The sequence below is a fragment of the Aulonocara stuartgranti genome, assembly GCF_965226115.1.
Source record: "Aulonocara stuartgranti genome assembly, chromosome: 8".
Lineage (NCBI taxonomy): Eukaryota > Metazoa > Chordata > Actinopteri > Cichliformes > Cichlidae > Aulonocara > Aulonocara stuartgranti.
In genome coordinates, this window is record NC_138959.1 from 5,634,856 (window position 1) to 5,779,034 (window position 144,179).

At 40.1% G+C, this 144,179-nt stretch overlaps 2 protein-coding genes and 1 long non-coding RNA gene across 7 annotated transcripts in view; 2 read left to right on the forward strand and 1 right to left on the reverse strand.

The window, feature by feature from the left end:
* The first annotated feature begins 8,117 nt into the window (after window positions 1-8,117).
* Window positions 8,118-78,500, forward strand: ormdl3 (ORMDL sphingolipid biosynthesis regulator 3). Of its 3 annotated transcripts, none has more exons than XM_082544970.1 (5): window positions 8,118-8,480; window positions 9,034-9,238; window positions 9,846-9,997; window positions 60,888-60,974; window positions 77,447-78,500. In XM_082544970.1, the coding sequence occupies exons 2-5, from the start codon at window positions 9,065-9,067 to the stop codon at window positions 77,556-77,558; spliced, it is 525 nt and encodes a 174-aa protein (XP_082401096.1). In that variant the 5' UTR covers window positions 8,118-8,480; window positions 9,034-9,064; the 3' UTR covers window positions 77,559-78,500. The 3 variants fall into 3 exon arrangements, with proteins under 3 accessions (XP_082401096.1, XP_082401097.1, XP_082401098.1); XM_082544971.1 differs by lacking the exon at window positions 77,447-78,500 and adding an exon at window positions 72,477-76,253 and having other exon boundaries at window positions 8,119-8,480; XM_082544972.1 differs by lacking the exons at window positions 60,888-60,974; window positions 77,447-78,500 and adding an exon at window positions 12,144-15,204 and having other exon boundaries at window positions 8,122-8,480.
* LOC309713382 lies at window positions 41,477-53,090 on the reverse strand. The gene is made up of 3 exons (XR_014278578.1): window positions 52,106-53,090; window positions 49,071-49,164; window positions 41,477-45,068 (listed from the first exon to the last, which is right to left on the reverse strand). It is a non-coding gene; the product is annotated as an uncharacterized lncRNA (long non-coding RNA).
* Window positions 78,501-92,805: 14,305 nt separating the features above from the next.
* Window positions 92,806-144,179, forward strand: part of thrab (thyroid hormone receptor alpha b) — a 154,496-nt gene continuing 103,122 nt past the window's right edge. For 2 of the 3 annotated variants that reach the window (XM_082543110.1, XM_082543111.1), the window contains exons 1-2: window positions 92,806-93,399; window positions 116,947-117,029. The gene's annotated coding sequence lies outside the window, so the exon portion shown is untranslated. The remainder of the gene's footprint in view (window positions 93,400-116,946; window positions 117,030-144,179) is intronic. The other variant, XM_082543112.1, reaches the window with a different exon arrangement.

Sequence of the window (144,179 nt, forward strand, 5' to 3'; positions counted from 1 at the left end):
AGGGAGATAGGGAGTGAAGGAGGAGGGTGGGATGCTTGTGATGGACTTAGCCTGAAGTAACCACGCATTTGATTCACATACAAGGAAACTGATCAGCACCAATGCAAACAAGATAACCCAGCAGAGATCAAACAAACCCAGTTGTAGTGATGATAATCTAGTTAAAAGTTTCGTCTGAAGGCATTGTCAGGTGGCTATCACGGGAGGAATTACCATCAAAGATGCGAGCACTTCAGAAGCGACTTATCCCTGTAAATATCTTACTTAACATCATGTTTTTTTTAAGAATCCCTTTTTCTTTAAAATCAGGATTATTTTACTTCTAACTAAAGTGCAGGAAACATTTTTTTTACATTCTTGCCATGTGAATATTCAAACAGACAATTTCAGACCCGAGGAATTCTTGAATCAACACAATAGGAATGTGAGTGAACACTTATTAAAAATTAATATACAAGCCTGGATAGATAACCTGATGGATTTCACAACAGATTGAGAATGCGGCGCCATATGGAAGCCAGCATTTCCTGGAAATCCTGTTTTCAAGTCAGAAAGCTCATCAACTTTCAGAATGACCTGTTTTATTGAGAATTTTGAGAATTCCTGATATTAATTACACAACTATGCACTGCGTTAATGCTTCTAATTATACCATAATCATGTACAGTAGACTTGTAGTTCATACTAGCTGTTACACAGTGCTCATGATGTACCTATCAGCATAAATACTATTACATTTAAATAAATGCAATGTGTATATGTAGCAGTATTTGCACCGCACTTCTATATGTCTCGGATGGCTGTGGCTTGGGGGTGATGGTGCCTTTCCTGGAGACCTCTAGGGCATGAGTGGGGTGGTGAGGTTGCTCAGCAGGGGCTGGGAGCGTGCACTCTGCATCGAGAAGGCTCAGTGCCCGCCGCATGAAGAGAGAGCCCGGTGACCAAAGTCTGGAGGTCAGCGGTGGAGTGCCCCCTTCACCCGCCCCTTCTGTGTTTTAGTCTTCCTTAACAATGAAGATGGGGAAACAACAGTGACTGAGCAGCACTCAACCTACCGCCCTGTTTGAGAGGGGCGTCGGGGTTCTGTGGGGGGTAAATATGACAATAACTGATAGATTGCCTGGTGAAAGTTGTATGAGGCCTGCTCTCCAGTTGGTTGTGGTGGGGAGTCTTCTATGCTTTACCAATAAAGATGACTTTTCAATGCCTCAAGTCAAGATGCGGTATGTCATAGCGGTGCTGACATTGAGGCAGGTCTGTTTTCGATTATGAACAATGTCATGTGTTACGGCATCGTCAGAAATGTGCCGAGCTCAGCGCTGGGATTTGGATGACAGTTGCTGTGCCGGAGCGATAGACGGTGTGCAGGGCCAGGGATGGATTATGGGAATGTGACAGCGGTCTAATTTATGAGTGCAGGCAAAGGAATCAGTCTGCGGTTTGCATCTGAACAACATTGAAACCACGTTTCCCAGGTTGAGGCCACAAGTGCAGCGCAAACTGCCCAGAAAGGCAACGCGATTACAGGCAAAAACATTGGAGACTCAACAACAATTGCGGGGCATTTTGAGTGGTGGTGTTGTGGAAAAATTTCTGCAGAGGAAGACCTCGGTGTGCCTGTCCACATCAGGAGGGGGGAGACACACAGAGGTCCCCTACCGGGCTGGTTTCTACGGTGACCTGAGAAAGGCCGTAACCAGGTCCGGCTCTTTCTCAGGCCTAATCAGCGTATTACCACAAAGAAGGACATGTGTTCAGCCCCTCCACCCCCACTTCTTTGGCCTCCCTACTCAATCCGACCGGCATGGCTGGACACAGGCAGCCAATAAAACTAGGATTAGGAGGGTAACTACACACACTGGGCTGTAGCGAAAAAGTTTCTGAACACGCCCAATCCCGCCCTGCTCCCTTCACAAATTTCTTTTCTTCTCTGCATCTCATTGCTTCCATCTTTCACTTTATTTTACTTGCTGCCATGTTTGTATCCTTCCTTTCAGAGCCCTCACCCTGTAAGCTCTTCACACAATGGGGTGTCCAGAAATTACTCATTTTGTTGGAGTAGTTCAGCAAATTCCCAATGCCTCTTGCCCACCTCCCTCTTTGCACTCTGGATCCCGTGCTTTATGCTGTTATGATAATGAAATAAGCTCCATCACAATGACAAAGCTGCACATGTGTTTGGCTGTGTACGTGGAAGAGAGAATTTATGTGAATTAGCGCTCCTTTGCATAATTTCGCGTGGGTTCACACTGACCTATAATGCGTGCGAGATTGAAACCTTCCACTTTAATTTAGTGTCCAGGAAACAGATTCTCGTTGGCCTCCATCTGTGAAGTAAGGGCCCGATTAATTAATACCTCATGATGATAACCTCAATAAGAGCTCAATGTGCAGTATGTTCTGTCTGTACAGGAAGTAAACTGTGTGTACTGTCTTGATGTGTCTGTCTTTTGGCAGCTTTGTGCCACTCGGTGGTGGAGCGATTGCCTCGTCTAACAGACCTTGCTAATGCTTCCTGGAAATGGAACAGTGTTAAAGATAATATCAGGGCCATTGTGAGGACTTTTTAAGTCGGGGGCAATGAGAACCATACTCTTAAATAAATCTTTTTCATTAGAGCAGCAAACACTTATCCCTTGGCTGTGTGAAGGGCACTATTGGTGTGTTTGAGCTGCTCAGCAAGGTCCCACAGGGAAGAGCCTAAACCCTCAGCGGTCTTCAGCCGGACACTGAGGCGGCCTAATTAAAGGGCACTTAAGCCCCACAATGTGTGGCGGTGCAGGTTGGAGTTGGTGGGGGTCCCCGGCGAGAGGGACAGAATTCATGGCACTCGTAGACAAGGGTGTCCAGGACAGAGGGACAGAAGAGGGCTATGTGCCAGAGACTTTGTTCACACAAGATGAAGAGTCAACAGCCTCCCCATCCCTCACCCCTCTTTAGCCATCCCCCCTAATAACCACCTTCTTCAGAGAAGCTGCAAACACAATGCTGTCCCACTCCCCTCCTCTTGCTCTCAATCACTGCTGGGACAATGAGGGGAACTCCCCCCCCAGCACCCTACCACCTTCACCATCCTTCTGCCTCTCCCCGACCCCCAAACAGACACTTCTTTTATTGAAATTCTTTGGTGTTCTAATCCTCCGCTTCCTCCAGGGGCAATAATGGACTCCCTGCGTCAGCCTTTTCCAGCGAGGCTATCATCCAAGCCTGCCTGGGTCACAAGTCCACCCCTCCTACTGGAGAAAATTACCCCGGCAGTGTCATTCCTGTCACAAGCAGCCCATCCGCAGGCCATAAACCCCCAACGCCACTGACCTTAAGAACATATCCGTGTTTGTGGGTAGATATTTCTGTATTTTCAGGTAACGTCTCTAAAGCATTGCTCCGATGCGTTAATTAAAGGTGCGACACTGATTTGCCCAAATCCTTTCTCTGCAGCACTTCCAGATTTTTATACTTCTTTTATTTTATTTTTCTCTTTTCACAGTCTCTATCAGCTTTTTAAAATTTGAACAATTTCCTTGTGGCTGCAATTCATTGAGATTCTGAACTCATGAGTTAGTAGATGTCTAGAAAGTGCTGGAAATACAAGATACTGGATGAACTAAAATGTAAACCCACAAATTTTCTCGAAGAAGTGATGAGTACAGATTATACTTTATATGTTGTGTAAAGCTCATACTTGCATTGCCTAGCCTTATAGTCTTGTTAACTTAATTTACTAAAGTGGAAACTTGGTCCTATGACATGAGTGCATTTAGACAGGCACTGAGTTCATTATATATAACAACTTCATTTTAAACACCTAAGAAGAGGCTCATTACCTCCTAAGTTTCTTTGCTGCTTAGAATGACAGAAAAAAGCGGGACTTAATTATGATAATTAATAATTATACCTCATATTATATCACTGTGCCTCCACAGTTGTGTCTTTAAGAGTAGAAGCACTCACAGTCCAGACTCCAGGATGGCAGCAACCAGTTCAAAGTGTGTTGATGGTGACATCTGCTGGTCTTCTACAATCAGACGCTGCTGTTTATCTGCATATTGCAGTCTGATGAGTGAAATATACAGGTGCAAAATACTCGCTAATATTTATGGTATCAGTAGCAAGAGATGTACAAAAAACTGACTTTTTCAAACCTTGTAGAAGCAGAATTCAAACTGTGAAAGTTAAACTTGGGAGTCTTTTTTTAAACGGACCAAACTGACTGTGTATTCTTTGACTCATTTAGCTAAAACTGTGATATTATAACATTATCTGGTGCAATATACTAAAGAATGCTTTGAGTTAGATTTTTTTTGCCACATCACAGAATATATAACTGCTTACAAATTTCATTCCTGATTTTATGACTAATGGAAGCTACACTAGTTTAATTTTGAAAAGGCTTTGATTTTTTTCAAATTACACAGCAATATTTGGACTTGAAACAATGTAGGAAAAACAAAGAAGCATTCAACTAATTGTTTAAACAGCACTATAACACATGATTTACATTTTTTGTAACAGCAACAAATTTATATGGTGAAGTTCCTGGGTACAGATTTTTTTTCCCTGTCCCATTTTTTGTTAAAATGTTCCCAGAATACACGCATGGAGCTACAGTAAGTCTGTAAACCTATGGATGATAATTGGATACAGATTTATGCCTCGAAAAAAATATTCCTGGCTAAAACCATGCAAAGAATTTACACTTGACCCGCATCTTAAGGGAGACATGGAAATATGAAATGCATCTCATCATTAAAAGCTCTTGTTACTGGCATGCATCCTATTAATGGAATCGCATTACATCTGAAAGACTTAGCTAAATGAGCCGTAGGCAAAACCCTAAGAGTAGAGAAGTGGAGTTTACAGAGGAATGTGTCTAAACATCTGTTAGATTTATAGCTGTGGAGAAATGAATGCAACCGCACGACACCGAAGCTTTGATCTATCATCATCAGTGGTAACCAAAGTTGTAAGACAACTATTAAATGGTGCTCTGGACTAAACCAAAAGCTAATGATTTAAAATGGCATTTTAACATATAACAAAACCCATTTTTCTTAATTACATTTTGTTATTAAGGTTTACCCACACCATCATTTGCACACTCAATACTTGAAATGTGCAATTCACTTGTATTTTTATTTTTATTCCTATTTATTCTATTTATCCCCTTCGTATATTTTATTTATATTGTCTCTGTATTTATATATATGTGTGTGTGTATAACTCTGTAACTTCTGTCGGTGCTGTGCTTTTTTGGAAATCGAATTTCCCAGAGGAACCCACCCGAGGGATTAATAAAGTTCTATCTTATCTTATCTTACACTCGTGGTGAAATCACTGAAATACTCATCTCTTGGTGTCATACGTGCCCACATGAGTACTTTCATTATCTCCCTCCTCCTTATATGTATTTTATCAGTGTCATGTACTTGGTCATTGTTCCATTGCCAGAGATGATCTCACAGCACTGACATCCATAGTTCTCATTTGAGCAGAGCTCTAGGTTTACATATCTGACACAACTATAACTCCCAAGGCTATGAGCACACGAGACAGTCCACTGTCAGATGGCTAAACCCGTTTGATGCCACTCATCACAGGGGTACCCTTAGATACAGTAGGTGTCACATAACATTTCATACAAGCAGAGGACTGATGACCCCCTTTGCTTCAGGCTACTGTGGGCCAAAGTTAGTATATGGGTTTATCTTGGGATCTAGAATATGACACTGTTGATCTTTTGATTTTGAAACCACAGTATGATCCACGTTAGACATTTACTGTTGCCTCTAGCAAGGTCTCCTCTCATCTTGGCTACATGAAGAATCGAAAGCTTTCTTTTATGTGTGTGTATAAAGATTTTGATGCCCACAATTTTGGAATTTATACCAGCTGTGAGAGCGTGGCTGAGACTGTTTTTGACTCTTTGTGTGTTACTGTGGCAAAATGCTAGCCTGTTGAAACCTAATGTAGTGTCTGTGGAGACTCACTGTCATTGGGATTTTATCAGAATATTCACTTTAATTCAGTTTTATTTATCTAGCACCAAATCATACCAACATTTATCTCGAGATTCTTTATATTGTAAGGTAAAGACCCTACAATAATACAGAAAAATCAGCGAAAACCCCAATATTAAGATGACCTGCTTTGGGGAAATGCTTTGGCGACAGGGGAAAGGAAAAACTCCCTTTTAACAGGAAGAAAACTCCAGCAGAACCAGGCTTAGGGAGGAGCAGCCATCTGTTGTGACCAGCTGGGAGTGAGGGGAGGAAGACAGGACAAAGAAACGCTGTGGAAGAGAGCCAGAGATGAAATGTAACTAATAAGCAGCAGAGGATGAATGTATGGATTCATTGGTAACTTGTGATGTACAAATATATTTCAAGAATTGTCTAAAGACCAATTTCTGTAGCAGCTGGAGTCCATTGCAGGATGATCTCTAAATAATTTTGTGTTTTAATCTCTCTGTTCCATCATATATTTATAAAATGTTTGTTTTTCTAAAAAAAACCAAAAAAAAACCCAGAATCAGAATCAGAATACTTTATTGATCCCTGGGGGAAATTATTTTTTTGTTACAGTGCTCCATTATAAACCACCATAAACTAACATTAACAAGACAGACAATACGCTAACTAAGAATAGTGAAAATACAAGTCAGAAAAAAAAAGAATACGTAAGAAAAAAGAGCTAAACTAAGAGAAAAAGCAGGAGCGACTGTAACAGGCTGCACGCTGGTTGGCGCATGCACACTATAAAAAAACAGCCCTTCAGCAGCTTCTCCAACTTAGGGCTGTGGGCGGCTAGAGCCTGCTGACATCAGAATCAGAATACTTTATTAATCCCGAGGGGGAAAGTATGGTGACCAGGTCCCTGCAATATTTTTTGTCCTTTGTCACGACATCCTGTAACTGTGACAGTGTGTAACATTTTGATTTAGTCTAGTTTTCAAAGGCACTGCTATCCAGTGGTTATGAACAAAGACCATCATCATGAATCATGTGCATGTTATCGTCACACTCTCTTGCTGCCTTGGCTACAGTATGCCAAACAGGGGAAAACAAACAGGGGAAGTCACCAAGTCTAAAGCATTGCAGATTTCAGTGGAATATGATGGAAAATACCTTAAAGACAAGCAAATGCAGCAACAATAAAGACTATGAAGCTACTTCTAACAGGATGACACTGGTGGAATTTTTTGCCTTTGTTATTGTAATTTTGATATTTCACATGGTGGTGAATAGCGACATGAAGTGAAACAGTGCATGTCAGTCTCACAAAGCTCCTGGGGCTAAAAACAAGAAGTGAAATGCAAATCTCAAAGCTAGCTGGCTCCTTTTAGCTTATTCACAAGGGGATGCCACTGCACGACACATCAAATATGGTGCCAGATTGACAGATTTTTACTGCAGATGACCTTCCCCCCTCAACCCCTAGGGGATTTTTATCTTGTCACTGGCTCAAACTAGGCATACTACCTTGTTAGGGGAATGTGGAAACAACTAAATTATGGAGCCAATGGCCAATCTAAGGTTGTGTTGCAACTGAAAGCCAATGATTATTACCAGACAGAACATTAACTTAACTTTTTACATTTATTGATAGAAGGTGTGTTAGAAGATGATGAAACAAATATTTTATGTTTATTGAATTTGCCTAAATTTACTCAGGGAACTGGGAAAATAGCATTTGACTAAAATGCCATATTATTTGTCCCTAATGTGCTAAATTCCAGGTCAATTCAGCACGAACGTAAAGGTGCTGCTATAAATGGATTTAGTATCATATACTTAACTGTAAGGCAATTATTTTATTAATAATACAATAATAAAATTATTTTACATATATTTTTTAGTTTTTTGTGATCAGAACCACAACGTTTTTATTTATTTATTTATTTAGATAGTTATTTTTGTTTGTTTAAAAATAAAAATATAAGCAATTTAATTGCATAAACCATATCTCCTCGTTTTAAAAATCAGGACTCCTGTTATTAAACGTAGCTTATAAGTGTCAATCACTTTTCCCTGAGCTCCTCCTCTGCCCTGACGTCAGGGAGACGTAGCTACGTATTTTCAGCGCACTCCGCTGTGATTGGCCAGATCAGCTCACGTGACTCGAACATGACTTATCACAGAAAATTGCGAGGAGCAAAAAAACTCCGCCGAAACGTGTGCCGAGAGAGAGCGACGATGACGTAACACCGTGGACCGTGCTGTGTTGTCACCAGCTGTTGGCTAAAAGAAGACGAAAGAAAAGTGGACGCGTCTCGATGGATTGCGTGTTCACGAGTGGACCGTAGGGCTTAGAGACACGTTCGGAACTGAAGGAGGGGAACCGGGCGACTAATGGAAGCCCCGCAGACTCATCAGCCGCACAGGGATAGTATTAGTTACATAACTGAAGCCATCGATAACGGAAAAACTGTGATAACGGAGTAGTGCCCGTAAAGGTCGGAGTTGAAGCCATTTTTCTCTGCAGTAAGCACAATGATTTCATTAATTAACCCAACGCATTTGAACTTTTCTTGTTTTTTGCTGTTTTTGCTTCCATGCTTCACTTCAAGATCTTTTTAAGGATCAATTGTCTCCAGTGATGTTTCCAGACAACTTGCAAAAGAGCATGCTGGAATGATCAGCGCTTGCGACATTGTTTACTCTAGTCAATCAGTTGCTACTGAACCAGTAGACACCAGCTTTATTCACGCACAAGGCTACTTCTTAAAATGTGTAAATCTCATTTGATCATATTTTAATGTTTTCTTTATTTATACCACGGCAAAGGCATCTGATTGGCTTGCAGATGTCAGGTTAAAGCCATCATATAACCTACTGTTGCTTTATTGCAATACATAGTAATACATAGAAGTAATTCTTTTCCTTTATGCAGTTTCATTTAAGGGCAACCAAGCTACATGATTCATTTTCTTTTAGTTGAGTTCACTACAGGTGTCTGTATAACCCTTTAAATATGACTGCTTACCATTAGAGGTTGTAGATGGTCAGAAGGTAACATCTTTGGTTTTTGTTTCAGGAGACAGTTACACAGTCTTACCGCCGCCATCATGAACGTGGGAACAGCACACAGTGAGGTTAACCCCAACACCCGAGTGATGAACAGCCGGGGTATGTGGCTGTCTTACATCCTGGGCATCGGCCTCCTTCATATCATCCTGCTGAGCATCCCCTTTGCCAGTGTGCCCGTGGTCTGGACCCTCACCAACCTCATCCATAATCTGGTTAGTGGTGTAGTGGTGTCCCTCAAAGGACCAGCACTGCCACAGTTTGCCTTAACCTTTATTGACTAGGTCAAGTCAGGTCAAATCAAGTCGAGGGCACGTGCAGCACAGTAAAGAGGTTTAGGATGTGGTGAATGGGAGTAAGTTGAGAGCTGAGTCAGAGACACAACTGCTTGCTGCTTCACTGCTCTTAGACATGCCTTTGGTTAATGAGGTGATTCTTTAACAAGCTTCTTGTTTTTTGTTGTTGTTTTTTCATAGTTCCTTTTTTTTTTCTTTCCAACTTGGACAGGCCCACATTTCTTGAGAAGAGCGCAACCACACCGTGATCCTGTTACACAAGTGAATTTGCTAGTTGAGGCATGGGCTGTTTCATCATGCAGCTTAAAAGTGTTCCTACTATTGAGAACACATCTGACTTTTACTTATGAGCTTTACAGTAGATTTAGATTTATTTTAAAAGAAGAAGAAGAGGAAGACCTTAGTAAGTTAACTTCCTGGAAGATTTTGTACTTAACGAAGTTTATTCTTGTATTCACATATCAATAATCCACTAGTGTGGCAATCATGTGTGGCAACAGTGTTCTGTTTTTCCCCTTCTCTGTAGTGCATGTACCTGCTTCTTCATACAGTCAAAGGGACACCTTTCGAGACCCCTGATCAAGGCAAAGCTCGCCTCCTTACACACTGGGAGCAGATGGACTACGGTGTGCAGTTTACGGCTTCACGGAAGTTCCTCACCATCACACCTATTGTCCTGTAAGTTGCATTCCTCTGCTTTTCTGTTTAATGCGGCTTTTTGAGGACCGCAGAAAACCATAGAGGACAATATAATGGGACAATACCTTAAGCAAGTATGTTAGGTCTAAGGAGAGTGTAGACAGGAAATGACAACCAGAGTAGGTCATCAGTTCTCTGACAAGGACACGTCTCACTACCGTGTCATCCATCAGCACTTTTGTGTGTGACAGGCCTAAAGCAAAAGCAGCTCTCTTTGAATGAACCTGTGTGTTTGTGGCTTAATCATAATGCCAGTACCTTTTATTCAGAGTGAACTTGCACACACTTATACCTCAGTGGAAAAATATATGCTGCATTATAAAATTCAGCGCTTATTTTCCTTTGGTGTGAGTGTGGATTGATTAGCATACACGCTGCTCCCTTATTAGCCAAGCCTGCAAATTGAGAAGGGGCACAGTGGTTGCAGAAGTGCCGCTTGCTGCTTTCTTGGCCTTTTTCTGTCCTTATTAACCACCACAGTTCAGTTTACAGGAAGCACTCTGCTTCCCCAGGGTTTATTTGCCAGCTCAGCACGAACATTGTAGCGATAGCGCTTTTGCAGGTGTGGACTTTGTTTTTGCACTTATTTAAAGGGGCTCTTTGTCATTTTGTTTTGCAACCACTGCCAGCAGGAAGAAGTGAGCGGTCAGTCTTTAGACTCCAGATGTAATGGCTACACATCTGCTGAAATCTTCTGGGAGTGTTTTTGTACATGTCCTTACCTGTTCCGCTGAGAGCAGGAAATGCAATTCATCATTCTCACTTAACAAAAATCCCTTACTGCCACACCTAAAAGTGCGACTCATATTAAATCAACATAGTTTTATTTATTCCACCATCTCACCAGGATTAACACAACTCTGCAAACATACAGCCAGCACACAAGCCGAGTTTATATACATGGATGTGGTATGTATGTGGTTCTTTTGTTTTTTTCAGGGGGCCATAATAAAAATGATAAATAATCAATAAAACAAGTGTAGGACCACATGATGAAGAACTGTGAAATCAGATGCACACATTGCTGAATTCTGGTAAACTCTATAAGCCGCCGTTTGTTTTTACTTCTCATATTTTACTTTGGTTTCCTCTGAGGTTACAATAAAAAACTAGCTTACATCTTCCTCATATGCCCCACTACTTTTACTTTTTATGATGTCGCAGGCTGGGTTGAATTGTGGCCGAAGGTTCAATTCTACAAATAATTTTTCAGATTGTTGTAAGTTGAAAAATTTCTGTGATAAACGGAAGCTTTATAGATATGTTGATTAGGTGTCATCACTGAATGTAGAAATATTGAATAGGTAATAGAATATTTACTATTTATGAACAAATATATTGTGTTATACATGAAATCTAGCCTTAGATCTTTAGACCATTCTAACCACCCCAAATGCAAATGAAAAAACCGTTTATTGATAACGAGACAGAGCTTGACCAGAGACTGCAGTGTGTGGAAGGCCTCTTGAGGCCTCTTGAGGATGGGCAGTGGCTCCTGAGCCAGTTAAGTCCCCTGAAACCTCTGAGAGAGGATGACAGACAGAGGAAGAGGGGAGGGAGAGCAAGGAGAACAACTGCTGTGTGGGACAAGTGGGCATCTGTAGATAAGACTCAAAAGGGAATGTTTATGTGGTCCTGCTCGCGAACTTCAGATAAATCATCTCATATTCATAAACCACTTTAAGTGTTTTATCTGCTTCTCATCCTCGTCAAAATTGGAATCATCAGTTAGCCTAACATGCATGCTGGGATTAAATTAGATGGACTTTTTAGCTTGTTGGTGCTTGGAAGCCTAATGTAGATTTAGGCTTACAGATTCTCATATCAACTCATTTGCTCATTACCAGTGTTGTAATTCTGTTGTTTGGCACATTAAAATGGTCTCACAGGACAACTGCTGGCACAGCTTTTGGGAGTTAGGAAACATCTGGGTGTGATTGGCAGAATAAAACTAAGTGAAAGGTTTTTTTATACATAGAGTGACATTTTATAAAGACATTGTGGTTTTCTTCAGGCTTTTAACAGACTGCCTTGCTTTCACACCAGCAGAGAGAAATCTAGACATAAGCTTTATGTCCTTTGCTCATTGTAATCTTCTCCTTTTTTGTGCCTATTCTTGATTCAGGTATATATTAACCAGCTTCTACACCAAATACGATCGGGCCCATTTTGTTGTCAACACTGTCTCCTTGCTCACGGTACTCATTCCCAAGCTGCCCCAGCTGCACGGTGTGAGGATCTTTGGGATTAATAAGTACTGACACAGCAGAAGAGGACTCCTCCTTCCTGTGTCCCTGTGGACTGCTGAGAGCACACAGAGTATCAAGCTTCTGATTTGGCTGCAGAAACATTGGGATCTGTGGTCGTTTGGCGCCTCACTCTGCAGAGCAGCACTCTAAATAAAGCCTATTGAGCATACTGCCATGGTACCAAACCCCAGGACGGAGACACAAAACACTAGAGAGCACAAAGGGAAAGTGTTCAGTTGTGATTATTTGTGGAAAATCTTCTTTGAGCCTCGTGATTTTTCCAGAGACATTTTAAAAGGATTTCTCAAAGTATTGTGTACATTTCTGTAGACGTTCTCAAATGTGACAAGTGCCGGGGGAACAGGACAATGTAGTTGTACAAATGTGGTGTGCCATTTTACACTACTGGCACACTGAGGCAGTAATCAAAGTTATTTTGTATGTAATGATACGCTGCTGTATTTATTCAGCTTCACTCTCGCGTGTAGCTTCGTCTTCCTTGAGGTTTCTGAGCTTAGAGGAGAGCAACAATAGTTTAATGAAATGGTAGGGGACCTGTGAAGTGCAGCGGAAGCGAGACACAAGAAACCATGAGATTTTATATTTAGCCCTCGCTGTTCTGCTCAGGGCCAAGATTGGAAAGTTAAGCAGCCTTTATTTTTATCTGACCATTTCCTTATTTGGACACCTCTTGTCCTGGTTTGTGCGCTGCAAACCTCCAGTCTGTGTGCAAAAGCACTCGACTGATCTGACTTATCCAAAGGTCCTGCAGTCTGGCTCTGGAGATGGGCAAAATATGTTCACACATGTTTGTTCCTGCTCTGTAAAAGTACTCAGGATCTGGTATGTTGAGCATGAGTCAGCTGTGTCTGCAGCTCAGACCAGTCAGCAGATTGCATACTGAGTTCTATGTTTATTAGGTACGCTTTGTGCAGTCTGATGCACTGTAGCACGGATGCTTTCATTTACCTAAGAATTAAAAATCCTCCAGAATGATGAAAACAATGCAACAATAAAGCACTCAGGACAAAGATAGAAAAATAAACCCTTGCAAAGCGGGATTAATCACTTTGTCTGCCAGCTGTAGCTGCCATTTTTCTTTAATGCTTTCTTCATAAAGCATCCTGATCTGGATCTAGGCCAGATATTTGGTACAAAAAGGACTTTTCAAAGGTTTGAAAAATGAATTTAGGATGTGGTGTGCTTCATTTCTCTTGCATTACATTGGGTGGAGTTGCAGGTGAGGATTGTTAGCAGGTTCCATAACATAAATTTTACTGACTTTTTTATGGCTGTGCTTTATTCTCCAGTGTAAGATTTTGATTAGGTAGAAGTAAACTTGTTAATATGGGATAGAAATGTCCAAATCACCCTCTGGAATGTATTTCAAAATTCTCCTCAGAGAGCTGGTATTCGTTTACGTTAAGCCTAGTTTTGATCCTGAATTCGGGGAAAAAATAGCCAAGCAGTAGTCAAACAGTGGCCTAGGGCTTACATTCAATATCACCTTAGGTAGTTTTTAATGGAGGATGCTTCTGGCTACTTGAAGTCGAGTTTTCACTCTTGATTTTTCTTTGTGTTGCTCTTCTGTAACTACCTGTCTCATGAACTGCTTTAGATTACACTTTTTTTATCATGTTTTTAGCTTACTCCGTCTCCCGTTTGATTGTTTTCTGAAATTAGCTGGTGCTGGAAACGAGGCTAATGAGAACAGTTTGTGGACTGAAAGAAAAAGGATAGAAAAAGGAGACACTAAAGAAAATAGCTGCATAAGATTTTTAAAGTAGGTACGATCCAGATCTTTTAAGAATATCAAGTACTTCCTCGTCATCTGATTGAAATCTCCACTTCTACTAGTCCTATGTGCTAAAAGAGGTCATTGCATTACAGTAAAAACACTGGTTGCAATTTTCGGAGAAATACAGTGAAAGTGCATCTTTTCAAATCCGCCATGTTTCTTCGTTTTCATTTCGTTTGTCAGTGAAAGGCCAAAGCAGGCCTCATCGTAAGCATTCAGGGTCTTTGAGTTACTGTGGGCTGTGTATCACGTGCACAACAGTGCTTTGATTCAGTTACACAAACAGTTGTCTTGACCTGATTTGTCTTTAAGAAGACACAATTCATATATGTTTGTCAAAACTATTGCCAGGTTTAATTTTTCCTGGAGCAAAAACCGCAGATGGCCAGAGCTGGAAAATGAATACAGACTATGGTTTGAAGAAGCATCATTTCATATTTGACCTCTGAAATTGATAAATGGTACTGATTAGTTGGGGACAGGCAGAGAGGGAATGAAACATGAGCTCAAACATGGATTTCGTTTAAAGGTGACTAAACTGTATAATAGTTCATCTTAATTCTCATTCGAGGTAAAATTATGTTTTACATTTCTTCTTTTGAACTCAATTTTACGATACCAGATGTTCAATCAGAGGGGAACGTCTATTCTGTGCTGGGATACGAGGATCCATTCAAATCTGTTATGAATTGAAAAAATAAAAATGTATAGATTAATAGTTAAACCACTATTGTGCCCTTTAGCAGTAGTAGAAGCAAGAGCAAGTATAGATCTAATATTTAAAATGACTTAGAGTGGCAGCGGTAGTAAATGTAGCAGAATCATATTTTCCTTAGATTTGTGGTTCACGCTGTCACTGCAAAACATGAAAACATTCATTTTATTAAGTGTGTTAAATTGGAAAAAAGTAATAAATGAATCAAACATGGATCATAGAACCAAAGAGTTCACGTATGTGTACATAATAGTTGATCTGCCCGAGCCTTCATCATGTTTTCAGATGTATTCTTACTCTAAAGGGCTTCATTGTAAGACTTGCTACAGCACAAGATGACAATGCATTTACTTTTTTTTTATCAGACTGTTTGAGAACATCGGATAAACTGAATGTTGATTAAATGTGAAAAGTTGCGCTTGTAGCTCCTGGTTTGATTTTCTTTTTTAAAAAAGTGTACTTGCTTTGTTTTTGAAGGACATTGCAAAGCCATTTTCTGTAAGAGCGCTTGACTCTAAATACAATGTTTTTCAAGCATCATCTCAAAATCCTTCATTGTTGTACTGCGTATTTGTGCCGCCGTGTCCTCGTTTTCTGGCGTTTAATTAAAATGCAGAAAATGTGTTGGATCTGTAAAGGAATTGGTAAGACGAAGCATTGTGCTCATCATTTTTTGTGTGCTTTTCAGTATGTACAACAGGCACAACATGGTGTGAGACAGCCTCTCCTGTCTTGTTGTGGCTGTGCTTAACTTTTGTTTGCACATCCAGGGCTCTCAAGAAGGTTGAGTGTTGACTCTAAACACAGATGTAAGCATCAGATGGATTACTGCTCATCAAAAAGAGAAAGGCTGTATTTAGGACACCTTTTTCAGTGACTACAATGTACTGACATGCCTCCTCCATGACGTGTTTGCAGGAGTTTAGTTCAGACTTTTAGGTTGCTTAACATCATGACTAGTTAGTCCTTACAGTACAATAGAGTTTGCACAAAAGGAAAAATGAAAATTGTACTTTTTTTTTTTTTTTTTTTTTTTTTGAAAATTGTACTTAATAAAAGCAGGAAACACTTTCAGAATTGTGCATAGATGTGATATTTTGTGCTATATTCTGTACTTTGTCTTTGCAGGTACAAGGGTTTGTAGAAAATGCCTGAGAGTAGTAACTCTTGCAATGCACCTCCTGAAAGCTGTGCAGTGCATCAGGTTATTCAATCTGAATGATTGTCCTAAACTCTGCAGCTTGAAACAGTACTTCTTTGTACTTTCTGTCAACTCTACCTGATAGTAAACCTATGCATCAAATCAAAAATTAAATCTATGGTCTTCATTTCCCCCATTGCAAGCTGATACTGACGCTGTACAGTGCTCACCCTGTTAAACAACACCGGGGGCTGTTTAAACATTCAGTAAGTGAAAGTAACAGTGAGGTATTACGAGGCAGTAAATTAGCAGGGTGTCACACATTATATGAAAGCAATCAAATGATTTAAGTCATAACAATATAAATCCTCATTTTAGGGGCAAAATAAGCTTTTTATTTGGTGTTAAGCAGATATGCAATGGCATCCCACCCATTTATGTTGAATAGATTTAAAGTCTTCTTTAAACATGAGTTGAAATCATGATTAAAGTTATACCTGGGAGGTAAATGTTTCGTCCAAACATTGTATTTTTTTGATAGAAATAGTTGAACGACTTGTTCTTTGTTGCTCATATCCTAGTACTACATCAGTAAAATCCAGTATGTTGATCACGTGCTTCTTTTTAATGATGACTACTACCCGATGTTCATGCAGACGTGCCCCCCCCAGTCGTGACATTTATCACAATTACCTGTATGTGTTTTAGCATAAATTTGCATAAAGGCCTTCTGTGTTGTTATGCTACAAAAAATAAGAGGAACTTAAGATGAACAAAACTATATGAAAATTAGCATTATTTTAAAAGGTCAGTTACCTTAAAGCAAAAACAAAGCCGTATTGGGACTAACTCGTTTAAGATGACAGACGCAGTAAATGGCTTTTTAATTATTGTAAGGAGGACAAATGTCAGGCAACAGGCAGAGGTTTAGGAAAATCAGTGCAAGTGTTACAATAAAAACAGTGCTTTCTTTTTTAAAAAGTATTTTTATAAGCCTAAAACTACAGTGAGGGTAATTCCTCTACATTTTTTATTGCAGTTAGTTTTCTAGTTTCTAGGTCTAGTTTTTCTTTTAGTTAACTAAAATCTTTTTTGACCTATTTTTAGTGTTTAGTTTTAGTTTTAGTTAACTATAATAACTTTTCCTGAAGTCTGAAAAACTTTCCACTTATCCAGTTCTGTATTGCAGGGAGCCTGTCCCAGCTGTCATAGGGAATGGGACAGCACACCACCATGCTTCCCAGTCTGAAAGCTGTGGCTCTCAAGTATTGCTTTACTTTTAAGGGCTTGATGATAATAATGAATCTATTCTAAAATGTTTGTCTCAGGATGCTTTGGCTCATCTTGCTATTTTCATATTCTTTTTACACTCCATTTGAGGCCAAAGAGACCAGTGCATAGGGCAAATGTGAATGTGTGACCCAGAGTTTATGCAAAAAAAAAAATGTTATTATGTTCTGGGCTATGCAGTTAAAATCTGGGCCATATATTATGTGCACAGTGTACCAAATAACAAAATACGTATAAAGAATTCTGCAGTTAAAAAACACAAAGCAAAAACAAATATGCTACAGTAAGTACACCTGAAAAAAGCCAGTCTGTATTTCTACAGTAGAGGGCAGCAAATAGCTGCCATTGACCTTAATATGAAGAGACGTTCTGCCTCTATAAATAGAAAAACCTCAAGGCGGAGATTATTGGTCTTTCTCTCTTTTTGTCAAGAGGTTTTCTCTTCTCTGTTCATTCCCTTATTTACGCTGATTTACAGTGTCATAGAAATGTAGCGACTTCTTTCTTCTCATCGCTCTCCTTGAAAAGGTGTTAAATTTGTCTGACAGTTAACACTTAATCCAAGCTAACATTTGTCACTTTGTATGGACGCGTGAACGCAAATTATAAAAAATATTTGTTAGCAGAGGAAGTAAAGGATGTAGATATCTGCCATGTTAAACATACGCAGTGTGAAGTAAAAATATCGGAGCTGTTTATTTATAGTGTCAACATTTATTTGATCCTTTTGTTTCATGTTGGGAATTCAATACCTTGTAGTTCCAGTCAATGAATATCAGGGTTTGTCTTATTTTGGGATTTACTACACTGTACTGCACTGTATATGCTCATAAAGTCAGAGGAGTCATGTCTCACAGGGTGAAAGTTATCATACTGAATCACTGATTAAATCTGATAAAGATATATTCTTACAGTTTGAACCTTTATTGTTCAACCAAGTCATAAAATTACTATATTGATATTAGTTACTTGTCCAAGTTAGTTTGTTATAGTTATTTAACCACTCTAACCCTTTTAAGATTGTTTAATTGAATTAAAAACAATCATTTAACTTTGCAATATTTTTATTTGTAATATTTATTTACATAAATTCCATTTCTTCCCCTACCATCTCAAAACTGGCCACTGAGATTTACCGAGGGCAGTAAATTAAAACTACTTCCGCCTCAACCAACTACAACAGAAAAGTGCTGCTCACATGTAAATGTAACAATTTAGAATAACACTCATTTGAAGCTTATTTAGTTAATGAATGTTGTTACCTTTAATGTATGTTTTTTTTTGATGACAGAAACCACATTTCTGCAGAATGAGAAATCTTACTTTTAACATATTTTATTGTTATTTTGAACATTTTATTTGTTTTTATTATTTTAGAAGTACCGCTAATTAACGTGAATTAAGATTTTTAATAACTGAATATATTTAGAGGATGCAAGACTCAAAGATATAATGTTAAGATTTGATGTAAAGTAAAAAAAAGTATTTTCAGTTGTGAAAAATGTGTAGAAAAACACATCTCTTATGAAAGTGCACTCATCCTCCTTAGCACCTCTGACTCCTAGAACCAACAGATTTGAAATTTTCTGTAATATATTCTGAAATATTTTGTGTTTTTACAGCCTTTTATACACAGAATGAAACACACACAAAACAGCTTTTATGTCTCGTTGCATAAGACACGAGCTAATATTTGTGTTACCTGGTGGGAACATTATGTGTCTATTTAACATTTTCACAACCTCAAAACAATTCGTATCAATTTTGTATCAAAACTAAACTTAAATATGTTTGTTTAATTTTTAAACAGTAGCTAGGTCTGATCTAGACGTATGATAAAGTTTTCCTTTTGAAATTTACTGTAACCTGATTTTAGATTTGACAGTATTTACTATTTAGAGATCTTTTAAACCTGCTATCATCAGAAAATTAAACATTCACTTTTCAAGCAGGTTGAAGGAGACATATTTTTAAAAATCGTGATTGGCTGACCAGATTTAACCGAGAAAATGTGATCTGTGGATGTCAGGTGGTGGGCAGTGATTACCTTATGATTACTTATGTGTCTCATGCCTGTTTTCTCGCACTGCTGCAGAAATGTAAATGAATATGTCTGAAACATCTATGAAACCCAATGACCCTCTGATCTTGTATGCATGTTTAATTTCCCCTATTTTATGTTAACTCACAACTTCAAAAATAAGTTTTTGCTCATCCCAAAGAGGCAGCATGTCTGCCTTTTTCTTTGGAGGAAAACAAAGTCACATGACTGCCAAACAACCAACAACCTCATTAAGTATGGATGACTTCCCGACCAGAAATGCAGTGCGCCCATCAAGCCCTCTGCAACCGAGGGGGCACGTGTCTCCTCAAATTGAACATTTTGAAATATGCATGCTCCATGTTGTGAGGCTCCCACTGCATACGCTTGGTTTTCCTGTGGATGTGACAGTGCTGGGTCTCATAAAACACAATGCACTCGAGATTCATTTCTCAGCTGCCCTGCTGTGACCTTGACAAGCTTCCACCAGATAATAATGCGTTGATCAAGGGTGTTGAGAGTTTCATGTCATAGGGAAGAAGGATGTCTTGATGTGTGGAAGTGGTTAACTATAAATAGAATCAAACAAGAACTGGATCAATTAATTATGAGCTCTGGATTCCCCGCAGGGTCTTTGAGAAAGCCAAGGACGGGACGGACAACAGGAGATGACGTCCCTGTAAACACTGCCCTCCTGCCATTGAAATGCACCGTGGGGTTTAAAGAGTTTGCCCCTAGACTTTCTTAAGCTCTCTCTACAGTCTCTCTGACTGCTCTGTCAAACTCTATAAAACGTCACATTCATAGTGAACAAAAACTATTTATGTTTATTTTCTCATACCTGAAAAAAGCGATTTGAATATGAAGTCCAGAAATGAGCTGGTGGGGTTAGTCGCCATTGTATCATATGACAAAAACAGGAGTTTGGACGTTCTTCCTGCACCTCTGTGGGTTTTCTGCAGGTACTCCAGCTTGTTCACTCAGTCCAAAGAAATGCATGGTAGGTTAATTATAACCTGTGTTAACCTATGTTAGTACTAGGATGGACTGGCAGTCCATGGTGTACCACACCACTCTGCCTGTGTCAGCTGGAATAAGCTCCATGGGAACCTAGTATGATAGACACTTGAGCAAAAATGGATGGATGATATAATTAACACATTCTGCTTTCCAAAGTTGTTAACAATATTTAGAGAGACCCCATCCTTCTTAAAATATCTATGCATGCATCCATCTTCTGGTGCTTATCTAGGTTCAGATTGTGGGTACAGCAGTTTAAGTAGTGACCCAGACTCTTTCAGGTCATTTTCCCAGCTCTTCAGGGGGGGATCTGAAGGTGTTCACAATCCAGTCTTTCCAGTTTACCAACAGAAAAAAAATTCTCAACCTATTGCTATGGGAGAGGCCCGCCACCCTTCAGTGGAAGCTCAGTTTCACCACCTGTATCTCATTCTTTCACGCAAGAGGATAAAAAACTGCAACTTCAGCAGTGGAGGCATTCCAGCATGAGTCAGAGTCTAGTCATGATGTGGCTGTGGGCTGTCAGGAGACATTCTACATCTCTACACTAAAAGTGGGATTGTTGTGACATTTGATTTTGCTGCAGGAAGCTTTGTTGTTCGAGTTTCAGCACCATCCAGTTTTGAAGCGAGTTGTTACTGGAAGCCTCTGTAGCATTAAAGCTGCTCGACACTTATTTGGATACGAGTACATGAAAGTTAAATAAAAAGTCAATGAATGATGTATTAATTTGTCAATTATTACTTTTCTGATTGAATAACCAGGTGGTTCTTACTCCTATAATCCCATATTGTTAAAGCTGCTGGTATGTCAAGACGTCCTTCTGCTTTCACTCCCAAGTCATCGATCTTTAAGATGACCAATCACCTTTGGGTAACTAAATGTATCCAACAATTAAAAGCAAAACCCCCCAAAAAATCACTGGGAAAAAAGTGAAACTGAGTGCTATTGTCCCCTGGCTGATAATTATTTCTTGTGCGTGAAGGCAATGATGCAATGTCCATAATAGTGAGATGCATCTGAAAACACAGCATTATGTGAAGCCCCCAAAAAGAATATGCTGGAAAAGCACAAATCTGTGTATAACTATGATATAAATGTCAATAAACAACTAAGATGTCCAACTATTTATTTTTTATGTAACTAGATCATCATTTTTAAAGTACAATAATTAAAAAAAAACCCAAACAACTATTGCATATTTTAACAAAAAGCCCTTAAAAAGTCTTAAATGTAATTAGGTGCAGGAACACTGGGGGATATGCTTAATCAGATGAGCCTGGATGAGCCCCATAAACAGGATATTTCTATCCACGTTAACACACTCACTGATCTAAATCTGACTCTTGGCTGGTTATAAATTCCTCTTGTCTGTCTTCCCGCTCATAACAAAAAAATGAAAATGAATAAACTTGTAATAAAGAACCTCGAAACAAAAGTGTTTAACTAAAGTCTGAAACCCACTTTTGTGCCTTTATAGACGAGGACGTCCGCAGTGACGCCTTCAGATGACGAATAGTTTTTGAGCATGAGCTGTCTGGCTTATGTGGCAACTCATAAAGCCTTACCCAGATCTATCACATGTACTATGAATATTCATAAACTGTTCTTGTTTTACATTATTAACATACTCATTCCACCCAATAATAAGATTTATGATGGCTTTGTGACACTCAGAGTTTAAAACCAGCAGTGGAAAATTTGCTGGTCACCATGGTAATGCCACATAAATTAAGAAAATGCTCCAGAAATGCTGCAATAAATAAAACACATCACGGCTTAAGAGACTGCTCTAATTAGATTTAACTTCACTGCAATTTAGCACTGCACTGCTGGGTATTAAGCCATGACTAAATCTGAACACCCCTAATTAATTACCTAGGGCTTACTGAGCATCTTGTGCTTGCTTTGTATTTTTGTTTTGTTTCGTTTTATTTTGCCTTTTCAAGGACGGTCAGCTGTATTGTTCTCCCTCAGTCTTTGTCTGCAGCTGTGTTCGCTTCTGTCGTGTTGTTATTCTCACATTTTGTGGAGTAAAGAGAAAACATGGAAGGGTGAGCTAACAGAGGAGGAGACAGGAGGGGAACAGTGTTTGTGGGTCACTCAAAACCACGTGACTGAAGGCATTTTCAGGTCTGAGCAGAATTCATTAAGACCAACAAAAATAGAAAAAGCAACAAAACAGTCTTTTTTTAATAGTGGACATAAAGAACATAACTCTATAAAATAAAAATACAGATTGCAGGAATCCCTCCTCAGCTGTGTTATTGTGGATAACTGCTACACAAACACATAAGCCCGGTTGAGCAATTTAAGTTAATACAACCAAGCTGTGAAAGCTACAATAAGGTTGATGTCTGCACCGGCAGATTACCAGCTACCGTGTTAACATAATGAGAAAACTAGATGCATTTGCGGTATTGTTTAATAGAAAAAATGTCCTTACACTTGCACTGTATGGTGTTTTTAGGAGGCACCAAACCTTACTCTGCCTGTAGTAAAATAAACTACAGATTCCTGTTAGCAGCATGTAGAATAAATAACAATAAAAAGCAAAGAAATAGCAAACAATACAACCAAATCGAAAAATACACTATTCAAATGTACATGTTTTATACAGAAGTGCTCTCTTTGAAGACTACCACAGTGCTATTGTCCAAATACTTGTAAAATCTAACCATATCCAAGCCTGATTATTGCATCTCCAACTAAATATCTTCAAACATCTTTTCAGACAAATTTAGATTAAAGTAGCAGCAGGACTATAGAAATTCTCCCCCTAGAATTTCATTTCATTTCATTTCTGACTCAAGGACTACAAACTGGAACGTGTGTCATAAAAGCACTTGAGCCCACACCCTGCGCTCTCATCACGAGTACCTTCTGAAGGATAATTTCATCTGCTATACCACAATTGCATTACTGAGCATGCAAAAAGCTGAAAGCTGCCTCTGAAGGCCTATGTTCAGGCTGAAAGCATTTCGAATGTATTAGTAAGACAAATCACACTTAGTTCGAACGTACTGTCTCTTTCAGGGACCTGTTTCCACTTGTCTATAGATTCTTTTTAATCTTCCTAAGTGGTCCAGGTTGTGTCCCTGTAGGATCAGAACAAGAGAAAGAGAAAACTTGTTGTGCAGCTTTCGGATTACTCCGCTGCCCCTCTGCATGTACACATATTATTATAGAACTGTAGTCTTATTTATCGTCAGGTTGTTGCTGTATTTTCAGATCAGATCACAAAGCTGTTCCCCAGCTAATGGCATTCAGCCATGTCAACATGCACCTGCCTAAATATGAATGTATGTGTAGTTCAAAGGGGAATGCAAAGATAAAAGCAGCATCTTGAACTCGGCCCACTTTGACGGTTCGCATTAATGAACGACTAGCATTTTTATTATATAGAATCGTGTTGCCTGCCTTTGATCACCACTCTGCACTGGATGATTTATACTTGAAAGGTTTTTACTGCAGCTATCCCCTCACAGCTTTATCATATCTTATCCCTGCACTGAATTTCAGTGCATAATCAGATGGGTGGAATTAATGTTTTTGAAGACTAGACAAGACATGACTGTAAGTCACTTAACTTAAATCGTTGTTGATAATTTGCTATTAATCCGAGCAGTCATTTGGTGTGGAAGCATCATCTCTCTTTTGCTTTTAGTGATGACAAAAGTTTAAAGCTTCACCCTCTTCATTTAAGGGTTATGCTGAATATTAATAATTTAATCTGTGCTGAGCCACACGAGCTTTCTGTCCATTCCTCGAATAAATGGATCCGGACAAATCAGCAGCTTTATCTATAGAGTACGTTTTGTGCATCATTATCAAGTCCCTGTCAGGGTCCTGGGACTGGGCGACCCAGGATCCCTGAGCAGTCATGTATTATATTATTATTATTATTATTATTATTATTGTGTATTTTGGTATTGCTGCTGCTCTCCTCCATGATTGTAGATGTGAGTGTGTGTGTTTATGTCTGCGGGGATGCTTGGAGGATGGAGCTCAGCCACCTGCAGGCCTGAGGGGTGTGGCCCTGCGGAAGGACTGGCCACACCCGAAGCCACACACCTGCCGCTGATCAGGGCTCGTCGGGGGAGCTACTTAGGAGAGTCTTGGAGCTCCCACCGACGCGGGATCATTCCTTGAGACTCCACGTTAGTCGTCCCATTGAATTGAGGTAATGTGTGTAAGTGTATGCCCGCGGTTATTTGTGTCCTGACGGCTGCGTCTATTGTTTCCCGCAGGAGGAGCGTGGAAGGCACGAAGAGCAGCGAGCACCGGGGGGTGCTGACACGGGAGCGGAGAGCACAGAGACACGAACTATTCACGCAGAGACACGACACGGGAGTCTGGGAGAACACGGGGATTTATTGTTGTTTTTGTTCCACTCTGTAAATAAACACACTGTTTATACATTGAGCACCGCGCCTGAGTCCTCCTTTCCCCACTCCTTCCACGGTGTGCCAAGCCAGACCGTGACAGTCCCATTGTTAGCTGCTGCCAGAGGGCATTAGATGGGATGGTTCTGTATGAACTTTGGATAGTTGGCTTTCCTAAAAATACACATTTTAAAATGTTACCGAAATTTGAAATGCATATTATTTTGTAAAATATGTTTTGCTATATCAGGGATATTCAATTAAAATTTAAGGACATCCAGTTATAGAACATTTCCTCCATCAAAGGTCCAGAATACATTATAATTCAATGCAATCTATTTTGAAGTGTCATCCTTCACTGCATGAACCTCTTCTAAGGTCTTTCTTTTTTCCTCCTGCCTTCATTTTTTTCTCTTTTGAGTGTGGCAGCTTCATCTACAACATCCTTTGTCCAGTATATCTACTATTCCTCCTCTGCACATGTACAAATCATCTCTAAAGCACTCAGCCTGTGCTGTTCCTCTGATATACTTCTAATCTAGTCCATCCTGATGACTCCCAACCCAAATCTTAGCATCTTTAGCTACGCCACCTCCTGTCTTTTTGTCAGGGCCACAATTTCCAAACCATACATCATAGCAGGTCTCACAATCGTCTTGCAAACCTTTCCTTTGACTTTTACTGCTATCCTGTTGTAAATCACTCAGGACACTCGTCTGCACCAGCTCCACTCTGCCTGTACTCTCTCCTCCACCTCTCTTGTTGATTGTCTGCTGCTTTACGAGGTTGACCTCAGGTATTTAAACTCATATACCTTCACTTCCAGTCTTTGTATGTTCACCTTTTCTCTTGTCTCCTTCTCATTTCCATACGTATTCTTTTCCTTATACTGACTTTCATTCCTCTTCTTTCCAGCACATACCTGTGCCTGTCCAGACTCTCTTCCACCTGCATCCTGCTCTCACTATAGATGACAGTATCATCTGCAAACATCATAGAGACTCATGTGTCAGCCTGTCCATCCCCATCACAAGCAAGAAAGTGCCCAGAGCCTGTGCCTGAGGTAATCAAACCCCCACCTTGAATCCAGTGTCACCCCTACCACACAGCTCACCACTGTCTCACTGTCTTCATGCACCGACCTCCCATACTTCTCTGCCACTGCTGACTTTCTCATGAAGTTCTGCAGTTCCTCTCTCTCCCCATCATATGCTTTTCTTGATCAACAAAGACACAGAGCAACTCCTTCTGGCCTTCTCCAAGCTTCTCCATCAAACTCTCAAAGCAAACATCACATCCGTAGTACTCTTTCTCAGCATGGATTCCCGCTGCTGCTCCCTGGCTCTCTACTCTCTTTAGCTTCAACAACATGAGGGATAAATCATGTTGAGCGCAGGTGTAGTTACTGAAAGATGGGGTCTTCTGAAAAGAATAAACTTTCACTTTACACGTGTGCATTTTTATTTATAGAGCAGCCACAGTAAGAAGACTTGTGTCAAGAGGGAAACTGGAAGATGCAGAGAACGCATTAGATCTGTGACCATAATATTAAAATGAATAAAATGAGCTTAGAATTACTCCCTTTACTCTGCCAAACCATCATGCTTTATAACACACTTTTATGTTTTACACCTGGATATAATTTACAATAAGGAGCTACAGTATAATCATACATTAAAGTGTACAGTCTATAAGCTATTACTGCCAACGCTTGAAGCTCTAAAATGCCTCAGGGACCACAAGTGTGTGTGCAGCCCAAAAACTCCAGTATAAAAGATTCTTTCATCACATATATGTGGGGTATGAAACTGTTACCATTTCTGGATGCCCCCCTAGGTTTAGGTAGATGTTATGATTATATGTCACATGAATGATGAACTGCTGTGGTTTAGTAATGTGGTTCACAGATTCAGTCTGTTGCTTATGTGGGTTCTTTAAATTAATGTATTTTCTGTGGCAGATTTGTAGAAACAACGTGAGTTTTATGTGACGCTGTGACTGTTTATTTGTTTTTATTTGGAATGACGAGATTTGGAATATGAGTGAATATTTTCCATTATGAAAAGATCCAGGTATGCAGTGCAAGATACAGACATTTCATCTGCTATACCACAGATGGTATAGCATGGGTTAATCTTCATTGTTCAACCTAAACCAACAAGATGATTGCTGCAGATATTCAGCACCAGAGAAGCCAAAAGTTGCTTCCAGATTAGATACATTTAGCACTTTAGGTGTTTTAAGTTCTCTTCCTTATGCTGGATATATAGCGCTCCAGTGTGAGAAGGACTTTGGGAATTCAATCAGCACATAGTTTTTGCAGATGGGCTTCAGTCTATAACAAGTGTGTTGCTTGTGCATGATATGCTATGCAGAGATTTAATGCTGTTTTGCTGTAAAGCTTGTTTGAGCAGAAAAGAGAACAGCTACAGCTCAGCTGCAGCAGACAGCTACAGCGTGTAGACGTGCCTCTGCAGAGCTCTGTATGGCATGAATACTGGACCATGTTTGAGCCATTTTCAGTGTGACACTTGATTGACACATGATTTTGGTTCAGCTACCTTTCATGTCTGATGTGTAGTGGCTCAGTCACACTAGAGTAAATATGGGATTGAAACTTCCTTGCGACTAGGAAGGTTGTTAAGCGGTGATTGCACTGAATTTTTCCACACTGGGTGGCTGATTGCAAGTTCTTGAAGGATGACGGTTTTGCAGACTCAACCATTAAGCAAGGTTGGGCATTTTTTGTTGGAAGGCATTTGCATAAGTCGCCTGGCGGGAGACTGCAATTGCTCTCAGACAGATTGGGAAAAGTTTGCCAGTAACTTCCGTCTAATTTATAAACACAGATTGTCACAATCAATCTGAGTGAGTCAGTGAAACTAACTCATCTGCAATGTGTCACTTTGCAATAAGGGACTTGACTCAACTGGATGCCAGCTCGTTGTATTCTGGTCATATTCTGACAATGTCATTGTGCAGTTAAATTGCCATCTTGCAGCAACTATGTCACTTTAGGGGAATTTCCTTTGCAGTTATATGAATTTCTGGTTAAACTGAATGTAAGTAATTTAAGTTCATCTGGCCACAGATTTGCAGTTTTCTCTGATTTGTCACAGTCATTATCACAAACACATGTATTTGACAACTTGAGCCTGTTTAATCGCAGGGTGATAGCAGACTGACTTCATCTTGCCATTTTATTGTCATTTTGAAGCCAGCAACTCACTGCCAAGCATCCACTTCAAAGTTCATTGCACACGGTCGCATACATTTTGGTCCTGCCATGGTCTCCAGCTGGTCACTAGTGTAACATCAACTTTATTAATGTCAGTGCATTACTCAAGACGTCTCTCTGCTCTTGTCTTTACACTGTAAATTGCTGTTATTCTGAATCTAGTTTAGCCATAGCTGCTTGTGACCAACCTCTTAGTCATTGTTTCCCCTTAGGGAGCCCACCCCATGCTTTATGGATCATCAAACTCACAACTCATTATTTAAATAATTCAGTAGTGATAGCATGTAAATGATGAGCTATGTAAGTCACCCTGGATGAATCTAGCTTTCCCATGAATAATGCAGACTGCAGCAGGATCCCAGGACTCTGGACACAGCACTGCCTCCATATCACCCCACCCCTTTATCATGCATGGCCCTTCTTTCATTCATCCCTCCTTTTTACTACAGTTTTATGTATTATTACATTACTCTTTGATTATCCCCTCTCTTTGTCTCGCTGCCATCCAGTAAACCTTCTATGTTTTTTCTATGCTTCACATCGTCAAGCTTTTTTTTTGTCTGCCTGACCAGTTTCCTCTGTGAAAGCATTACGAAATTATTCACAGTGATTATTTCCCTCTGCCTGGGCTTACATTGGGTTCTTGGCTGATACATGAGGAGCACCAAGGTCAGCCAAGCTGCTGCTGCTGTAACTCCCATATACATCAGTGAATAGAAATATCCTGCTGCTTTGCCTGGAGAAAGCAAAAGTGTTACACATGAATCAGACTTCGAAGCCTCTACTAGTTAGTAACTTTAGTCCTCACTCCTCTGTGAAAATATTATGGGATAATTAGATAAAGCAATGTCAAAGCAAAACAAAATGTGTTTTAATTTTCTTTAAAATATAATTAAATCTTTTTAAAATTCTAACCCTAACTCCTAACATTACCACATTCCAGTATAGACTCCTAAAATTTTAATACAATGTTTGAGAAGATATTTGCAGGCTGGAGAGGTGCTCAGAATTTTTAATGAAAGAAAAGTCCAAACAATTACTGGAATAATCATTAAAGTTAACAATAAACCACAAAACTAAAGTTCAGGACCACTATAATCAAAGAACTTTCTTTTTCTTTGTACAATTATTTATGTTCAAAAATGGGGAAGTGGGTTGCAAAGCAGCTTGCAGTAGCACATGTAGGCAAGGTGAAGTAATTTAAAAACTGTGTACAGAGTATATGAGAATTTCCACATGGAATCTTGGAAAAGTATCAGCTGAGCCGTAAATTAAAGTGTGCTGGTACATCCAGGTTGGAGACAGGAGGTGGAGCTGGAGGTGGCAGGGTTGAAGATGCTACGATTTAAATTGGAAGTGACCGGGATGGACAGGAGTGGAAAAAAAATATACCAGAGACACAGAGACAAAGTTAGAGAGGCAAGGCTGAAATGGTTTGGACATGTCCAGAGGAGGGACAGTAATGATAATAATAATAATGGATTGGATTTATATAGCGCTTTTCAAGGCACCCAAAGCGCTTTACAATACCACTATTCATTCACTCTCACATTCACACACTGGTGGAGAGGGACAGAGGAGGGACAGTGGATATATTGGACAAAGATTATTAAAGATAGAGCTTCTAGACAGGAGTAAAAGATGAAGGTGACAGAGAAGGATGGGTGAAATGAAGGCGGATATACAGACGGTTGGTGTAACACAGGAGGATGCAGATGATTTAAAACAATGAAAGGGATCCAGCAACAAAAGGGGGGCACAGCATAAAAATTAAAGGGTTGGTGCTTCACAGTAAATGACTCCTCTGGTTTCAGGCCTCAGATAATCACTGACTGAAACGGGTTTGCATCCAAGTATTAAAAATAATCCCTGTTGTAACTGTAATAATCAATTTACAGTACTTTCGTGAAAATGGGGGTTCTTGCTAAATGGTTGATGTAATATTTTTGTTAAACCCTTTGAATTATAGTGGAAAGTCTTCACTTCCATCAGTGTTTTTTATTGCTTAATCTCAAATCCCTTTTGATGCTGCACTGAAAAACTGACTGTAAATTGTGATCTACAAGGGAAATAAATTTGAGCTGCTTAATGGTAATTTTTTTCAGTTAGTTAAATCCCATTTTATTACATTCATTTGATTTAATAAAGTTTAAGACATTAATATAGTTTCCCTGATTTGCTCCCTAGATGAACCAATATTGCATTTGTATACTGTAAAAAAATATTACCTGCCAAAATGATTGATTGGGCTGATCCTATCACTTACCTTTTCAATATTGCTAAAAGATATCATCATTAGACTGATGGACTGGAACTTTTCTCTGTGATTACTTTTCATGTTTTACTTTAACAGAGTCGAATATTGCTTTGACTATTAAAGTCAGTAAATTTCAAAAGCCTGCCCAAATGCAGATGATCTATAGTTGTAGGAAGTGGGCTTGAATATAAATGGTGGAGCCTGAGACCAAAAAGCCTGCTGCCTTACAAGAGGGACATAAGTGTGATTAAAAATGTACGTGCATCACCATAACTGCAACACTTAACCCTAACCACAGCTCTCGCCTCTTCCCCTGTGGGAGTTTAGATTGAGGGGGACAGAGTAGAGAGGGGTGAGGAGGAATTATATGTGTATATGTCTAAGAGTGATGGGTGATGGTTAGGAGAGCAGAAGACACCGTCTGCCGACTATTAGCCCTGACTTAGAAACAAGGCATGGCAGGCAGCCGATTAGCTGACAATGAGAAGATGAGTGGCCTGTCCATCCACCTGGCATGTATCATGCAGACAGGCCATGGTCAAGCTGCTCCTATTTGCACTCCCATTAGGGAATCAGCTCTCAGTCATATTTCTTAGATCCTGGTGGAGCAGATCAATAAAACGAGATGGACTTGTTGCCAGCAGGCCCCTTGTGTCTGAGTGGGAACATCTCTCCTTATCGGATCTGGAGCAGACATGGGGAGAGCCTTGCCTCAGCACTTTGCCAGAAGGATGAGGCGGGTGAATGCGCTGGTGATGAGTCACTTCCATATGTTGTTTATTGATCCGCCGTGGGATATTATACCTCAGTGCTTCTTAAGTGTGCTGTCTGGTCGTCCACTTTTCTTATTTGCATGGAAATGATGATCTCTGAGAGTGATGGAGTATTCCTGCTCTACAATCAGTTACTGCCGTGTCAAAATGAAAGAAATGAAGCAGATAACAAGGGATCAGAGGTTTTAGTGTCTGGCAATTGGGCAGGTGCATCGTTTATTCTCTACCAAATTGGTTTTGGTTTGCAGGAGATAACATTTTTTCCCTCTGGCTGATGTGGGAAAGTGAATTCATTGCAGGCAGAGCGCAGAGAGTTTTTGGGCTGCCTATTAAAATTCCACATGAACGGTCACACACTGCACCATAATCACAGTCCGCTCAATTGTACTTTGTGACATTTACACACTTCCTTTGTGATTTAGCCATTTGTTTTAAAAAAGCTAATTTTTAAAGGAGAGTTTGCAAAGTCATAGAAAATTGAAAGGCTATCTTTGCAAACCAAATAACACCAAAGGAATGAAGAATGGCTAACTTCATTCTGACTAGTCTTTAGCTCTCCTGTGCTTTAATTCATCCATCCCTCTGTCTGATTCATATCCCTTTTCACTTGCTTATCCAGATTCAGGGGCAGCAGTCTAACCAGAGCTGCCAAGACTTCCCTCTCCCCAGGCAGGGCTTTTTCTCTGAAGCCAGTTGGCACCCAGGCATCTATAACAAAGTGGACCCCTAGAGCACCTTCTGCAGGTGGTGGGATCCCAAAGAGGATGGATCCATTTGGCTCCTTTCCTCTGAGCTGCCTCAGTCCGGCAGGTAAAGGAACAGTCACCACGCACTCGCTGACAAGCCCATCCCCAAGACATGAGTCAGTGCCTTCCATCTATATCACTGAAATTTGTAGTCTTCAGTCATCGGCATCGGGGTGGAACATCTCAACACATGACCTCATTTCAGTGCTTCGGTTCCTGCTGATCTTTGCCTTCAGTCACTTCTGTAGACTTTGCTTAATGTGAGTTTTCCCAGAGGAACATGTACAACGTGCCGAGCTATCCAATGTGACTGAGGTGACTGTGGCTTGACAGTGAATGTGTCCTGCAGCCTAATGACACTGGGATCCCTACTGGCATAATGCAGACATAAGTCACATGACATAAGAGTCATGTTTTCCTACATGAATACAGCAAAGGCTGTTGTAGCTCACATTGTCCAGAAGTGACATGAATATTAAAATGTAAATAGAAAGCTGTCTACCTGCAGTGTGCTGTAAAAGTCTATACTTCAACTTAAACACTCTTTTAGTTGAATTCAGAACCATTTTTATTGTCATTTATTGGCATCCGAGGAGAAATCGAGTGACAAGAATAGAATCGGTTGATGTATTACAGTATAGGCGGCCAAAACATTTCTGCTTTGCCAAGTGTTATTATCTTTACCACAGTATTAAATGTTTTATTGGCCATATAGTGTTGGTGGGAACATAGTATTTCTAGGAAGGAATGAAAGCTTAGAAATATAGTGTTATGTTTTCTAGCTGAGGCTGATACATACACATAATGCACTCATGCTGATTAGCAGAGTAATTACTCGAATTGCTTTCTGTGATTCATTTTAGTGTAATGCACCATAAGGGCCATAAAGCTTACATCATACACACTATAAAGTTCCAGCCAGATGAAATCAGTTTTAACACCAAAAGGCAGCAGGTAAAAGAAATAAGGCCAAAAGAGGGACAAAAATTTTATCTGCTGATTAAGACCTCAGGCACACATGTCTACAGACTGATTCCTTCGTAATCTCCAGTTGCTAGGCGGAGCTAAGGGAGGATCAACCCTGCTGCTTTTTTAAGACCTTTTTATTCAGGTAAGACGTCGACTTGTCTGCAACAATAAAAAAATGGTAAAATGTTAAATGGTCTATATTTGTATAGCGCTTTACTTGGTCCTAAGGACCCCAAAGCGCTTTACACTATACACAATCATCCACCCATTCACACACTGGTGATGGCAGCTACATTGTAGCCACAGCCACCCTGGGGCGCACTGACAGAGGCGAGGCTGCCGGGCACTGGCGCCACCGGGCCGTCTGACCACCACCAGTAGGCAACGGGTGAAGTGTCTTGCCCAAGGACACAACATCCGAGACTGTCCAAGCCGGGGCTCGAACCGGCAACCTTGTGATCACAAGACGAACGCGCAACTCTTGAGCCACGATCGCCCCATAAACTACAAACAAACAGAGAACATTTAACTTTAAAGTAAAAGTTTTGTGAACTTCTAAGTTTCTGGTTTGCATCTCACTTTTCTGTTTCACTACTACTTAGGGAAGGGTTGTCCAACTCCAGGCCTCAAGGCCCAGTGTCCCCAGGTTTTAGCTCTCACCCTGGGTCAACACACCTGAATCAAATGATTCAGGTGATCATTACCAAGACAGTTGATGAGGTAATTTAGCCATTTAAATCAGCTGTGTTGGATCAAGGACACATCTAGAAACCGAATGCAAAAAAGTTATTAATGTTATGAGGTGTGTAGCTGGGAGGGGTTGGGGAGCGAGCTCTTCTGCTTTGAAAAGTCTTTACCAGGCATTAATTAGATCGGTCTTCGATTATGGGTGTGTGGCATATGGTTCAGCAGCTCCTTCTGTGCTGAGACGTTTGGATGTTCTGCAATCGGAAGCCCTTGGAGTGTGCTGTGGAGCTTTTAAAACGTCTCCCTACAAGTGGAGATGGGAGAAATGCCCCTAGATCTTAGGAGGAAGCAAATATCGGTGAATTACTGGGTTCATCTTGGTGGTCATGGTGACACACATCCCACAAAGGAGGTACTTTTGGAATGCTGGGAGTATGGAAGAAGTCAGAAGGATCATTTTGGAAAGGTGGGGAATCAGTGGGCTAAGGAGTGTCAAGTGTATGAACTTAAAATATGTCCTGCAGTAGTGTTCCCTGTGGTTCCTCCATGGTTATTGGAGACCCCTCCTGTGGACTGGTACTTGCTGGATCTGAAGAGAAAATTGAAAGGAGTCGTCGATCTTGTTTCAGCATTTCATTTTCACAGCTTGAATGAATACTCTGAGTGTATTCATGTGTTCACGGATGGTGCTAAAAGTCCAGATACTGGAAGTACAGGGTTTTGGAATAGCAATTCCATCAAAAAAATATTGAAATAAAGAGACGCACTTCGGATGGACTGGCAGTGTACACGGTTGAAATGGTAGCAATTTTGGTAGCATTGAAATGGGTAGAGTGTTCAAAAATCAGGCAGGTGGTAGTGTGTTCTGACTCTGCAGCTGTTCTTCCAAGTCTAGTCATTTTGTTCGAAGACAAGGCAGGGCATGCTGTATAGTATGCTGTAGACTATAAGCAGAATAAGGTGTTGTGGTGGCAATATTCACTTTCTTTGGGTGCCAGCTCATGTAGGAATCAGTGGAAATGAAAAGGTGGCTAGGTTGGCAAAAGGAGCGTTGACTAAAAATAGGACTGAGATGGAAATTAAAAGCAGCGAATCTGAAGCAAAAGGTATTGTTTGGAGGCAGGTTGTTCAGGAGTGGCAGACGCGGTGGGATTCAGGGAGTAAGTGCAGGCAATTGTATCATCTTAAGAAGGGGGTGGCAGGGTGTAGGTTGTATAGGGGTAATAGGAGAGAAGAGGTGGTCATTACCAGGCTTAGACTGGGACATTGTGCATTAAATAAAATACTATAGATGATAGGAGAACATGAGACAGGGCTTTGTGGAGTGTGCCAGGAGGAGGTGGAGACAGTAGAGCATGTAATACTGCGGTGCAAGGGTTATGATGTGGAAAGGAAAGTTCTGCAGAATAGATTGAAGGAGCAGAGAATTGGGGAATTTAATCTGAAGAGTGTGTTGGAGGGTAGTACGGTACAGGTGAGGGAACTGGTGGGGTTTCTGAAGGATATAGGTGTTTATGAAAGAGTGTAGGGTCTTTTTTTTCGGTTTTGTATTGTTTTTTGGATACAGACTGTAAGCTCACTGTCTGACCCATACTCCGGAACAGTAGGAGGCGGTAATGCTCCTTTACGTTGGTTGCCAACCGCCGTTAAACACAAAGAAGAACAAGAAGGACGCATCTAGAACCTGCAGGATGCTGGGCCCTTGAGGCCTAGATTTGGACGCCCCTGACTTAGGGAGTAGTTGGTAAGTGTTTGCACAAAAATCAGTGTCTTTTTTACACACTACAGGTGACCACAGCGATTTATTAATGGCCAGTGCAATTGCAAGGTTTTCAGAGCAGCACTGCATACTTTAACCAATTCAAACTGAGACACAGTGAGAATGTCTACAGCTATGCTAGAAGCTTTGAAAAGTTGTAATTGGTTATGAAAGGGCTCTCAGAGAAATCTGAATGTCAGGTTTATTACAGTAATAGTTTAAAGCTAAGAAACTAGAATCTTAAGCTAGCTTCACAAATAGTTTTAGCAAGTGAAATTAAAAACTAAACCCTGGTTCCTTTGGTTTCCTGGGGAAAATGTGTATTCCTTGGCCAGTTGGTGGTTGGTTAAAGACACAATATATTTAGCTTCTTTGAAAATCAGTTGCACCAGCCTTGCTGGGTTTGATAATAGTCTGAAAAAAATGATTGTACTTCTGAAACTTTTAATACAGTTGTAAGCAACAACACTGCCAAAACACTGAAGACTAAATATAATGGTCTTCTCTACTACCCTACAGAGAAGTACAACCTGGCTTTGCCCAAAACGGAAAACTCTGGTGTGTGATTAGGCAAGAAGGGAGCACATCAGCCAGCTTAATTAACAGATAACTGCAGAAGATCAGTCTCGGCATCAGCAGAGCAACTCTTGAATGCAAGCCTGCGAGGCAGAGTTTCAAAGAAAAGGTCTTTAAGAGACTGGCAAATAAGAAGGAAAATATTAAGTTGAGCAAAAGAATAAATAATAGATGACCCGTGGAGATGTTCCATTAAAAATCATAAATGATAGCTGATTCTATTCAATCTGATGCAATATTTGGCTGATTTCTTTCAAGAAAAACCACATTTCCAACATTAGTTCATAAGAGACTAAGAAGTGTGCATGAGTGAGGGAGAAAGAGGGAAAAGAAATACTGATTGCGTGTCACGTATGTGAGTTGCAGACAAAGTCAGCAGTGGTACATGATGTGTGACAGTGTCAGCAACGGGTCCAAACACTGGTGACCCTCTTGTCTCTTTTTGAAATGGCTGGCAAGATTATTGTAACCCTGAAGTGATTTGTCAATTCTTTGGAGTCCTTTATCGAGGTAAAATAGTAACGATTTGCTGCTTCTACTGTGTAGCTTTTTTCTTCTATTTGAAACAGCTGCTCAAACCAAACCAGCAATTTGAAAATGTGACCCAAAGAAAATGCAACATTTTCACCTAACTATAAATGTCCAGAAATTGTAGTTTAGCTGCCAGTAAGGCTGCCACGGAGTGTGTAATGTTCAGTCGTGTGCTCTTTTTAATGCTCCACTTCCTCTGGACCTTTGCCTTCAGTATGTTCTGTACACATTGCTTAATGTGCAGTTTCCCCGAGGAACATATACAACATGTTGAGCAATGTAATCTGACTGAGGTGACGGTGACTGTGGTTGTACGGCAAATACATCCTGCAGCTTAATGGTACCGAGATGTCTGTTGGCAGAATTCAGTCATATAACCCAAACGACATGCATTAAGTGTACTGTAGTCAGTTATTTAATTGACAGCTCCACATGCAATAGTTTACTTTTCATAGAGGATTCTAAAAGACACAGAGACAATTTTGTGAATACCCTGTGCTGCTTTGAAGAAGCTGTGACAACCTGAAACAATGGGTGTAATTAGCATTACAGGCTTTATGGGAAGTTCTGCGCAAAACTTGCAAGACACTAAAGTCAGGAAATGTGAGCTTTTGCCCCTTTTTTCATTTGTCTTGTGATAGTCCCAAAACATAATGGAAGTGCAGGACTTAATTGCTGGAATATCCTTTAAATCAAATGGTAATCACCAGGATATTAAATGTTAATGAAACTAATCATTAGTTGCAATTTTCTCTTTACGTCCCATTCCCCTTGTGCTCTGTGCAGCACCTTTTATCTATTTCGGTCGTTCTCCATACAGTTCTTTTTCTGTCATCCTGCTATTTTACTCCTGTGCTGTTATTTTTTTTTTTTTTATGTGCCACTGTATTTTTCATTGTTCATATTAAAAGCTTTTAACCTAAAGCACCCAGACTAACAGATATAGACTCTGGCAGCTTAGTGGAGCCAAGCTGACACGCCTTAAGCTGCGCGTGTGTGTTCCAAATGGTTGACCATGTGTTAAGGAAACTATGCTTTTGTACAAATATCTGAAAGTCTGCATGGGTGTGCTTTTATGTCAGGCAGGCAGCGTGTCTGGATGGGGTAAATGTGTGCTACATTGGAAAACCTACACTATGACATAACCTGTGTACACAGAAAACATCAAACGACATAAGTCATGCTCGTGTTCAAAAGCATGACATTGTTCTTTAAAACGTGTCCGTGAGCATAGCCTTCAGCATGCACCAATACATCTGAAATGTTTATAAGTGTGGAGTTGTAACTGCGCCACCCATGGGCATCATCTGCAACTTTGAATCCAAATGCTAATTCTTGGATTCCTTCACTTTTTTTTTTAGCTTAATCTTTGTGCTTAGATTGCCAGCATGTTGGGTTTATTTGAGCCAGAAGTGACATTTCCATTAGAAGAGACTGCTTAGTTGGGCTTCAGTCATATGGCCTGGAAAGCCATCTGCAATCAAAAGGGAGAAAAGAGTATTCCCCAACTGGTTGTAAATGGTTGCTTGAGGTTGCTGGGAGTCACAAGCATGGTGCTACACCAAAAATCCGCCCCGCAGCAGCTTTGCGTTTTAAAATCTCAGATCTGGTGTGAAACTGTAAAAATCAAAAAACATTTTACCTTTGCAAAAGTTGCATGTTTTGAAACATGTTGGCTGCAGTGGCAACCTTTTATTTTGAAGGCAAATTTCCTGATTAGCATCACATTTTTTCAGGATTCACTATAATTCAGAGGTGTTAACAATCAAGTTAGCATATTAGAGGGTCAAATCAGCCAAGCCTTCTGCTGGATCATCTCAGAGCATAAAAATATGGTGGAAAATTTGATTATTATTATTATTATTTATTACTGTCAAATTGTAGCTTTATATATCAAATACTTTTCAGGCTGGGGGTTTTCTTTTTCAAATTTTTTTTTTTTTTTTTTTTTTTTTGAATGAGCCCATGCAAACTTCGAGCGGCCCTGGTAATCTGCTAGCAACCAAAGCAATGACAAGTAGGTTTTTCAGTGTATCACCATTTTGTGATACACTGATATCACCTGGCAATGGCCAGCAACCTCTAAGGTGCACTTGCCAACCAGTCTGGGCATACGGTTTTCCCTGGTGACTGGTGGTGGCCAGATTGTTGCTGACAGGCCTGTAGACCTACATGACTGAGACCTTATGTTTAACCAGCAAACCCGGTTAGCAAGATGCATCCACAAACCATATGGGTGTAATGCACACAGACAGATGTCTTTTCATTGGAAGCAGAGTAATATGGATGTTGGATGTTGGCTGTACCAACAGCAGGCCATAATATTTTTGAGACAAAGCCATCCAGAACTACAGACACATTAAAGAAGCTTAGTGATCCAAATAAGCAGAAATGACCTCTACCTAGTAAAGCTTTGTGTCAGCACACCTGTGAATTAAACCAGTCATACCCCTGTTGTAAGCTTTGCCAAATCCTACGTGGTGAGTTATGAAATATAGGGAAATTATCTCTGTTTGTGCTGGGATGTCATAATGTTATTTTAATGGGTATTTTAAGACTGGGAAGGTTCAAACTAAAGATGTCTTTAAGCTGTATTTGCAGCCTGCAACATTGCCGTAAACATTAGCTAAGTGTTTCTCCCTTCGCCAGCATCCTCCTTTCTGCCTAGTCTACAGTACCTGTGGTGATTTCTCTCTAATTCAGTATATTTTAACTGCCTGCTTTGTTCTGCTCCCTGCTGAATTTTCACTCTACTTCACATGCAGCTCACAGCACCATAGATTTAGTGGCACCTGTGCCACTAAATTTAACTGTAACAGTTTGGATAATAATGGCACTGGCTTCACAGTGAGTATTTCTGACTGAAGTTAGATGTAAGGTTATTTTAGACCACCTGCCAAGCAGTCCATTACCTTGGTTTCATCACAACTCATGGCTACTTTTTTTTTTCCTCCCCCAAAACGGTGCTTTTGTAAATCCCCATTTTGATACTTTCCATTTGTGTTTCCTCTCCAGCAGTTTCCTGTTTCATTGTGTCTGACCTTTTCACCTGTTCATGGCTTTTTTTCTCTCATCTGTTCCTTATTTTATTGGGCCAGTTCTTACCTGTGCTTTAGATTTTTTTTTGATGTTTTTGGACCTTGCCTCTTTGACAAAGAGCTGCATCCATATAGAATTGTGCAAAAGTCTTGAACACCTCATTTCTTTCAATTATTCGTCCAAGGACTTGTCCTATTAAACGATAACAGACTGCTCTGATTATGATTATTGCTGTGGCTGTAACCTTGGCTGTGCTTTGGTTGTGATGATTATGGCTGTGACACATTTCAATCGATCTGGTGCTATTGCAGCCATTGTATGTGCACAGTGATTTGACATGATTGTGCTGGCAGTGCTTTGATGACTACAGTGTTTAAAGCACAGCTGCTGTAAACGTATCATAGCTTCAACCACAGATGTAGATGCACTGTTTTAACCCCCTGGGTGGCTGTATACTGCTGCAGCTTGGCTCTTTGAAAGGTGTAATAAGCAATAAAATTTGCAAGGGAACATAAAACCTTGTCCAAGGTAACATAAAACTACAAAAGTAGTACTTACAAAGAAACCTCTTGAAACCTGGCACTGTTGTCCTAAACCTTGACAGAATTGTGCAAATAGACAGTTCTGGCTTTTAGAAGTTGAAATTTGTATGCAGCCATCCAGCCTTTCTTTCCCAAGTGGACTTTTACAGATGTTTGGCCGAATACTGGAAGTACAGTGAATTCAATATCATGCTGTGTGCTCTTCTTTGACGTAATATTAATTGGTTCCTGGAAGAGGAAACTGTATTTGCGTAAAGTATAAGTGGTCACCCAAACTGATTTACTTTGTGGCTTTTTGTTTTGATTGCTGTCCACCATTTTCTCTTTTATGTTGTATTTCTTGAATCTGGTCCATCTTTTGGTCCAAGTTTTAGTTGTGCCAGTTTTTTCCTGCCTGTGTTCTGGACTACCTCTTCCTGATCAGGTAATCCTCAGGTGCCATATTTTTTGATTTTCCTTGTAGTCAAGCTATCCAGCCATTTCTTATTTAGCTTTTTATAATGTATGACCTCTTAAAAGAGGTGAGATTGGACCTCTTGGACGTAACGTTTTCAGTGGGAGAAACGTTCTGTCACTTGTCCAAGTGACATCTTCAGTCTCAGCTGACTGCAGGTTTCCCCAACCTTATAAACAATACATTTGCACATTAACTGAACCCAGCTGACTGAATGAGCAATGGGCTGTGAGGTCAGTTCAATTAATACAATGAATGAGAGCCACAGACCTTTGCATGTGAGTTTCTTGTTTTTGTTTTTTTTCCTCTTTTTTTCCTGTGGTTTATGTTTGTCAGTGAATTGACAGTGGCTGTGCTGGTTTTGGACCTTGCACTGATTTTGTCTTGTCTGATATTTGTCTGCCTGTTTTATTTGCCCCGCTGACTGCGTTCATGTGTATCAATGTAAGCTGGTAGTTTAGAATTCACTTATAATTTTAACTTGTCTCCTGTATTATTGAGTCATTTTGCTGTCTGACATTATGTAGCTTATCTACATTCCAGTAATTGTCAAATATCCAATTATTATCTTTTCATATATTTGTCTATTATCTTTCAGTAATAAAGAAGATTAAAAATAAATAAATAAATAAATAATAATGACTTTTTTTACTATAAGGCTCCAGTTTTGTGTTGTGTGTAAATCAATAAACCTTGAAAGGGAACCCGTGGAAAGATCGTTAATTTTTACCTGGAATTGCTGAGGTTTTTTTTTTTTTTTTACTCTGTAACACTTGGTCTGCTTTCAGAAATACGTGACCATGAAATGTTAGTTTGTTGGCCTAGGCTGTCTCCATGGCGACTTTGCAAGTCTCCCAGGGTGGACAAGTCCCCTGCTGTCTGGACCTTTTTGTTAGCTCTCTTCTCCATCACCAGTGATTCGAAAGACAAGGTTTATGGTCAAAAACACTGGCTAGATGTAACCTGATGGCCAAGGGGATGGGGCTGTAATAAATGTTTTAATAGTTCAGGTTTTTGGGGTTTTTTTTTAAGTTTATAAATAATTGTGTAAGAAAAAAAAATCAACTCTGTATCCCAGATCTGTTTGTTGACTGAGTGGCACAACAAGCCAAAGCAGTGCATGTGAACTGAGAGCTGCAACACAAAAAATAAAATTAAAAAATATTAAAGTTACATAAATGCCATTTTAGTTGATTTACATAATTGTTTGTCACTTTTAACTGAAAATAGGATTATTACTTCTAATAATATTGCACCCTCAGAAAGACATGACTCCATTCTCCTTGTGGCAACTTTATTCTCCTCAGTTCAGGTTCGGAGTTTACAGGCAGCATATCATCAGCAAATAATGTTCTCACGTCTCACACACTGTTTTTCTTTTTTCTGCGCTTACTGATGACATCACACGTCTGTACTCTGACCTCCTGGAACTAATGAACTACAAAAATTAACTGAAACTACAATAATCAACTGGAAATAAGTCCAAAAATAAAACGCCATTAAGTATAATCTTTAGAGAGTTTGCCAACGATTCAGAAAATGTAAGTTTTATAACTACTTTTGGTCACAACAATAACAATGCCCAGGCTGCAGTACTTGTGGTCAATGTTAAATGTGCTCAGATATGGTTAGAAATGTATTAAGAGTGGTATATGGCTTGCAGTCACCCTGCTGTATACATTAACGAACTAATTAATTATAATAGCTGACACATGCATTCAGAATTTAAATAACTGCTGCCCTAATGAGAATTTATGAAGCTCATTTGAATGTCAAATTTCAGCACAAACACTTTGTTACTGTTCCATTTGTTCTAATTGAAGCAGCTCCAGAGAACACACTTCTGTGTTTTCCAAATCGTTTATGATGGGACGAACTGTTTGTGCTCGCAGATTACTTTCAGACATGGTAATAACAGTCCTTACTAGACTACAGTACATTGCAAAAGACTTTAGCCACCACTCATTTCTTGGATTGAAACAGGGAAGCAAAAACATAGTTTGTATAATTCTAGTGAGCTTGAAAATCTGCATTTAGCATGACGTCCTTTATACTGAACTTTCTTCTCCAAGCTTTAATGTAAATTTATTTATTTATTTTTAAGTGGTCTTCAGGAACAGTCCTCCAGGCTCCTTGAAGGACATTCAAAGCTCTTCTTTGGATGTTGGCTGCCTTTTGTTTTTAACCTTTCTAAATTTTCCCTTTATCATTAACTTATTTGTCTAATGATTCAGTGACTTAATGATCTTCAAATTTAAAGAAACAGGTTTACATTTTTGGATATTGGTAGAAACAATAAAAACCAGAAAAAAAAGCTTAAAGGACGCCTCATTGTTGTTAATAAACATTTTAAGTGTGTGTGTGTGTGTGTGTGTGTGTGTGTAACCAATGTCCTGCTGGAAAAATGGTGCTTTTTGAAAAGGTGGTGCATAGTGGATTAAAATCTGTGTTCATAATTCCATCAATTTTCAAATCACAATTTATTTCTATAGCACATAATACAACAAAGTTGACCAACGTGCTTCACAGTTGGTCAGAGCAATAGCACAAGACAGTTAGAATAAAACAGTTAAAAGGAGGGCAATGAACAATATGGGTAAACAGCATAACTAGCCACGAAGTTATCAACTAGTTTGATTCAAAAGCCGGTCAAGAGCCGGATCACCTCTGGACTTCAGACGTGATCAGGAGCATCTGATTGGAAGATCTTAGTGCTCTATTAGGATTATACAAATAGAGGAGTTCAGATAGATAGCTGGGAGCCAAATTGTTTCGAATTTTAAAGGTAAGGAAGAGAATTTTGAAATTGATAACGATATTCGACAGGGAGCCAATGTAGGTTGGTTAAAACTGGTGTGATGTGATCATAATTTCTAGTACCAGTTAAGAGACACACAGCTGCGTTCTGAACTAACCCGAGCTGGTGAAGAGAAGAATATGGGAGGCCCAAGTCAACAGTTAGGGTTTTTAATAATCTTCTAAGTAATGCTGTGATGCATTCAGTAAAAGTTGGATACAGGGACCAATAGTGGGCAAAGCTTCCTTAAGAAGAAGAGAGGGAAGGGAATTTTGACAAGATCTCGAACAACGCTGGCTGAAATACAGCCTTAAACCATAATAGAGCCTCTACTGCGTTTTCGATTGCTGTAGAAACTCACTGAGCCACACATTTCACATTTGGGTCATCCACTGATTTTCAGTTCATTTCATGTACACTTTGGCAAACCTCAGCCTTTTCTCCCCATTTCCCATCCACGAGAATGGCTTCTTAACAGCCACCTTTCCACTGAGATCATTTCTAATGAGGCTTCAGTGAACAGTAGATGGATCAGCTGAAGGGTGAGACACATCTCTCAGGTCCTGTGTCGGGTTTTGGCTGTCTTGAGCCGCCCTTTGCTGGATTTTTTTTCCTATTTCTTAAACGCATTACTTTCAGATGCTATTCATCTGCTGCTACTAACAAAGCACCTAAAGAAACACTGGTCTGTTGCTAAGTTGTCTTTTATGGCTCATCTGGCTCATCTCTTGAGCTAGGTCTCTTTTATGTTTGAATGATTCATAAGTCAGTGTTAAGTGGCTTAACGAACAAACACAAAAACGCTCCTCTGAAAATGATCTGGTACAAGGACCATAAAAGACGTAATGCCTGAGGAAAAAACTGAAAGACCTCCAGAAAACCTGGAGAAGTGTTGCTCAAGACCACTTAAAAAATGCAAGAACGTCTGGCTCCTTGGAAACAAAATATAAAGAAATCAGGAGTGGCTCAAGACTTTCCACACCTCCTGTATATAATTTGGAGTTAAAGCTCTGTTCCACTAAGGTACAGCCTCAAAATAGATAACATTTTAAAAAAACAAAACAAAAAACACCTGAACTGTTTGTATTCTTGTTATTACAAGTTTTGTATCTGATTGGGGAAGATTATCATCTATACAGGAAATTAAATCTGCCACTGTGATGAATTGCAGCACAGAGATATCACTGAAAATGATCCAACAATTTACTCTTAGATAATATACTACATTAGAACAGCAAACATAATGAGAACATGAAACCAAAACATGCTAATCCCCTCTCAGAGAACGATGCGTTTCAACAATTTTTGCACGAATAGGAAGAGCCTCTAATAATCAAACCCCAGAGCTTACATCAAGGTCATAAGAAAAGAATTTTTCCACAAGAAAATTTAAAAAAAAAGTCTGGGAGAAAGCCAGCTGTGTCTTCAGATGGATTCAGAGTGAAGCTCTTTGAAGGGGTTTGCATTTTTAAAGATGTTCTCAATCACAAGGCTTCTGAACCCATCACAAGGTTTTAGTTTGCAGCTGTATAAAATATTATCCCAGAAGAGTTAGCCAGCTGAGTTTCACAAGAAAATTTCCTCTCAAGTTAAAGAGGGAGAGGGCAGGACAGTGCAGAGCAGTATATGAAAATATACACACACACCAGTTGATGGCAGGCTCCTCCTCTTTTAAGGAGATTGCATTTCTCATTCCCTTTTCTGTCGCTGTCCTCATGTGTCTCTGCCTGGCCTTTTCCTCCAGCTGCTGCTTTGATATTAGCTTCATGAAATCTGTGTGAACACCACAAACGCAGCTAATCTGCCCCGCTGCAAGGCCTCATTCAGATGGTCGCTCAGTCTCTTCTCATCTTCTCGAGTTTTCTCAGTCTTTAATCCTCCCACCGTCAACACAATACAAGGGCTGTCAGTTGTCGCTCTTTTATTTCTTCTCTCCCTTTTTTTTAATAACATAAAGCAAGTTGGATGAAAGGATCGAGTGTTTTCCATCACTGTATGCAGACTCCTGACTGTGCGGCTTTGCTAAGGTTTCCTCCAGGTGTCCTGGGAGTGAGGTTCATTGATTAGTCCTCTACTCATCCATTTTTGTTAGTCAGATGAGGCATTATATTATAAGGAATCAATACAATGAGTGTGTCATGGAAAAGAAATGCAAAATTGAGCAGCAACAAATGAGTGATGATAAAAACGTCATTTTAACTACAGCAATTACTCTGCTTAGCCTGAGGACACTGGTTCTCTAATGGTTAATACTCTTCTTTCTATTAATTTTAATGCCAGCCTTTTCTTGTATATTACATAGTTGTATACATTTTTCATTTTGACATTAATAATTAGATGGGCTGGGGAAATTGGTGAATATTTTGAACATTGAATGTCTGAATGGATTTTCCGTTTCTTTTTAGACAACTCGGTCATGGAAAAGCTTTTAAAGTTCTTGATTGGCTTCAACCAGCATTTAATTTTGTATGTTAATTTTTAAAATAAGCTTTTGTTTTAGAAAAAATAAAGGTAATATTGTCTTAGGACACCTATATTTCTGTACTGCTATCTGATATGTTGGTACAGTTAAACATTTTACACCGATTGATCACCCAAATATTTATTAATAGTATTTTTGCACTTTAACTGATGCAGATGTGTCAAATCATGTATTTCACTACTTAAACTCGCCATTTTGAATACATGAATGATTTAAATGATTTGAGATGGCACTATCAGTAGTCACACACTATCAAAGTAGCTACATACCTAGTAGGTGAATGGTTAGTTATCCTGGTTTGCATTGCATTCTTCACAGTTGCAGTACTGCTTAGTGAGTAGTAGCAACTGTGGCAACCTGTTAGCGATCATAGCAATAAACAAAGAATATGCATTTTTCTCTAGTGACCACTGGTTATCAGGGGATCACTGACTGGGGCTTTATCAACTATACAACAGCTTTGAGCACCCAATGGCGTCCTGTGCATTGCTACTCATATTTTCCCCTAGAGACTGATGTTTCTCAGGTGGTCACCAACCAGTCTGAAGGCTTATGTGGCTGGGATTTTAGTCTTCTTAATTAGAAAAAATTACTAACACAATAAGTACTGATGAATTATGCACAAACCAAAAAACAGAGTGAAAATGTAATTGTTGGCCAGTAAAGTGTCCAGTTTTTTTTCTATAAAAATTTCTTGGTATTTCAGTAAATAGAAAAATTCAATGTAGATTTATTTTGGAGGTTTGTGTGACTGAGTCAAGCATGTTGTCTTTAACTATATTACATGTCTTGATTACTTTAATCTTAATTCAAGCAAATCATGTTTGGAGCCACGGTATTGATTTAGTAGTAAACATAATAAATCTGGTATTAGCGCATCCTTTTTTCCAGTGTTTAGATAAGAAACTCCTGCCTGATCAATATTTTTCTCAGCTGTGCCAAAATTGAAAACTGATGTCTTTGATTGGTTTCTTTCAATTTTGAGCACTAGATTGGACAATGAATAGGATGCCTCAGACCTTATTTGGTTATTGAGCCCAGGTTTGGAGTCTATTTTCCCCTGCTGAAGTAGACACAATGAAGTGAAGCAGTGGAGCAGATGGAGCATGTACTGTAGGAGGTTTTTTGGACTACGGATGATTGGTCTTCTTAATGCATACAATTGATTGCCCCTCATGAACACAAGGCAATAGATCACATATTTTTATTGATTTTATAAATCTAATTATATTTATGAGGAGTATCTCCAGATTTTCTATTTGCTTCTTAGACAATGACTTAGTTGAAATTAAAGCTCTCTGAGACTCTGTGACTCTACACACACTTAAGTTAAAGGCTTGAAAAGACCATTTGTTGCTTGGGAACCCACCTTACAGACAGTACATACAAATGTTGCCCAAGATTCAAAGATTTCTCATTAAAACGAATTGCATGCTCAGTGATCAGAGCCAATACTTCCAGAAAAGACCTCATCAGTCAAGAGAGATGAGTTATTTTCCTTCTAATATACTCAGTGAGTCTGTATGCTGTACTGCAACAAGTCCAGCAAAATGATAGTACAGCACCTTGAAAGCTAGACGATCTATCAGGCCAATTCTTAACATCAGTGTTTTATTGAAGTAATTATAAAGATAAATATAAGAAAAAGGAACTAGATGATGCTGATGAATGCTAGAATGATTCAGTTATATAATACAACCATTCAGTAGTTACAGCACTCTTGTTTGAGGAGCTTGTAATGGTAAAAATGACATAAAGCACATCCGTTATAATCAATGGCTGAAGATCACTTTTCTCTCAGACTTCAGGCGTACTCGTGCTTCATGGAGTTTTTAAAAGTGGAATGAGAGGCAGCGCCTTCAGCCATCAGGCCACTCTCGCAGTTTGGATTCGGGGAAACAAACACCTCAACTTTTAAGATTAGATTTACTTTCTGCTAAAGTAGGTGTTAGAAACATGGGCAGTTTTTACATGTATTTAGTAATACAGTAAACAAAGTATAAAGAAATGTAAACATAAAGAGGTTTACAGGTAGGTCAGAGCAGGACGAGACATTCCTCGAGGTATTAACAGGTCAAACTGTAGTATAAACTGTTATAAATCAGATGTTACTTTTTATGTGCTCATTTTGACTGTAGTGTTACTGTCTGTTTAGACTTACTGATGGCCACAAATGGACAGTGTGTATAATATAAGTGAAATAGAATATGAAAGGCTTTAAAGTGTAAATAATTTACTCTTGGAATTGTGTTTATGTGATTGTCTCACCACCACCATTTGCTCATCAGTGAAATAGTGCGACACGATTAGTGTCACTTGTCACGTTTTCCTTCACACAGCATGTTTCATTTATCTGAATTATAAAAACAGTTGTGTTTATAGACTGTACAGTACTTTGCTAAAGTCTGAAAATGAGCGATATTTCTCCAGACCTTTTGAACGTTTTCAATAAGCCTCAGATTTGGTTGCAGACCTGATACATGATGCGTCTGGCTTTTCAATTGATGGGTGAGGTTGTTGGTTTGATATTTGGCTGCTCCAGTTTCCAGTCTGCATACCTAAGTATCCTTGGGCAAGAATGGGCAAGGCATTCACTGGAGCATGAATTTGTGTGAAGAAAGCACTCTACAAAAAATGGGAGAAATCGGTGTAGATAAGGCAAATATAAAGTGTTTTAAGTGCTCAAATAGAGTATAAAAGCATTATGTATCCACCAGTCCATTTGCCATTTAATTTCCACAGTAAATTAATTAGGAATCTGCTCACTGAGATCCTAAATAAAGACCCCAAAGTTGTTGTTGTGGGTTTTTTGTTTGTTTGTTTGTTTGTTTGTTTTTTAACATTTCCTTTGCAGCTAAAAGATTGATGCCCTGCTGGGTTTTTGAAACAATCCAGGTTTAAGGCACTACCATACTGGCTTCTCCTTTCAGGCCCAGAGTCTACAACTGTCTTTGGACGCCTCTAGAGATTGTGTATTAGTCAGGTGGATGTATGGCACTATTTTTGCTGACACAACGCTTTACATAAATGTTCAGCGAGCCCTGTGTCGTCATCATCAACAGCAGCACTGAAGTTGTTTCTAGACATCTTCATTCTGGTTGGATAAACACTGAGAAATAAAACTTGATAGATACCATTTAATGGGGATTTGGTATACAGTATGTTGGGATGTGAATTAAAAAAAATGTGGCTCATTTTTTTTTTTTTTTGCTCTTGCACTGTCTGATGCAGCACTACAGTTCTGTATGTTGCTTTTTATGCTAGCAATCTAATGAAAAGCTCATTTACACCTATATCTCAGCAAAATACTTATAATTAGCTGATTTACCATTCAGATGCAGCTAGTGTCAATTACTCAGGACTTAACCCTCTGTAGCAACTCGTCAGTTACTAAGATAAAAGACGTAATCGATTATTCATGTGTTAATTAGGTGTAGCTACACCTTTTAGTTTTGATGCTCTCTAGCTCTTGGCTGACACCTGATCATGCACCCACCTGTCTCATTAAAACATATCAAACACTGCCTGAAATGTGTCCTCGTGTGCTCTGTATTATCTGGCACCTGATACTGAAGCAGAGTTGACCTTTTCCTGCTGCCATATGCTGCACTGTGATGTGACGCCAAGCTCTCCTACATGTCCAAGGTTCCCACTACACTGAAGGACACAGAATGAAGAACATGTATAAATTACAGCAAATTTTTAAAGAAGACAGAATACCAGTGGCACGATAATACAATTGTCTGGTAAATTTTAAAACCTAGTTTATATAAGTACAGCTGTGAAAGAGGGTTTCTACCAGACTCTGTCATGGCTGTAGGATACAAACGCAGGACTCAAACATGGGAAGTTAACTGAAAACGGAAGCTTTATTACTGGACATAATTCTGCATTTATACAGAAAACAAAGAACTAGAAATAAAAAGTAAGCAACTAGGAAACTAAGGAACTAAGCTGGGAAACGGAGGACTAGGATACTACTAAGAGTTCGGAAGAAACACATAGCAAAGAGGGTGTACGACGAGACAATTGACAGAGGAAAACACAGGGCTTAAATACACAAGGGGTAACGAGGGAATGGGAAACACAGCTGGAAATAATCTGACATAACAAGACTGGGAGGAAGCAAAACTGAATCCACTGAACACAGGACAAGGAACTATCAAAATAAAACGGGAAACAGGAGACAGGTATGGAGACGTGGACTTGACAAGGAGACACGACAGACTGGGGGGAGACAGGAGATGAACGAACACAGAGACAAGGCTGACTCGACAAGAAAGGACGAGCACAGGATGACCCAGAGAACACACGGAGACAGAGATTGAAACAGGCCGAAATAAACACGAAGAGAGAACGAAGATCACTGAGAACTAAAGAAAAACAAAACCATGAACAACAATAATTAAAAGATATAATTCCAGGGTCTGAAACACAAATACTGGGTCACAAACGCAGTACCATGACAGACTCTTTGCAGTCCTGTAAAAAACTAACTATACCACATGTTTCAGGAGCTTGTAAAACCACCTTTATCAGCAATAACTTGAAATAACGGTTTTCTGTATGACTTTAACAGTTTCACACATCACTGAGGAGGAATTTTAGCAAACTCTTCCTTAAAAACATTGCTTGAGTTTATTGAGGTTTGCAGGATTTTGTTTTGCAGAGCTCTCGTAATGTCCTACCACAGCATTTCAAGAGGTCTAAACTTTGTCTGTACTTTTGCAACACCTTAATTCTTTTCTTTTTATTATTATATTTTAATTATATTTAATTCCTATGGGAGGAGCACTTAGTTTTACATAAAGGAAGGAAAAATTCTTTTTTGCTCGACTGTATATCTAATAAAAAAGGCTTTAGCATAAAATGACATCTTTTATCTTATTAAGACTCATGTATGTTTAAAAACAAAGCAGCACATGACAAAATAAAAGCTTCAGCTATAAGCGTCACTTAACATTATTAAATTATAATGATATTAATTAACCTGAGGTAATAGGGAACCAAAATTCCCTTCACTGTTACGTTACGTTACTCGATGAGAGTAACGTATTCTGAATACTTTGGATTACTTAATATATTATCATGCTGTTTACAACTACGTGAATGTACTATTGCTGTGATTTATTACTGTTACTCACCGCGGCTCTGAACCGTAGTAAAGGGACCTCTGACTAATACGGCGGGGTCCCTGTCAGCTCGTAGCCGAAAAATAGCTTTACTTTGTTGTCTGGGTCAAGTTTGCTAGCGAGAGACAGAGAGAGGCGTTGAAAGACTGCTCCAACGGAACTTATTGTTTCGGAGGAAAACACGAACACGGTGTACAGTCGAGTCTTAATAGCTTATTACAACTGGGCTCGTCAGGCACTCTTCTTGGCTGCAGTGGTTATTATTATATTTACATGCTTCCAGCTCCCGTTTCTGCTCGATGACAACTCGTACTTTTCCTTTTTCTCCCTCCCTCGCTCACAGACACATAACGTGTATGGCAGTCCATTCTCCCTGCAGCACGGACTACACTGCCCATGATGCTACATTCTTTAGAGCTATACCTGTAGCATTCTGCCTATTAGCTTAGCACAACAACAAAAAGGCGCTCTCTCACCCAGGAAACACACAGTCGCGGAGAGAGCGTTACCCTGTAACCATGGCAACCGTAACGCTGCCGCCTGCAACAACAGAACGTAGCTGTCAAACAAAACCCAAACAGTCCTGACCCGCGACAATATGAAACAGGAAAGTACCGCCGTGTAATCCATTTATTCCAACAAAGTAACTGTATTCTAAATACCACCTTTTTAAACGGTAACTGTAACGGAATACAGTTACTCATATTTTGTATTTTAAATACGTAACGGCGGTACATGTATTCCGTTACTCCCCAACACTGCTTATCTGTTATATATATGGATCTTATTTTTGTTTTTTTCCAGTTTTTTAACTCTGATAACTGGTTAGGTCACCAGTAACAGTTGCTATCAAGCCTTTGTTAACTGACAATTAGTCTTTTACAGCATTGTGGAGGAATTTTGATCCACTCTTCTTTGCAGAATTATTTTTATTCTGCCACATTGAAGCATGAACCATGTTTTTAAGGTCATGCCACAGCAATCAATCGGATCCGTTCAGGACTTACTAAGCCACTCTAGTCTACTCAAGTCTTCATATTGTTTTTCTTAAGCCATGCAGAGGTGGAGTTGGTGTGTTTGGAGTGTTTTGGATCATTGTCCTGCTGCAGAATCCAAAAATCAACTATATTGGCTTCCCAATATAGAATTGAATTCAAAATCCTGCTCCTCACAAGCAATCAGAGATGGGCAGACGTGTTACTGTAATCCGATTAGTTTTTTCAAGTAACGAGTAAAGTAAGGGATTACTATTGCAAAAAAGGTAATTAGATTACTCTTACTTTCCCGTAAGCACGCTGCGTTACTGCATTACTAAAACCGTGATTTTTTTGCGAGAATGTCTCATGACAATGACGTAAGCGAGTGCGACGTTTGTGACAACAGCTGTGTGCAGATCAACAATGGATAATATATCGAGTGCAGGAGAGAGTATGAGCATGCAGCGTTTAAAGCGTGGAAGTACTGACCTTACTTTGAGTTTGATTCCATAAAAAGTGACAAAAACATTAGCGTCCGTTGTGCGTGGGAAGAAAACTTCTTTTTACAGCGAAAAAAAACCCCTAAACTTCCAAGCAAGCACCGAGTGCGCTACGGCGTAATGGGAAACTCACAGAGAAACTCGCGGATTCTTCCACTGACCACTGCGGCACACCTGCACCAGGGTAAACCTCCGCCTACCCCACTCCTGCTTTACAGGTGAAAATAGAGCAACAGGACCGCTAGTCTTTGATGTTATTTATTTTCTGCTGTGTTTTACTTGCATCTATTTGAAAGAGTGAGTGTAAACACACAAAAAAAATAAAATAATTATGTGCTGGAATGTGCAGAAAATAGGTTCAAATGTTAAACAAATTTCTTCCAGTCAGTGAATGTTGCATATAATTAAATTATTGTATTGTATTGTATTGTATTGTATCTTTATTTGTTTCAGACATATAAAACAAAAAACAATATATACACACTACATATATTTTCAACTTGATGCATAAAGTTAAAATATTAAAACTAATAAAACAAGTTTTAAAAAGAGACTTTTCCATTTGATTACATTTTGTATGATGGATTGTGCAGAAAAAGTAGAACTGGGTTGAAAGATCTATCGCTTTATCACCTATTCAGGTTGTAAATTGTGTTTTTAAAAAGTAACTAAGTAATTAATTACTTTTGAAAATAAGTAATCAGTAAAGTAATGGGATTACTTTTGGGGGGAAGTAATCAGTAATTAGTTACTGATTACTTTTTTCAAGTAACTTGACCAACACTGCATACGAGGTCTTAAATAATCCGGCCCCATCTTATCTTAATGACCTTATAGTACCATATCACCAAATTAGAGCAATTCGCTCTCACACTGCAGGCTGACTTGCCTGCCTTCAGTTTTCAGGCCCCTCTTCTGTTGAACCAGCTTCCAGTTTGGATTCAGGAGACAGACACTATGTCTACTTTTAGGCTTCAAACTTTTCTTTTTGCTAAAGCATATAGTTAGGGCTGGATCGGGTGACTCTGAATCCTCCCTTAGTTATGCTGCAATAGGTGTAGGCTGCTGGGGGATTCCCATGATACACTGAGTATTTCTTCTTCAGTCACCTTTCTAACTCATGTGTTAATAGACCTCTCTGCATTGAATCATACTTGTTATTAATCTCTGGCTCTCTTCTACAGCATTTCTTCATGTTTTCCTTCTCTCACCCCAACCGGTCGCAGCAGATGGCCCCGCCCCTCCCTGAGCCTGGTTCTGCTGGAGGTTTCTTCCTGTTAAAAGGGAGTTTTTCCTTCCCACTGTCGCTAAAGTGCTTGCTCATTGGGATCATATGATTGTTTTTGTTAAATGCAGAATTCATGGTTTCATTTACTACATCAATGTGTTAGTTTTATGCCAGATGTAACGGGATTCAAATCTTCCAACAAGTTCAGCTTCTGTCTCGTCAGTACAGAGGTTATCAATATGGGGGTTTTTTGGCAAATGTGAGACAAACCTTCGTTCTTTTTGGTCATCAGTGGTTTTCTCCTTGGAACGAAGATGGATGCCATTTTTGCCAAGTTTCTTTCTTATTGTTGAATCATGAGCTCTGACCTTAATTGAGACATGGGAAGCTTCACCAATGTCCCAGGTTTTCTCTGTTTGTGTGTAATGGCTCTTACCGTGGTTCACTGGAGTCCCAAATCCTTAAAAATGGCTGTGTAACCCTTTCCAGGCTGATTGAGTTAAGTGACTTTGGTTTTCAGGTGTTTCTTCAGATCGTGGCATGATGTGCTGCTTTTAGAGATCTTTTAGCTTGCTTTACTTTGTCAGACAGGTTCCATTTAAGTGATTTCTTAATTCAACATGTCTGCCAGTAATCAGGCCTGAATGTATTTAGTGAAACTGAACTCAGCTTTCCAAAAAAAAATGCAGCTATTCAGTTAATTTATGACTTAAACCCTCGCTTAATCAATGAAATCATAATTTAAAAACTGCATTGTGTATTTACTCATGTTATCTTCGTCTAATATTAAAATGTGTTTGATGATCTGAAGCATATAGGTGTGATAAATATGCAAAACACTAGGAAATCAGGAAGGGCGCAAATATTTTTCACATCACTTGCCTGTGTAATCAGATGCTTTTGCATACCTGTGATTTGAGGCAGATCTCTGGCTATATTTATTAATAGTGAACAGACCCGGAGCAAAGACATGACCTGTATACCTCCCATTCCACCCCTTTTCATTACTGCCTGATGAGGGTTGGAACATCCCTTAAGGGCTTAGGCAGTGCACTAATAGTGGCTGTCTGGAGACTGAGAGGTCTTGTGCAGAGTGCAGTCACCCATGACATACTGAGCTCTAACCACTCATTCATTCAGCTAGAATGAGTCGACCCCACTAGCAGCAGCACCTCTTGTAAACACAAGTGGTCGTAATGCAAAAAATACTAAACTTTTATAATCATTTAGCACAAGAAATTGCACACTGGAGACATTTCAGAGCAATCAGAAACAGCAGGTGTTTAAGAGGCGTTCTTTTTCTGGGAAAAACCACAACTCAGCCGATGAGTTGTGCACGCTATTGAAGCTAGTACATATTACATAAAGATGTATCACATGGAGGGTTGCAAAAGCATTAAAAATGCAAAAGAAGATGTGACAGCGCCACTGCTCCTCAGTAGTCATGGCTGCAGATAATGCTCTTGCTCCAACTCAGCCTGTCATTACTGCGTCTGTTTGTGGCATTATCAAGTTGATAAAATCTGTCCACAGATGTTTAGGCAGACATGATCTTCTGGCATTGTTTCTACACATTCACATCCACAAACACATGTACAGACAAATGCTGAAAACAGCGCAGGCCACTCGGTCGCAGCCAGTAATTTTGTTATCGCAGGCTGTGCATGTCTGCTTAGGTGTTTGCAGTCATTCTGGCTGAAAAGACCACTGCTGGCATTGTCAGGGTTCAGTATTGCTTTTGATTCCTGCATTCTTGTTTATTCTTGTGAGATCTGAATTCTTGTTTTAATTCAGTTCTTCTTGTATTTTTGTGTTTGTTTGGGGGGTTTTTGGCTCCTGTTTGGATTTCATTGCTATTGGATGGTTCACACTGCAGGTAATGTGGTGCTGAATCCGATACATATCTGATGTTTTAGAAAGCGACTGCTGTTTGAATGGTCACGTCACATTAAATCAGTCTTTTACGTCACTGACACAAGACAGACGCTAATTATCAGCGCAGGAGAAGCGTCCTAGAAGACATCGTGAAATCTTCCTGGCCATCCAGTGAAGATGTTAGTGAAACTGTTGGGAAGACAACGTTGGAGAAACGCACACATTTTATTTGTACTGTATAATCTGCAGATTCCTACAGAAATCTGCAACTATCCTTTGAAGCACCGCTCCTCTCTAAAACAGCAATAAGGATCATTATTAGGCCATATGTAAATAACAAAATAACTTTATAACTTCAAGCAAAATTGGGAAACATAAAGTCCAAAACAGTCAAACAATACTGTTTGGTCTGGGTCTAAACAGAGCGCGTTGTGTGTGTCTTCTTTTGCGCATTCATAAATAGTCACACTGCAATGCTCCACACAGTTGGGTGTGTGGAACATTTCAGTGTGACTATTTATGAACAATAACATCCTATATATACAAAATTCCTTACAATGAAAGACCCTCAAAGGCAATCACACAGTTTTCTGATCCGTTACTGACATGCAAAAGCTTCATTAGTGCAAACTGCTTTGAATTATTATAGAATACTTCTGGAAAGTAAATGTTTTATTTTATAATGTTATTACTGACGTGTCAAATGTAAATGTCAAAAGGAAAAAAGTTAACTCTGAGCGTGGGGAATGTGTCATGGTCATTGCGCATGGTCAGTGCGCCCCAGGGTGGCTGTGTGTGAATGGGTGGATGACTGGATATGTAAAGCGCTTTGGGGTCCTTAGGGACTAGTAAAGCGCTATATAAATACAGGCCATTTATGGTCCCTGTGCCTCACTAGCTGATCCTGTATCTCTCTCTCTCTCTCTCTCTCTCTCTCCCCCCCCCCCCCGCCGGGGCGGTGCTCGTTTTGGGCTCCCGCCCCTGGCCCACACACCTGGTGCCTATCAGGATGATCGCAAGGCCGATTTAAGACGGCAGCGCTGTGTCACTCGTCGCTGGATCGTTGAGCTATCAGCGTCAGTCTCTCAACCATTAGTGAGTGGATTTGTGTGTCCCCATTGTGGGGAGTGAAGAGAGAGCCTTTGGAGTGCGTCTGATTCCCATCTTTCCCCTCACAAACCCCGGACCCCCCCTCCCCTCCCTCCAGCACGTTGTAAATAGTATCACCTGGTGTCGTTGTGTGAATAAACTGATTGTTAACTCTGTAAGGATTCCCGGTCTGCGCCTGAGTCCATTAACTAAAATGTGACAGAATGAGAATAAGAGAATGAGAGTGGGTGATTTAAACTTAATTTTATGGCTCCTCTTGTCCACATTTTGAATTGTCTTTGAGCGCAAACATCCAGTATATTCATCACCGGGTACACCAGCTCCTGGCATGGAGCTTCACACATACACAGTTTCATGTGTATGTGTCAAAGAGGGACAAGTTGTAAAATGTTGTATAATTATCGCATGAAGAAGCAGTAGAGAAAAAAAACATGCAATTATGCAAATAACTATATTAATTCATTTATTATAAGACGACCCAACATTCATCAGCATTTCAATAAAGATGTTAATTTTTCATTTGGCTACGATTAAGCTGCATTTCTTTGCCAGCATGTTCTACAACAGTTTTTTACTGAGATCATACTGAGGTTTAACCTCTCCATACTGCTGGAAATGATTAATTTTTAATCATCTTAGTTACTTAGACATACAGTATATGTGACAGGCAGAGGTTGAGCTATAATAAGAAGTTACAGGCCAAAAACTTTATAGCCAAATAAAAACCTCTGGTGAAACCAGCAGTATGTGCTTAACCTTGGGGAGTTTTTTGTAACTTGGGTGCAATGGGGCATGCTCTAAACACAATATTGACATAATCAGACCATCGTTTACTTTTGGCACTCATTTTGCCAACTCATAAACTCAACTCATTGAGAGAATAGTTATTTGCTTTTGCAAAACGTCAGCAGATTTCAAAACTGATTATTAGAAGTTGAAGTAATTTCTGTGGGAAGAAAATAGCAGTAAATCCACTGACTACTAATCAGTGGTACATTTCTTGTGGCAATCCCTTCGGTAGCCACTGACAGCGTGGCTGTCGAAGTGGCATTAACTTTGGACCCATCTGCTTTTATGGTACAGTGTGGGTCCAACATTTTTTGTTAGCAAAAAGGTTAAGCTAAAGCGGGGTACCCAATCTCAGTCCACGAGGGCCGGTGTCCTGCAGGTTTTAAATCTCACCCTGGGTCAACACACCTGAATCACATGATTAGTTTATTACCAGGCCTCTGGAGAACTTCAAGACATGTTGAGAAGGTAATTTATCCATTTAAATCAGCTGTGATGGATCAAGGACACATCTAAAACCTGCAGGGACACCGGCCCTCGTGGATTGGGATTGGGGACCCCTGAGCTAAAGGTTCAACAGGTTTATTGAAACACAAGGTGAGTATTGCATGGATTAGTACTTACAGAGCGTTTTTCTACTCCGACTGCTTTCTCACTACAAGCCTCATCTACACACACTTGTTCACCAATTCATACATGCTTTTTTCTATGCCGGAGCACTTTTAACCCAACGTTCACACACTCAAACAGATGCACCCCAGTGTTCAGTATATTGGCTTTCAACATGCAAGTTGGAGGAGCCAGGGATTGAGCCATGGACCTCCCAATTAGTCTACCGCGCACTCTACAGGAGGTAGACCGGCTGTGGCTCATAATTACAGAGGTTCGTAAAAGTTTGCAATCTTCATTTTTTCCAGTCTTGAATACAATGAACTAAGGTCCCCAGAGGCTTCAAGGCTTAGATTAACCAGTTATTCTTTATTTTTGGAGCTGTGTTTCATCCAGTAGGTGAACAACAAATGGCACATACATGCTGGTGAGGCAGAACAAGGGAGGTTTAGCTATGTTTATATCTTTAGAAAAGGTAACAAGATACAAAACAGTCTGAGCAACTCTAATGAGACTGGTGAGCCGGAGTTAAATGCTGAGGATAAATGATAATGAGACACAGGTGTGCTAACCTGAGCCTGAAGAAGCCACGCCTATTTGGGGAGGAGCTGAACACAGATGACAAGTATTTAAAACTAAACAATGAGCTGAAAAAACCCAAATATCAGTACAAGGCTTAACTGTATACCTCCCATGTTGTAGCCTTGGAACAGTAAATAATGATTCAGCCACTACTGTGTAAATGTACAGACATTTCTCCACATGATAATGATAATGAATACAGAGCATGTATTAATTTGTATATTTTTATATCATATCTGTTCAACCTTTTAAATATTGCCTCACAAAAAAAACAAAAAAACATTCGTCGCTTCTCGTTTGTACCTTTTCTTATCATATTTATTCAGTCACACAACAAGCCCAGAGCAAAGAGAACAGTTGCCAGGTTCCCACAATGCAACGTGTTGCCCTTTGTTTGTTGACATGGCAAATAAATGGTGCAATTATTTCGTGATAGTTACTTTGCCTCTGTGAGAATGCAGCTGGCATTAGATTTACTGAGACTCTTTACTGTACCGTGTAATAACGATAGTGAGGAGCAGTTAGACAATGTTAGTGTTGGACATAAATGGAAGATTGTGTCTCCAGTTTTCTTTTTACAGCTGCTTTCTTCCTTGTAGCTTTCTCTCTCTCGCTCTCTAATGTTTTGCTGCTCATCTGGAGAGCATTAGCAAAATTGTCTGTAATGGCAGTGAAGCTGTTTAATTTTGTGATCATGCAAGGAGACAAAGTGTAGGAGATGTCACATAAGATTTTTAAGATGCTCAGATTAGCTGAGGCCCTTGGAAGGGGCCTAGATAAAGACAGTCTGTCCTGTGAAAGCAGATAGTATAGCATCCAAAAGAAAGTACTTATATAGACAGGCGGTTCAATCGAACAGACTGACCCACCTAAAAGTCCTCAAGGTCGAAAAAGAGTTAATACAAGAAAGAAAGTGGAAATAATTACATGATAGTGGAAAAGGGTATAGCTATTGAATAATAACATGAAAAATAAAGTTTTTAAAACATTTTTAGAGCCTTAAAGTTGTAGAAATCTTGTAAATCTTCCAAAAAAACAAAAGTCTTAATGATAAGATTGAATAATGAAAAGTGAATCAGCACAGCGCTTTGTTTGTTTCTCCATCCAATTTCAGCATTGGTGCTGAATAAAGGCAGCACTTTATTGGAAACAGATGTAAGCCAACATGCACTGCTCTCCGTTGTAATCCACAATTATCCTCTAAGCAAAGCCCAACTGATTAAGATTGCTTAAGACTGATACACGTAGCGATGTTTGGTCATTTCAAAATCCATCATTTTCTTTATCTGCTGATATTTTTTTCTTTCAGACACATGAAACTTAAACAGATTTCCCTGAAATTTGTTCAGTTATTTGTTTACTCATTTATGCCGACTGGTTGAAGGGTGTTTCTACTTTCTCTTTTTTATTGTTTTGTTGTTATAGATGCAGTTATGGCTCCATCTCCATGTAGCTAATAATCACCCATATAATAATATCAGTCTGTTAATAAATCATTCTGGCTCTACCTTCAACTCATTTACATTTAATGCATCATTTACATAAGTTAGACATAAGAAATCATCTAAAAAAAACTTGAATTTGCTGGACACTATAATCAGATTCAACTACACATTAACACAAATATCTAATCAGCCAGCAACTCAGTGCATTTAGGCGTGCAGACATGTCAAGAGGACCTGCTGAAGGTCAACCTGAGCAGCAAAATGGGGACAAAAGTTAATGAAAATGGCCTGGCATTTCATTTCTGATCTACTGACATTTTCCCTCATGCAAATATGTCTGTTTTTCTTTTTATTATTATTAAATTAAATGGTAAATGGTAAATGGCCTGTATTTATATAGCGCTTTACTAGTCCCTAAGGACCCCAAAGCGCTTTACATATCCAGTCATCCACCCATTCACACACACATTCACACACTGGTGATGGCAAGCTACATTGTAGCCACAGCCACCCTGGGGCGCACTGACAGAGGCGATTATAAAATTAAATAATTGAAGATATGCTCTTTTAAAGATGATTTTACAATATTTAATGTTAAATATTTTCAATAGAATCAATATTTTTTGGTATTTAATCTCTTGTTTTCAGGAATCTAAGGAATTATCCAAGTGACCTTTACATGCAGAATTTCAGAGTCAGTAGGTGGACATAAATGATGCACTACATGAGTATAGATCAGCAGTCTAATCAATGCACACATGAGCACACTAAGCGACTGGATTTCATTAATTTTCATGTGATATTCATAAGAAACAAACAAATTAAATTTAAAAAACTATGTCTACAAACTATAAGGGAACAGAAAGGATACATGCTCCTGGTGTCATGAGTAGATACAGTTTACATGTAATATAAAATAAGCAGTTAATGTTATAACTGTGATATAATCCTTCCATATCGCATAGAAGATGCGACTTTTGTTTCTACCTCAGTAAGCTGTTATAGATAAAATCTTTTTGATGTTTATTTTTTTTTTTTCTTCACAAGATGTTAATTCATGTAAATGAGTCACTAAGCCATGTCTCAGTGGTTTACTTCTCCTTTACTTATTCCCTTTTTTATTTCTTTTTTAGGAAAGACCTAGGTACACTGTGTTCCCAGCAATATTCACCCATCCGGACCATTGAGCTCAAGAGTTCCAGTCACTTCCATAATCACAGGTTATGTATAAAACTCAGCACTGGGCATGGAGACTGCTTCTACAGACATGAATGCGTCTCTCTCTGGAGCTCGGTGAACTCCAGCAAGGTATTGTGATAGGACGCCACCTATGCAACAAGTTCAGTCGTGAAATTACTACCAACTGTTCCACAGTCAATAGTTAGTGGTATTATAACAAAGTGGAAGTAATTGGGAATGATAGCAACTCAGTCATGAAATAGTAGCCCACATTAAAATTATGTATAATGTCCAACTTCCTCCAGTGCCAGTCACCACAGACCTTAGAACTTCATGTGGACTGCAAAGTGTCAAAGGTGCATAAAGCACACCATGGCTGGACTTTAGAGCAGACTTCTCTGTCTGGAAATGGGCCAACATTCCCAGAAATTCTCCCAGATCATCTGTTAGATTTCACTATACAAGATCCAGCTTACAGTATATGCACACTCTGAGAATATGGACTTATCAGCTGTGATAACACTAAAGTTGGGTAACTTTAAGACTGTTGGCATTTCTCTTTGAGCACATTTGAGGACCATGATGAGCTAAAAATAGAAGCAGCACCGAAAGTGCTCCAGAGCTGTGCAAGAACATAGCAATGAGCGGTGCACTGGCTAATTTAATAATAGTTATGGCTTTTGGCCCAGAAATTTACAGCTTACCTTTTTTGTTTGTTTTTTTAAAAATAGGTTTAGATACCAGGGGTGGAGAGCTTTTAGATCTTTCATAGTGGATTGATGGACTCTATCAGTGTAAAACTGGAACTGAGCTTTCGTCTGTTCCTGTAATTTGGCCACATTTTTTGCCTTCAGTTGACAATAATATAGATGGATGTTTAATATTTAATAAGTAGAAGGGGGAATTATAGCCACTGGCCCCTGGAGCCAGACCTCCTTCCTGTACTTTTGCTGATTTGGCAGGATGTACTCAGCCACTTAGCCTCTCAATTACCACTAAACACTAAACAGCTACTGAGATCCTTCCCCCCCCCCCCCCCCAAAAGGACACGCACCAGCACAGTGGTGAAGTTCACATACATTACTTACATGCCACTGGTACAAAATGGACAGATGGGAATAAAGACGCTTGTAGTTTCTTGAGCTTACACCAGATGTTTGCTCTTAAGTGACATAAATCCAAATCGGCCTTTTATGGTGAGAACAGTTAATGGGCCGATGGTCACCAATGCAAAGTACATGGGAGTTGTTGCCACTTAAAGCCTGGACACATATGAAGATGCTTTGCTGAATTATAGGAAAATAAGATGAGAGAATCTTTGCAATGACCTCGTCGTTTTCCAGAGCAGGACATCATGTAAGGTGACATTTATAGCAGACATTATAGCACCTCCATGATACGACCTCAGGAGCCACAAGTGTTCAGGCTTAGAAAGGAAAAAAAATGATTGTGGGTGATTTCACATTCATCAGACTCTGCAGGTGTGTGCTGCATTTTTAAAAATGTTAGTTTTTAAAGTCCATTTTGTTGCTGAAGAGTGACAGCTTAAGAATACAATGCAGGCACCATATAATGCCTTATATCAATTAGCTTTCTTTGTGTCCCATTTTAACGTACTTTGGTCTCTGATTGTACTCATTCACCACAGCATGGTTCACAGGTCGCATGTAGAGCTGTCTGCCATAAAAGACTGACAGACAAAACCAGATTTTTCACAATCAGAGCTGAAAGCCAGCCTGCAGGCATATATTTTTTATACACTGGTCCACTCTGAGATATACTGTAGAGCTATTTTACAAAGCTTCACTTCAAATGTAAAAAGCAAAGGAAAAGGTTTATATTATAAGAGAATGCTTGCATATGTTTTAAGTATTCAAAGACCATGATGATATCTGACTTTGAATACAAAGCCAAAAAAATCAATGGTTGCCTGGTAATTGCATTGAATTTTTTTTCGCTGGTAGAAATCAATTGCAAGCAGTAGAGGAAACCAACAAGTAGTCCACAGGTTGACCAGCTGGTTGCTGCTTTTCTGTCCTTTGTCCTCTGACAACGTTTGCATGTAGCATCTGCTCTTGAGCCAAAGTAAACTGGCTGGAGTTTGGGTCTTATAAAATATTTTCTCACTTCAAATTTTATTCTAATATGATTAAAAGTTAGGTTGCTTTTCTTTCTTTCTTTCTTTTTTTTACATGCAAAGAAGCAGTTTCATATCAGGATATACTTTCATAGCATGCCTTCTTTCAGATTAGTCATATGAAAATGTCCAAGAAACCCATTTACAATTGTATTTTAATAATAATAATGTATACTTTATTGATCCCTGTGGGGAAATTCTTCTCTGCATTTAACCCATTCACTCAGTGAAGCAGTGGGCAGCCATTGGGCACCCGGGGAGCAGTGTGTAGGGACAGTACCTTGCTCAGAGAGGCTGTTCAGTGGATTCGAACACCTGACCTCCAATTATGGGGCCACCACTCTACCTACTGAGCTATCTCTGTCCCCTTTTATCACACTGGGGGGATTATTGCACATTATCACCTCATTTTTATGTTAGGGATGTGTGTAGGGACATTACCTGCTCTTACTTTAAATTTATAACCTGAACTATTCATTTTTAGTAAAAATGTATGGGGTTTTGATAGATACTGCACAAAACATGAAATGTCCAGAAAACATCAACAAAAAATAATTCCTTGAATATATGGTGTCAACTGGAGAAGTTTGGTTATGATGTCAACTGATCTCGTCTTTGTTGCCATGTAAAATATGCCCATTTTTTCCCCCTTTTTTCCTAAACTGTCTTCCAGTTTTTCTGTGATTCCTCCTCTCTGCTTTTATTCACATAAAAGTGTGTGCAATGGAGGAACATTAGTAGTCAAAAGCAGACAATGATGTCTGACACATCTCACTTTGTGATATGCAATAAAAACACAAGGTTTCTGTGTGGGACTGCAGGTCAGTGAAGCTTTGAAGAATCATCCATAAACCTCATAGTGCCAAGAAAACTAATATAAGCCAGCTGCAAATACCAGTGTGGGTTTTGTTCAAGAAACAACAGTTATTGAAGGTGAAGGATGAAGAGTGTGATGCTGTTTTTAATTAATGGGGAGCACCAGCACCATAGAAATATAATTTTGGACCAGCTGATATTAGCTTTGTCTGTCTCAGTTTTGATAAACAACAAAAACTAAAAAAAAAAAGAAAGAAAACTCATAACGTCAACATTTTATTATGATATCCTTACACTAGGAAAATAGTGGTTGGAGACCTCAGCACAACAAAAATTACTGTGACCATTTGCAATGAACCTGCAGTCTTGTTGCCTTTGAAATTGCTGCTTTAAAAATAGGGACCAACCATCTTCAAAGTCTTCAAGAATCAGTCTGCTATCGGTTTGTGATTGACTGGGGTCCACTTGGCAATTACATGAAATCTAATTGCGATAATATGGTGATTGTTACTTTTGTGAAAATTGCTAATCTGTTTCTACACACAGAAATTCATAGTAAACACTACTCACTTACAGAATCCAGGCAGAACCTCATTGATATATTGATACTCATAATAGTGACATAGTTAGTTACTGTACGACATAGCAGATCAGAATATACATTTAGCAAAAAAAGGTGAGTAGAGGTGGATTAGAGATGATTTACAGTTCTTGGTGCAGACTGACTGCTGAGTGTTGGCAATCTTTATGCATTCATAAATTAGATTGCAATTATTAACTGTGATCCCAGTCAGTTCTATTGCAGTTGTTTGGGAGCTGGTTGCTTCCCACTATGCAACCCAGCTGCCCAGAGGTTGAGGGTGCAACACTCACAACCTCTGGATGAGCAGCTGGTTACTGCTACTGCTTGCAATTGATTTCGACCAGCAATAAATTCAAATTCAAATTCAAATTTTATTTGTCACACACACACAACCATACACAGTATGACATGGGGGTGAAATGCTTGTAGCTGTACAATGCCCAACCATTAATTCAATAGAATTACCAGGCAACCATTGATTTTTTTTTTTTTTTTTTTTTTTTGCAAGGGGGTTTCCATCCTTTGTTTTTTACTCTGGTGTGACAGAGACACAACGCTTTTATCCTTTGGGCTGTCAGTAACTACCTTTTTTGACATTAACTAATTAGTCATTTGTTCTATAAAACATACAAATACTGTGCCAACATAGATCTCCTGTAGACCAAAACATGTTTTATCTGATTAGCAGTCCAAAACTGACAAAAATATCCAGTTAACTATGATGTAATAAAATGAATTATCTCACATTTCTACTAACACCCCATCCTCCAGTTTTGGTGCAATAAATTAATTTCATTTAGTCAATATCTGCAATTCTTTAAGCTTTAGTCCTACAGATAAGACGTATTTGAAGTCTAATGGATCACCATTTGATTGTTACAAGCTTATCATTTGCTATTTAGCATTTTATTTATCAGTAGCATTGTTCTTGCTGAATGAAAACTGCGGCGCCACAAGTCTCTGAACCCTACTTCAATACTTGATACTTTTTCCACACTAATCTACAGTAGATAACTCTTTGTGACTGCTTCTACCATAACCACATGCTTTTATCCTTTTGTCTTTGTTTGACCCTCTCTCCTCCTTGTTTGTTTCTCTCTCTCACTATCTGTCTCTTCAAGATAATTTACAGTTGGACATTAGCCATCCTAGTACTCTCACTCACTCCCCTAATCACTTACTGGACCTGCTCCAGTGCATCAGTGCTAGCCTTCAAAATTGTCTGCATTGCAGGGGAGAGCTGCTGACAGAGAGGAATGGAAAGATGTGAGGGAGGTTAATTTACAGTATGTGCTAGGGGAGAATAAGGCTTGTTTTTGCCTTTGGCTGACTGACTTTTCATTGGAGGTGTAGATGCAGTGGGATGCTGTAGGGTTACGTCTTAGAATAGAAGCTGTGCCAGGCGCCGGCGTCTGAGATATCAGAAGCGTTTACGTCACACTGTATGTGCAGGTTTATCTATAATGGAAACACAGAGTTGGAAAATCTTGTTTAGGACTACTTAAATTATTTACACTTTCCTTTTTATTGTATTTTAAATCAGTGCATGTTTTTCAGTCATTAGACTTACTGGATTACCAAAAAACAGACAAACCCAGGGTTTGCCCAGCCTGTCTTTGATAGACATTACACAGGATCTCAAGGTGTCTACTTTGGTGAACCTCATAGCGTCCCCCAAAAGTGTTCTTCTAAAAGAATAACCACTGAACACTGCTATATTACCCTCCAGCCATGTATATTTTGGCATACATCATAATACAGAGTATCATCCCAGTGAGTATGCTTCTGTGTTGCAGAGTTCTAGTATGTGGCTTGTTTTATGCCCCCCAAATCTCAAGGCATAGCCAGGGGAGGAAGGTGTTGGTTTTGGCACTCTCAGAGTTGCGTCTAATTTGTGCAGATAATGTGGTTCTGTTGGCTTCATTAAATGACATGACCTTTAATTCACACAGGGGCAGTTTGCAGTGTGAGACTGTAAAGAGTCAGCACCTCAAAGTCTGAGGCCTTTGTTTTCTACCGGATTGCTGACACTGGGTTTACAGGAAAATGTAACCATCTTTGTCCACAAGGAATGGGAGTGATCGTGAGATTGATTTGACCTCAGAGCGTTGTACTGACTTTGCTGTTGAAGGGAAAGCTGAACTGAAAGGCAAAACCTTTGACTTACCTGTCATTTTCCATTCCAGCCCTCACCTATGATCATGAAATGGGCAGTGACCAAAAGAATGAGGTCACAGAGATAGCCCGTCACTTAGCAGAAGGTGGCTTGGCCAAACTTTGGAAGGAGCTTGAGTATAGTAGCTGCTTCATGGCTAAAGGTTCATGATGTGTCTTGATGCATGCTCAATCATCCAGGTAAGTAAATCCCAAAAGGTTGATTCTGTTCATATGGACGCAGCGTTATCAGTGGGAGAAACGTTTTGTCACTCATCCAAGGGTCTTCTTCAGCATTTTATAAGGCTGGGGAAACCTGTAGTCAGGTGAGACTGAAGAAGTCCCTTGGATGAGTGACGAAACGTTTCTCCCACTAAAAAAGCTGCGTCCAGATGAACAGAATCAACCTTTTGGGGGTTCATGGTGTGGTTTGAGCATTGGATTAGGATGCCTCCTGGATTTCTCCATTGAGGTCATCCTGGCACAACCAGTTGGAGGAAAACGCAGAGTAGAATCTCAGTTCACTGGGGAGATTATATAGCTCATCCGCTGCCACCAGATTTTGTGGCAAAATGGACAAATGCTTTTGTTTTTCATTATTCATTTAAAGTTTCAATTACACTATATCCTTAGTGTTCGCATTCTTAAAATTCAGTCTATTTTCCCAACCATATTTTATTATTTCTGAAGTTTTTTGTTGTCATTCTACTATAATTCAATCAGAAATATTGTATTTTATTCTATATCGATTTACAGTAGAACACAATTTATCTTTTTGGAAAAAAAAAACTTTTTAGTCCAAGAAAAGGTGAAAAAGACGACGGCATGGAGTAAGAAAAGAAAAAAAAAGGCAAACGCATGAGCGAGCAAAAGAAGATTAGATGTGCACAACGGGCCTGACTGCATCATACTGTGCACAGGCATGACCTGCTGGCACTCTGGGCTCCCTGTCTGCTTTGACTCTCTGATCTTTTTTATTTTCCTGGCAGTCTGCGGAGGCCAAATTGTCATGTCAGTAAAGCCTGTATGTTCTCTACGCTGCTTTTATTTTCTTGTGGTTTTGAATGTGAATTACGGCCTGCACAGGCATGCAAGCAAACAAGGATTTCATGGGTGCAGCACTTTGATTAGTCCAGTCACTCTGGTTTGTTAATAACCGATGCAAATGAGAATCGTGTAAAAATATGGACACAATCAGATTAGAAGCTGATCGCCCTCCGACTGTGCTGTAGAATTCTTTTATTTGGCATTCGCCCTGCTGTATGTTCCCCCTACCCCAAAGTGTGAATGGTGTATCTGATGGTAATAAATTAGATCTCAGCTGGAACCACTGAGACCTAAACAAAGGAACATATCCCAACAAAAAAGAAATTTTGATTTGGCAGCAACACGCCTCAGAAATTAAAGCTCACATTTTACCTCTACAGTGTTTCCACCACTGCTTTTTGAGTCTTGTTTTCTCAAGCTTGAGTGCAATCAGAGGCATCTGTAGAGAAATGGGTGCACAGTAAACTTAATGATGGCGCAGAACAGCCTGTGTTTGTTTTGGCTTCAGGTCGTAGATGGGCTGCATGGCATCTGTGATTCAAAGTACGCAGCATGACAAGAAATCTAATAGCTTTAAGTTTGAATTTGTAACATAGTACATGGTTTGTGTCTTTCTATAATAACATAATAATTTAATAATAATAATAATAATAATAATAATAATAATAATAATAATAATAATAATAATCTTAAAATGCGTAAAAATCCCAATAGTAAGTAAAGTAAGTAAAATTGTATTTATATAGCACCTTTCAAGATAAAATCACAAAGTGCTTTACAGAGGCAGAAAACAGACATTAAAATCTAAAACAAAACAAAATCAACCAAAAGTGAGTTTAAACAGAGGTTTTTAACTGCTTTTTAAAAGACATGACTGAGTCCACAGATCTCAAACTCAAAGGGAGCGAGTTCCAGAGTCTGGGAGCCACTGATACAAATGCTCTGTCACCTTTTGTTTTTAACCTTGTATGCGGGACAACCAGCAACCCCTGGTCACAAGACCTCAGGGACCTGCTGGGGTGATAAGAAAGAAGAAGATCACTTAAGTAAGTTGGAGCTACATGCAGCTGAATCAGCAGGGGAGTGGCATGAGAGTATTTGTGATGCTTTGTCAGAAGCCTAGCAGCAGCATTCTCAACGCCCTGCAGTTGTTCCAGGGAGGGATTACTTAAGCAAGTAAACAAATGGTAAATGGCCTGTATTTATATAGCACTTTACTAGTCCCTAAGGACCCCAAAGCGCTTTACATATCCAGTCATCCACCCATTCACACACACATTGGTGATGGCAGCTACATTGTAGCCACAGCCACCCTGGGGCGCACTGACAGAGGCGAGGCTGCCGGACACTGGCGTCACCTCTGACCACCACCAGTAGGCAACAGGTGAAGTGTCTTGCCCAAGGACACAACGACCGAGACTGTCCAAGCCAGGGCTCGAACCGGCAACCTTCCGATTACAAGGCGAACTCCCAACTCTTGAGCCACGATCGCCCCACAAGGAATTACAATAGTCTAAGTGAGATGAAACAAAAGCATGAATAATCATTTCCAATTCAGAACGTGACACAATGGGACTCAGCTTAGCAATATTTCTTAAATGGTAAAAACAAGAGTGAACCAAAGATTTAACGTGTGTGTCCAGCGTCAGAGCTGGATCAAATGTAACACCAAGGTTCCTAATGGAGGATTTAATATAAGAAGCAAGAGGGCCTAGATTTTTAACCACGAGGGGAACACATTTCTCAGGAGCAAAGACAATGACTTCCGTTTTATCAGCATTTAGTTGAAGGTAATTACCAGCCAGCCAATCTCTAACGGAATCTAAGCAGGACTGCAAGATTTGGAGCTTAGAAACATCAGGTGGCCTAAAAGAGATATATAGCTGAATATCATCTGCATAACAACGATATGAAATATCAGAGTAAGAGCTAAGAAGTTGCAGAAGAGGGAGTAAATACAACAAAAACAGTAATGGTCCCAAGACAGAGCCCTGAGGCACCCCATAGGCAAGAGAGCTAACGGAGGATCTAAACTTAGAGGTAGCCACAGAGAAAGATCGATTTGACAAATAGGATTTAAACCATTCCAATGCGGTACCCGATACACCCACCCAGTGGTTTAATCTATCTAACAAAATAAGATGATCAACAGTGTCAAAAGCAGAGGTCAGATCCAGCAACATCAAAACATCTCCATCCATTCCCATATATTTTATAACTTATATACTGTTTTGTTTAAAATAAATTAGCATGCTAGTAAAATGAATGGCAAAATGTTTCAACTCTCCTTTACATAAAAGATGGAAGCCTTTTATTCTAAAGCGCTCGTGTTTTTTGTGAAATAAATGGATTTTATGTGGAAATCAGTGCTGTTTGATTGGGTCTCAAAAATCTGAAACCAGAGAGTAGCTGGAAAAACTCTGAGGCACAAAACCTAAACTGAGACTGCTTTTGTTGAGTAGTTTTTAATTATACGTTAACTTAATATAAAGTCGAGTTAAAAGAACAACATTAAATCAAGTCTGTGTTTGGTCTGGCATCCCTCTGCCATTTCAATTTTTTTGGCATGATTTTATTATCTTGGGGCTCTTCCCAAAGTTGTTCTGAGGTTTAAATCAGTTTTATTGTTTTATATCTCTACATGTAATCCTTCACTGATGCCAGAAAGTTGTTTACGTTTGTGTGACAGATTCTTAAAACATGTGTGCAAAATTTTATCTCACTGGCTCCAAATTTTGGCTGTATCTGTATTTTTATTCCTGGAAAGAAAATGTATTGGCCCAAAAAAATTCAGCACGGGCCAGGTTCTGATTTGATCCTCTTCAGTGATTCACAGATTGAAGGACTGATACATGCATTATACTTTTTTACCTAATGAGGAACAGAACTTTCAGCACCAGAAAGATACTTTTAGATCCAATAAAGTCCACTTTAACATAAGCTCGTCTCACTCAGGGCTCATATGTTGAAGTCCTAGGCCTTAGACACTCATCGAGCCAGTAGCAGCCCTCAGCCTGGGGGCTCGCTGTGAGATAGTAACAGCTTCATTGTTACTTACAGAAATCCACTTATGTTGCAGCATTCTTGCTGTGCTGGTTACTTGTGTTCTTGTGAAGAGAGAGTTTTAAAAGAAGTTTAATTTGATGCTGAGACGACACAACAGATGTTTTTGCAAAATCTCCTTCCACTTCTCAAAGGTTGAAGTATTTAAAATGATGGTAAGGAAAACACTAGAGGGTTTTGTCATGCTAGCACAAATGAAAATTGGTTTGGTGATGAACAGTGTTGGGAAGGTTACTTTTAAAATGTATTCCATTACAGATTACAGAATACATGCCCCAAAATGTATTCTGTAACGTATTTCGTTACGTTACTCAATGACAGTAACGTATTCTGAATACTTTGGATTACTTAATATATTATCATGCTTTTTACAACAACGTGAATGTACTATTGCTGTGTGATTTATTACTATTACTGAAGGGCCGCAGCTCCGAACAGTAGTAAAGGGACCTCTGACTAATACGGCGGGGTCCGTGTCGGAAAAATAGCTTTACTTTGTTGTGCGGGTCAACTTTGCTTGCGAGAGACAGAGAGAGGCGTCAAAAGGCTGCTCCAACCGAACTTAATGTTTTCGGAGGAAAACACGAACACAGTGTACAGTCGAGTCTTAATAGCTTACTTACAACTGGGCTCGTCAGGCACTCTTCTTGGCTGCAGTGGTTATTATTATATTTACATGCTTCCAGCTCCCGTTTTTGCTCGATGACTGCTCGTACTTTTCCACTAACCCTCCCAGAGTGAGCAAGGGAACTTTTCTCTACTGAAACGACTGCTAACAGTCAGCTTCAATGCGATGTGTGATGAGCATATTCCTGTGTGGTATATGAACAGTGAACTTCCGGTCACTGGGAAAAATGTGTCTTCCCCAGCTGGTTTCTGGGTGCTGCTGGATGAAATCGGAGAGGTGTCCCATCAAAAACTTCTTTGTGATTTCTTTGGTCCCCTGCAGGGGGATGTTGTCATCCATAGTTTGCATGGAAACCACTGATTTGTCTGCAAATAGACATTGGCTGTAGTGAAATTTGACATTTGTTTTTTTTAAAGGAAAGTTATAGGAATTTAACATATTTTTCAAAATAGTCTGTTATATTTCAGGAATATCTAAAGGCTTTTATATTCACTTTAGTTACCACATTTCTTACCACAAGCACAGTTTTACTGCATTCCTTTTTAAGGTCATTTAAAATTCATTATGCTAAGCTTGTAACCATTATTTAGCATGTTTTGGGGTTTTTTGTTTTTCGTATTGGTTCGTCAAGTTCTTGGCTATCCTCAGAAAAAAAAAAGTACTTTGCATAATGAGATTTGTGTTTGTGAGGTGAGCGGACTGACCTGTAGTGCATAAACATGAGCACCAGGCCAGCTTAGGACTAAAATGGGAGGATTTTTTATGATTAATTTCCAGGCTGCTGTGAACATGGATGCAGGAAGTCTTCTTTGGAGGACATGTACTCATTTTGTTCATTTTGCACTATGAATATCAGGGAGGACTTATCGGTCTTGTCTCTGTGGTAAATCCTCTGCACCTGCAGTGCCTTCCTCAAAGAGACGCTGATGGAGCAGCACTTTGATCCTCTGCTGTCAAATCCGAGCAGCCGGCAACCCTGTGTAAGGGAGTGTTAGTGTGAATAACGAGTGACGTAGACTGTGTGTATGTCTGTGCTACCGTGTGTGCTATGAATACATAAACGCACCACAGGGAGTTTAAGACGTGCACTTATTATTCTGTTCTAGCTGCCATAGACATCGCCTGTCAAGAACCGAAGTTCAACACACAAGCTGGACCCAGGAGCAGAACACACACACAGCGGTACGAGAGAAAAAATAAACTTTATTATAACTGAGAGTGTCCCGGGAGAGTAGAAGGGAGAAAACGCACGGAACCAGAGAAACCGAGGGACCGGGAGAAGAATCGCGCAGGAAACGCCGAGAGCGGGACCGTGGGAGGGATGATAGCGGGGCCAAGGGAACCGGAGGGAGGGGTGAGGGTCCGTGGGGAGAAGCTCCAGAAAGGTCGAGGCGGCTGGGGTTGATCGTGATCCAAATTCTGGACAGGCAGGTGGACAGGCTGGTGACTCAAAACACGCCGAGCAGTGATCGCTGAAGGACGATTACGGACTGGCGTGGAGCAGCAGGCTGGGCAGGATTAAATGGTCCACCTGGTGATCGCCTGGGATGGGATGCAGGTGTGGAGTCAGCGGCCACGCCCACGGGAGTGGGCATCCCATCAGCACCTCAGACGCCGGGCCGCGGACCATGACAATCGCCTTTACACAGCCATTTGTTTCTGTATTATCAGGAAGTCACAAAATGTTGTGTTATGCTGTGAAGTCATGGCATTTTGTTTAGCTTGTGCTACGATTGCAGTTATTCCGATTATAAAATCTCATGTCCAACATGATTGGACTTGTGAGCTTGTTGGTAATATTTCTATATAAAACCAAAGCTGCTGAGCACCTGTGCCATTTTGCAGCTAGATCGTCATCGTGCTGAAGCTACGTCACTATTTGTGGGGGGATTTTCTGTGTAAGATCTGTGAGTGCTTTGGCTGAGCACTGTAAATGTAGAAGGCAACAAATCTGAGATTTGTGCCAAGTTACTACATTCAGTCATCACATTCTCACAAACAGATTGCATCTAATTGCCAGCTTGAAGGGCGTGGTCTGCGGTGCTGCTGCAGGGGAGGCAGACGCACCTGAGCGGCATCCGCAATCATACCTCAACGGCATAAAGAGCCTGCCCTAGGTCCTGTCGGTTGTTGTTGGAGTGTTTGGCTGAGCTGAAAAGCTGCAGCTGTGTGATTGTGCACAGCAACCGTGAGTGTTAAGAAAGATTATGCCCTCAAAGCATGTAAATATCATCGGGTTTGCCGTGGGTCATTTACACTATTCAATTTCAGCAACCATTGAAAAAGCAACAAGATCACAATTCATTGCACATGGCCACTGTAATTTTGGTTGTGCTCCGGCCTCCACCCACAGCTTTCTCCAGTGTGACTGTAGCATTGCTGACACAGTGTCTCAGCCTGTAGGTTGGTCACCATCTTTAGTCTGGACTGAAGTATCTCAACAAAAATTAGATTGCCGTAGAGTTTGGGCAAACATTTTTGGTCCTCAGAAGTGGTCACCCCATCCCCTCTCAGAAGTGTTTGAGCAAATCTACTGTTCCCACCAGAATTATTGTGGTTTCCATTAACTCTAATCATTGAACGCTGGGTTGTTATTCACTGGTGAACATCTAAACATAACTTTTAAATATCACTATTTTAGCATGGCTGCACATGTTGATATGATTTTTTTTTATAGAACAAATGCATAAACCAGTACTTAACATTAAAGCCAAAATCCCTAATATTGTTTTTATGTCTCGTTGTGATGCCAAAACAGCTCTTAGTAGCTGGGACATGGAGAGGAGCTCTCTGGCAGTGTCCAGGGCAGTGTGATGTTGGCAGAGGATCCTTTGGGTGCGTGCTTTGGGCTGGGATTTCCCTGTATTGGATTGTCCCTGGCACAACAAACACATGCTGGATTGGATTTAGACTTGCTAGTTTGAAGGCTGGCTCAGTGCTTTGGGATCTGATGCCGTGAGCAGGTTGTTCTACTATGGGAAACTGCTGCCATTGGGGGAGCTTTGTTGAAAAATAATGTTTAGGCTTGTTCTAAGTGTATAAGTATAATACAAAGCAATAGTGCACAAAACTCCAAATGTATTTTCATAATTGTCATAATTACACTTGAGTAAATACCAACAAACAAGGTTTCCCAGCTGAACAATGCGCTGCGCAATATAATGACCTGCCAGTGGTTTTAATGCTGAGGCTACCGCACCACCTTCTAGCAGAGAAGACATCTGTTTGTGTTCCACGGCACAGATCTGTATATACATATATACTCATCACAGCTACAAAGTAAAGGGATTTGCCAATAGTACACAATAACCCTCTCTGTCTCTCTTTAACACAAACACACACACGCTTGCATGGGCAAAAGTATTGGGAATTAGATTGTTGCCAGCTCCCAGGCACAGGGCTGCCATGTGTTTGAGGCACAGTTTTGCAGAACATACAAGCCTTGTAAGTGCTGCCAGGAGCCGGGCTTGCATGTGGGTTCCTGACGCATTGCAGAGGCAAACAAGTATTGAACATGTCTCTGTGCTCACACACAAACATACACACAGACACACACATGGTGTAGATATACAGAAATTACACAAACATCCATACTCATGATTGTGTGTTATCATACTTTCTTCCCACTTGTCAGTCACATGCTCATGCACTGAGACCATGCATTATACGACACTCGGGTTGGCAGAAGAAGGAAGGTGATGATAGAGGAATTGCTGAGGCTTTATGTTTCTTCAAGTAGGAACATTAGAATGCAGAAGACTGCAAGAACAAAAGCTTCTATAGCAGCTTGAAAAAATGTGAAGTTAAAAGTGGTAGGATGCAACCCAAAATGTTCTCTGGGTTTCAAGGACTGTTTGGTTGATGTGATATTTGTTGATTTCACTGTCGCACGCTTATGTTTTAAATTATTTTCTATGTATTTATTGTTTTTGATGATCAGAGATGTCTGCATCTGACAATAGAGGTGGAGACAGTTTTATTTCTCAAAATGAGGCTAAAAACAATAAAATCTCATATTAAGGGTAGAATAGAAAACATAAGGTAAAAGGAAATGGAAATGCCATAATCAATACTAAATCAACAGATGGCTAAATTAGTACTTAGGGTTTGATGAAGAATAAAATGCATTTCTAATACAGTATTTGTATTACTATTATTGTAAATTGCCTTTTGACTGGAGTGGTACTGCAATAATTACATTCTTGTTTACATTAAAATGTGTATATTAAGACTTTCCCTTGTTACTCACAATAAAGGAATGAGGTGATCAATTAAAGGTATATGATATATAAAGCTTTACGATGGTATGAGATTTATTGCTAAGAAGTAATGTTACAACAAAGAAAGTTTATATTCTTTCAATCACAGAGATACACTAAATAGATTCCCCAAATGTTTCTCTGACCATGGTGACCACTTCATGACGTGCCATGATGGCACTTGGCAAATAATCAAGGTAAAGTGCAAAGGTGGGGTGAAAAAAAAAAAGAAACGCGCAAGAAGAAAATGAGGAAGTTAAATTACCTGAAACGACACGGTGAAATAAGGACAAGCTGCTAAAGTTATTTGTATGTGTAGCTTCACATGGCTGCATCACAAAAGCAAAAAGCAAACTGTGCCGCGTATAATATAAACATCCCAAACAAACAGTGCTGCTGGCGTCGACATCAGGCTTTGAAATCTTTGTTCCTGCTTCTGATTCACAGCATCGCTTTTTGTCTGTCCGGGGTTTTGATTACAGAGAGATGCTGACTGAAATATCGTCTCCAAAGCTGTTGCTACTTACTGTTAAACCAACAATCCTAATGGAAACAAGGGCAATATTGGACCAAATATCAATATTGCATCATTTCCTCTTGCAATAACAGCATCAATACCCGGGCGCCAAATATTGATATTTTCTTAAAGCAGGTTCTTTTTGCCTATTTTACAGTCGCACAGATATTGTGCAACTGTGCAGTTGTGCAATTGTACATCAGAGATGATTGGCTTGCAGGATATTGTAATAGCATCATAATGGGACTGTACTGCATTGAGTTACTCTTTGATTCTCAGCCCTACTGTGGACAATCCAGTGTAACCAAGACAACGTATAAAAATGTATTAACAGTATTAACAGCAGTGCAAATCAAATACATTCATCTCCACTGAACTAGCGGGGATCTGTCCTCATGTCTTCTATTATTGCTATGGATAAATGTTCTTCCTCCTTTTGAATTGCAGTGCTAATACAGCTGATAACTATTGCGTAAAGCCAAGGCTAAACATTACTGCTGTAATAGGTGCACATGAATTCACACTGGTGCAGTGAGTCATAGCGAAGAGGCAATTTGTTGATGCTTCAGAAGTCTGATAAAAAAAATGGCTCAATTTAAATTCAGTGCAATTTTGTGCCCTCATACCCTCAGCACAATAACACAGCCCGCAGCGTTTGATTGTCTCTTGCTCTGTTTGCCATGAACTGTGTCGCCATGGAGACATAAGCACACATTTACTGACATACTCTATGGATGCCACCCCCTGTAGGCCATAACTCCCAGTTACATACAGAGTGTCTGATTACAGCAGGGCTGAAATGTGCAACACGGGGCATCGAGCGCTGTTGGATCACTTGGTCTTATGATTAAAAACCCCACGCTGCACGGCGGTGCAAGACCCCAAGAATTTTAAACTGTTTAAAGCTTTGCTAAAAATGTTTAGTTTAATGGAAATATTAGAACATTTATTTTTGGATGAATTGTTGCGCTTGGATCAAACATTCCTTTGATTTGCTTAGAAAAGGGAAGAAATCATGTTGGCTTCAACGGTGACAATATATCAAAATAACCCAGCTGTCACAGACGGTGTGAACTCATCCATCAACTTTCAAAAACATTTACCAAAGTGATCTCTCTGTTCTACAAATCTGTAAATATCTCCTTGCTTCTGCTGCTGATTTCCAAGTTTTTTTTGTTGTTGTTTTGTTTTTTTGCCAAGAGGGATTCAGACCTTTTCATAGGTTATGCCTCAACTTCCTTAAAAACTTTATAAAGAAAATGCTAAAAGAAAAAAGTGATTGATCTGAAGTGTTTACTGTACTCTCCAGAGCTCCAGCTGGTGCTTTAGACCTTTTCCCTGAAGCGTGCCGTCATGTTTACATCTTGCTGAGTTGCAGGTATTATCAAGTGATTGATTTTCCAAGAAAATTTGTGCTTTAAAGTGTTGTTTGTGCGTTCTGACTCGCTCTTCAGCAGGATCGGGATCATTACTGAGTAGCCATGAATGTCTTTATTTGTTTGTGTAGCTTCACGTGTGTGCATCACAAGCTGTGCTGTACAATATGAAAATCACAAACAAACTGTACTGCTGGCTTCTCTATTGTCAGTCTCTGAAATGTTTGTTCCTGCTGTCGATTCAAAGTATCAATTTTTCTCTCAGATGGCGATCTTGATTATAGACAGATGCTGACTGAAATATTATCTCCGGAGCTGCAGTTCTTTACTGCTTTGCAGTTCTGTGCCAACACATGAATGACTGTAATTGCACTCCAAGACGTCATAGCGCCATGCTAAAAGAAATGTGAAACATACATGTCCCTGTACTCAACGTACTTGCTCGTCTTGCATTAGAGGTCAGGTTTCTGATTATGAAGCCCAGTTAATGCACTTTTGTTTTAAAATGTGCTGTGAAACTCATGAAAGAGCTGTTAGTTCAAATGTGCGTCACAGACATCAGTCCTTTTAATGAATACAAACAGAAAACTGTACTTAAAACGTAGTTGTAGACATTGTTTTGGCACCCCTGTGTTTGTGAACTCACATTTTGTGTCATGTTTTTCTTTTGTTTTGTTGTAATCACTGGTTCTAGTTTTACTTTGGTAATTTTCACTAATTGTCACCTTCCTGATCAATAGAATCGTCTTTCACATCTGTTTCCTAGTCGTGGTTATGCTCCTGTGTTCAGTCAGTTAATCACCAACTAGCATGTTTCATTCTCCAGTTCTTTGTCAGATTGTCTTGTTTTTAATAGTCAATCATTTCAGCATTTCTTGATTTCCTGGTGTTCCTCTTGGTTTTTTTCCTTGAGTTATTGATTAAACTGTGTGTGACGTTTGGACTGTTCTCGGGTTTTCCCCTTTTTCCTGTGTCTTACTAGTTTGGATTGAAGATTAAGGTTAAGATTAAAAACTTTGAACTTTTTAATCTTGTTAGTTTTTGTTTTCATTGTTCTTCTGTTTTGTTGTGCTTTGTTTTTTAATTACCATATTGCAAAAGTCATATTTTCCATGGACACATCTAAGAAGGTAAAATATTTATTACAGCATAAAAACAAAACAGCGATGAAGACATCCCAAATCCACGAAAGCTTTGAGAAACTGGTTTGATCCTAAATTTGACCAGATTGACAAAGATTAAAAACACTTGCTGCAATTTTTTTTAATTTTAGCTTTATCTTTTGATCATACAATATCATGTGCCTTTTTTCAGTGATCTTTTACGGCCTAGTTTGAGTTTTTAGTTTAGTTTTGGTTTGTTACGTTAACCTTGAATGGGACCATGCTTTACAAAATGGTCATATTGCTTGTATGAAATTTGGAACCGGTAACTGAGACCATGAGCTCATTAGAAAAGTGTTTACTGAGGTCATAAATCAAGACGTAAGCAGATTTTGTGTTCCTGTACAAGTCCATACAACCCGACTTACTCAATACATGAAAAATTAATTATCTTGCAGCTGGTTTAAAACCACGTTTTCTTATCATCACAGCAGATACTTTATTGGTTTCATGTTTCTGTAGTTTATATATAATCATTACAGGTTTGTGCTGCCAGAAGTGATTAGACTGAAGTGATGGTGCATGTCTGTAACTCTCATTTTTAAAAATCAGGAATTTTCAGTTTTTACAGAATTTTCCTAAAAAAACATTTAAAAGCTGCAAAAAAACATGTAAACATTGTAAAAGCAGGAAAATGACATCATTCAAACACTACACTACAACGCTAAAGCTGTTGTAGTGCGTAACAATATTTTGCTTTGTAACTAAATGCCATTGTGGGGTTAATAATCAGCTGGTTTGGGGTCTGTACACACAGCAGCACACTGAATGAAAAACCACGCAAACAAATGTATCCTTCCCTCAAAGGATCTCTTATTGTCAACACAAGCAAAGCTCGTCACTGTTTAGGAATATCAACTGACTGCACAGACACACACTCCTTTAGTGCTTAAAAAAAGAAAAAAGATTGTTTTTGAAAGTCTAGCAGAGAATCTTCTCAGCATGCTTTCCGTCTTTTCATTCTTTCGCTCTCGATTGTTTTCCCAAAAGCCTTCTCGACTCTGTTTAGACACGTTTCCTTTTGTCTCTTTTGTTTCTCCCCTGTATCTTCTTTTACATCCTCCTCTGCATTCAAAGTTGTTTTCTTGTCGGTGTTTTCAAAGTCAGCGTAATTATACAACCTCGGTACGTATGCTTGCTGAAAACCACCGCAGAGCCTTCTTGCAAATAATCCTGTCAAAACAAGGAAGATCAATTTCCCTGTGGTTGTACTGAGACCAGGAACTACTGACTGTGTATTTGTTTACTGTGCCACAGACAGAAAAGGGATGTGTGATGCAAACACACACTTATTTTCCATGTTTGTGGAAAATGCACACAGAGTGAGAACACAGGAATTGATATTCTGACAGGAGAGGGTTCAGAGAGCAGCGGGGAAATGTGTATAAGAATTCTATTATTTTGCAGCCATTAGAGCTGCACTCTTTTTCTTTTTTTTTTAAACATCAACCCTGACCTCCGCGGAGTCCTCATCATTAAAACGGCAGCTCTGAATAAATGTTTGTTGTCCCTATTTTAGATCTCGGGACAAGCTGCGTGACTGCATCACCATATCTTGCAGCTGAGGCGCACTCTCCATGTTTACGCATCCTTACACTGCCTGATGTTCATGCATGGTGGATATACTTGGTAACAGGACAATAAACCCAGTGTGTATCTGTAAAATTACAGTGTGTCTCCACACTCGTTCATTGTTTTAAATTTGACACATTCTGTGTAACTTTATTTCACTATAATCGATATAAATAGAATAAATATACCAGTTATTCTAAGGATATCTCTTACTATAATGATGTGTATGTATATATGCACCCTCTCCTCCTTAACGAGCAGGCCAATCAGAATGAAACCTTGCACAAACATTGCCACACACACAGCAGTTATTCAAATATATATGTTTTTAAAAAGCTTTTAATATAAATCCCAATTCTTTTGATTTTCCTGTATATCATTCAGGTCATCTCCAATTTGCATAAAAGTTTATGGCTCCAAGTTTAATTGACCTCAATTTCAGGTATTTAGCGGTTAGACCCCGACAGCCCAGGGGAGCAAAACTGAATCCCAGCGGTGACAGCGATTAGGACAGGACTCCCCGAAGTCTAGATGCTGGTGGTGGAGATGAAGGTGGAGGCTTGGGAGGAGGTGGGTTGCACAAAGGCGACTGCAAGGAAAAATGACAGGTGCACAGTGAGATTTAAAGCATGTGGACTGAAAGCTACATGGCCAGAAAAAGGCCGGCAGAAAGCTGATCAGACTAGACCCATGATGTCACAATCAGCTGGACAGCGTGGGAAAGTGGAAGCGATGTAAAACTTAGATTAGCCAAAACCTGGAAAGCAGACAGGTGAGTGACAACAGATCTTCATCACTGAACTTACACATAAATTTCATAATGAAACCTTTGAAGCTATAATGAAAAACCTGTTCACAAAGCTGCCAAAATCAACATTTAAATCCAGTAATATGCTTATTGGGGGTTTTCCCTTTCCTCCAGTTTATGGAGTAGCTTTAGTGTTCAGAGTGCACACTGAAGGAAGTTACTCACGGAAAGTACTTACCACAATCGAGCTGAATTCCCTGTTGCCAGTCCAAGCTTTTCACCTGTTTCTTATTTCTATCATATTTGCATAAATAACACCTCACATCTAGTGTGGCTCCTCCTTAAACGAATAACAAAGAGCTGCCTCTCAGTCTGCAGCTTCCTCACTAGAGCGGCTTATGGTAACTAAAATGTCTCAGCCAGGAAAAAAGTTATATCTGTGGTTATTCCAGAGTCCTGATATGTTTGAATTTCAGTAGAGTTGGACTTGTTTTAGATTTCTTGTATTAACCTTGTACTTTGAATTGTTCCAAGCCCCTCAGTGCTCCTTATGTCATGTTCAGTGTGTGTGGTTCTTGGCTCTCAGTCAAAAATCCAAAACAACTGAAGTGAAACCCTTAAAGGGTTACTGTGCTTTCAAATCACCCATTATCTATTTTGCTGCCTAAAAAAAGCAGCTTAATGCTACTCTCACAAAAGGGAAGTGTCTGGGCACGGCAGGATTACAAAGTAATGACCTTGCGGGCTTGTTGGCTTTGAAATGGTTGCTTTGAAGATTTGGATCAACCACTGACAGACCTGGTCTTCAGAATGCCTTTAGTGCGTCAAGACAATGCTAACACTTCAAAAAGATGGAATTACTCAATCACATTGCAATTGCATGGAGTCAAGTTGGCAATTACCTGCAATTTGTTTGCAATAGATGGTGATTAACTGTTATATAATAGTGAAAATTACCAACCTGTTGCTTTGTGCATGCACAGAAATTTGCATTAACTACTTTAATGTCCAGCCAGAAACCCACAGATTTGACACGCAAATTTAGAAAAATTAGCAATTTAACAGAAAAATGACATGGACAGTCATGACCTTGCTTTTATATTAGAAAATAACCAGTTGGCAACCAGCTGAGTGGAGTCCCCTATTGCAAAGAGATGTTTTAGATGAGTTGTGCTTACTCAGAGTGATTGCAGGCTATCAGCATCACCTTTCTATCCATCCAAAGTTAGAAAAAGTTGATCATTTGGGTTAAATAACAGCCCTTTTTTCCAGGTTAACATTTACTGGAGATTTACTTTATGGTGTATCTACAAGTTCTAATAATTGCAGTGCATTGCGTGAGAAAATTAAGTATTTTTTAACATTCAAATGATGCCATAATTCTAAACCTCACAACAAAACTGAAAATGAGATTAACATGGGGACTTTAAGTTGGTATGAAAAGGGAACTAGTGTGACCTCATTGTCAGAAAAAAAAACTATTACATTAAAGAAGCATCAACAAAACTCACCTTTAATAGTAACTCTTAATATCTGTGCCCTCAGAAACATAGTTCATTCATAAAAACTAGATTGTCCTGTCATATATAGTACACTATCTATCCACTGCCGTCTTCTCACAAATGTTCCAATGCAGGTTTTTTTGTTTTTAAATCATCAGTTTTGATCTTTACTAACAACACCTGAATGATTTCTGTGTCTCTCACTGGCTCAGAAAAGTCGAAAATACTCCTAACATCCTGTAAAGAAGCTGGTTTTAGAGCTAGTGTGACTTTGGATAGTTTGTTTCAATTTTGAATTATGTATAAAAAATATCCTCTTTATTAAATTAATGTTCACATTTCTAGATCACATCAACACATTTTCCCTGTCAACACGGTGCAGCAGAAACATAATGCTGAAAGATTACCACCTGTTGTTATGGTGAACTTCTTATGAAGCTGTAGCCTGTTTTCATGTGTCTGACTGCACGTTTCGTCCTACTGATTATAACGTCTACATTCACGTGCCACACTGGGCGTTTTTCTAATCACCGCTAACACCTCCACGATGGAATGACACGCTCGCTGCTGTGCGTTTCAAAGAGTTTCCCTCGTGACTGACCATATCCATTTGGATTTTACTCCACACGGCTTTTGCCTCCCTCATTTTCTCCATGCTACTGCAGAACCAGAGGAAGTCAGTCTTCGCCTTTGCTGAGGCCCAGACGTAATAAGATTTGAGGGACATCAAAGTGCCTCTCCTTTGAGGAGGAAAAATAGATCGGATGAAAAATAGGCCTGAAATGCAAATGTCCCACTGCGCTGATGAACATGAGTCAGCTTCCTCAGGAGTGCTGCACAAAGACACGAAGACAAGCTTGGACAGTTCAGAAGTTTTGGAAAATGAGTTCATGGATACATTTCAAAGAAAAGCTGTTTGTGTTTAAAACAAGATATGAATCATGTTGTGATGAAAGGCTGCAGTTGGAAAATTGACACTCGGAGGTAATGATGTGAAGCTGTTGAAAAACAAGACAGAGATGAATGCACACAAAAGCAAATACACTAAAGTGAGTCAACAAGGGAGGCACAATGGCATCTCAAGAAGTGTCATTCCTTCTTTTGAGGAGCGTGAATGGAGTTGGCTCGTGCTTTGAATACTGATCACTGACCTCGCTGCAACGTGAAGCAGGATTAGAGGCTGTTTGCGTGCACAAACTTTGAGGTTAGGGCCGACTTTTCCGTCTCATTGACAAGTTAGATCTAAGCTCTGTCTCCGTGCTATTTAATTACCTGACACCGTAATAAGAGCGCGGTAGTGTAGCAAGCATATGAAAAACAAGAGTTTTCAAGATAACACAGTTTCATATCAGCCTGCGTTTCCTGTCTCTGTGCTTTATCTGCTGCCTTCCTCTTTCTCTGCAATTGGCAAGCTTGTTGTGTTTGTTTGCCTTTAACTATTTATTGACAATGCAACCAAGTGGAAGCTCGATTCGGCATTGATCCCCTCCCTACAGCTACAGATACTGTCAGGGGTTGGTTGAGTCATAGTTTCCTGTAAACATTAGGGCCCTGCGAATTTAAACAAATGCGTGGATTTGTGTATGCACAGCGATGTCACGTGTGTAGAATTCGTCTTTTTTATGAAAGCTTGAGTGTTGCAGGAGATGTGCGCAAGTTTCATTTCAACTTGTAAAGAAGAAGTGCAAGTCTATAATTATGAATTGATTTGTTGACTTGGCGAACTGAAAATAACTTCCCACTGATGTGGACAATGAAGGTATTCTTTTCTTTTCTAGTCTAGTCTAGTCTGCACACACAACCATTGCACACATTTGTGGTATTGGTTTTTGTTTTAGTCAGTTATCCTTGTTACAAAATGCCACTCTCATCTGTCTCTGGGCTTTTGGACATGATGTAGCTTGTTGCAGCGTTAGTCTTTCTCAAAAACCCAAGCATCAGATACCATCACTGTCAAACAATTCCTGGACTCCACAGTAAAAAATACCCAACTTTACAGCAGAGAGATTTCAGTTTCAGTATTCAGATGAGTTTTTATGGACCAATTTGTAACGTTTCTGCATCAGTACTTGGTGAAATTGGCTCTGTTTGTTCAAAGGCAGCACAGAAATTAGGTGCCAAATAAGGATTCACCACATACTGGAGTATTATGCAGTGAGCCTGTTTAATTATTCTCAGTTCTCATCTTCTGGCAACCAGCGTTCATCATCATAATTTTTTGGTGCTGTCATTAGATTTGTGTAAATAGTATCATGCAAACCACTTGCAAAAAAACTGCGTTTTTTACAAATTTTCTACTAAATTTAACCAGATCTCAGTTTGTATTAAAGTTACATTATCATCTTATTTCTGCTGCTGTTTGCTTTATTGCTCTCACTTAATATGTTTCGCCTGTGCACACATTTACATTTCAGTAATGCAAATAACAGTGTGGAAGTTTGCGTCCCTGTGTGTGGGTAATGGGACATTTTTCCCATAGTGATTTGGATGACGCTTGATTGTTTTTGCTTTTTATTACAAATGGAGCATTTAGAGGAGCATTACGAGAGCATTTGGGCCGTAAGTGCTGCTGGAAATGGACAGTTTAAATGCAGCCTTATGCTTTTTTTATTCATATATTTCGATTTACGCTCCATTAGGAATTGTCACATAAATTAATATGAAAGTATAGTAGAGAAAAAGACATAAGATGAATGTTTAGAGAGCATCATAGAGAGCGAGGAAATAATGCCTGGAGGCTCCAGGTGGATATAGAGAAATGATCAGGGTTAAATCATCTGGCATCCTTGGCCTACTGGGCGTCTGGACTTCTTTTCTTTTTTCTGGAAGATCATCCTTTTGTGAAGAAATGCTGGTAGGAATTTTTTGTAATGAAAGTCTCGAGGGGCTAGTAAAAGCAATGGTAATAACAAACAGTAATACAGCACAGCTAAATGAATTTCCCTTTTGCTTATTTCATCGCCACACAGCAAGGATAACTGCAGGGATAACAATGAAGTTAACAAATGAAACAAGTGAGTTTTGTCAAAGGCGGGGAAAAACATTACAGTTTGTCATGTTCACTTAAATACAAAAGAAGTATCCTAGAATCTTCAATCACTGCTTTTACTAAGGAGTGTGATGTAGTAATATTCATGCGGATGGCTTTAATATGTATAAATGTTATTGCTTTAGTTTTGCTGATTTGTTTTTTTCAGCTCCAGGGTCCTTAGATCCCTGCTTCTTTGTGGGGATTTCGTTTCTTTCCTTTTGGGATGTAAGCCCTCTTAATCTGGTTTTTCGTAGCTTTAATTGTTGGTTTACCTCATTTGTTTATGAAGGGAAGTCCCCAGTTTGTGGCTTGCACATACTCCTTCCACTTTTTTTGCATCATTTTTTTTCTTTACAGCGAGAACATTGGTTTATTTTCTGTTTTCTGGAGGTTTTGGTGCAGCACCTGCTTTGCATCTGACTTGAGGCAGGAATGGCAAGCAACCAAAAAAAGTGTTTTTGGGGAATACACAAGTTTGGCTGACCGCTCTTTAGGCCTGAGTGACTGAAGCATTATCAGTGAGATATGTTGAGGCTGTTTTTCCTGGTTGTGGCTCTTGCACAGTGAAAGCATTGCAGTTAACATCATCACCTCACAGCAAGAATGCTCTGGCCTCAGATCTGTTGCTTCCATAGGTGTGAATGTGAATGGTTGTCAGTCCGGTGATTAACTGCATGTGGTGCAAAACACATATCAGCAGTTGATTCTGCACACGCCTCAGGTAGTTTTCTTCCCACAGCGATAGGAGTTGGTAATCTTGCTGCAGAGTTAAAGACGTAAAGCCTGTCAGCTCGCCTGCTCCCTCTTACCCCATTACTCCCTGCAGTATTTGAAACTGAGATGCACATTGGATGAAAAACGTCAGCATTAACCTGCTTTTCTGCCACTGTTCCACAGTGAGTCTGTGGTCTTTTGCCGAGCAGAGACATGGTTGCAAATGTGACAAAGTTAAAAGTATCTTTACATGTATGTAGCATGTGTTGAATTAAAGTGCATTTAGTCAATTATTCTGCATTTTTACCTTAACTAATAAATTAATCGTAGTGCTTAGGAGCACCACACAACAAAAATCGAATTCTTCAGTTGACTCTGTTTTAACATAAGTGTGAGAAGCCATCATCTTTCCCCCACTTTGAATTCCCAACTCAAAATAATATGTGCTGATCTATGAATCCTCGCTGATTTCAGCTTCTATTTAACCTCCGTCATTTTGCCCTTTACGTAATCGATACTTTTAACCTCAGTAGTTTGTGTGATTTTGACAGACAGATTAAAGACAAATTAAAATTTCAGACAACCTTCTGTCCCATATTATTGCTTGCAAAACACACTCTTTACACCACATTTAGTCTGTTGGGATCTGGTCACCCTGAAGCCAAAATTATGCTCGCTTGCAGATGTGGACAAGGACAGCTGCAAACATCACAGTTGAGTAGTTATTCCTATTATCCTTTTTTTCTAGTCCACTTGGATTCCGCCTCAAGGACAAATGCATAGATGCTGCGTCATAGTACACATTGCAAAAACTGAAGACCATCCATTTGCATTTGCTCTTTGATTATGAAATGTCAGGAATTCGCTGCATCCATAGTGTCACAGCTTCATTAATTTAACAAAATAGTAAATAAAACACAACCTGTGTTCCTTACTGTGTAACAATAATGAAACAAAGACATGTTATTTGTGACTAATTACAGCCAGCAACCTCCTGCAACCACTCTCCAATCAGCAAATACACATTTTTCCCTAGCGACCGGTGGATACCAGAGGAACACTCACTGATTTCCAAGCATATGTTTAACAATAAATTTCACAACAACTATCAGCAGCATGCAGCAACCAATCAGGGTGTACTAATTTTTCCCTTGGTCAGTGGTTGCCAGGGGTCCCCAATTGGTCTGTAGGCCTGTGTGACTCGAGCCTTAGAAATGAACATTTGAAGTAGATCACACACAAATTATACTAGATGAAAAAAGTTGCTTTTATAATCATCTTATTTATAAATGTATTTATTTTTATTTGCTTTAATAATTTATTTATGAATAAAAGTATAAGTAACCATGGTTGCTTGATCTCACATATTCTTAAAAAATTAAGACGAATGTCTGAGAATGTATTGAAATAATAAAGGACCCTCTTCATTTGTTTCCCCAACACAAGAAGTGAAACGTTTTAAAACCCAGCAGTTGATTGTATTGTACTGGCACATAACCTTGAGCACAGCAGGGCCTGTATTAAGCAAAGGACAATATGTTAACTTCAGTCAACAGAGATTGCTATCTTTACGGGCTTGATTAGGTACTTGTGCAATTAAGGCAGAATACAAGCTGCATGGAGCGATCCATTATTCAGAGCAGAGCATCTCTAGTATCGGGCTCTGACAGCCATTTGTTAGATTAACTCTCACTCCCGTGCACCGGACAATTCATGTTGAAAAATGTATACTTTAATTGGAAAGTGTTGCTCCTTTACCTAAACACACTAAGCTTGTTTAAAGAGTTTGACAGAATGGTGGATGCTGCTGGGGTTCTGTAGTCATATTCAAAAAGGATTTGACTGCTCATTTGCAGTTGCAGAGGATCACCTTGCAAATGTCACAGGTGCAGCTTTCCATTAAAGTGGGGTTTTGTTGTTATACCAACAAAGGAACACACAATCAGCGATAGGGTCAAAAATACAAGTGCAAAAGGCAAGAAGGAAATGAGGTTAAATCGAGGGCATGGGCATGACTAATGCTCACTCTAAACCACTTGTTTTTATTCCTTTGTCCTCTCAAGTGTGAAATATTGTGGTCTGAATAAGGGATTCAAGATGCAGCTACCTTTCGTTCATTTGATTTCAGTGGTCTAGCCGGCATAAATATATTTATTGTATTTTCAGATGAGTTCCTCATGTGGAAATTGCATTTTATGCATCGACTTTCTGGTGCTCAAAAACAAAGATTACCAAAGAGAAGCACTCCCAGTTAGATTGCTTAATAATTGAAAAATCATTTATACAGCTGGTTCTGACATTTGGCATCAGAGTCATATTTACATTGTTCTTCTCATTTTGACTGATAAGCATTTTTTTTTTTATAACAAGCTTTTTAAATCCTACACATTGTACCAATAACAATATGTAAAAATTAATTTATGAGCAGGGCGGGCAATCAGTGCTTCCATAGGATTAACACTGGAAGAAAATGGGGATTTAATTCAGTCTGTGACCTACGCAGACAGTAAAGGAAACATAAAAACCTTTTCTTTTCTAAATAAAAGGTTCTGTTTTGTTTGGTTTTTAATTTTACTGAGAGGGAGGAAAGCGTAGGGGGAAAACATATAATTTTCCACATATGTGTATGCTGTATAGATTGCTAAATGCAAAATCACAGTGACAAATTGCACAAAGCCCAAGTGAAGCACTGCAAGTTATTTGTCTTTTTAACCGCAATAAGTGTCTCAAATACAATCCTGAGCTTTCCATCAATTTCTAGAAAGAAAAAAAGACTCTTTGCAGACATATTTGACTGTGCCATTTGGCATTTTTTTGGTTTCGTGGCTTCGGTAATGTTGATAAATGGTGAATCCAAATCCAAGTCTCGAATTTCCCAGATGCTCTCTATGCATTTCTCCACAGTCTGTGGTGGGAATAGATTCATATAGAAAGGCTATTATCCATCCAGCTGTCCATCTTCACCCTCATTCACGTATTCATCCATCCATTCTCCAGACCAGATGTCCTCATGGCATCTTCCCCCAGCTCCTTTACAGCCAAATCTCTGCATAGTGCATGTAATGCGCTCCTAGTGGATTCTGTAGTGGTTTTATGCCAGTGCAGGAAGAAGGGCTGACATTTGAAAAGCATGTCGCCAAAGGTTAAGTTTAGGTAGTGCAGTGTGTAATTAAAGTGCTTGATTGGACACTTGGAGAATTTAATATTCATCCTTGAAATTGATCTTGTTGTAAAGTAGTTGCTCATGAATAAACCCAGCACTGCATTTGTGTGTCAGTAGGTGGTTGTACTACTGGATGGATTGGCAAAAACTAAAACTGCTCTAAAGTTCACAGTTGATGCATTTCTCCACCATGCTGATCCCCCAGCTTCATTTCCACCAGCAGGTTGATTTTTGATCCAGAGTGAACGTGTCCTGCATCAACTGGCTGGAGCGTCATGCAATTTGGCACACGGTTGCTGTCCCTCAGTAATTGGCGTCCTTCGGCGTTATCACAGCAGCAGCTGAAACTGATGACATCTGAACTAAAAACTCCAGATGCAAGCCTGTAAATCACGCGCCTATTCGACACCCTCTTTAAAGCAGAACAGAGAGGAATACATCATCATTATTATTAACTAGTGTCTTTCTGTGAGCAGCCGGTGGTTATTTGGTTGTTGGCGCTTTATTTTACAGAACAGGCTCTTCCTGAAAATAGAAGAGGAAATGAAACAAAGCAGCAAATGACACTAGCGCGACGCCAAACAGAAAGTCTCATATTAGGGTTCACATTTTAAAGCCCTGTGTGGGAATGCAGACACACAAAAATCGTTCATGTGTGTGCTGCAGTGGCATTTGAACTTGAAATAAACCTTTATTCTTTACACATTTCCACTTCTGCAAACCCATGAAATGTAAATGCCACACATTCTGGGTGTTCAGTGTCAACAGAGTGTGTCACTCTCGGAGCTGACGACTGCCTGCATATTTGCGAGCAAGATTAGCTGGACAGAAATATCCGTATGGCTTTCAGGGGCTGTGCATTCACCAAACACAGGATGTCTCTCAAGACTGGAGAGAGGAAGGAGAAAGCTTTTGAATCCCTGAAGCTTCACTTCATAAGATCTTCCGGCGCCATGCTCTTTTTAAGAAAAAAAAAGTTGGACTTTATTCTAAAAAAGATGTGATGGTATTATTTATATATTTTTTTTTGAAAAAAGAAAGCTTTTGCACTTTACCATTTGATGATAGAATCCTTGATGCCTTCGGGATCTCAGCGGGACGGCTTATTTGAAGCAATTGTGTTAATTTTGCTGCAAGAAAGAAGATTATGTTTTTCCAGCTGTTATTTTGATCAAAATAAGTGGTGTCTATTATCTCTCAAGTTTAATATTATATTTGATGATAACAAAGAATATTATCCGCTCTGTATCCACAGTTGTTGTTAGCTATTAAATAAGTGGAATGATGCACAAGAAAGCGAGAATGAGATTGTAGTGAGAAGAAAACACGTTTTATTAAATATGATGCGTAATCTAGGGGTGACAAACATACGGCTCGCAGACCAGAAATGGCACGGCAAGGGGTGCAGTCTTGCTGGTTGCCTTTCTAACATCCAGTGAGTTAAAAATAAGGAATATATAAGATGCACCATATATTAGAGCCAAATGTTAAAAAAACAACAGCATTTAGAGCGGTCTGAAGCCTGCTCTTTGTCTGATGTAGGTTTCTATCTGCGCCGCAGTGCTGCGTCTCCTTTGTTATATTTTTCACTTCCAGCGGGGCAAAGGCCTGAACTGCATGCAGGTCGCTTCAGCATCCCGACTCCTCTGCTATGAAGCCATGCTGCTCTAATAGCCACAGTAAGCTGTTTAGCATCATCATCATCCTACTGAAATATATAAGCTTCCGTGAACAGGACATCATCTGGATGGAAGCATGTGTTCATCTAAAACCTTTAATACCTTTATAGCACTGATGGTCCCTTTCCATATGTGAAAGCTGACAATTCCATAGGCACTAACGCATCCCCATACCATCAGAGACAGCAGGTTTCTGAACTTAACTCTGATTAGCCAGACAGTCGCCCTCCTTAAATTCAATTTAATTCAATTTTACTTATATAGCGTCAAATCACAACAGTCGCCTACAATAATACAACAGAGAAAAACCCAACAACCCCCTATGAGCAAGCACTTTGGCGACAGTGGGAAGGAAAAACTCCCCTTTAACAGGAAGAAACCTCCTGCAGAACCAGGCTCAGGGAGGGGCGGCCTTCTGCTGTGATTAGTTGGGGTGAGAGAAGGAAGACAGGACAAAAGACATGCTGTGGAAGAGAGACAGAGATTAATAACAAGTATGACTGAATGCAGAGAGGTCAAAATGAGCTTTGATCCAGAGAAGACGGCGGCGTTTTAGAATTATGTTGACATATGGCTTCTTCTTTGCATGATGGAGCTTTAACCTGAATTTGTTAATGGCACGGTGAACTTTCACACACAATGACTTCTGAAGTGTTCCTGAGCCCATACTGTGATTTCCATGACAGAATGATGCCTGTCTTTAATGCAGTGCCGCCTGAGGACCTAAACATCACATGCATCCAGTATTGATTTTCAGCTTTGTCCCTTGTGTACAGAGATTTCTCCAGATTCTTGGAATCATTTCATGGTGTTACGTACTGTAGATGATGAGACATTCAAAGTCTTTGCAATTTTACATTAAAGAAAATTATTCTGAGATTGTTGTAATGCGCATTTTTGCATATTGATGAACTAATTCCTAGCTTTACTCATGAAAAACTTCGCCTACTTAAGATGCACATTTTATGCTCACCTAAATAGTTGCAAAATGTTTCTCCAGCATTTTTTAGGACCATTTTTCGAGACCCTTTTTGCCCCTGTCCCTAATTTCCACATTTTTTGCTGGTGCTATCAAATTAAAAACAAGACAATATTTTCTTAGAATTGTAGATAATTTTATTTTATTTAGAAAAAGATTTTATTGGAGTAGGTTTGGACATATATGTTTAAAAGATATGATAATTGATTAGGCTACCAGATGAATCAATAAAATCGAGTGCTTTATTGAATAAAAATATTTCACTATCCACCTTTCTTTAAAAATCAACTGTAAAGGGATATTAATCAAACAAGACAATAAACTCGGAAGGATTATTAATTATTTTGGTGATTATTTCTAATCACTTCATGTGTAAAATGTCTGAAAAGCATGGGCATACTCCCATATAGTCAGCTTACGTTTGATTTTTTCTAAAGAATTATTCAATAAATTGCTCAATTTTATTGATTCTTCAATAGACCTAATCAATTATATTAAACAAATGCACGTCCAAACCGATTCCAATCAAAATATAGCTATTTGTGGAATCCTATTAATAAAATGTATCTGTATATATCTATATTAGTTATTTTATTATTAATATATATTATTATATTTCCCCGGCTCTTACATTGTTTCCTATTACAGTGTTTCACGCCTCTGTTACGTCCATTCATGACATCTGAATGTTCATTGAGGTGAATGACTCCCAGATTCTCAGGGGGAGGGAGGGAAGGATGAGGAGGAAACGGGGATGGAGGGGGCCTCCGAGGGGGTGATGATGAAGTCAATAAATAAGGGCAAGTGAGGCGAGTCAAAGAAGAGGATTGCGCCGCATTTCACGCGACACGAACGTCCCGACATGTGTCCGTGTGTACAGTGCGTGCTTTACAGTGGAATTCCTGTAGAGAGCAGTAGATAGTTTTAATAAGTGCTTACACCGCCGAGCGCTGCCCTTACTGTACCGGGCATAAGCGGAGGGAGGAGCGAGCGTGTAGTATTTCTTTTTCGCTTCTTTCCCCCGATGTCGTTGCAGCCCATCCAAACGCTACTGGAAGGCAGCAAAAAGAGGAAACAAACGGCTTCAATCCGCGCTGAAGCTTTGCAGGAAGGAGCACTGGGGGTTGTTGTCCGAGCGGGGAGATAATTTGACGGTACGAGGAGCAGCAGCTTGGCCGAGGAATGGGCTCGGAGTGAGGGGACGGGGGAGCCATCCAGCGCTTCTCTACTGCTACACTTGTGCATGAACCCGGGGACTTTCTCACGCTTTATTTCCGCCTCGTATCCCAGCGGGAAGTTGTGTCCAAACCGCGTGGGGAGTAACTGAAGGTGAAGGTGAGTGTCGCGATCATGCCGAAACACGACGTTCACAGCGTGGTGGGCAGGCAGTTGTTTGGCGGCGCTAGCCTCAGTAGCCCGGGCTGGTTTGACAGATCGGATCAGCAGCGAAGGGTAACGCACGGAGTGGAGTCCAGCAGGGGCTGGGTAATCCTGCTCGTCACTCCGGCACCACCGTATCACTCCGGCTAGCAGTTGTCAGCATACCCAAAGTGATCGTCAGGGTACTGACAGCCTTTTTTTTGTTTGCTTTTGTTGCGGTTAATTGTGGTGTGTGCAGCTTGGCATTTACGCCTGCTGCACACTGACGCGCACGGTCAAATCACGCATGCACACGTGCACACACGCATAGGGGCTGATAGCCTAACTGATAAAGATCAGTAGCTATGACAGGCTACACCTACAGTCCTAAAGGGAACCTCAAGCGGCGGTTACCTGACCCTAATTTGGTTTCCAACTTTTTCTTCCCTCGGATGTTGCAGAAGTTACAGTGCTGTCTGTAATCTAGTATCAGTAAGAGCACTGCAGATCAATACTTATTATTACTATGACTTACGGCTCTAATAAATTAACTTTTATGTCAGGGGCGTTTCCAGGATTTTCTTTTTCTTTTTTTACAGTGGGGTGGTGAAGGGGAGGTCCACAGGAAGTCAGAATATTTGATCAGAAAGAGGGGAAAAAACTTTATTGTATTTTCAGGCTCCTGTGCAGCCCTGTGCACTAATGCAAGCAATATTAAATGAAAAGTAGTGTTGCACAAGAGTTTAAGCATCATTTTGTAGAGGGTGGGATTTAGACTCTTGAAGTAAAAGCTATGGCCATAATTTAGTAATAGTACTAAAGCTTATCATCAACACAAGTGTCTACAGTGAAAATAGTTATTATACAGATTGCACTTATTGAGTCATTAATGTGATTCACTGCAATCGTGCTGAGGCATATGATTCCACTTTCAATTCTGCTTTATCAATATCAATCTGCAAAAATAGCAACTGACTGTGCAAAGCTATAATGTATATGGTGGTTGAGCAAATCTACTGACTATATGCAACCGCTGGTTTTATCCATGCTCTCATTCATTGGTGGGAGGCCAGTAATGTGTCACTGATGGGGGGTTGTGTCACTCTGTTTCCCTCTCATGGACACCACAGCCCTGCTCAGGTGATGCAGAAGTAAGATTTTAAAGCACTGGAAATGATCTTGCATTGCAAACAGTCCTATAGATCAAAACGAGTATGCACTTTTAAGTTTGCAAGATCCTATGTTTGCATGTATTTTGTGCATTTGTGTAAATATAGCTGGTTACATAATAGTCCCTGTAATCCTTACAGGCTAGCATTTAGGACCTTTTCTCTTCCTGCTTCTGTCTATGCACAAGTACACCAGTACAGCTCTGGTGATCGCTGTCGGATCTGATCACTTTATATTGCACATATCAGAGCATTGTTCCAGTTGATCAGCACATTAAAGCAATTGCAGCTGTTAAATGCGCTGTTATGCTGTGCATCCACTAATACAGTTTGTTTTAGATAAACAGCTGCAGAATACAGTTCAATACAGCAGGGTGGTTAAAGCCAGCTTTGGCATGAATGCCAAACCAAATGCAAAGTGTTGCCAACTGAACTGCTTAATGATGCCAAGAAAAACCTTAATAATGCTTGTTAATATGCAGCAGCTTTGACTGACAGACGACAAGCAACACTGACACCTTCATCATCCCCACGAGGCATGTGAGAATCCCTGCTGTAAACAACCACTGTGCACAATTGCAGATCGTTAGTAAATGCAACTGGGATTGTTCCCTGTGCGCACTCGCAGCTGTTTGCGTGCAAAAGCAGTCATCACCACATTACAGCACTATAATAATGAAATCACTTAATGTAACCACTCTGCTTAACGCCTTTCCTGGGTCTGGATTCTTAGCGGCTTGTGCTGTGCTGATAGAAGGTGACAGTCTAAAAGCTGTAGGCTCTTGCAGTCGAATCCATCAAGCTTGCAACAGAAACACTTTCTCTGGCTCAGTGAAGCATTTATCAGTTAGCAGGCTATAAGGTTTTAAACATGCTAACCAGCTGCAAATCTTAACATGGAGAGTTTTTACATTTGGAAGCGCTTCAGAGATAGAGAGCAATTTGCACATCAAAAGGACCTGAAACCTAAAAGTGTATTAGTCATATTTTTGGACGAGGCTCTAAATGACCGTACAGTCTTGGGGTTTAATACAAAAGCAGTCTAAAAGTGTTACTTTATGTCAGATGAGGTGATATGACCCCAGATGGCTGCGATTCATTAATCATTAGCTATCAGTTTAAATCTCAGGGTTCTGTCCCTGGGTTGATTATTAGCCTTGGACAAATCCACCATTCGAGTGCAGCTGTGTTCTTTAGAGGTCCGTTTAGAGGCTGTGACTGTAAATGGACTGAAAATGAGGTGTGAGACAAATTTAAGTGATGTTTTTTACACTCAAACTTTTATTAGTGTAAATGTATTTATTTTTTCTATGCAAAGAAGAAAAGCAAATAAGAAATCCTGGCTCTGCTTGTTGACTGAGTGTGTGATGTAACAGGGTTGCCTGAAAGATCACAAGGATGGTGGATCTGATCTTCTCTTCTCTTCTCTGGGGCTCCTTAAGGGGGCCAAGGGTGACCTTCAGTTTCTCCCGGCAGCAAGCACCCCAGCGGGCCTCTCTTTTTCAGACGCTCTTTCTTTTCGTCTTTCTTCCTGGCCTCCTTGCTCTTTTTCCTTTTCCTTATTCCTCCCCCCCATCATCTACTCCCATCCCCTCCCTTTTCCCCATGGTGGGGCAGCAGAGCTGAATGCTAAGAAACGTAGAGAGTTCACTTATATAACCTCGACTGTGCAGCTGATGTCCTGGTCTGTATCTGCTGTATAATGATGTCAGAGCTGTCTAGAGAGGCAGAGGGCATGCTGGGTAGGCCAATGTGTCAAGAGCTATTCCTGAACCTAGTATGGTGAATGGGTTCAGTCCAAGTTTTCCTTCCTTTTTAACCTCCTAGAGTCCATTTGGACCTAAATTCCAGGTACTGAATATAGAATTGACAGTCTTGGTAAAGGGTCATAGATTTTATTGGATCATGGATTTTATTAGCACAGGTTGTCACAGTACTCATGCACTCTTTTCCCCATAAATGTACATTCTTGATTACCATAGGACATGTCAGTTATTCACTGGTCTTCACTGTCTCTTTGACTTTAGTTGCCCAACATCTGTGAGTTGACCCACAGAGTTTTTGCCTTCCACTAATTAAACCATGAATCTAAATCGTGAATGGATTTCATAGATGTTTTGAGCTTTATTCTGATGGGTTTTATCAGTAAAAACATCCTGTACAAGTGCTCATGATGTTTGATTCAGTTTGTATTTATTCAAGCGAAGAAATTGGCCTCTTTATGCACAAAGAGAGTGCTCAGATGACTAACCAAACATCCAGCATCTTTGACTGAGTGTGCCTATACATGATTATGCATACTAATTAATGAGTCCAAGCATGCAAGCAAACAAGAAATGATGTTAACCTGCATATTTAGATGGACTTTAGGGCTATTGGAGAGTTTGCCGGCCCTGTATAATGCTTGCAAATGTACAGGTTTGACGGTAGCTTGGAATAACATACAGAAAACTAGGGATTGCTCTTTCTTTGTGACAGTGCTGCAAAAATTCTATTATGGCACCAAAATACAGACTTCTACTTATTTCTGTCACTTATAATGAATTTGATTAATTAGATACCTAAACAAAACCTGTGCATTTACAATAAATGCTGTGAACCTGTTACCCTTTTACGAGCACTATCTCCCATTTATTTCTGTATAAAGGCAGTCTCTGCACCCCAAAAAGTAGCGTCATTGTTAAAACCTTTGTTTTTTAGGGCTTGATTTGCTAAAGCTGAATGGACATATTTATTTATCAGATTGTTAGAAATACAGTAAATTCACTTATTTACTGAACACACCCAGACTCGCTGCCTTTAATATAAGCGAACCAATTGTTCTTACATTCGTAGTCACTCCCAAAGGCTGTTGGCTCCTAAGCCCTCAAATGAGTGTAGATTTGGTCTCATTTTGTTTAGGGACACAGAAACCACAGTTTCCCTCCCTTTTACTGACTCAACATGTGACACAATTTTGATACACAGAACTATCAGTGTAGGATTGGTGTCCTCCTCAGTTACACTGTGTGCACATCTAGCTCACAGCCCAACACATTAGTGAGAAATGGCAACGCTAATACTAATATTAGTGATAGGTGAAAGTTATGCACCAAATACAAAAATGCATATGATGTTAGTATCAAATATGAAATTGCCAGAACAGTGGTAACATCCTTACTATTAATTACACGCATGTCCTTATAGTTTGGTAATTTCATTAGACTTAAACCCCCAAATAACAAAATGTGTTGAAAAATCGAATAATCCACTGTGAAGAAGAGTAACGCACAGAGTTTGTGTTCCAGAAATCAGTAAAGACCTGGATATTTTAATTACTGAATAATTGATTATTTTTAAATTGCTTGAATAACGCCAGACAAACCAGTTTAGTTCAGTTTACCAGTTTCTAAGCCCCAATATCTTCGTGTCATGTGGTTAAGTTCTTGCTGTACAACGCAGAAAAGTGCAAATATATTAGTTTTGACATTTTTGTCCTGATGTTTATCAAAAATGTATTCATATTATTTATTTCAATTACCAGACTGTTGGTTCGGCTGCAGTTTAATAGCAGGCCATCCTGCTGTAATGTTTTGGGCACACAGTAATGGTTCTAATGGAAAGTGGCAATTCAGACCTCATTAGCAGAGAAGAATGAGTCTAACCCTCCAGTGTGATGTCGTAGCTGGTTTGCGTGTTGCATTCAGAGGCCCGTGACGCTCCACCGCTGATAAGCATGCTGTGTTGGTGAGCAGGACAAGAGATTATCACTCTGCTCTGCACCAGTCTTCACACAAACCTCTGGGGGTCCTGCTGTCTTTTAGATACTGCAGCATCTCATCCCTCTACCACACAAACACACTAGTAGATGTATTACATCAGATGTCAGCCAGCAGCGGGTACCGAGTTTGTGGTTTTCTTTTTTTTTTTCCCCTTTTTCATAGTGTAGTATGTTTGGGCCCCTCCTTTTTGTCTTCTCTTTGTAGGTTAGGTTTCGTTTTAATGCGTAGTTGGGTTTTTTTTTCAGTTGTTTCTGTTAAGCAGTGGTTTCAATGCAGATGGTTACCAGAGGCTCCCCTGCTTTATCTTTTGTATTTCTCATTCCCATTGAACCGTCGCTGCTCTCTGCTGCCGCTCCTCTTTGCCAGCTTTTGCTTCACCACCTTCCAAATCACCGGGGAAAATAATAACTTGTAAAATGGCCTTTATTGGCCAGAAAGAGCTGCAAGAGTGTTTTACACAGCCGCCCTTCTTTCTTATTAACGCCAGTCAGCTTGGCTCTACCGGGGTACGACTGGGGCCACTCACAACTAGCTTTTCATCAACGGGAATACTTGGCACCAAGGGCTGTGAGGTTTATTTCTGCCAGGGTGAAGCGTAGCACTTTACGAGGTGGAGTCCATCCGACGTTTGCTGGCACTGCTTCCTCTCTCTCTTGTCTCTCTGTGAGAGCCACCTAAGTTTATGCAGATTTGTTGACATGTTGAACAAGCAGTTCCCGTGACGCTAAAGTGGCTACTTACAAAAAAAAAGTTATAAAGATTCAGAGCTTAATCCAGACAGATTCCCTACATGGGCATCCAGGATTAAATGGGCAATAATGCTTTCATTATCTTCGCCCCTGGGGCAGAAGCTAATCGGCTCATAATCAGAGGTCCTTTGAGAACTCCTTGTGTGATTATAAGTTTGTATGTGAGTACAACAGCGGAGGACGCTGAAAATAAAAGTAATCAAAGATAACTGTAAGTTTACTCTAATAATACTCTTGATTAAACTTTTTCCTGCACAGAAATATTTGTGGTAGCTACTAAAGAGCTTTTAGCCAGAGCTTCAAGAACATCATCAGCACTGTAATTATGATCTGCTTTGATTAAGTAACACAGATTTGTTGCTTTTAGTGTGAGAGGAGCAGCTGGTACCTCAGACCTCAGGCACACAAGCCTGGAGACCAGTTGGCAAACCCCCTGGCAACCTCTGGTCGCTGGGATAAAAATGTGTACTCCGTAGCTGGTTGGTTGGTGAGTGGTTGCAGGCAACCAAAGCAGTTGCACAGAGGTTTTCTGTGCAGAGCATGCCTTTCGGTGACAAATTTTACCAAGCGACAGCATGCAAACTTCATCAAGCTGTGACCTGTTACCAGTGTGCTGTGCATCAGTCTCTTACATGTGTAGGAAAAAACCCCAACTGCTCATTTTAACCCCTGCTGATAGCTGTTTTAAATGCTGTCTTAGATTATTTCTAATGTCCTGGATGTATCCCTGTACTAAGGATGTGCCAGTTGTCAGTTTCTTTATAAATACTAATTTTCAAAATGTCGATTTACTGATAGGCAGCATCAAAACTGATGTTTTTTGTTTTTTAAATGTAAATATTTATTTTTACTTTGGTTTCTGTTTTTGCCAGTGAACCAGAGAAAGCTTCCTTAGGAAAAAAAAAAGTCCTTTGGCTCTTCGTCACACTATTTTTGCATGATTTGCTAGTGCATAATTGATATGACACAACAAATTAGTCACAGGCATCAGTCAATGTATTTATTTACCATCAGGCAAACAGCAGCCGCACCATCGTGACCAATATCAATATTAGGCCAGTGTATCGGTTAATCCCTAAACTGTGCATATGACACTTGTAAAATATCAGAAAATAGTTCAAAATGCCTGTCAAAAATGAAACATTGCACCTTTGAAAAAGCTGTTGTGTAAAAAGAATGAAGATCACAATCACAGCTAAATACCTCGCAGCATATGGGAGCAGAGCGCAGCTGACAGGGCTACAAAGCAGTGGAGCCAAACGAACAAAATCTGCTGGAGTAATGAATAACTCTGAGCAAAGAGATGCTTATAACAAAAATCCACAATTACAATTTTGGCTCAGACCCAAGCCTTGATATGGATACTCTGTCCTGCCAGCATTTACTGTACATCACTCAGCATTTCATTAGCGCAGAAAAGAAAAAGCCATGAGTACAGGACAGTTTGACCTCCTTTATCCTATCAGTGTGTGTTTAACGTGTTTGCCTTGCTGCTGCTGCGCTGTATTGTTGAATAGAACTTAACCAGGATTACTTCTTTTGGGAAACCAGGATTTAATTTCTCTATGAAGCCAGTGCAGCTCGAATTCCGCTAAAACCCCCGGATTTAGGAGCTGAATGAATGGTCGGCCGTAGAAGCAGGAGTTTTATTGCTCCCTCTTTTTCCTAATCTGTCACGCTTGAGGAAATTTAGATGGACTCGTTCCAACACCTGATGGTTTGGCAAGATCTGAAACGCCACCTCTTAATCTTTGTAATTTTATTTATTTATTTTGTTTTGGAAGTGAGGATAAGGCCATTACTTATTCCGTGCAGTGCTGCAAAGTAGCTGCACTTACAGTTGGCCTTCGGGAGAATAGCATGCAGCTTTTCATTAGGGCCAAGGCTTTTCACTTTAGATGGTGTGGAAATAGAAGTGTAGTAATGAGGCCGTGCTTTGCTTGCTCTACAGCACCAGCCTTGCTCGTCGGGTGCTCGTACAGTCTCTACTAAAGTACCCATTTCAGTGTGACCACTAGCCATCTTCTAGATGTTTTCAACTGATTTTATTTTAGTGGGATATCACTCAACAATAAGAGTGTAAATTGTGCTTGCACAGAGGATGTTACAATTGCATTTTCAGTGCTTACATTTGCAGCTGTACTTGCAGAAATAGAATAGAATACCCTTATCTGTCATTGTATGGGTATAAGGCGAAATTTGGAAGTGGAAGCTATAAACAATCGTCGTTAATTTCTGCAAATTTGAATATTAATTTAACAATGCTGAAAGTTCAACTGTTTAGCTCTATGCACACATCCTCCTTGCACGTTGCTTTAAAGTTGAAGGTTGGTTGACCCAAGACCTTTCAAGCTCTAGTTAGTTAACCCTTTTATATATATTTTTGTCATATATAATTCAGTGGTACCTATACATTATCTGCCACTAGCAGCCACTTCAAGGTTGAGATGACTTGCCCACTTTGTGCTGCTAAAAGTTATTTCGCTGACTTTTATTGTCACTTCTTGGTATCTGGCCACCACATCGCTGCTAATCCTCTCCTGTGTGGACTTCAGTTTGTCTCATAATGCTTCTGTGGTAGCTGCTTATCTGCTACTTCTGTCAAACTGTTTCAGCTTTACGTCACTGTTTTGGGTAGCTGTAACATCTTTGGTACCTGCTAACTAGTTTATATGCTCTGCCTCTTTGTGTCTGAGTTGCTGTGGTCCCTAAATACTTCCACTTTGCAATGATACCACTGGTAGTTGATCAAGAAATATCTAGGAGGGTCAAAAATTCACCAAATCACGTGTTGCAATAGTGACATCCTATTACGGTGCCATACTCGCATTCGGTGAACTCTATAGAATGAAATAAGGCAGACTTTATGACTAGGTGCTTAAAGATGAAGAAACTTTGTGGCCCACGGCACAAGTACCACTTTGTACCACTAATCCATCTACTACTGTTAGTTACTGTTAACTAAAAGTCCAATCAGTTGTTGAAATTGTTATTTCTATTTTTCTGAATGAACCACTGATTCTGTATACACTCTGGTATCCCTGGTTGGGAATCAGTGTTGTGCAAACACTTCGAAGTAACATCTGCTAAGTATTTGTGAGATATTATTACGTATTTAAAAAAGGTTTAGGACTCTGTTTTTAAGACTTATCAAGATTTGAATCAGCTTAGTTATGGCAGGTTGCTCTCGTTTCACTACTTTTTAAAGCAACTGCTTCTTAAGCCAGAGAGTGACCTCTAGTTTGTCCATATGTGGGGTTTTCACAGTAGCAGTCCCAACTCCTGTCTGACTGATGCAAATATGAATGTGCATGCAAGATATTCCCCCGGGCTAAGGAACTAGACGTTGGTTTATGTTATGACTGTCTGTGAGGTTAAAAGATCACTTCAGAGTTTAGTTGAGCTCCTTTGAAGTGTGACCGACAGTTACCCACACTAGGCTCTCTGTTATTGCGTGCCGTGCACTTTTCTGTTTGAGGAAACTTTTTTTTTTTCTGACATCACATTTCCAAACATTTCTGAAGACGTCATTTGTCCCCCCCCCCTCCCCCCGATGGCCTTTTTCCCTCCTCCCGTCACGGCGAAGGCACCGCGTTTGACAGAAAGTGAAGCCGGCCACCGGCTGAGCGAGGTCAGCTCGAGCCCGAGTGTTTCTGTGAACATCGGTTTGTCAGCTGGCCTGTGATCGAATGATGATTGTGGAAATGGTCTGTCATTAAACACAGCTGCAGGTAGGCACACTGTGGCTTGTGGAGAGGCTTACTGTTAACAGGAAATGTCAATCACCTTTACAGAAATTTGTTGGTGGGTGCTATATCGGGAGCGGGGTTATTAGTCATCTCCTGTTGATTAATATCTCTCCTGCACGTTGGCACATTAGCACAGTTGTTTTTCACGCTTGCGTTTTCTGCTTTTTCAAGGAACAATAATAATAATGAGGGAGGATTATTGTAATTAGCTTGCACATTTTAAGAATGTGTTTCAAAACATTTGAATTTGTTATAAATACATATTCATATGAAGGCAATGGTTGTGAAAAACAGTGTGAGATCTGCCACTCGGTCTTGAAGGCTTAAAGTATTTTTCAGATGAGCACTTTAGAGGCTTGCTTCATGCTCGGAATATTTCTAAAACGAGGCGATGTGACCTTTGTGACCTTTTTTTTTTTTTTTTTTTTTTTTTTTCCTTCATCCAAAGCAACCCTACAGGCTTCATTTGCTGATGCTCGCTGTCTGTATGGATTTAACCTTTTAAAGCTGTTATAGAAAACTCACGCTGTGCAGCCAAGCTGAGCAAAAAACCCCACATGCCGACTTTGATGCTCTTCTTTATAACGCAGGATTGTAAACTCGATATCCGAAGGTAACGTTTTACAGATAACCAATAAATAAAGCTAATAACGGCATTTTAATCAGCAAAGAAAATCTAGTAATTAGTTACAGGCCTATCTTTCCTGTCAGACACTGTGAAATGAGATGATTTTTAGAGCATGTAATTAAAAAAAGAATATAATTAATTTGTTTTTATATCAGGAATCAGGTTTGCCCATCAGTCTATGTTTTGAATGAGTCAAAGGTGTAAACTGAAATGCTCAAAGGGAAATTTGTTCTACTCCACGTGTGAAAATTGCAAATAATAAAGTGAAAGATAGAAGAGCCGGTCTTGTGCTTCCAGTCTTTCCTCAAAACTAAAAATCAATCCAGCGTATAGGAATGGTTGTTTTCGAGAAGGCTGCACTGCAAGGTCTTTCGGCCGATTAGGAGTATCCTGTAATTAAATTCGGGAAAATTTCTTCAAGAATTACAGAAATTTGGAAGCAGTTTTAGATTTGAAAAACCCACCGAGGTCCCTCAGTCTACACACAGCCTTGCTAGCTTTGCTCAGTTGGAATTTGTGATTAATCCAGGGATCCGCGCAGCATTTTAACTAAGTCTATGCTTCAGGTTTTTTTAAATACCTCCAAGGATGGTTTAATCCACTAAAATATAGATGACAAAAGAGCCCAGCTGATACTGGCTTTCTGGGGTGGATGTCATTACTCATTGATTGCTGCAGTGGTGTTTTTGCTGACAGCACTCTCTCTCTGCTGTGCTTCACTGGGTGTGCGAACAGTGAGACTCGAGAAAGTCACAGAGAGCAGTGGCAGATAGTGTGAATGAAACTCACTCCTCTCACCCACGGCAGTCGTGGCAGATGGCTGCCCCTTTCTGAGCCTGGTTCTGCTGGAGGGAGCTTCCTGTTAAAAGGGAGTTTTTCCTTCCCACTGTCATCTAAGTGCTTGGTCATAAGGCGTCGTCTGATTGTTGGGGTTTCCCTGTATCATGGTAGGTTCTTTATCTTACAGCATTAAGCGCCTTGAGGCGATCATTTTACCTGTTTTCAAAGCCAGCCTTTGTTAGTTTTTTGGGTTGTTTTAGATGTGCACTCCTTCTGAGCTTATTGTGCACAAAACTTTTGTGTATGTTGTACAGTCTGGTCATCCATGATGCTATTTTGCTACAGGTGCTGCAGAAAATGAAGGACTGTAAACAGTGGAGTCTGAATGTTGCCGAATAAACAATTTCACAAAATCATTTGCATTTTGGTCAACGTATACGTCTATATCAGTATATGTAGGCCAGTATTGGCTAGTGGTCTGTCTCTGCATGACAGGATTCGCACGAGAGTCAAGGAGTGCTTTTCATCTCTACCTGTTAATTTTGCTAGCCAAGCAGGGATGGAGAGCTACACACTGGGAGGTCCAGAGTGCAAAGTTAATGCCAAGCACCCTGAGGCAGTGCATGTGCATGTGTGTATGCGTTTGTACAAGAACCAAGAGACTTTTGGATCTGGCAGCCTCGTGCATTCCTCATCTGAATTGTTTCAACTACAGCCAATCAACAAACGCTGGCACATAGCAGAGATCTGTGTAGTCCAAGTTCATTCAGTTTCTCACTTGTACTGAAAGTAACAGAATTTATGTGTGGGCATGTAGTGAGAGCTGTGTTATATGTTAATGCGTGTACTCGGATGGTGCTAATAGTATGCGTGGGAATATGTGTGTGCTTGTGTAATTCTGATTCTTAGAGCACGGTGTTTCTGCACCGTCTCCATGTGTTTGATGCCGACGACAGGCTCATGTTTCCCTCAACATAACTGGCCTTGCTAGAAGGAAACTTAATAGGCAAAGTGTGAGGCAACCACTCTGTGATTAGTTTGCACTACCGCTTTGAAGTAGCCTTTGCCTGGCAGCGCTGGACACAGAAATTCTGGCAAGCTGCACGCAAGCATTGCACACTTGCACAGCTTCTCAGACAAACGATACGCATGCATGTACGTGCATGCTTTCAAACCAGCATGTAAAACCCGCACATGCATGTTCACAAACATGCAGACAGCTGTTCTTAGTTACGACGTCGTCAGCTTCAAATTTTATAAATCACTGCCCTTTAATGAACACATGTTCACATTCATTTGCCTTTACTACTGACGCTGGCCCTTTTTTATGTCTCATTTTTTTTTTATTATGGGTTAGCAATTCACCTCATTGATCAGTTCGTGTTTTAAACACTTGCATTTCATAATCGGCGCGTCGCTAGTTTGCACAGATTTGTGTATATACACAAAGGTGCATCCTTTTCATTTTTCCGCTGGCCGACCAGCTGCCTGTTTGTACAGCTCTGTCCAAACTGTCTCCAGTGAGCGGCTACTTCTGTGCCCAACAACAACTGTTCGGCTTTGTTTATTGCAAGATGACACTGGATGGCAAAAGCAGCTGCCAATAGCCCTGTATGACAGAAACAGCTTCTTGTTTAGGATTACTTTGACATGGGTACACTGTACCACTGCAAAATTCTCAAGCTGTGAATACTGTCCAGTCCTGAGCATGCATAAAACACATAAAACGCACCAGAGAAACATCAACAAGAGCAAACTGAAAGTACACTTGTAGCCCCATGCAGCACATGGATTTTAAGTAAAGCTGTTTTCAGGACTAAACTGATGATTGAAACAACGGATGAGGTGTGAAAGTGAACTGTGAAAATAATCAAATGAGTCCACCGATGATTTATAGATTTGTTTTTAAGGTGGTCCAGGGTGACTGAAGAAGGTGACAAGCCGGCAGGCCCCTGAGAAGAAGCTCCGATTGCTGCTTGTGTTCTCTCACTCGTGTCCCTGACCCTTGTCCAGGTTGGACGGGCTCCAGCTGGTCCTCAGAGCGAGCGAGCTCTCCGTGCTTTCACATCTGTAGCCCTGTTTTTGTGCCAAGGCAGGCAGCGCTAACCCCTCTGACCTTCCATTCGGGTTTGTGTGTGAGAGGGAGCGAGAACTATAAACAGATGACATTACAGTGAGGAACTGGCATAAAGGGAGAAATGGTGCCAAGACCGTGTTTGTATTATGAGTTTGTTTATTCTCTCCGTGTTCATATCAGGTGTCACGTGAAAAAACATGGTTAACAGTCTATTGCTTCCCCTTGTTATTGGTTGTGTGCGCGTGTGTGTGTATGAGTGTGTCAGACCTTATCTGACACGAGGGATTAGCAGACTGAAGCCAGCCTCTGGTGTTCTTTACCCTCCCTGCCTGCAGAGGTCCATCTGATTCTTGTTGCCTTGCTGTTTTGGGTTTATTACCAAAAACGACACGATTGTCTGGTATTCCTTTTGAAGTAATCAGCATCTGAGACATGATATCCCCCACTGTATCAGTAACTATAAACTTGAATTTCGTTATGGAATTAAGGACAAAGTCAAAGGGAGCCAAATTTGGCGTGTAGGGCGGCCAACATTTACGTGCATCCAGCTGCCTTTGTGCTATAATTATAATTTTGAGCGTTCTCCTTCAGATGCTGAAGAACGTCAGCATTTGAATGAAAGTCTTGCTGTTGCAGTCTGACCCTGGAGGGTGGATTTAAGCTGCACCACCCTGTTAATGTCAAAGAAAATGTTGTGTATTTTTTGGGCTCGCGTGACTTGTTACGTACAGCACAAGTGCCAAGCCGCACGTGTGTTTGTTTGGGAATCAGTCAGCGGATAATGGAGGAAATGTGTGTGTCGACTAGAAAAATCAACCGAGCGTGACCGAAGAGAAAACAGATGATGGTTCCAACGCCGGAGAGATTGTCGAACGGAAGAGCCATAGAAGCTCCGTAGTTTGAAGGTATTTCGGCTATTTCAAGTCTGACAAAAAATAGAGTAGCGTGCACTGTAAATTGTGCCGAAAGCAAGTCTGGAAATACAATAAACTGGTGCATGCGTCACACTGTGCGCCACGTTATTGTTTCGGTGAAATGAATTTCTACAATACTGTTAATTCTACTCTCTGCAGTGTTTAAATGCTTACATATACACACAGTTACTGTCCCTCCACACATACGACTCGGTTCTGCTTCTATGCCCCAGCTTTGTTTACTTTTTCCCACCGAGGCTTCTAGACTTCTGATTGGCCAACATTTCTGCACGGTTAGGAATCTAGCGCCACCTGCTGCTTTGGCATGTTCATAGCAGCGTTTTCCTTCATTTCTGCCTTTATGTGTGGACGGGATTATTTTTTAAAACGAAAACGGAAAATCTCCGTTTTCAAAGATACCCGTGTACGTGTGGACGTAGCCTCAGTCTCTGACTGGAAGCGCTAATTCGTCATTCGGCTTTTGTCAGACTAAAGTAACTGTTAAAACTGTTTGAAAAGCTCAGCTATACAACAAGGAGAGATTGAGAATTTCCTTTTAGTTCTCAGTTTATTTGATATTGACAAAAGTTGGTCAGTTTTGTCTGTTCTTCTGTAAAACAAACTAAGATTTATTTTTAGAATTAATATTTTGTTTCTAAGTGGAATTGACAATTTAGTCTGTTTCATTTGTTCTATTTTGAAACTTAAACGCTTTAGCGGCTGTCTTTTGTGTAGTTTGCAATATTTGCCTTTATTTATCTGAAAAAGTCTCATGTTCCTTAAGTACATCTACCCTGTTGAACTTATTATGGGAAATAAATATTTAAAAACAAGCTGCTGATTATTTCACATTTTACTTGTGAGCAACGGCACATTTAAATCTTACAAATATAGTTATTTGGCTTATATCGTGATAGATATCGTTATTGCCTGAAATGAAAAAAACATATCGTGATATGAAAAAATCTCATATCGCCCAGCTCTAGATAAATGTTACTTTTAAAAAAAATAACATCTCTCCCACCTATCCTTTTATTTTTTACTAATTTGGGGAAACTGTACCTTTAAAACTAACTCGAAGCAACTGCGAAATATGCAGAAAAAGTTATGTAGTAAGCGTAGTGCACTCGAAAAACTGAAATACAGAAAACACTATATAATGTGAAAGTAATATGCATTAAAACAACTGGTGGGAGGGCGCCATTATGTCTTATCACTCTATTTAATGCCATACTGTATGTTCATCGTTTTGGCCTAATGTGAGTCGATTGTGTGCTTCAGAAATGCAATAAATATGTATTTTGTTTTTGCATCCAACTGTTGTGCCAACAGATTTTATTGTTAGAAATGAGCACCAGTGTATTTCCAGCGAGTGAATAATTGATTATTGAACCGTTTCTTTGGGAACAAAGGCCTCTCGCCATGCATACTGATGAGCTCATACAGTACATGCGCCTGCCGTGCATAGGGTACACACATCCCCATAAAAGGCCACTCAAAGGATATAAAACTGTCAGCAGTTGAAGCAGAGCATGGTCTGGTGCTATACTCTAGATCACGTATACGTGTTTGTCTGTGCTGGCTTTGGTCCTGCGGCACACTGCTGCTTCAGTGAATCAGAGTCCCAGAGCTTCTTTACTCTAGATTAGAGAAAGGAAGGAAATTAGAGAGAAAGAGAGAGCAAAAGCTGAAAATAGGTCAGACATCTAAGAGCCAGGCATTTCTTTTTCTAAGATGGGTGTCAAGACTTTATCCAATTGCTTCTCTTTCCTTCTTTATCTTACTTTGTCTCGCATGCACCCCCCCCAACTCTCCCACTATTCCAGCCAAAGAAAAGTGCAAAGGGAGGAGAAAGTTATTATGCCTGGCATGGCTGCAGAGGACTGCCTTTAATTTGGACGCAACCCAGCTGATCAATCTCCTCATTGGCTCTGTTACAGCACTGTGTGTTTGTGAGTGAGAGTGCGTGTTCAAGCCCATACGTAACAGCTAAGCTTTTAAACTACGCAAACCAACAGAGTGTTCCAAAAGTAAAGCACACTGGATTAATTCCATGTGGAATTGACTTAACTCTGTAGACAGAGCCGCGGAGGAACAATGAATCGGATTAGAGCTGGAATGAGCGTTAGCGGAATAAATATTGCAACAAAGTCAAAATAAAGGACCATCAGATGCATGTGTGGAGTTCTATAGATGCTGATGTTAGACCGGGTCAACGGGTTTGGAAAGAGGGGCTCTTGAATGCACACACACACACACAGATGGAGGCATGCATTCACTCTAATTTACATTTAAGTAACTCTGCGTGATTTGCATACTGTGCAAACATATGGACGTGATTCAGCGGGTGGTTTGGCAAAGAGGGAGAGCCTGCAACATTTCCTTTTGAGGCTATTCTCTGGCATTGACAGCATTTAGCCGACTTCTTTTAGGAAGCATTAGTTATAAATGCATGACAGCAGCTTTCCAAAACAGCAGCCTGGGTCCCCTCAGAATTCATTTTAACAGGAAATCCCCGAAAGGAAACAATAACGTTTATTCATATGTGTGCTGTAAGGAGCACAGGGTCAGTTATTTTCTCTTTATTCTAGTTAATTATTTTGCCAATAAAATGCAATAAAATGTTTGCGGGGTTTTTTAAAAAAACTGAAAATAACTGTTTGTTAAAACAGCAAAAAGTGACCAATAGCCGCTTATCAGTACCAGCACCTCACAATGAGGCCTGCTCCCACAGGAAACAACACGGATAATGTTGTAATTCCAAAGCACTTACGTGACGTCACAATTGTGGAGCAAAAAAGCCAAACAACCTGCTCAGTTTGGCCACAATATACAGGTTACACTGTTTATAGACTGTACTTTGTATTACCTTCACTGCTGTTTGCTTGCTTTCTTCATACTCAGCATACAGCAGTGTGCAGCACTTCATGCATTTGCATTAAATGTCTTTATTATAGCTGTTTGTTTTTGTTTTTTTTACTTTAAAAAAAAAAGGGCTACCGGCTTGTAGGCAAAGCAGCCTCCATATTGTGCATTTACATTGACATGCAATGTGTGAGTGTGGTTGATTTTGATTGGCTATTTACTGTTTCCATGGTTACAAATTGATCATTGGGAACAGTAGTCTTCCCTTCAGTGCGCCGTCCTGTTCTATTTTCATGTGGAAGAACTTGATGCATTTTAAAATGTCAAGCTTTGGATAAATGGCTCGGTACTAAAGCTGAGATTTATCTAAAAGGATTAACAGTCCTCACAGAAGCTGTCATCTTCTTTTATTATTGTGAAGATAAGCATCACACTGTGCTTGCAAAATATTGGTTTGCAGGACCGGCATACTGATTTTTTTTTTTTTTATTTTAAACTCGAAGACTGAAAAGCTCATGACGAGAAAATGGAACGATACTTAAAGCTGAAACAGCTTTGCAAGAAAACGTAACAGCCTGTTAGTAAATATCCTTTTATGCGGTCTCAGAATGATTGCAGAGCAAACAAACAGACTCGTACTCGCTCCCTTTTCCATCACCTGCTTTTCTGATGGACTTCTGATTGAAGAGCAGAAAGTAATGGCATTTTATTTTTCAGTCAGGGCAAAAGTGAATCGAGTTTTCTTGATGTTGTGTGACACTTTTTTTTTTAAATTTTTTTTTTAACATGAGCCATTTTGCTTTTCTTCTGGAAAATAAAATAAAATAAAAATTCTAACAATAATCAGGGTCAGAGCTTCCTAGTTGTTACTGTATATATCACTGGGTTTATCCAAGGTTTTAAAGATTCTTTGTCATTATTCAGTCACATAATGAAATTCTGTGAGGTAGTTATCATCTTTAAACAGCTGATATTGAACACACAGACAGAAACCCATTAAATAAATAAACCCAATAGGGAAACATAAACAGTAGGTAGCATTGCAGTTACATGTTGTAAAGTGCATGTCCCTGTCTTTGTAGGCATGAGGTGTGAGCTCTGGGGAAGAAGATGGCCCTCAGTCTGATTCTTGTTTTTTTGGTCCTAGACTGTCTTTGAGAAGGCAGAGGGACAAACAGCTTATTACCTGGGTGGGTGGAGCCATCATCTGGACACAGCCAGCATACATTGTCATAGAACTGGGAGAGGAATTCCTACAATCCCCATTACTGTTCTGAGTACTTACCTTTGCATACACTCATTGGGAACTTCATTAGTGACATCTGTTCATCTCCTTGTTAACACAAATTTCTTATGAGCCAGTCACTTGGCAGCAACTCAACGCATTCAGGCATGTAGACATGGTCAAGATGACCTGCTGAATCTTAAACAGAAGTTCTTAGAATTGGGAGTAAAAATTAATTATGTGACTTTGAATGTTGCATGGTTGCCAGATGGACTGATCTTAGTATTTCTGAAACTGCTGATTTACTGCAGTTTCAAAAGAGAAAATATGCAGTAAATTGAAGTTTTCTGGATGAAACTGCCTTGTTGATATCAGCGGTTAGTGGAAAATGGTCAGACTGCTTCATGCTGACAGGCAACAGCAGCTCAAATATGCTCTTCTGCAACCGAAGCGAACCGAGCATCCTGAATACCCGACATGTTGTCCACACCAGGTGCTACTTCTAACAGCTAAGAGTAAGAGACTGAGGCTACAGGAGATATTATGCTGAAAATATTATATCATTATGTGACTCAAGGTGCACCTAATAAAGTGGCTAAGTGTAGACAGAAATGCCACCAAATCTCTCACATTTGCAGATTCAACAAAAACATCCTAGCATAGTATCACTGGGTTTACTCATCCTAAAAGCATCAGTTGTAGTCACTGCTAAAATATGGAAAAACTGCCCCAAATCCAGTTATATTTGCTATATCATCTTCCAAACATCTTCCAAACAAGCATCTGGGATGAAGGGGGCTTGTGTTGTATTCATTATGTGGTGAGACTCAAGAAAGAAGGGGGAAAAAAAAAAAAAAAAAAAAAGAAAGAAGGGAAAAAGCCTCAAGGAACACCTGATATTATTTAATGCTTTTAAAACTGCCGCATACGTAATCTGTTGTGAACATCTGCTGAACCTTTAAATCAGGCATTGACCTCTCGGTGTGGCTGTGTGTCGCTGTGCACCAAAGCATGTCACAAGAATGAAGCTCATGTGAAGACATGTTATGCTGTTGAGGAAACAAGTCAGTCTCTCTCAGGCTGACAAGTTAGAAAAAGAGCATTTTTACTCCTCTTTGTATCACCTGTTCTTTTTGTGCATCACGATCGGAGGCAGGAATATTAATGAGAAGCTCATATACTGCCATTTGTAATCTCTGCTCCCTGCTTATCTTTTATTTGCTCAGACAAATTACTCAAGTAATGATGTTTGGCTCGGGTGATATTTTTATGCCCGTGTTTAAACACCACAACAATAGTAGTGCAATAAAGGTGCAACTGCTAAAGCCGGTTGTTGGCTATCAAAATAGATTAATCAATGCTGATAAAGAAATGAGCTGTCTAATACTCCAGTGCAATAAAGCCTTCCTAGTATGCGTTACTCCATGTAAGTCCTTTGTTTTGTTTAGCACTTAGGCGTTATCCAATGAGCTTCAAGCTCTGTGGATTTTCTTTCCGAATAGCATCTTCTTTTTGTGTTCCAACTCTTTCAGAATAAAGCACCGGGTTTTCATATAGCAAAACAAAAATCTGGAGAGGTGCTGTCTCCTTACATGTAGCAAGAGAACTTGTAAGGGAACGAGACTCACAGAGTGAGATCTTGGTTGGATGAGCCTACAAGTGCGTGAATAACGTTTACATTTTGATTTACATCAAGCTATAGCTTAGCAGGGTGCTGGTGTAGCTCACCTGGTTCAGCAGTTGACTATATGGTAAAGGGTACAGTGTGTGTGCCCCCTACCCTCTCCCTGATTTCCAGTCTACACTCTAATAAAAACTCTAAAAATAGCTGTTAATTCTCTAATATGTTTAACATGTTGATCCTGAACGCAGCTCATTGCTTTAAGTCTGTTTTGGAGTCTGATTGATCCTTTATGATTTTTGGTGAGCTCAGCACGGTGCATTATGGAAAATGTCGCATGGGGAGTAAGATGCCGCTGAAGAGTTTGCTGCAATGACTGCTAGCGTTGTTAATAAGTTAAAGCTTGGTACGTCTGGACCCTTCTTGCATACCAGCACTAGTGTACGGCACAAAATAAAGTATCATTAACTACAAACACCAACTTATTTCTCTTTTAAATAGATTTTATAATGTAGGTTTCCTGTCAGGTTTACCTCTTCTCTCTGCCACCTGTGAGGATGCATATTTATCCCTCCCCAAGTCCTAAGAGCTGGGTTAGCATATGGGTTAACTGAACAATCAAATGCATGGCTGCCAAACTCGATCACTCTTATCAAATGAAGAGTATTGGTTGCAGAAACGTACATTTCTTCAACTTAGAGCTAATTTATCGAAGAGATCCGGTGTGAAGTTGTGCGTGATTGGATGATGGTACAATCCTTTTTTTTTTTCGTTTGATCAGTCCATGAGTAGTAAGGCTTGGCCTCTCTGGTTCATTCTGTTAAAAATTAAAGGCCTTTTAATAGACCTCCCTGCTTTACAAGCATTAGGTAGCACTAACAAACTGCTTCTGAAATTAGTTCACTGAGATTAGGTGTGGTGAGGTCTTGTGTAAGTTTTTAGGTCCATTATTTTATTGGCTACCACTGGAAGGAGACACTAATGCTGTTCCCAAGCCCTGATAGATTGGGGGTGGGTTGCATCACAAACCTGGACAATAAGGAAAACACCCAGATCCATCTGCTGTAGCGACCCTTTGGGGAAAAAAGTGTAGCCAAAAGTACCTTTTAAGTTATTAGCTGTCACCGTGGTTTTTTGTGTTCCCAGCATAAAATGAAAATGAGAATAATCAATCCACGTAGCCTCTGCATATCTTTATATTTTAATTTGTGAAGCAGCAACAGCTGTGAGACAACATCTAACACCCAAAGGCCACCATTTCTGTTTCTCATTCCCGTTGATTGTGCCGCCAACAAGCTGTCTTTTAATGAATAACTTCATCATTATCTTTTCAGTGCAAGATATGATTTTATGTGTGCTGCCTGTCAGGTCAAGAGGAAAAGTGTCAGCGGTGATGTGCGTCTGCGACTGAAAGTCATCAGATAATGATACAAGCTATGGAAATATATCTAGTATGCCAAACAGAAGATTATGATGTAAAGATACCAAGTGTGTTCAGTTGTGTGTGGATATCTCAGTCAGAGCTTTGAACGTATTTCTTTACATGTCACATTGTTAACTACGCTCGGGAGGCATCTGTTTTCCGGACTTTGTTATTCTCTTGACATATAAGCATGTGAACGTATTTGTGTGTACGTAACAGTAGCGTCCTTAAAAAGGATCCTGATGTTTTGCACTGTTGACATTAGCTGTATTCAGATTATTGTTACTACTATTATACTTACTTATTTTTAACTTTTTGCTGTGATCAATGATGATTCTGAGGCCTCATTTACCTTGGAAGTCAAAGGAGAATCGCAGTGGGCAAGGCAACGACGAACTCATTGGATAAGGTCTTCAAATCTAAGGACATTTCTTAGCCGATGAAAACATTGATTTTCACTTTTTTTTTCTCCATGGGGACCTATAGTTGGGGAAAGTTTTCCTGGGGAAAACAGGACAGTCGACAAATTGTACGTGGTGCTGTAGAAGGATTTTATTAAAACCATAGACAGCCACCAGAAGGACCAACAAATCAATCTTGGAAGAAATCAAGCCATCAACGTCACTGGAAAGACAAAAGATATGACACGCCAACTTTGAACATGTCATCAGAACAGAATAGTCATTAAAAAAGGACATCGTTATTGGAAGAACAGTAGGAAAAAGGCAATGCGTTGGTTCGGCGCCATTAAAACAATGACAAGAAGACTTCAGACTCACACAGGATCAATGTTGCTGTACAATCCACCAGATTTAGATTTCTGAGGTGAATCTTTGCAGAGCCTATAACATATCCTGCATCCTTGTAAAAAGAGGATGACTGATATTTTCTGGCTGGAAATCAAACAAGAGGAACTGACAGTACCGGACAGCTCATTGACAATAGTAGCGGGCTGTGTCGACCCTACATGTAGTTGTGCATAAATCCCCAGGAAGGCCCAACCTTTTGCCTTCTTGTAGGAGTTGTGAAACTTGCCATGTCATTGGCATATTTTCTGACTACATTCTGGTTGAACTATTGTCTTCAATTTCAGAAACTCACATGCATTCATCTTAGCCTGTAGCCCCGCTCATGTGATGCTGTAAAACAGACTTTTTTTGTGCTTGTTTCTATTTTCACACAGTACACATTAATGTGGGCACCAACCTCTGCACCCCCCACCTCCCACAGGGTGTGAGATACAGCATCTTATGAACATGGGCATGTGTTAAACATTTTTGCAGTTTATATACAATTAAATGCTAATAGAGTGGGAGGCTGGAGAGTTGGAGGGAGTTAAATAGCTGAAAGCATGAAGTCATGCAGAGCGAGGATACAGAGGTCAGCACAGTTGTACGCATCGCCTATGGGGAGAGGTAGGCCGTGGCTATACATGATTAGAGCGTGCGTGAAACTATTGTGAGCATAAATTTACTGGCATGCCTAGCTGAGCTATTGCGAGGCTCAATTATCTGTGGTTGTTCGTCCCATACTCTTGCATTCACTGCCTGTATGTATTAATTAATCATTTCAATCCTCCTTTTTCACGATCAAAAAATAAGCTAAATAAAATCGAGCCATTTTGAGTTGGCATTTTTATCAGACTGAGTTAGTGTTGTCCGAAACACAAACACACACAAAACATTATTTAATTTGCTTCTACCAGATCACTTCAGTTGATCTGATATAAAGGGCCTGTTCAGAATAAAACAACTCAATGTTAAATATAATTTACTTTAGTGGTCATATATAAAGACCAGCTCTATTATGCTTATAGCCTTTAGAAAAAGTGCAGGTATGCCTAGCGTGAATGCTCTCTCTCAGCTTGCTTTTTACTTGGCGTTCATCAGCATCGCCATGAGTGTGCAAGTACCTTGATAGTATGTGTTGAAGCATGAGTGGTAATTATTCAGTTTTTCTAATGCAACTGATTAAAATATTTAACTTGGCCGAGATGTCTGTTAATATTGCCTGGGGTCTTTCGTTTATGTACAGTAATAGGTGTTAATATTGAAAGGTCTTTTTGTACAAAGTGTAATGAAGCCAAGCAGACAGTAAAGCGAATATCTGCATAGTGTACTGGAGAGCTGTATACTCCATATACCTGCCCCTTTGAAAGTTCGGCAACATTCATGCTATAACGGCGTTTTGATGCCTTTGACCAAAGCCTCGAATTAGACAATTCATTTGGTTGAAGGATTAGACTGCTAAGGTTTTTAGTGGTAAGCTGGTCACATGAAGATCTAAAATTGGTTTTGATAGACAAGAAAACCTTGCGCCTCCTTTGGGGATTTTCCTCTCTTGAACTCCCAGACTCCTCCCATGTCATCCCTGACTTAGCAGTACATGCATGCTTCAGTGGCCATGTGGATTTGCTTGTGCTCGAGTTGTGGCTATCTGTAGGATTTGGCTCACAGGATTCCTCTGAAAGCCTTTTCACTCCCTGGAACTTTTGGCCTGGTGAATGTTTTGCTTTTGTTGGCAAAGACACGAAGAATCACAGATTGTCTCTTCTGATTGCAGAGTCTGCGAAGACCTGTGTTGGGATAAAAGCTGTATTCAAATCTAAAGAAAGGGCACTGAAGTGAAGGCAGCTGACAACCAAGGTAAGAAAAAGTTTGCATGGCTTTGTGTACAACGCTGGCGGCTTGTATTAACTGTCAGACTTCGTCAATGGGATCTGTTAGTGTAATGGTACTGTGATATATTGACAGTGAAAAGCCTGGTTGGTGGTTGGTGTTACTTTTCCACTGGAACACAGTGTCTCATTTCCACAGGTACAGAGTTGATGGGGTTTTTTTATGGTTGTTTTACGGGAGACTTCTGTATATATAGTACATATGAACTGTACACTTATTGACTGGCACTGACATGTTTGTCAGGTTCCCATGGTTTCCACCTGTCAAGAATGTCCAGAACATTGGAAAACGATCAAAAATAATCTATCCAGAGCGTTTCCTCATCTTTCCAGACGAGCTATGTTAGCAAACCTGATTCTATTTGCCACCTAAGCACCTCAAGGGTCACATGTGTTGTATGAACAAGCTCCAGACTTCATTTACAAAGGAAATCGCATGCTAGATAGTTTTGCATTTTGCATGTGCTTAATGATTCTTACATATGCTGTTTCCTGTGTATGCAGCTTTTTCAGTGTGGCAAATGAAGGAAACTACACTTTGAGAACAATAACAGTGTGTTTGGGCAGTGCATTATGCGTGCTATGCAAACACATTCTCAACTGGTGCAACATCCCTGTAGGGTTGTGGAGGGTTGAGGAATCACTCAGTCTTGACAAGACAGTAAATGTGGACATGGTGGAATTAACCTTGTTCTGCAACACATTTTCTGGGCCAGCTTTTCTTTTTTGTCTGCTGGCAGCGGGTCAGCGTATCGTCTGACAGTTTACATTCCTGAAATTGCAACAGTCAACGATTTTCCCCAAGAGTGGTGTCTTGCACCGTGTTGGATTTTTGCCTTTTATCATAACTGCTACATGTTAACATGCTGTGCCTCATTGACGAGTCGTGTCTTTGATTCAAAGCGGCGTTCCTGATGACTGATGATCTCTTTCTTGCTTTATGCATGTTCTCACTGTCTAACACCACCCTGGTTGATGGAGTAATTGGAAGAAGTCTGCTGAATCCTAATCAGGTTTTGAGTCTGATACAGAAGAAGTAAAAGTGAAAGATTCATATGTAATGACTTCTGTTGGCTGAGGAGTAGGAAACAATCAAGCTTTGAGCTGCAACCTAATAAATGTTAAACAGCCTGTGTCTACAATCGGAAAGTGAGAGTAACCGCATATCTAACGTTGATTAAATAAATGCATTAGAATGAGAGCTGGAGGCTGCTGACATTTCCAAGCTTTTATTTCTTTAGCTAATTCTCCAAATGCAGGTGGTCCCAGGTCAGAACTTGAAGTTGACAAGCTTGAATTACAGATTTGATATAAATCAGAGATTAACATAGAGACTCTGACATGTGGAACCGATATGGTGTTATTAGGTCCATTGTTTTTCTGAGGATTTATAACTCAGTCGGTCACAATCGGAGGGCGGCTTTGGGCACTGACGCATGGATCTATATCTTTACTTACTTTGGCTGATTACTGTCATCACTTTGCAGAGCCAAATTTCATTTTGACATTTGGGATAATGGCAGGAACATGCTCCTCTGCACTGTATAAAAGCATTCATACTGTAGATAAAGGGTAGATATGAAGCAGAGAAATTCAGGGTCCAATCATCTACAGCAGCTGAACGCATTGAATTAAAATTGTTAAAAAATGCTGAATGAAATTTTAAATAAGGTAGGGAAAAGTAGGAGAAGTTTGAATATTTTTGGAGATTGTACTATCTATATAGCTGAATCATCCAGGTTTGACTGTATGATGGTGGGTGCCACAGATGGATGTGCTTCTCTTTTGAAACCTAACTGCACATTGCTACGATGCCACGTTGTTGATTGTTTAGTGTGGGAGCACTCCTACACACTTACATTGATCTGAACACTTTTGTTTCCTTTGTACCCAAAAAATGTAAAAGTTGTGTGATAGCATCTGGCTACGTCAAAGAGCTAACTAGCATCATAATTATTAGAAAGTTGTCAACTGCTGCTTCCCCATTTCTATAGTTCTCTAATTCTGTGTGTATTGTTAGTTGCTTTGAAGTTCTTCCTCTTTTTGATATCACATTGTTTGAATTTACTACATACAGTGGGAAAGTTACCCCACCTCCTACTAGTTTTTAAAGGTATAGTTACATAGTGAATAGGACATAAAATGGTCATTTTCGGTTGGATTTTATTGTACTCAAAGCTGAGTCCATTAGCCTGCATCACACTTTAAAATTTGTTTTAGTGACAGAAATAGTAGTTTTTGTAACAATCAATCCATCCATCCATTCATCCAACTATCCATGATCTGCCGTCATCTGTTTTATAAGGGGCAATAGTCCAGGCAGAGATACCCAGTAGCAGAAACGCCTAAAATACCTCACCTAGAAGACACCTGGTTAGGTGCCTGAACCACCTTCAAATAGTGGCTCTCTGAGGCCCTCTTGAATGACTAAGCTCTTTCCTCTGTCTCTCAGGCAGAGCCTAGACACCCTTTAGGTACAGACTAATAGAATGAGATCACAGCAGAAATGAGCTTTCTCAAGAGTAGGTGAGGATAGGAACGCAGATCATCTGGTAAATCTGCAGCTTTGCCTTCCTGCTCTTCACCGCAACAGACTGATACACAGTCTGCGTTATTGTTGTGTCGTGTCAATCTACTGCTCAAGTCTTGCCTCACTTGTGAGCAAGATCCAGAGATGCTCAAACTCCTCTACTTGGAAGAAATGGTTAGAAATCTTTCTAATAGCTTAAAATGTGTCAAATATAGGGCGTTATTACTTCTGCGTCATTACTTCTGACTAAAAAGGGTGGAACTGATATTTAGGTGTGGTACTGAGATTATGTATTTCAATTGCATTTTGATTAGAAACAGAATGATGACGTGACGCACATTATAGTAGGTATCAGTGCAAACATATCAAGTGCATTTTAGATACATAAAAAAACCCTTTCTAAAATGGGCCTGCCTTCTGACATAAACTTGAATAAAAGTTCTTGACTCAAATGGTCAGGTTTGCTGGCTGTGTGAGAACACAGATTACCCATAACACACAGATAAACTCTGTAACAGCAAGATAAATATCTGTAGTTGACAGAGCCTACCGCAGTTTATGAATTGTAGTACTGACTAAAAATGAAACGCTTGGCGTCTGAGTGTTTTGTAGTTTGCTAATTGCTATTAAACCAGAAACCACAATATAATCCTTTTCTAATTATAGTCAATTGACTTTTCTGTTGTGCTGCGCCGAGCGACTAAATCAAAACAAAGCAACCTCTGACAGCGGATTGAGCGTCGGGCATCGCCTCTGTATACCCTCGTGGCTCTCAGGTGGCAGAGAGAACGAGCAGATCCACTCCCTCCCCATCTGTCGTGCCCGTCAGGGGAATCACCTTCTCGCTCTGGCACACACTTGCAAACAGACGCACACACACATCCACCTGGGAATGCATTCACAGCTACAATCATAAACAAGAGCAAGCATAATCAAATGAGCATCCACAAGCTCACAGTCGCTGATAAAACAAATGGGACGCATTCCGATTCACGCAAAGATAATCTGTGAGCTTTGCTTATCTGCAGACAGGATGTACCTGGGGATGTGTAAAGCAGGATAGGCAAAGTGTGAGTGGGCTGAAAGCCAGTGGCTGAATTGCTTTTTTTCTTTGACAGTTTGACTCATCACCTCCCTGGGTAATCCCAGCGTTCGCTTTTGGACAACTCGCGTACCAAGCAGCAGTTTCACTTTGATTGAATTGAATTCGTCAGATGGCCATTCAGGCCTTTGCTGCCACTAACGGGAAGACGTAAACTGTATGACAGTCAAAGCTGCGTAGAAGAGAGACACAGTGACATTTAAACTGAAACCATTTCAGTCAGACAGATGAGCGTTCAGGCTGTCTCTGTATTAATGCTGTCTCCTTTTCTGTGACATTTGAATGAGCTTTTTTCCCCCTCCACATTGGTGATCAATAAAGTAACTTAATAACCTGCCTCGAGACTCTAGGACGATTGGACAGAATAGAGTAGCGTCAATTTAGTGCAGTTTTATTCTGCAAGGAAGCAAGGGTTTCATTTGATATTTCCAGGAACAATGGAAACAATAACTGAATAATGACACTGACTAATACCAGGTGCGGGTTTACCTGCGTTTTGGCTGGAAACATGGCTGGGTGTCAGTGAAGCAGTAGAGACATGACACTGTTATCTTATTGTGGTTTTTTTTTCTTTCTTTCTTTTTGTGCAGCGCAAGTGCTCTTTGCTTTCCAGCATATGGGTTTATTGTGTTGTAAACAAGGGGCAGCTATAATGTTAGGCTGCAGCATTATCGAGGTAGCGTGTGTGGTATTTTTATGAAACTGTGTGGTTTTTAGGACGGCTCTCTCATTCACTCACAGGAAGTGGTTTTTGCCTCTTTTCTGCAAAGCACAAAATGTTCCTCTTTTGCAGGTCTCCTGATACTTATTTCATTCATTTCTTTGTGATCACGCCAACATCTGTATTAAAGGCGAGCTCTGCTTGGGGTCAAAGCGGAAAAGTGCAAACCGCAATTGGTAAAGATTAGAAAGGTTTTGTGGTGTAACGTAGCTACCCCTGAGGGCCGCGTTTGTATTTGAACTGTAGTTTATTGGTGCTGCACAGAAAAAAAGATAACGTGAAATATATATTAAATATATTTTACCAACACAGCCTGTTTAGATTGTCTTTCAACTGCATTCTTTTCATTACATGATTTGTACTGCTTTGTTGTAGACATTGAAGATAACTGGCACAATGGCACAACAGGGAAGGAAATAGTACTCAGCACCATCTACTCTTCTTCCTGTCCTTTGTTTGTTGGCCCCACTTCAGTGCTAGACTTTTAATCTTCATATATGAAGGTGCTCTAGTTAAAAGTTAAAGTCCAGAGAAGCCTGCACTCACCGAGATGCACTCGCTCACCCTCTGAAATACTTGCTGTGTGGCCCAAACGCAAAATAAACAGACCAGACGAAAGACACACCGGGAGTATATTTCCCACTTCGAGCAGCACGGGGAGAAAGAAGTGACGAGAGAGGGAGAGCCTTGTTCACATACACTCACTAGCCATTTCATTAGGTATACTATACTTAGTATTGAGTGTGAGCCCGTTTTGCCCTTAATTCCTCATGGCATGGATTCAACAGTCCTGAGAGATTTTGGGCCGTATCGACATGACAGCATGTCACATTTCCTGCAGGTCTGTAATGTAAATCTCCTGTTTGACTACATCCTAAAGGTGCTCTGTATGATTGAGATTTAGTGACTCAGTTTCCCCAGTTTCTTCAGCTGACAGGCGTGGCAGTCGGTGTGGTCTACTGGTGCTGTAGCCCATCTGTTTCAACATTTTGGGCGTATCCTGCATATCTTGGCTGTAATGAGTGGCTATTTGAGTTACTGTTGCCTTGCTGTCACCTTGAGGTGTCTTTAGAGATGCAGCAGTAACTCAAATGAGCAGACGCTCTTCTGCAACTGAGGTATGCAGACGAGCATCTGATTATTGCCTAATTATGGTGCTGTTGCTTATCACCTTGAAGCAGTCCTCTGAACTCTGGCATTAACGAGGCGTTTTTGCCCATAGAACCGCTGCGTACTGGGTAGGGATGGTTGTGTGGGAAAATCCCAGCAGAGCAGCGGTTTCTGATATCCAAATGTGTCTGTAATCACACAGTTGCTTTAACCTCTGATTTAAAATTCAAAACAATAGAAATGTAAAAGTGCAGAGGTGCTAGCCTGAGGTTGCACGGTACGAAACAAAGCAGAGCTAAACACAATCCACAGTTCTGATAGCTTGTTTTAATCGACCAGCTATCGCAAAATGAAAATCTGGATCTCATATCATAATTGTTTTAACATTTTCTTCGGGGGGAATAAAAGCTGCATCAGAAGAAGAAAGCCAAAAATAGATTCAATTCTGTAGCTTTAAGTCCTGCACAATCTCAACATTTTAACAATAAATGAACCAAAACTTCATTTGCAAATGCTTTTGAGGGACTCCTCAAACATGTTTACATTGACTTGTTTTGCTATCGTGTCACACTGTCATTGAAAAAAATGACGTTAGATTCATGTAAAATAGGCAGCAGCTCACTGCACAGGCAGTGCACTTTAATCAACTACAGAACTGACTTCTCTTTTATATTCCTCCCACTTTGTAAGCCATGATTGCAGCCACATGCCGTTGTTCCATTCAGATCACATACTGCAACACTAAGTCTTCACCAGGCTCTTTGAATTGCTTGTCACTGCAACAGCTCCTGTCAGACAGCCAACTGTACTTCCTGGTGTGAAACAGATCTGATTGTATCGACTGCTATCTAGTTTCAAAGTAACAATGAGGCAGTTCTTTTAGCAACCCAAGCTGGAAACATTTTTCTAAGTTCACAGGTTTCACGGGGAGCTTGTGTTTCCATACACCGCAGCAGCAGCAAATCTGACAGGAATACAAGTTTCTTTAAATGTTGACATTTTAATGCATCCATATAACAGACAGGTTAGTGGAGTCCTGAGGTTTTGCACACTCAAAATAACGAACATGGTCGTGCAGCTTTTTCCAAAATAGCATTATGTGTAAACAGTCTGTCACGTGTCAAAAACCAGCCGAGGGGGCCAGAACTACTCCACTAATAAAAGTCATTAATTACTCTAATTTGTCTACTTTGTAAAAATCTTGAGCCACCCCCCTTTTCTTTATGTTTTGTTTCCAAGGAGCCAGACCCTCTTGTAATTTTTTAAGTGGTCTTGAACAATAGTTTTCTAGGATTTTTGAAAGTCTTTCAAAGATTTCTTTTGGACATTGGCTGGGATGTTTTTGTTTTTTTTGACAAACCTGGATATGTGGAAGATAACAGAAGGTGTAAAAGGCCTCAAAATATCTACAGCAGATGAACAGTAGCTAAAAGGCATGTCCCTAAGAAACAGGAAAGATGCATCTAGTCCTTCAGTTGATCCACCTGCTGTTGAACGAAACCTCATCGAAAGTCACATCTCTGAATTGGAAGGAAATTTGGAACAAAATTACTTAATAACTGAACTGAAACAGGTGAAAACAGGTCTTATAGGGTGATTAAATCAAATCTGAAATTTTTTGGATCAAATCATCAATAATATGCACAGAGAAAGTCCAGGAAAGAAATACAGCGTCTACAGCCGTCTGTAAAACACGATGGAGGCTTTGTCTTGGTTTGGGGCAGAATTTCAGCAAGTTTTGTTGGAGATCTTGTCAAAATCAATTGAATTATAAACTGTCATTGTGCAATATTTGAAGCAGTTTGTATTTAGAGGGATCAAAAGCTGCTAACGAAGACCCAAAGTTCCAAAGAAGAACTTTGAAAGCCCTTCGAGAAGCCTGGAAAACTATACCTGAAGACTATTTAAACAAATGACAAGAAATCTTGCTTAAGAGAGTTTAAGCTTTGACGAAGATTAAATGTAGTCATGCCAAATGTTGACTTTTAAGCTTGTTGAAATTGCTGCATCTGTTTCCCTATGAAAGAACTAAAACAAGTTGTCACCGCTTGTTTAAATGAAGGTAAAATGAAATTAATAGTTTCAAGTAATTGCACACATTTGATTTAATGGCTGTTTTATGAATACTTTATACTCCATTAAGCACCAAACCCCAGTTCACATTTCCCTCATGTTTATTAAATGGGTGGATTTAGTTCTTTTCCCTTAAAAAAATCAGTGCCCCCTCCCCACTTGTTAATGTTTCCGAAAGTGGTGTCAGTTGAGTCACGTAACAGGTGCAGCAGGCACAAGATCCTGCCCAAACATTTTGGCCCCCCCGCCATGTTATATATGTAGTATACAGTCCAGCCTGTCCCTGTGGTGCCAGAAAACACGCTCAGCCACACCAGACAGATCATTTTGCTTCTCTGGCTAACGTTGCCCTGCCTGTGTTTGGTCTCGCTGTCACGGTTCAGCTATATGGGACTATAGATAAAGGTAACATATACCTTGTGATGTCTTTCACCTCAAGCTAAGGACCAAAACATCTGAGCTACTGCTGCTTTACAAGTTTAATGAATACGCCTTCAGCATGGATAAGAAGCACTGTACATTAAATGTTGATTGGATAGAAAGTAGGTCATTTTGTTGCATAAGCTCTGAGGGAGTACATGCAAGGCTTATATTTTTCTATACTGAGTGTTTATCACAGCATGTGGTAGTGGTGGTGGAGCGTTAGTGCACAGTGTTGATGTTAAATGCAGTTTGTGCCATCTGCCCATATATATATTTGTTATATATTTGTAATGATGTAAAGAGACAGAGAGAAGAAGGAACGATTAAAAAAAACTGACAGAGACGTTGGAAAGAGACTTGAGGAAGGGGAAGAGGAAAGAAGTGGCCTGTGACCGGTGGGCAGCGTTAACCAGTTGAGAAAAAGGCATTCCAGCGCTTTTGTTGTCGGGCCACAAATATTCCAGTCTTCCCTTCCTACTCCTTTGCCACACAAACAAAGTGAACTCCGGCAAAGGCGGAGAAGAGAGAAGACATTTAAAGGTCTCACGTACAGTGGACATCATTGTGTCCCATCTGTTAGCTCTACACTTTGTTTGGCTTGAGTTTCAGCCATACATGTGTATGAGAGTTTATTAAAGACAGACTAAGGAGGAAATTGAGTCCAGCTTCAGAACTTTGTTTGCAGATATGAATGCACGCACAAACACCACCTCCCCCGCGCACACAGGCGAATGTGCGCTCAAATACGTCGAGTATATTCAAATGTATTTCTTAACCTCCTAAGACCCGAACTCTTCCACGGCATGCATTTTTAATTTCTCTTTGATATTTGGGCTGATTGGGGCCTGATAAATGTAAAAACAAAGAATTACCAGATTTATTTTTTTTTACCTAATTTTAGTTTCTAAGAAAAATGAGAGCCACATATGAGGATATTCATTTAAAATTTTGATAGAACAGTAGCAGTATGCTGTCCTCGTAAGTGGATATCAGGCCCTTTTAGAGCAAAATTGAGTATTTTGGTCTAAGTAACCCAAAATGTGATCTCCACATATGTGGACGCCAGGTCCTAGGAGGTTAAGCTTTCAAGCACATAGTGAGGAGATGGACGCAGGAAGGTACTGGTGCACCTTTTGTACTGTATTTGGATGAGTTCCAGGTCATTGACCCGAGTCCTCCACTTTCTCATTAAAGATACAATTCTAGAATCTGAGCAGACTCAGCTCAACATGCCATCACTACTAAAAGACATATTGGGACATTTTCCCTCCACCACTGGAAGGAGACCTATAGGAGAGCAGATTGTGAAGTAAAGTGAATAATATTGACACAATTTTTTTAACTTATTGCTTGGTTGAACATTAACTGGGTATATGCTTTAATTTTTGGCAACTTGATGACAGCAACAGAGAAGGTATAAGCCCAAACGTATGGTTTCAGATTATATTACAAGTCTTATTTTCTCTCACTTTAAAGCCTCTGCTTTGCTTTGTCTTAAAGCTAGCTGTTATAACGGTTGCCATTTTTTTTATTGTTTGATGTCTCGCTAAGCTGGCAGCTGATGAGTTATCTCCATTATATCAATTGCCCATGTGCCGTTTGGCAAAGTACCTAATCCAAGTCTGTCAGGGTTAGTTTAGCTGTAATTCTGCCAATGTGGTTTGACAAACTTCTTCTGTGTGGATGTGTTTGTGTGTGCAGGTGCTGTGAGAAACTTTGTTCAGCACTTGTCCGTTAGTCAGATAGGCCTGCAGTGCACACGCTTCTTTTTCCACCAAATATTTGAGAATCTTTAAGCTTTTTTTTATTTATAATGCACCAAATCACAACAACAGCCACAGCCAACAGACGCTACAATAATACAGAGGAAACTCGAACAATCAGATGACCCCCTGTGAGCAAGCACTTGGCAAAAGGGGGAAGGAAACCTCAAGCAGAATCAGGTTTAGGGAGGGGCAGTTATCTGCTGCGATGTGAGGGGAGAAAGACGGGGTAAAAGACGAGAGCGCTACAGATTAATAATAACTAAAGTTTAAATGCAGAATGTTGTATAAAAAAATCAGTATGGCTCATATTTCATTGTTTTTTTCGTTGCTAGGCTATTGAGATTAATTAAGTTGACTATATTCGTGTGACCCCACCTCACCCTAGATGATAATCTGTGTGTATGAGTTTCCATTTGGATATTGCTACAAGTAGAATAGGCGACTGATAATTTGGGGGTAAAAGATTTGGGATAAAAGAAGTTTTACTCTCAAGCAGAACAGAAAAGAGAAGTGACTGGAGACAAATCTCACAGTGAGTCAACTTTTGAACTATTAGCTGATTGAGATTTTCCTCGGATTTGTTGTGAGGATGCTGGATTATGGGATTGTACAAACGCAGTAAGCAGCTCACTTTGCAGCATGGGTTGTCTGTGGAGTCTACGGTTAAATCCGAAGAAATGATCAGCTCTGTGGGGTGCACCAGAAAGAGTCTGCTCCCTGTTTTCATCCAGCTGTCCATTTCTCAAAGTTATTAAATTCATTTGTAAGAAGTTTACCCAACAAAGTGCACAGTAGCAGCTATAGCAGTGCTTCTTAGTGTGAATAAATGTAGCCCTAATGTGAGCCTGAGTATATACTGATCAGTCTTAGTTATTACACACAAAGCCTGGTGGGGTTAGGCTAAAGTGTCTTAGACTCGTTAACATGGCTCTTGAGCCATTACTGGGCACTTCTTGCAGGATGGTGGGACACACTGTGCTGCTTAGGGAGTGCCTTTACCATAAGATGGGTGGTGGGTTGTTTCATAACATGGATGAAAGACCCCCTAAGTGCAGAACACTTAACTGTGACTAAGTGATCACTGTTACTAACTTCACCTGTCAGGGATTTTAATCTGTGTCTGATCTGTGTGACTGTACCTCCCAGTGTGTGTGCCCACATTTGTATCAATTGCTGTAGTTGACTCTTTATATATGCCTCCCTGTCTGTTCGTAACCCTATTTGTGTTTGCGTCTTCTTGCGCCGTGTCTCTGAATGCGTCTCATTGTGTTCATCACTGCCCATGTGTGGACTCCCAAGGCTGTGTGAGTTCATTGTGCGTGTCTCCTCCTGTTTAGATAACGCCAGTGTTGTCCATACGCGGAGAGACAACTGCAGAGGCATACACTATGCATACTTATGTGGTCAGAAGCCTATGTTTTATGGAACATACTGTACTGAGCTGCTCTGCTGCAGTAAAGGGGCTATAAATAGAAGGTGCTGATAAAGAGTAAGAAAAAAGGGGGCACGGTGTGAAATAGACTCACCAAGCCGGTTACTGTTTAAACACTCAGACAGGAGCTTAAGGAACACCAGACTGGGCTTAAACCAACACTACGGTAGATTATATAACCGTGAGCAATATTAAAAGCACAAGTATTCTCAGTATTGACTTTGAATTGATGTGTCTATATTTATAGTAGGGGTTTGGCTTTCATTACCTGACGTATTTATGATTTTCATTAGTGAAGGAACGCAGAGTCATATATGTTAACTGTGAAGGCTGAAACCACATTGAGGTCTGCCAGATAGGTTCACTGGGGGAACAATTCAACTATTCTTCACCAGCACAGTTGGCCAGCCTTACCTGGCATTTGCACCGGACCTCATTTTCATGTGTTGTTTTCAAAGGAGGACCTTTTTCGTCTTTGACTTTGTATGCTTCTGTTGTTTGTACAGTAGCTGCAGTCATCACACTGCACCGCCCATGCATTACCAATCCACAAACAGTCATCTCAAGACAGTTTATATTAGAAGTTAAGAATCTCAACGAAAGAGCTGCGGCGGAGAGAAAGTTCTCACTTCCAACAGGAAGACATCTCCATCAGAAACAGACAGAGAGACGGCACAGAGAGAAGTTAATAACACGCTGAAGTGGCATGTGAGTGGAAAAGGAACGCTCCATGCAGCATGGGAAGTCCCCCGAGCATCCTGAGCCTATAGCAGCATAAATCAGGGATAGTCCAGGCTCACTCGACCCAGCCCCTAACTGTAAGTTTAATCAAAATGAAAGTATTAAGGCTGATCTTAAAAGTAGTGTGTTTCTGTTTCCTGAACCACCATTTACTTGAACTGGTGGTGTGTTTTAAACTCACAGATGCCAGGAAGAACATGGGAAAGTATTTATTTTTAAGACAATACATTTTCAACTTTTAAAAAAAAATTTGGTGATTGGAGGATAGTAAAACATCTTTAGCCAAACCTTAACTTTGACCCAAGAATCTGGTGTGGTCCCGCTCTGAAACAGACCCTTGGAAAACCCGGAGAAACCCAAAACAATGACATAAATAATTTTCTTATTTATTTATATATATATTTGTAATTTGATTTAAGGATGATTATGTCCTGTCCAAAACTGAGAGGGGGATTAACAAACCTCACCCAGACTGATGAGCATCTGATGAGCATCTAATTAGCATCAGTTGGTTTAGTGGAGGCGCGCTGCCTGGGTGGCAAGATGATGCCCTCTCGCTCGCTCCTAATTCTCCAGGCAATTAACTCTGCTGCTCTGATATGAGCACAATCCAGCATCAAACAGATTGTGTGCTATGGAACTGGTAAGCAACTCACATGCACCTCTGCCGGGAAATGTCTGCAAAAGTTCAGGGATGGAGTGCATGTGCGAAAACATTTTCAGGACAGTTATGAGGGAATTTCCCTGCAGTGCAGTGTGGTCACCTCGAAACAGGACAAGTCGGTAATATATCACACCTTCTATCTATAGAAGCGTCATGATTTTAAAGAGCAAGTCATAGTTGATGATTTGTCATGACTACAATTAGTTTAAACACATTGAAACTGGCAGGAAATGCGTTTTACAACAGCAAAGGTTTCCGGTCGCTGAGCAAGAGAGATGAGGGGTATCCTATCCCTGCCATGAGCGACATACTCAGAGGAGGAGGTGTTTTCAATTGTTTGTCCTCTGATCCAAAAGGTTACAATGGTTTACATGGATGGGCTCCCCTAGCCTTAGAAAAAGATGAAATGCAAAGAGAACTGTGGGCTTGCACACCCGCGGCCCTTCTTTTGTTGTCTTATCATGTTGGGATTTTATGCTTTCAGAACAATATGTTGCAAAGACAAATTGAGGTTTTTGCTCTCGAGTTTTGCAAAAGACGATACAAACATTTTTTGCTCTGGTGATGATCTGCAGAATTTATTGGAGGATATGACTAATGAAATAAGTAAAGTGAAGTTCTGGCTTGATAAAAACAAATTATCATTAAATTTGAATAAATCTAAACTGATGTTATTTGGAAATAGTAGTTTAAATACAAATGCAAAGATTCAAATAAATGGTGTTGATATTGAAAGAGTCAGTGAAAATAAATTTCTGGGGGTAATAATAGATGAAAAACTTAACTGGAGAGCTCACGTAAGATATATTCATTCCAAAGTATCACGAAGCATTGCAGTACTAAACAAGGCAAAACAGGTATTCGACAGAACATCACTTCATATTCTCTACTGTTCACTGGTTTCACCATACTTAAGCTATTGTGCAGAGGTCTGGGGCAATAACTATAAAACCACATTACATTCACTTTTTACTCTTCAAAAAAAAAGCAATTCGAATCATCCACAATGCAGGTTATAGGGAACATACAAACTCACTATTTTTGCAGTCTGAAATATTGAAAATTGACGATATAGTGAAATTCCAAACAGCACAAATTCTATTCAAAGCAAAAAATAAAGAACTGCCAGGTAATATTCAGAGTATGTTTTTTTTGAAAGAAGGAAGTTATAATTTAAGGGGTTTTTGTAACTTCAAAACAATGAAGGTACGTACTACAAGAAAAGGCTTTTGTGTTTCTGTTCACGGAGTGAAACTATGGAACAAACTGAATATGGAATTAAAGCAATGTCCAAACATAAAACTGTTCAAAAAGAGTTATAAAAATACGATCTTCTCGATCTATAAAGAAAAGGAAAATATTTAAATTAAGTGAATGTCTCTATTTAAAAACAAACAAACAAAAAATTCATGATGTGATATTATAGTATATAGTATATCAGAAATCTGTTCACTATTTTTATTACAAATTATATCAGTAAGGAAGCTGACTAAATATTCACTGATAATTTATGGGACAGGGGTGGGATTAAATAAGTGTATACTTCTTCCCACTCCCTTTCAACATGTAAATTAATCAGAATGGTTTTTTGTATGTAATTTGTATAGTATTTTTTTCTCTCTTATTTCTTTTCTAAATGTACTTGTATATTGTTCACATGTTGAAATAAATTACCAATCAATCAATCAATCACTGAAAAATTGATCCCAGATCTGTTCAGTCTCACTTTCACCTGCCTTGCTTTTCCACGAATCCTTGGCCTTGATCTTCCCTAGTCCCCCCCTTTGCTTCTACCTTCTGCTGTGCCTCCATAACACTCCTTCAGATTTTCTTTATGCCTTTGTGTTAACACATGCGATACATGCACGCGCATGCACATTCAAACCATATCCATTTGGCTCCCTGCACACACTGCACCCCCAGTGTTCCCATTTGGAATTCTCCCATCCCCTCATTTCCAGAGTCCTGTTTTACCATAGCAACACTAGCATGTCTGAGCTCAAACACACATTTCATATTCACCACACTTCGCCCTCTCTCTTTCTCTTCTTTAAAGCCTCAGTTCTGGGCCTGTTTTTCTGGCCCGCTCCCCGCTTACTGTGTTCCTTCAGGAATTTTGGCGCAGATTCAAACATCTTAAATTAAGTACAGGCTGCCACAGCAGCCCGGGCCCCTTCGCTCCTCGTCTTCCACCCCACATGTTGACCCCAGGGAGTATTTGTGTGCAGAAAGGGGGCTGATAATCAGGCCACTGACAACCTGTCCCAAGAAGACTTTGCCGCCTGTCACATCCCTTTCCCCCCGTCTTTTAACTCCTCCCTGTCCATCATTTTCCCACTCTTTTCCCTTCAGTTTGTTTTGTCACTATTGGATAGATTAACATTTAACTAACACTATCTCAGTCTCCTACAAGGATGGCTGATTTTGTAGTCCCAAGTTAAAATTTCAGAGAGATTAACATTTTATATGCGTCTGTGTATCAGTGACGCCCAAGCACAAAGTGTATCAAATTGAGCAATCAGATTTTTTTTTTTATTATTTTTTGTTAGTGTCTGTAGTTAGTGTTTGTGGGGTTTTTAAACTTTAATCTTGATCTACTTGGAATTTCGTTTTGTATTGTTGCAGAAACATTTCTTATAAACCAGTGCATTTGTTTGAATATCTTAAAGCGGTAGCCGGGTACATATTTCGCCAGTCTGGCTCGATGAAATCAAGAGACTGTTTTAGGTAGACAGCGTCCCTACAAAGTCAGATTTTCAAACCTTTCCTTTGGCAGTTTATGCATCTGGATTGTTTTGGGGTGAGATTTCCAGACCTCGAATGTCTGTTGAAATATCTGCCTTCGTTTATAGATATAACACAAAAAGACAGCACACAGCTTTTATATTTGAAAGACTTATGAAAGATTTTTTCAGAATTCATCACCTGATTATCTGCAGTCACTGCTAAAGCAAAAAAACCCAGTTCCTACGTGAAACTGCTCACATTGAGTTTTATGAATTTAATCACATTAATAAAAACTTAATTTGTTTAAATCAAATTGCTAAAACCTCGTATTTTATTTTAGTTTAATGGATTAAAACGGTGTCATTTGACCTGCAGTCGCTTCCATTCATCTGCAGTAATTTGCAGAATGAACCCGAGGAGAGATCACATGCATCAAAACCTGTTTCAGTGTTTAAAGAAAGAGTAAAAAAGTGCAATTGGCAATCTAACGATTCTCTCTACTTTTGTGTCTTTTCTCCAGGGCTCATTCCCGCTCTGCTTTTCTTATTTGTGAGGGGGGGAAAAGCAACAGCTTCCCCCCAAAAGTCAAGTGGGAAGAAAGTAATTCTACAGATGTTGTCTGCTGGAGCCCAAAGTTACTTTCTCCTTCTTCCTTCCCTTTACCTCTTCGTGACCCTCTTGAATCATTTACTCATCTACACTTTGTTTTTCTCTTCCATACGGGACATCTGTCTGGTTTTTATATGCTGATTAACTAACTGCCTTTAATTTTTTTGCACTGGTGTAACACTAAGATCTGCTAAGCTGTGTGGACAAAGGAGGCCCTCTTTTTGTTCTTTCATGTGGTTTTGTGTACATGAGACTGGACGTGTATAGAGCTACTCGAGACACTATCCAAGTTTTTTTTCCTTCATATGCGAGATGCTCATATGACAAGCCTGCTGCACATTAGTCCGGTGATTTACAGAGTTTGGCTGTGGCGCCAACCTCACCCCCTCCTGCTTCGACTCTCTCGCTGGTTCATCCGTCTTTGGTTGTCCATTGTATTTGGTCTGGTTTAGATTCTCAGTTTGATGGCTTCACTGCTGGAGAGAGAACACATGTGCGAAGCGGATGTGTTGCCTCGCGTTTTCACAGCCAACTCCCTCACATCTCGGCAGCTGTCGTTGTCACATTGAAAACTAGAACCTAATATTTTTCATGCCTTTTATGCGCTACATGGAATGGCACTGCATTCCCATCAACATTTAAAAATAACATCAGAAATAATCCCAAGGTGCCAAGATGAAGTCGGAACAGACAGACGGCTCTGAGCTTATGATTACCATATTTTCAATGGGGACTCTGTCCTTGTGGCGTTCATGGCTTTTAATGGCCATGCATTCATTTAGTCTTACACAAAGGCATCAAACAAATGTAGGCTGTAACGGACTGGCGTGTTTCTTTTTGTTTTTTTGAACAGAGTGTGTGGCTTGAAAGGCTTTGGACATCAAGTTGTCTGTCAAGACACTTTCTTTGTTACAGTGAAGTTATGCTGGTTTCTGTTCTCAATTGGTGAGGCTGTCCTGATCTATTCATCATCCTCTTCTGTTGCCATTCAGTGTACAGTCATCATTTAAAACAGTCCAAGCCTATTGTGGTCTCTCTTGGAAACCAAACATGAGTAACAGACCTTTCTTGATTGGTTCAGGAATCATATTTTTTTCCTAGTTATTATTAAATTGGAAGTTGTCCTGCGTGACCTGATTTTTTTATTTATTTATTTATTTATTTTTTGCAGTGTATGCAAGGCTTGCCTCTTTCCACATCTCTAAACAGCAGCCAGCATTTCTAGTCTAATCAGCAACTCTGTTTGTCAGCTCAATGCCCACAGCGGTGGCATCAGGAATGGGGACGTCATCTTCCTACTTCTTCTTCTACTTCTTCCATCTCTTCTTTAGTTTTTTTCATTTATCAGCTGATGAGTGAAAATGACTAAGCTCTGCTCTGTAAATTATTTACTTGTAAAGCAGGGATGGGCATTGAAAACTAGCTTTTTCTGTAAATGCAGTGGCGTGTTGCCTAACGTATTTATCTCTCTGTGTTATGGTCCGTCTAGGTGTGGCCAGACCATAACATAAGGGTGATCCATCCCCGTCCGACCCCAGCAGCACATCACACAATTACTACTGTTTGATGGTGATTTATTTCCAATGAGTGGATTAAAAAAAAACAAAGAAAAGGAGCGAATTATAACTGTGGGGTGGACCTAATGCCAAAATAACAAACAGAAGGAGCCTATCACAAGGATAAATCAAACTTGCCTACTCAAAAAGAATTAAACCAAACGACTGCAACTTAGCCCCCTAACTAACAAAAACATGAGAAACCTGTAATCAAACAAAAGGGCAGTCCACTCCTATATGCTCCTGTATCAAACAAACATGGCTAGACAGGGAACACAAAATCTGCCGGTTGGGAAGGGCCGAGGATGAATGACTGGCCATCCATGGTGGTGTCATCCAGATCATTAGCCAATCTGTATGGTCCGTCCCCTGGATCCACCAATCACGGAGAGGCACCTGCAGACTCAGATTTACATATGAGACAGCATTACGACAACAGTCGTAGCACTATGTAAAAAATAAACTAAACTTAAAAAATAAAAAAGTGCAAAATTGCTGAATAAGGACAATGCAGTTGACTCCTCTGGAAGTCTCCAAGCGATGCTAGATAATCTAGTATTGCTAGCTCTTCTCACTCACCACCACACTGGGCGCACTGATGCTGTTTACTTTTTTGTTCATTCATACGGCGTTCTTCATCTGATTGCTTCATGTAGATCCGTCGGCTCACTAGTTTTGTCTGGTTTAAAACAAAAATAGTCCCCAATAGGCTATTTAGGCTTTTTTTCTTACAGTAAATGACTGTGTGGTGTGAACGGGCATACCCCGAGGCTAAACTACAGTCTTGGCCATGAGCTAGTACAGTTTGTTGTAGGTTTCGTTACAGAAATCAGTCTCTAACTGGCATATGTTTTTGGTTTCAAATATAATCGGTAAATTGAGTCCTCTGTGCTGTTGTACTGTCCCTGGTTGAGTGGAAACATCACTTGTTAGTGATTAGCTAAGGCAAAAAGAAAAAGAGCATAAACCTTCTGGCAAAAGTAAATTGGCAAACTTGAACAGTATGTCAGACTGAGTGAACCAGTTGAGACAAAAAGGCCTTTTACAGTGCAGAGGGAGCTCTTTCATCTGTTCCGTGACCTTATATCAAAATGTTGACATTCCTGGCCTGACCTTCTTTATCCCGCACCTGCATATCTTTATCTTTTATTGCTTATATTGAATTATCTTTTAATATTCTCCATTGACTGTACAGTAGGTATTCTGTCTCTGGGTATCTTCTCCAGAAATGTCTCACATTTGATATGTTGCTCTGTTGGTTTGTTAGCCAACAGAGCAAAAGCAGCAGGTCTTCTGAGCAGATCTCTTAGAGTTTCCATAGATTTGATCACAGATCAAGTATCTGTCACATCTACAGTTCTCCGTGTACAAAAGGAAAGCGTACAGTTACTCTACGCGGATTGAGTCTCTGGCAGAGATACCCGAGCCAGGTAAAACGTGGCAGTTGATGCGTTGAGCCATCATTACAGTATGTACAAAATCAGTGGAATCAAGTTTTCTGTAAAACAAACAAACAACAAAAATGTCAAAAAACAAAAACACAACACATCCGTTTAGGTTTTAGCATCGTCCAAATAAGTTTTAATGTTCTTTGGTTATAATTACATTTCATATTAGACAGTGCGATTGTGATCTTTGCTTATCCAGCAGAAAAAAGTCAGACTTCAAGGGTCATGTGATCCACTGTTTTGTTTGTTTGTTTGTTTGTTTTTCCAGTACACTGGTATAAAACCTAAACAGCCGTCTGGCGCTTCTTAACAACAGACCTTTTAGGTAGATTTCCCACAACTTGAACACCAAGATAATTGGGTCACAGTGCTGATTTACAAGCTCATGCAAACTTTTACTTCAGTGCTACAATTGCTTAAGGTATTACATAAAGCCTTAGAGAGTGCACTTGTACAGTAGTGAGCACTGCATCTCTACAGGATGTGGTTGGCTGTCCGGTGTTCTACCTTCTACTAAATGCATGACACCCTACAGTATCTACGTTGCGGTTGGCAGCTTTGTTGTTGCTATGTTTTTTTTTAACGCAACAGCACTACATGTGTATCAACCGCAGAGTTTGATAGCGCGATCGGTCAGACCATGAGGTGGCAAACGCTCTCGCTTTTTGGTGCCGCTTGTCAGATGCCTGTCTGGTTTCCCCGAGGCGTCTCTACTCTGCTGTTGTCTGAGGCAGGCGGAGGGAGGTAGCAGTGTGACAAAGTCAAAGTTAGATCAGATCAGCCTGGAAATCTTTTTCTGCTCGACACTTATGAAGCTACAGTAAGCAAGTACTGTAAGGCCCTGTGCAGCTGTGTAGCTGGGAAATAATATGGTGAATTTTACAGAGTGCATTTAGCGTGTTTATTTAAATCCTGCTGTTGAAAATGCTCAGTGAAGGTATTTTCAGTTGCCAACATGGTTCTTTAACAGGAGTCAGTGGAAGGACCAGGGCAAGTTGTAATGAGCAGAGCTGGCTACAGCTTGTGGTGTTTTCTTGTGTTGACTGCCCCTGGGAGGGGTGGTAACATTATCCTCACTTCACCTGTCTCTTCTTTGCTCCACTCCTTGGAGCCCATTCCCTTCTATACAAACACACATACAGGGAAGACAGGTTGCTAGTTATGGCAGGGTAACAGCCACCTGTGGTCAATCTAGAATCACTAAATACCCTTTAGACTGTGGGAGGAAGCTGGAGAGAACCCACAGAGGCAAGGGAAGGACCCCAGCCAGTCGGTGGATTCAACCCCAGAACATTGTTGCTGTGTTGCTGACCACTGTGCTGCCTGCTTTACCTTATCTACTGTCATTTACTGTATGTACTGTTATTATGGTTTATGTTACTTTTTAAGATAGTCATAGTTTAAAATGATGAAATCAGCATATCTAGAAGTAATCCTTGAGACAAAAGGTTTCAGACTTCTCTAAACTTTCGGGTTTTTTTTTTTCTACTTTAGGCTCTTTATGATGTCACTAAGAGCAGATAACCCCATGGTCATCTCTTATGCCCCGTCCACCCGTCATTCATACTTTCTAATTGTGAGATGCAGCCAATTAGATCAAGCACAGTTCAAAGGAGTGGGACGGTTGCTAAAACGAGCAACTTTTCAATTCTCGACAACCATTAATTTATGACTCTTCTGTGTCCTTCAAGATGCTGTCACTTCATAACCATTACAGATAACCAGTCATGAATGAAGTGTTACTGAGAACATGCAAAGGTGACATCTAATTTTGCTGACGCTTTCATGGCTGACAGCGAGCACAGCCCTGGTAGTTTACAAAGGACAGTGTTATGAAGGAACAAAGTATTTATCAGATCAAAGAAGAAATGAACAAATCCAACCAGACGTCTGATGCTCAACGCTGGTGCTTGGTAGGTTTTAATATCTGGTGCTGTGGATGTGTTTGTGTACTAAAGTGTCCTGGTTGAACGTCTGTGCTGTTAATGAGAACTGGGCTTGTTTTTCATTTTGTTGGAGAGATACTGTTTGGCCGGTTTGCTGGGTTTGGGTTGTGCTTGACTCATGCAGCATGTTGTTAGTTCTAGGAGGAGCACTGCCCTGACCTCACCCACAGATGAAGAAGTGCTAGACCAGGTGACTGACTGCAGGGTGCACAAATATACCTCATACCAGAGGGAAATCTCTTTCATTGTCTGTGGTCTTGTCTCCTGTTGTAATCGCAATCATCAGTCGAAAATTTGAGTGACCTTAGCGTCGCCCACTTTGAGCAGCTTGTTTGTTTCTCAGAATGGTTTATGGATGGAAAGAGACCTAACTATTGGCTGAGAGGAGGCAGGACATCCCATTCTGCGTCCCCTTCAAACGTCCACTTTGGATTACACGTCCTCAGACTTCATTCGTTACTGGAAGCAGCTAGCTTCACTCTGTCTGAGGGTTAAAAAATACATAAATTAATAACAGCATTTCGGAAGCTGAATGCTGAACTGCTAAAATCATCCTTTTAAGTGTCTCAAGATGAATTTCACCTAAACCCTTTACCTCATTGCTCCCCTGCACAGCGCCTCTGCAAATCTGCTTCGTGATAAAGCAGAAAGGCTTTTAAAATATCTGTGCGTTCAGAGAGAGCCTGTTATTAGCTACTTTGATCTTCCTTTTAATTACCCCCTGCGGCTCCCTCTTTAACACTGTTAGACGTAAAAGGCCACAGTTACATCTGACCTGCAGCCGGCTCTGACACAGGCCGATGTCTGTGGCTTCACTTGTTGAAGATCTTGCTGTATTGTGGCATGGAGTTGTGTGCATAGAAGAATAGGCAGCAAGGTAAACTGCCTTATATCATGGTGAAGTCCATAATCCTGGACTGTACACACCAGGACGCCGTTCAAAGGAGGAGATAAGCAAAGACAAAGGTTGTGTTTACACTACGTTCTGCTACAGAGTTCAAGTTTTAAGTGAAGCAAAGCAATTTGTTTTATTCTGACATAGGGGTTGGTGGGTGTGCTCTTTAAGATGTTCCCTATAGAGTGGGGCGGGGCCTTGCCGCGTGGCCAGAGGGTTATGCAATTTTACTTCATAGGAGAATATATGGTGAGAAGCAGAAGTGCAGCTGTCTTGCAGTGATTTTCCAGTCACCCTCTGACTCACTTTGCTGATATACTTACTGGATAATAAAAAACAAACTCAAACAGTGATTGATTTGTGTGTCTTTCAGTTAACTGTATTGGCCAATCATTTGTCTTAATTTGCTTTTGCACTTCATCATTTTCTTGCCAAAACCCTACCAATTTCCGTTTTTACATATCTATTTTTTTTTCAGTTGTGCAACCTGAATTAAATGCTCCAGTCGAACCTCATGAACATCAATATTCTAAATGCAACGAGTTGAAGCACACTGCACTAACCATCTTAAGTAAAATGATTTGCATTTGCAGTAGGTTAAAATCATTTCACTGCCCTGTTGTTGCTATTTTCTGTGTGTCTGACAGTAGATGTGAAAGTAGGCTCAAAGCCGACTGTGGCAAAGCAATTGCAGAACTTCGACCCAAAGGCAGCGTCTCTTTGAGGTTTTCCTCTTGCGAGAAATAAGATGAATGGTCCTCTATAAGCACATTTAAAAGCATACAAATTTGTAAAAATGCAAATGACTAAAAACCCAGCTAGATGTTAACGATAGCTTTCCTTTTTTGAAAAATTATGATTTATCTCTGGTAGTATAAATTTCTACTCTCGCAGCTTTTAACACACTCTTGCTGCCAAGGGTTTGACGAGAACATGTGTTTCTGTTTTAACTCATATGAAGGTTGTTTAAACAAATGACATGTTCTTTCTGATTTGTTTAAAAAGGTCATTTTCTGTCCATACATGCAGCTTCATAGTTTACATAAGAACCGTAGTCTTTTTGGACATTTTTTTAAGAAAGACAAAAGAAAACGTTACAAAAGTTGGAGATCGCCATTATGACTCTTACTGTCTGTTCTGTCTTTCTTTTTCTGCGCCTCTTTATGTTTCACCTTTGCTTCCTTTCACTTATTGCCCACACCCACTGTTTCTTAGGCCTCGCTCACTCTAGAGTAAAAATAAAATGGCAAGCTCGATGTGACTGTGAAAAACCAGTGATTGGCGAGTGATTGCATTGGATTTCTTTACTGTTTGGGACTGATTGCAAATTGTTGTGGTGACCAATTTTGGCCACAAGGCAATCATGCAGGTTGTGCATTTCTATGCAGGGAAGGAGGCATCTTATTCCATCTATGGAGACCAACAGATTTTGGAGCTTCAGTGTCAATAAATATGTAAAAATCTTTCATGTGTTTTACAGCATAATGAACTGCAAGTTCTAATTTGAATGGTGACGTGAATGACATTCAGCTCAGGGTTGATGTTTTCATTCAGGACTGTGGCTGCTCCTCAGTTGCAAAGCCTCTTGCTAAAAATCTGGTCGTTAATTAAATTAACAAGCTTCAAGATTGAAAAGTCGATGTCACGTGCTCATCATTGTCTCCAACCGCTGTTTTCTCTAGTGTAACTGCAGCCTCATGCAAACTTCACCCACTCTCTGTGTTGGTTTATCACACTCGTAAAACTTTTGCACCACAGTTTTGCCCCGTTTCTTCCTCTTTGTAATCGTATCTGCAGAGACCAAAGTTGGCACATGCAAAACTTGAAAGAGAGTGAAACCTTGTATTTCTCTGCTTTGCACTTTCAAGTATGGAAAGAGCCACAAAATAGCCCCCCCCCTCCCCCGCATCTGAAAAGAACCAAGCTCAAAGCTATAAACAGGAAAGTGCTTAACACAGTCTGTGTGTGTGTGTGTGTGTGTGTGTGTGGTGGGGATTTCTGTTGATAACATAATTTTGCTGACATAAAGATCTGTGAAGTTAAGGTTTTGTATGTTGGAGTTTTCCGTAAAGTGAGCATCTCAGCCGCTTTGCATGTCCTTCCTGTAAACATCTCCCATTGAGATTAAGATTGATAGCTTGAAGCACTTTCCAGTTTAAGAGCTCAGTATTATCTGAAAGGTTCTGATGCCAAAGCGATAAATTACTTTTTCAACAACATTTAATTAAAAAAGCAAAGGTTCTGGTTAATGTTGTCACAGCCACTTAAAAAACAAGACCCCTGTAAACTGATGTGTATAATGTAGAATGCTATTCATGTACACATTTAAACACAACAGACTCTGACCAAAGGATTGCACTGGTGGTAATTAAAGCGATAATGTTTTGCATGCGAAAACCCAACTGAAGTCCAAGAGCTTCATTTTTTACTTTTTTAATGTTTTTTATGTCTCAAATATCGCAGACAGACGCTGAACGTGTAGAGTAGGACAACAATTGCAATAGTGTGATAACCTATTAAAAGGTCTAGTTTGGTGACAGATTTTGCTCTTCCTACCTGATCAGCTCAGTCCTTGCATGCATGGCGCTTGGTAACAGTCAGGTCAGTATAGAATCTGAATTATCAGCCTCGTCAGCCCGCTAACAGAGCTGGAGTCTGCTGGTTCAGCGATCCCATGCGCTAACATGAACTCGGATTCTTTCTCCATCTGTTTGTGTTTTTCCAAAGATCCCGTAGAAACGTTGGATATTGGGTTGAGTATTGATGCACTGCTCAATTAAGGTGGTATGTACGTATGTGACGGTGTGTCAGAAAGGAGGGATGAGTACGACTCAAACAACTGAAATTTTTTATCATACAAAAGTACAGTTCTTCATTATTTTATTGGATTTGCTATAGTTACTGTATTGTTTTATTTTATATTTTTAAACCAGGTGATTCTGAGGAAATAAATTGGGATAGAATCACAGATTTTCTATAGAGTGACTCTAAGGACCAATACATTCATATTTAGATGTACTAGCCGGGAGTCCAAGAACAGCATTTTGAAGCAATTGTAACGTCACAGTAGCTTCTGACAGGACTTTAAATATTCTGCATTAGGGTTAAAACTCTGGATATGCAGTGAAGTTTAGTTGAGGTAGAAATAAACTGTTTTCAGGATTTCCACACAGATAGTTTGCCTCTGTGGACCTGCAGGCAGAAGTTTTGATCGTTTTACCTGGCCCCCGTCATGCCGTCAGTATCGTAAGAGCTCAGAGACAAATGAAAACTCAACAACGGGTTGACCTTTACAATTTAACAGAGATGCGTTACAAACCTTGTGTATGAGTTTGCACTGCAGTTCAAAAAAATAACCAGTATTTCAATATGTCGTGCATATCATGGCTCAAGAGTTGGCAGTTCGTCTTGTAATCAGAAGGTTGCCGGTTCGAGCCCTGGCTCCGACAGTCTCGGTCGTTGTGTCCTTGGGCGGGACACTTCACCCGTTGCCTACTGGTGGTGGTCAGAGGGCTCTGTGGCGCCAGTGTCCGGCAGCCTCGCCTCTGTCAGTGCGCCCCAGGGCAGTTGTGGCTACAATGTAGCTGCCATCACCAGTGTGTGAATGTGTGGATGACTGGATGTAGTGTAAAGCACTTTGGGGTCCCTAGGGACTAAGACTACGTCCACACGTACCCGGGTATTTTTGAAAACGCAGATTTTTCTATGCGTTTGCACCTTTCGTCCACACGTAAACGGCGTTTTCGGTCACTGATAACGGAGATTTTTAAGAACTCCGGCCAGGGTGGATATTTTTGAAAACTCAGTTTTTGCATTTACGTGTGGATGAGAAAAACGCAGAAAACGCAGCGTCAAAGGTGTGCGCCTTTTTTGACGTCACACTGTGCGCCACGTTATTGTTTCGGTGAAATGAATTTCTACAATACTGTTACTTGTACTCTCTGCAGTGTTTAAATGCTTACATATACACACACAGTTACTGTCCCTCCACACATACGACTCAGTTCTGCTTCTATGCCCCATCTTTGGCTACGTTCACACTGCAGGTCTTGATGCTCAATTCCGATTTTTTGATCAAATCCGATTTTTTTTGTCTGCTCGTTCACACTACAAATAAAATGCGACAGCAAACGCGCTCTAGTGTGAACGCTCAAAGCGGCCCGCATGCGCAAAAGAAGATGTCACACACAACGCGCTCTGTTTAGACCAAGAGCAAACAGTATTGTTTGACTGATGGCCCTTAATATAAAGACTTCGGACTTCACGTTTCCCAATTTTTGCTTTAAGTTATTTTGTTATTTACATAATAATATAAATAACCTAATAATGATCCTTATTGCTGTTTAAGAGAGGAGCGGTGCTTCAAAGGATAGCTGCAGATTTCTGTCAGAATCTGCAGATTAGACAGTACAAATAAAATGTTTACGTTGTCTTCCCAACAGTTTCACTGACATCTCGCGATGTCTTCTCGGGCGCTTCTCTGGCGCTGATAATTGGCTTCAGTCTTGTGTCGGTGACGTAAAAGACGGATTTAATGCGACCTGACCGTTCAAACAGCAGTCGCTTTCTAAAACATCGGATATGTATCGGATTCAGTACCACATACGAAAGTGACCCAGATCGGATTTGAAAATATCGGATTTGTGCCGTTCACACTGTCATAGCATGATCGGATATGGGTCGCATAGGGTCAAAAAGATCGGATTTGATGCGCTTTCGCCTGCAGTGTGAACGTAGCCTTTGTTTACTATTTCCCACCGAGGCTTCTAGACTTCTGATTGGCCAACATTTCTACACGGTTAGGAATATATCGCCACCTGTTGCTGTGGCATGTTCCTAGCAGCGTTTTCCTTCATTTCTGCCTTTACGTGTGGATGGGATTATCTTTTAAAACGAAAACGGAAAATCTCCGTTTTTAAAAATACCCGCGTACGTGTGGACATAGCCTAAGTAAAGCGCTATACAAATACAAGCCATTTTACTATTAACCATTCAGTACACTAAAAGCTTATTGTGCTCAGTATCACAACATTAGGTAAACATTTAGTTGCTTCAGGTTTAAACGCAGATGCAGATTTACATGAAGTGGGCTATGCTTGTGTGGTTTAGATTAGAGTTTTGCTCCAGCTCTTTCATCTTTGCTCTCTAGAAACGTCTGTCAGACTCGGCTCTTCTTCGTGAAGAAAATGAAAGCAGTGTTCAGTGTGGTTGGTTCATGTGGTTACATTAATGCTGCCATTTTAAGGGTGTATTTATGTTTGTGCACGTATTTTAGGTTTGAATAATGTATTTAATACAGACTGATTATGTATTTATCAGAACTCCAGCATTAAAGCTTGCTGCTTCATTCATGGTGTGATTTCTTGTACGCATGG

Coding starts and splice junctions, on each gene's coding strand:
- ormdl3 (XM_082544970.1), top strand. CDS start 9,065: ATGAACGTGGGAACAGCACACAGTGAGGTTAACCCCAACACCCGAGTG. Junction 9,239..9,845: donor CCAACCTCATCCATAATCTG/GTTAGTGGTGTA, acceptor CCTTCTCTGTAG/TGCATGTACCTGCTTCTTCA. Junction 9,998..60,887: donor ACCATCACACCTATTGTCCT/GTAAGTTGCATT, acceptor TTTCTTTTTTAG/GAAAGACCTAGGTACACTGT.